Source organism: Metopolophium dirhodum, chromosome 6 (genome assembly GCF_019925205.1).
Source record: "Metopolophium dirhodum isolate CAU chromosome 6, ASM1992520v1, whole genome shotgun sequence".
Classification (NCBI taxonomy): domain Eukaryota; kingdom Metazoa; phylum Arthropoda; class Insecta; order Hemiptera; family Aphididae; genus Metopolophium; species Metopolophium dirhodum.
In genome coordinates, this window is record NC_083565.1 from 33,238,068 (window position 1) to 33,359,963 (window position 121,896).

At 29.4% G+C, this 121,896-nt stretch overlaps 8 protein-coding genes and 4 pseudogenes across 13 annotated transcripts; 5 read left to right on the forward strand and 7 right to left on the reverse strand.

Annotated features, from left to right (window-relative positions):
- Positions 1–9,514: 9,514 nt before the first annotated feature.
- On the reverse strand, positions 9,515–10,554 carry LOC132947705 (uncharacterized; annotated as a pseudogene).
- A 2,028-nt stretch (positions 10,555–12,582) lies between these two features.
- On the forward strand, positions 12,583–14,720 carry LOC132947707 (piggyBac transposable element-derived protein 3-like; annotated as a pseudogene).
- A 9,101-nt stretch (positions 14,721–23,821) lies between these two features.
- Positions 23,822–35,237, forward strand: LOC132946780 (kelch-like protein 3). The gene is given in 12 exon segments (XM_061016850.1): positions 23,822–24,346; positions 30,816–30,958; positions 31,029–31,257; positions 31,331–31,506; positions 31,579–31,675; positions 31,792–31,948; positions 32,019–32,122; positions 32,183–32,485; positions 32,572–32,715; positions 34,387–34,639; positions 34,738–34,901; positions 34,903–35,237. Coding segments are annotated over 12 exon segments (1,806 nt in total). The 5' UTR covers positions 23,822–24,334; the 3' UTR covers positions 34,927–35,237.
- A 9,068-nt stretch (positions 35,238–44,305) lies between these two features.
- LOC132947708 (uncharacterized) lies at positions 44,306–76,095 on the reverse strand. Its single transcript, XM_061017963.1, has 3 exons — positions 75,976–76,095; positions 45,284–45,397; positions 44,306–44,698 (listed from the first exon to the last, which is right to left on the reverse strand). The coding sequence occupies exons 2-3, from the start codon at positions 45,323–45,325 to the stop codon at positions 44,306–44,308; spliced, it is 435 nt and encodes a 144-aa protein (XP_060873946.1). The 5' UTR covers positions 45,326–45,397; positions 75,976–76,095.
- LOC132947140 (uncharacterized) lies at positions 59,841–61,194 on the reverse strand. Its single transcript, XM_061017348.1, has one exon. It carries the CDS (start codon positions 61,178–61,180, stop codon positions 60,089–60,091), a length of 1,092 nt encoding a protein of 363 aa, XP_060873331.1. The 5' UTR covers positions 61,181–61,194; the 3' UTR covers positions 59,841–60,088.
- On the forward strand, positions 68,219–74,906 carry LOC132947893 (kelch-like protein 2). 3 transcript variants are annotated; one of them, XM_061018145.1, is made up of 11 exons: positions 68,219–68,585; positions 71,683–71,836; positions 71,897–72,125; positions 72,209–72,384; positions 72,457–72,553; positions 72,668–72,824; positions 72,908–73,005; positions 73,066–73,368; positions 73,440–73,583; positions 74,256–74,511; positions 74,577–74,906. In XM_061018145.1, the coding sequence occupies exons 2-11, from the start codon at positions 71,724–71,726 to the stop codon at positions 74,657–74,659; spliced, it is 1,656 nt and encodes a 551-aa protein (XP_060874128.1). In that variant the 5' UTR covers positions 68,219–68,585; positions 71,683–71,723; the 3' UTR covers positions 74,660–74,906. The 3 variants fall into 3 exon arrangements, with proteins under 3 accessions (XP_060874128.1, XP_060874126.1, XP_060874127.1); XM_061018143.1 differs by having other exon boundaries at positions 68,223–68,585; positions 74,599–74,906; XM_061018144.1 differs by lacking the exon at positions 68,219–68,585 and having other exon boundaries at positions 71,720–71,843; positions 74,599–74,906.
- Positions 76,096–79,238: 3,143 nt separating the features above from the next.
- On the forward strand, positions 79,239–86,157 carry LOC132947892 (kelch-like protein 2). Of its 2 annotated transcripts, XM_061018140.1 has the most exons (11): positions 79,239–79,428; positions 82,564–82,717; positions 82,778–83,006; positions 83,091–83,266; positions 83,339–83,435; positions 83,550–83,706; positions 83,790–83,887; positions 83,948–84,250; positions 84,337–84,480; positions 85,203–85,455; positions 85,541–86,156. In XM_061018140.1, the coding sequence occupies exons 2-11, from the start codon at positions 82,605–82,607 to the stop codon at positions 85,732–85,734; spliced, it is 1,764 nt and encodes a 587-aa protein (XP_060874123.1). In that variant the 5' UTR covers positions 79,239–79,428; positions 82,564–82,604; the 3' UTR covers positions 85,735–86,156. The 2 variants fall into 2 exon arrangements, with proteins under 2 accessions (XP_060874123.1, XP_060874125.1); XM_061018142.1 differs by lacking the exon at positions 79,239–79,428 and having other exon boundaries at positions 82,569–82,717; positions 85,541–86,157.
- A 3,728-nt stretch (positions 86,158–89,885) lies between these two features.
- On the forward strand, positions 89,886–93,107 carry LOC132947899 (uncharacterized). Its single transcript, XM_061018155.1, has 2 exons — positions 89,886–90,343; positions 92,094–93,107. Exons 1-2 carry the CDS (start codon positions 90,021–90,023, stop codon positions 93,037–93,039), a joined length of 1,269 nt encoding a protein of 422 aa, XP_060874138.1. The 5' UTR covers positions 89,886–90,020; the 3' UTR covers positions 93,040–93,107.
- Positions 90,254–94,871, reverse strand: LOC132947900 (transcription factor Adf-1-like). Its single transcript, XM_061018156.1, has 3 exons — positions 93,580–94,871; positions 91,494–91,653; positions 90,254–91,369 (listed from the first exon to the last, which is right to left on the reverse strand). The coding sequence occupies exons 1-3, from the start codon at positions 93,740–93,742 to the stop codon at positions 90,751–90,753; spliced, it is 942 nt and encodes a 313-aa protein (XP_060874139.1). The 5' UTR covers positions 93,743–94,871; the 3' UTR covers positions 90,254–90,750.
- Positions 94,872–94,999: 128 nt separating this feature from the next.
- On the reverse strand, positions 95,000–103,179 carry LOC132947891 (ring canal kelch homolog). 3 transcript variants are annotated; one of them, XM_061018139.1, is made up of 11 exons: positions 103,158–103,179; positions 98,639–98,793; positions 98,347–98,575; positions 98,098–98,273; positions 97,929–98,025; positions 97,658–97,814; positions 97,474–97,574; positions 97,111–97,413; positions 96,871–97,014; positions 95,327–95,579; positions 95,000–95,238 (listed from the first exon to the last, which is right to left on the reverse strand). In XM_061018139.1, the coding sequence occupies exons 2-11, from the start codon at positions 98,752–98,754 to the stop codon at positions 95,051–95,053; spliced, it is 1,764 nt and encodes a 587-aa protein (XP_060874122.1). In that variant the 5' UTR covers positions 98,755–98,793; positions 103,158–103,179; the 3' UTR covers positions 95,000–95,050. The 3 variants fall into 3 exon arrangements, with proteins under 3 accessions (XP_060874122.1, XP_060874121.1, XP_060874120.1); XM_061018138.1 differs by lacking the exon at positions 103,158–103,179 and adding an exon at positions 99,328–99,542 and having other exon boundaries at positions 97,474–97,568; XM_061018137.1 differs by lacking the exon at positions 103,158–103,179 and adding an exon at positions 99,328–99,542.
- Positions 103,180–105,628: 2,449 nt separating this feature from the next.
- LOC132947894 (ring canal kelch homolog) lies at positions 105,629–114,916 on the reverse strand (annotated as a pseudogene).
- Positions 114,917–118,256: 3,340 nt separating this feature from the next.
- LOC132947895 (kelch-like protein 2) lies at positions 118,257–121,091 on the reverse strand (annotated as a pseudogene).
- Between the last annotated feature and the right edge of the window lie 805 nt (positions 121,092–121,896).

Genomic DNA, 121,896 nt, shown 5'->3' on the forward strand with positions numbered 1-121,896 from the left:
GCTTGAGCTGCTTCATTCCTTTTCCCGGTAACATATTTTAATTTCCGGCATACATCTTTTGTGTGCCCCGGTTTTTTGCAGTACTGGCACGTGATAGTGTTTACTGTAGCTTTGGAGGTTCCGTGTGGCGTGCTGGAATTTTTTGATTGATTTGTGTTGTTACCTCGGTTGGATCTACAATCGCGGGCCCAATGTCCTGGTTTATTGCAAATGTTGCAAGAACCATTTGGCTTTTTCGTTGCCACCGAGTTTCCTTTGTACAGTTTCTTGGATTCTTCGGATGACATCCTAATCCGTTCTTCCTCTCGGGCGGCTTGTATTGCCTTATCTAAAGTAAGCGGGTTTCTCGCCTTAATGTAGTCCTTTAGGTTCCCCAAGCCTTCCATAAAGACTTGAATTACCTGTCTCTTAATAGAAATTTCCATCGCTTGAGCAATTTCTGGTGAAAAGTCTGCAGTTTCCTGTTCAATGATAAGATTTTGTAAAGCTTCTACTCTCATGGAGTAGGTCAGAATATCTTCACCATTTTTTTGTTTGATGGCGTACAATTCTAAAAATAGATGTTGTGTGGTTCGCTGGGGTTCTAGACTTGTTTTAAGTGTTTCTCGTAATTCTTCCCATGTGTCGAATGTTTTAAACTTTGTTACCTGCCTCGCTTTCCCGGTTAACCTGGTTTGGATTGCCTGAAGCAGTCGTGGAATTGCCGGTTCCACTACACATGACACAACAAATTCGCATTTTTCAAGGAAAATCTCTAAATTTTCGGTGTCTTTTCCATCAAATGACTTTGGTAGTAGCCTAATCGCATCTTGAAGTCCTATTTGATTATTTGATATCGATTCTCCATGTCTCGAACTGGTGCTATCTCTTGTCTTCATGATTTCCTGAATCTTTAGATCAATTAATTGGCTTAAATCTGGATTATTTGAAATGTCTGTGTTCAACTGTGGTCCTAGTGCACCACTCTCTGTTGGTTGATCTTTATCTCCCATTATTTCCAATGGTTTTTGATTTACAAAAAGCTTAATTCCTTGGTTTGTCGATTCAACTGTGTCGCTTGAAGACCAGTCTAATAGTTTTTCTTGATTGGTCTGTAGAATTTTTGTGTTTTGGGAATTTTCTGAATTTTCTGTTGAAGTGGTTTCGAAGGCGACGTGAATTAAACTTTTGTCTATTTTTCTAAGTTCTTCGTTAACTTCGGTTAAAAGACTATTTGTTGCTACAGACAAATCCGCCTCCTTAATAAGTAAATGGTCGACGGAAAGTTCGTGTATTTGACGCTCGGAATTTGGATTGTCGGGATTGGAGCACCTTACAGGTAAACTTACTCTTGGTGTAGGGGTAGGGGTATCAATAACGGACGTGTTAGCCCCCTTGGTGGTTGAATCCTCCCCCGAATTTGCGCTCATTAAAGTTTGCCTAAGAGTTTCCTAAAATGTTTATTCTCTAATCGTAAAGAGATATATAAAAAAAAAGAATTCGGAATAAGAAACACTGAGAACATGTGTTTACAAAGAAATACCTTTTTTCTACCATAGGTTTATGTTAATATACGATGTATAATAATTTATTATCCTATGTTTGTAAAAAAAAATTATTTAACTATAAACAGAGCTGAAAACTTAATGCTAAATACTCACGACCACCACAATTGTTCGACTATAATGGATTGAAATGTTCAGTGTTCGTCTGCGTCTGGTCGTTGTGATTGATGCTGAATGCTCTGGTATATGACGTCGAATTGATCTCGGAACAATAACACGTCGAATATCCTCTTCGACACCTTAACCACTTCGGAACGATGTTCTACGCCCCGAAACTGCTGGCGCGGGGACCAATAATTAAATATTGGGTTTCGCTTTGATGATTAAATAACGTAAATATATCGTTATATTTTGATATAAATTCGTTACGGCGGCGCTATCGTGTTTATAAACAACGAGGGCGGCGCGCGGCGGCTCTGATATCGTATTATCGTAACAGCTGTGTTGTCGTCGGTTTTCAAACGTCGGCGGCGGCGACACGGATGTCGTCACAACCACGACGGCGGCGGCAACACGTACGCCAGGCCCACACACACACGGCGGCTGCCTGTCGTCAATTCTTTTTTTTTTTTCTCGACGGCGTATGTATGTGTTACACCACGCCGGGAATTTGCTGATCGTGCGTTTATAGAGACTCGTTCACACGCAACCGTTTGCATGTATATATACACACCATATAGATGTATATAAAATATATAAAATATTATAAAATAATAATATCTTATACTATTAGTGTTACCTTACGCCACTTGTGTACAATGTTCTGTTTCGGATGGATACGCTTTTGTTCGTTTCCTTTTCTTCTAATATATTGTTGAAAGTCTAGTTCGGCTATTGCTCGTGGTAACGGGATACTGATATTTGTCGTGATCCCACCGCTGCCACCAAAAATGTTACGGATCTCCCTGGAGGTCCGTGCACAAATAAAAACAACGAACACTTTCGAACTAATTACTACTCTCTATATTTAACTTGAAAAGAAAAACTTACAATGCACTTAATGAATTATTTAATGTTCTATAAAAAAATGGTCTGACAAATATAATGTTCTGGTGCGAATCACAATGTTCCGTCTACTGCTCTGAAATGCCACTGGCACGGCTTGCTATACGAGCCGTGCCTGTAGCCAGCGCTTGCCTGGAATTGCTGTCGCAGCAATTCCAGACAGTCGCCGTCGTACAATATTATATTATACACTATTATATATATATACTAACTAATATAGCCAGGGGTTCTTAACAATTTGATGATATTATTGTGGATAATATCATTTATATATAATAACCTATTTACGTGGAACCTTGTTTTAAATTTTCAATCTTTACCTATAAAATTTGAACATTTTATAAATTTTTGACTACAAATAAATATAAAATTTTGTCAAAACTCGAACTTTAAATGCTTATAAAAAGAAACTGTAGCTATGTATTTTTAATATTTTTCAACTGCTAGAGTAACAATATACCAGTTTTATGTATACATTTTTCAAGCATGTTGACCTAAAAAATAAAAATTTGTCGACATTTATAGAAAAAAACTAAATAATTACAAATTAAAAATTAAAAATGTCCGTAAACAGCTCGAAAACAGTCAAAAATATTTTGAAAATATTATCAAGTATAGAAATTGATAAAATAAACATATTATGATATAAATTTCAATTGTCTACGGTTATTAGTTTTTGAATAAATTATAAGAAAATAAGGAAATCGCTACTTGAGAATTTTTTGAAAAAATCGATTTGGTGTAACTCAAAAACTATCAACCGTTTTTACCATATACTTTTATTAGCATTTTCCACGAACGGAAATTTTTTGACTCTTTGTGAACTAGTTATAGTCTTAAGAAATTTTTCAAATTTTGTAAATTGTCTTAAGTTATCTTTGATAAATCAAAATGACACTAGCCTTCTTTATTTTCAAATAGCTAAAAACTAGGTTGTATTTAATAAAAGTATATTGTAACAAAAAAATAAATACGTAACAATACGATGGTATATATCACTTTGAATTCAACGTATTTTTTGACGCCATACCGGTCCTAATTTTAAACACTTTGTGGATAGCGACAACGCGTCTTACGATTTTCGAAGGACGGGAGAAGGTTACCACGGTATATAGATATAACAAATCAATTACAATTCAACAATATTAGGTATATTACAATTTACAATAGGTACACATTTAAAGTTTAGACAATATTAAAATCCATCAATACAATCGATGGATATAGGAAATAGGTTCAAAGGCATGATTATACAATGATAGAATATTTTAAATTTTAACGAATACATACAGAGCAAAAATTTTATAAAGGTTAGGTACATAGTTAATGTGATAAAATATGATAACAATTTAATGGTATAGTGTTTTTGGATACAAGAAATAGGTGCAATAAGGCATGATTATACAATGATAGAAGATTTTAAATTTTAACAAATACATACAGAGCAAAAATTTTATAAAAGTTACGTACATAGGTTATATGATAAAATATGATAACAATTTAATGGTATAGTGTTTTTGGATACAAGAAATAGGTGCAATAAGGTATGATTATACAATGATAGAAGATTTTAAATTTTAACAAATACATACAGAGAAAAAATTTTATAAAAGTTAGGTACATAGGTAATATGATAAAATATGATAACAATTTAATGGTATAGTGTTTTGGATACTAGAAATAGGTGCAATAAGGTATGATTATACAATGAATAATGATAGAAGATTTTAAATTTTAACAAATACATACAAAGAAAAAATGTTATAAAGGTTATAGTTACATAGTTATTTTTATCAAATATTACAAAAAAAATATTATAACAATAATTCAATCGATGTCGACGGAATTCCGACAAAAACACAACGTTCGAGCCGCGTTAACTAAACATTTAACTATAAAACGCTTAGACCGCTTCCAAGCGGATTTTCTGGGCGGCAGCGCGGGTGCCTGCGGTGTTGTGACTTCCGTCGCGTTCTCGTCGTGGAAGTCGTTGGCCAGCGGTTCCGAAGGAGCGTCCTGCACCATTTCCAGCGGCGCCATCCACCGTGACCGCCGACTATGCACCGCCCTGCGGCCAGTGGCCAACGGCCACTCGAGCCGGCCATAGGCGCTCGACAACGCCGTTGACCGCGCAGGGACGAGAGCGGCCGTCACCGGAAGCGAGCCCGACGTCACGGGAAGCGGGTCGACCGTAACCGAAATCCGGACGCCGCGGAAGTCGATGGCCAGCAGTCCTCGGAGAGCGTTCTGTACGAGTTCAAGCGGAGCCATCCTCCGTGACCGCAGACCTTGCACCGCCCTGCGACCAGTGGCCTGCAGCGGCAAATCAAGCCAGTCATAGGTGCTCGAAAATGCAGTTGACCGTGCCGGGACGAGAGCGGCCGTCACCGGAAGCAAGTCCGACGTCACGGGAAGCAGGTCGAAAGTCACCGAAATCTGGACGCCGCGGAAGTCAACGGCCAGAAGTTCCCGCAGATCGAACTCTGCGCGCCGCTGGTCGGGCAGGCACGCGCCGTTGTCTAATAGTTCCATCGACGCCATCCTCCACGACCGCAGACCTTGCACCGCCCTGCGTTCAGTGGCCAGAGGCCACTCGAGCCGGCCATAGGCGCTGGCAAACGCCGTGGACCGCGCCGGAACGACAGCGGCCGTCACCGGAAGCGGGTCCGACGTCACGGGAAGCGGGTCAATGGCCACCGAAAGCGGGTAGGACCTCGTCGTACTGTCATCCGACCGCGACGTCGCCGAATTATTCTGCGACGGCAGCGCGCTGGACACGGGACCGGATACATGCGACCACCATGTCGACACAGCCGACGGCGACACCAAAGTATTCTTGGACCGTCTCAGTCGACGACGTATATTGGCTTCGTCCTGCTTCCGATTGAAGTCCATTTTAGGTTTGATAAGAGACACCGGAAGCTCGTGCAATGTCATTAAATTCTGGTCGGCCGTCGACGGAAGCTGGCGGGACCTCGTCGTATTGTCATCCGACCGCGACGTCGCCGAATTATCCTGCGATGGCAGCTCGCTGTACACGGGACCGGATATAATATGCGACCACCATGTCGAAACAGTCGACGGCGACACTAACATATTTTTGGATCTCAGTCGACGGCGTACAATGGCTTCGTCCTGCAGCCGATTGAAGTCTTGCATTTTTTGTAGAATACTTGTTACGAAAATACAAAATATTATGCTTATAAGATTGTTGTGAACTGAGCAATATTATAATAATATAATGACCTTTCTCGTCACTGTTTACAAACGTTATGAAACTATCGTTTCTATGGTAGCCGACGGTTTTTCGACCGCTTTATTGATTTGCAGCTTTTTTGTAATAACAATGATATTGTTGTTATTTTAATTAAACGACAAACGAAATAACTGTTCTCTAAAATAATAACAGTGAAATATCGAGACCTCGAATAGGTCGGAGACAACAAATAAATTATAGTCATTGAAAAAATTGTATTTATTTTAAACGCAGGGATCGATACATATACCTTCGAATTATCGAAAATTCGTCTTATGTTTATTGTCGTTCGAGTTATTGAGGTTCAGCTGTAATGAACAGTACGTTTTGATTTTTAAACCAGCGATTTCTGATTCAGACAATTCCAAAGTCTTTAGAAGGCTGGGCACAATATAACGAGTTAAAAAAGTCAATGTTAAGTTACTTTTGACTGAGTTACATGACGACTATTATTATTATTTTTTAAGCGATTTCTTACTTGGCAAAAACATATCATAATATAATATCCATTTATCCACGATAAGTATCTATGTAGTTACAATTATAACAAACCAGTTAAATGTTTAATGTGAAACATCTAATGCGGTGGGCGAAACCGACTGAGACCTTCGGCACGAGGATATTAATATATTACAATAGTTAGTTTCACTCAGGTACCTATGTATTGAAATGTAAGTATAAATTTATGATACGTTTTATAAATTTATTATTTATTATAAGATTAACTATACTATAAATTTGGGGCTCGGGCCTCGCTTTCGATTATTTTTCCGTATTATACTAATCAATAATCATCTATTTTTATATAAAGATACACTATAGGTATATACCTCAAAACCATATTTTTTCTCGTACGTAGGTTAGGCGTTTTTTTCTACTTCCCCCCCCCCCCTTGAGTCAAAAGGCAGAAACCAAATGTTTCTGTCCTCCAGGCTTGATTTTATCATCTATGATTATGTTGAACTTATATTATGATTGTATTTTTTCTGAAAAAAATTTATCCATTCCAGATTTCTAAAACCGTGCCAGAATAATACCTATGTTGTAAATCTAAGACTATGCTCTTTCCCTAAATAAAAAAATTTATATATTTTTACAGTTTAAAATTGCTTTCATTTATTCGACGATATTTTTAAACTCAGTTTATAATTAAAATGGCTTAATTAAGGATGAACAAGAATGACTTCGTTCGGAGTTATTATATACTTTTCACGAAAATCACTCAAGCAAATGAATTAATGGAATGAGTTGTTACTCCTCTATTTCTATGGGATACAATCTGGACTACATAAAGTATAATATATATTTATAGTAAGTATTTACTACAGTATAATATTATTATAGTTCAAACAGATAACCTTAATTAGTTCAGATAATATTATCGATCGTTTAGTTTTGTATTCGCGTACAACTCGGATGGTACGCCAAAAAATATTATATTATTCATAATATATCGTTATAACTGTTTGGTTTATTTTTTTTTTAGTAACATATTTTCAGACAGTCGGCGAACTTTATATTATCTTCAAAGAGTCAGTGTAATGGCAGAGATACTGGCGTGCTTATCGTCAAAGTGCGTAACTTTTTTTGCAGTTTATCGATATTTTCGTAAAACAAACGGCCCAGCTAAAAATAATAGAAGAAGTTTAACAACCTCACACGTTATGATGTCCCTAATAGTTCAAACTTTTGCACGGTTAATGTGCTGATAGTATAACAACATAATTCACATTCGTCGTAAAACGTAGGTATAGGTACTATGTACTTATTATTGGTATATTATTACTTGTACATCGTACGCGTAAGGCGACACAGTGCACACATAGAACCATAATTGAGAATTGATTTCTAGTCATTATGAAATATATAATATTAATTACAAATTAATTGATTACAAAAAAAAATAATAAAATTAATTGTTGATTATTATAAAGGAAACGCGTCAAATCGAATATTGTAATATTTGCTGGCTATAATAATAGCTATTTAATATTATTTGTGCGTAATAATATACAATCAAAAGCAAGTACATAAATATTGTGTTGAACTATCGTGTACCTATAGGTATAATACAGGGTAGTAGATATAATATGGGAAAACCAGGAATAGGATTTGAGCGTTTCCATCTGAATATTTGTAAACGATATATTATATTGGTAATGTATACAATAATTTAGATGGTATTGATAATTTGACACGTATAATGGCACCAAAGTACTGATGATGGGGGTTATCGAAAAAATCATACATTCAAACAGAAATAATATGTTAATAAAAAATCTTATACAATGATATTATATATCATTGAATTCAAGTTCAATACAATCCATTATACATTGACCCACTCGTAACCTACTGTACAACAGAGCGACATCCACTGACACGCTTTTTATTCATAATTTTATTGCATAAAAAAATAAATCGGATGCGTAGTATTTTCGAGTTTTTTTTTTCCGTTAATCTAATCGCATTCTTAAAAAATTATTAGTACACATAAGTCCCGAACCCTATACATACAGGTACAGTTATAACACAGACGCACCGACCCTCGTCTTATAATACGTTGAAATTAGATATTTATTCTACCTGTATATACGCTCGCTATAATATAACTCGAGACGTTTCATTCAAACGCGTTGACCAAATAAATCGATCTTTCCCCTTCGATCCCCATCACATTATGTTCTTGCTTTGGGTTGGGTCGGTTATCATATTATGGGACGCGCACACTTCAACTGCACAATATTCGATAACAACGAAAAAAAAATCGACGACACCCCTGAAAGACATACAATATAGCAAGGCTGGGCAAGTTAATGATATTTTTCAACTCAGTTAAGTTAAGTTAAACTAAAATCTAAATTAAGTTAATAGTTCAATGTTAATTCAAAATGTTCTATCAATTGAACTAATTTTAAAGTTAACGAAAATGTAATATTAACTATTTAACTCAAGTTAAGTTACTTAAAAAAAATGTCTTGTTTTGATATAGGTAAAATTGAAACAATCGGTAGGTACCTAAAGTTGCTCATGTTATTAGATCAAAGAACTATTATTATTTTATTTTCCAAGAGGTTTAGGTTAGTACACACATTTGTTAGCATACTTTTAAAATGTGCACCATCAATTTGTATACCTATTATCTACAATAATTTACATAATTTAAAAATGTTTATAAATAAAAAAAATGTATATATATACACATTTGTAATTGTATTTATTGTTTTTCTGAAAATATTCTTAAGTGTTTATTAATTATTTTCAATTTTATAATAATAAAATTACATTATAGGTTTTGTTTTAAATTATACTATTAAATTGTATAGATTAGATATAATAAAATATATTTTATATACCTAAAAGTCTTAAACTCTCTTGTAGACACAAATAGATAGTTAGATAAATGTTAAAAAAAATAAAAATAATAATAAAATGTAAAAAATATTTTATAGTATTACACTGGAAGGCTTCTTAAATCCGTCCTTTCCTCAAGCCACTTATTCTATTATCTATTTTACTTATTGTTCATTTTATTGTAACAGATTGTAAATAAAAATTATAAAAATAAAAAAAAAAAAAAATAGTATTATAAGAATAAAAAACATTATTATCTGATCTGCTTTTTTCTGCTTATTTGTATATATTAAAGTAAATATAATTTAGGTACTTGTGTTAACAAAAACTAACTAAATAGTAGATAGTAATAAATTTAAGTTAATAAATTTAACTTATTGAACTTTAGCAAAAGAGACATCTCAAAATTTTTATCACACATAGATCCTCTCCTTTTATCATATAGTTGCCCTCCAGCACTAAATAAGCGTTCAACATGTGCCGATGATGGGACTGCTGTATTGTATTTGATATATGCTTCTTTTAATACTAATGGTAACTCCAGAGGATTTGTTAAATTTGAATTTGACAAATAATTATTAATAAGTAATTCAGTGCCACTGTTTTCACTAATCATTTCATTTTCTCTAAAGCTGAGAAAATCATCTTCTGAATCACTATTTTCAAACTGTACAGTAGTAGATATGGTTGATTGATTTGATTCTTGAGAACTTGATATATTTATAGAAGTATTGTTAGTTACAATTTCTATGAGATGTTGTTTTATTTTATCTCTATTTGCATTAGCTGTCCAATTAAGTTTAAACTTAGGAATTAGAGTAGCAGCTACCTGGTATGATTTCGACATAAAATAATTACTAAACCTATGGACAAAAAAAAAATTATTTCATGGAAATGTTAGTATTTATGCATTAGGTAACTAATAAAATAACACTTTAAGGTTAATACAAAATATTTTCCACTATACATTGTACACAGTTTGTCCTACACTCATTCAGTGTCTAGAATTTATTGAGCAAATTTAGGACAAGTTGAATTGCGACGTCACAAAGCAGTAGATACTGACAATTTTAATTAATAAAAATTAAAAACAAACTCCTATACGTTCTTCAGTTTTATGACATAAGTAAATAATTTAAAATTCAAATAAATTATTAATCATTAAAAAATAAAGTTAAAATATATGTATATTCATGTTATGTATTAAATATGTATCCTAGTGTTTTACCTTTTATTTAACCCCCTTTTCAAAGCTAAAATAAGAGGTTTGCAGAAGACAATATTGTTTAGTCCGTTTAACGACTTATGAACTGCATTAATTGTTGGGAGGAGAAATTCCAGACAAACAGATTTATCTCCTTCTAATACATCTCATGCTTTAGCTAATGGTTTCATAACCTAAAATAATAAAATCAGTAGGTAATAAAGTTAACTAGTCTACAGAAATGTATATTAATATATAAAAATAATAATTACTCTACAATACTCTTTTAAAAATCCAACTTCTCGTGGTCTTGAAAACGTAACCAATTCTAATTTGATACAAATTTCATTCAGTATTGTCTTGAAAATTGATAACTTGGTGCCCTAAGCAAAATTTTTTAAACATTGACAGTCGGGTACCCTTGAATAATCCTTGTTTTATGAAATAAATATTTTAAATAGTTTTTTCTGTTTAATATTCTGGGCATTTTAGTTTGAACTTTGAAATGTATTTTTCTTCTGTAAAATTTATTCAAAATTTTTTTTTTTGTTTTCTAAAATGCATTTGCCTGCGGGCGCCAACACCCTCCTTCAATTTTTTTTTTTAGTAATGTAACTCTAGTTGAATATTTTGAAAATTGATAACTTGGTGCCCTATGAATAATCCTTATCTTTAATGAACTAAATATTTTAAATAGTTTTTTCTGTTTAAGATTCTGGGCATTTTAGTTTGTACTTTGTAATGTGTATTCCTAAAGTTAAATTTTTTCAAAGTTTTTTTTTGTTTCTAAAATGCATTTGCCTGCAGGTGCCAACGCCCTCTTTCAATTTTTTTTTTTAGTTATGTAACTCTAGTTGAATATTTTGTATTGACTTGAAAATTGATAACTTGGTGCCCTATGAACAATCATTCTTTAATGAACTAAATATTTTGAATAGTTTTTTCTGTTTAAAATTTTGGGCATTTTAGTTTGTACTTTGTAATGTGTAATCATACAGTTAAATTTTTTCAAAATTTTTTTTTTGTTTCCTAAAATGCATTTGCCTGCAGGCGCCATACCCTCCTTCAATTTTTTTTTATGATTTAACCTCTAGCCAAATTTTTTAAACATTGACAATCTGGTACCTCTTGAATAATCCTTATTTTATGAAATAAATATTTTAAATAGTTTTTTCTGTTTAATATTCTGGGCATTTTAGTTTGAACTTTGAAATGTATTTTTCTTCTGTAAAATGTATTCAAAATTTTTTTTTTTGTTTTCTAAAATGCATTTGCCTGCGGGCGCCAACACCCTCTTTCAATTTTTTTTTTTAATAATGTAACTCTAGTTGAATATTTTGTATTGACTTGAAAATTGATAATTTGGTGCCCTATGAATAATCATTCTTTAATGAACTAAATATTTTGAATAGTTTTTTCTGTTTAAAATTTTGGGCATTTTAGTTTGTACTTTGTAATGTGTAATCATACAGTTAAATGTATTCAATATTTTTTTTTGGTTTCCTAAAATGCATTTGCCTGCGAGCACCAACACACTCCTTCAATTTTTTTTTATGATTTAACCTCTAGCTAAATTTTTTAAACATTGACAATCGGGTACCCTTGAATAATCCTTATCTTTAATGAACTACATATTTTAAATAGTTTTTTTTGTTTAAGAATATGGCTAAAATTGATTACGCTGTTATCATTCATCTCACACGTGGATTAGTGTTATTATTTGTTTGTGATCTACTGCGACTTTAGAGTGCTATAAGTCATTGAATATATGCGGCAATAATCTGAAACTAGTAGGATTTATTCAGGTAATCCTTGTTATCATTTTAATATAATAAAATGTTAGGTTATAATGCTCGAATATTGTTTTTTTTTTGATTGATATTTTATGTATCCAATAAGATACATTGCTCAGTTACCACATGTATAACGTTGTATCCAATAAGATACAATGCTTAGTTGCCTCATTCTTATTGTTGTATATAAAAAGATACAGAACTTTAGATTCTGAAATAACGTATTAAATATTAATTAATAGGACCTATAATAATAATAATTATTTTTGTATTTCTGTTTTACTATTACGAAATTATTTATCTAAAGTTTGTTATTATTTTATGTATTAACATTTCTACTTATCATTATACATGCCATGCGAATAAATAAATAATAAAATCAATATTTAATTTTTATTAGGTAACTATGTATAGAAATAAAAAATTATTTCGTCTCGAAGTTTGCGGCTTTTGAAATCTGTTCTTCCTCCATTGGATTCAGAAGATTCTGAAACTGAAGATGAGACTGAATTATCATTAAAAAATAAATTAAATACCCCCACCGTGACTGTTTTAGACTATTCTGATAGCAGTACACACTCTTCAAGTCCTCCAAGTGGTGCTTCTGAACTAGAGAACTATCTCAACGATATCGATGATTTTCCCATGTTTGATGAATTAGGTACGGACATCAACAATTACATAAATTTACCAACTACAAGTTACAATGATACTTTGGCTGAAGTTTCTATTTCTACTTCTAATTCTATTTTAGATTTGCCTAATGTTGAACGAAATAATATGATTGATAATCCGATTAATTTAAGTATCGTCGAAAATATATTAGATCTTTCTTCTCCAAATAATTTGTAATCAGTTAATTTACATTCCGATTCCGATTCAGACGTATTGATTGTTCAAAGAAAATCGGGTAGATTAGCTCAAATGTCCTATGTGGAACCAATGTCGGTATCTTCAGTATATGTTAAATCTGTTTAACCTCCTCCATTATCCACACTTAGAAACAAAACCAAAAAAATGATACGAAAAAAAATTACTTTTAAATGGACAAAACAGTTTAAATTTCCTGTTGATTTACCTCCGTTTAGGTATTCTTCTATACCTCAAAATATTTCAACTCCTTACCAATATTTCAAAATGTTTCTTACAGATGACATTTTAGAACTCATATCAAAGCACACCAACATATATAGTTCCCAAAAACTTGATAAGTCTTTAGAAACAACAGTAGAAGAAATAAAGCACTATATTGGAATTGAAGTACTTATGGGAATCGTAGCAATGCCAGCCTTACTGATTATTGGTCAGCCGACTTAAGATACAGTCAAATTGCAGATACCATGCCTCTAAAACGTTATCAAATGCTACGTCGATATATTCATTTTGTTGATAACGAAACAGTTGATACTTCTGACCGTTTTTATAAAGTAAGACCAATTTTAGAAGGTATAAGAAAAAATTGTTTGTCAATTGAACAGAGTAAGCAGTTTTCAATAGATGAGATGATGATTCCTTATAAAGGGACCAAAGCTGGTTCCAGAAGACAGTATATAAAAAACAAACCAAAAAAATGGGGTTTTAAATTTTTTGTAAGAGCTGGAATTGATGGTTTTGTGCATGATTTTTTTCCATACGCGGGTGAAACAACATTTAGAACAGAATCATTCTCAGAATATGAAGAAACATATTTTGGGTTAGGACAAAAAGTTGTTCTCCAACTTTGTAAAACCATTTCGGATAAACCACTTACAGCTGTTTACTTTGACAATTGGTTTACATCACTGGAACTTGTGACGTATTTAAGAAAAAAGTTCGGAATTTTAAGCCTCGGAACAATACAACAAAATAGACTGCGTGGATGTGATATCATAAATGACAAAGATTTACTAAAAAAAGGAAGAGGAAGTTTTGAAATGAGGTGTGATAATAAAAAAAAAATTTCTGTTGTAAAATGGGCAGACAACAAATGTGTAACACTGGTAAGTTCATTTGTACCTGTAAATGAACAACCGTCTTCAGTTCGTCGCTATGATAAAAATATGAAAGCTAAAATTCCTATTAATTGTCCAACAATAATTAAAGAGTATAACTCTAAGATGGGTGGTGTTGATTTAGCTGATATGCTAGTATCTTTATATCGTACTGGTCTAAAATCTCATCGTTGGTATTTGGCTATATTTTCACAGTTATTGGACATATCTGTCAACAATGCGTGGTTATTATATAGGCGTGAATTTGAAGAGTTAAATAATGATTTAAACGTTAAATATATGCCATTAAAACAATTTAGAACCGCAATAGCTAAAACTCTTATTAACCAAAGAAAACCTGGCAGACCAATAAAAGAATTGCTAACTAATCCACGAATTCAGAAATTACCCAGGTCAAGACCTACAAATGATATACGCTTGGATAACGAAGACCATTTACCCAAAAAAATTAAAAAAGGACGATGTATGTTGTGCCCCAAAGGTCAGACGGTTTATAGTTGTACTAAATGTAACGTGAGACTTTGTACTCTTGACGAAAGAAACTGTTTCTACACTTATCATAAACAGAAATAAGTGCAATACAATTATATTTTAATGTTGTTGTTTTCTTTATATTTATTATTTAATTAATTTTGTTTTGAAAGATTTTAAACATGATTTTTCTAATTTCTAAATTTGTATATACGTTAAAACAGTATGGTTGTTTAACTATTTTTTAGTTTTATTTTGAGAGAATTGTTATCTTTTGTGCATTATTTTATTTACTAAGTAGGTATATAAAATAATATATTCATTAACTGTTATGTATTATTATAATTTTTTTTTAAATTGTTCCTAATGATGAAAGAAACTGTTCCTACACTTAACATAAATAGTAACGAGCGCAATACAATTATATTTTTATGCGGTTGTTTTCTTGATATTTATTAATTAATTAATTTTGTTTTGAAAGATTTTAAATATGATTTTTCTAATTTCAAAATTCTAATAACTTTAAATTTTTATATACGTTAAAACAGTATGATTTTATAATTATTTTTTAGTTTTATTTTGAAAAATTGTTTTTGTTTGTATAAAATATTATATATGTATACATTATTTACCAAGTAGATAAAAAAATAATATATTCAATATTCATTAACTGTTATGAATTATTATAATTTTTTTTACATTTTTCCAATTGAAAAGCAATAAAAACAATATTTTTTTGACTTTTTACTACCTAGTTTTACTTAGTATTTTTTTAGTAATAAAACTTAGAATAGACATAATCAAGTGATGTACACTAATGGATACTAGATTCAAAATGAGGAATTCATAGTGATGTATCCATTAAGATACAAAAATAAAATATCGTTTACGAGGTAGTGTATCTTAAAAGACACGAAATTGAAAACAGCTTCTTTGAGGTGATGTATCTTTAAAGATATACATTTCCACTCAAAATATCTCAAAAACTAAAGTTACTTTTTTAAAAATAAGGTCAAAAATGAACTTTACGGGTTTTAATTATTAAAAAAAGTGATAGTTTGGAATTTTATTGCAATATTTTTGTTTCTGCCAAGTTAAGGGTTTAGTAGGTACACCAAAAATTGCATTATCAGTAACTAACCAATTCGTTATTTGTCCTTAATGTAATTTTCCCTTCTAAATATTGTTAAATAATTATTCAATTAAAATAATTATTATTTATTTTAAAAAAATAATAAAATTACTGAATTTAACTGAAACTACATGTACTTATTTGGTAGGGGGCCCATGTCTTATAATTTTTAAGAGGGCCTACCGGGATTTTACCGGTATCCCGGTGGGCCAGTACGCGCCTGTTTGTTATACCTTAATAGAACTCAACTCATCCGCATTCAAGCTTATTTGCTTATAGAATGAGTTGCAACTTTTGTTATCTATATTGTCTATTTAGCCATTATTATGATATTCTAACTAAAAATAATTTGCACATTTTTGGGATTTTGTTGATTTTTTTTCATAATTTAAATTAATCAATTTATAAATCACAAATTCAGATACATTTTGATGGTAAAAACGTTTATTTCGATAAGTAATTTATTTTTACAATATTTAATATATCAATATATTTTGGTGGTAAATCAATTTAAAACTTCAAAACTCATTACAAAAAATTCTTTTAGGGAAGTTGTTGACGTAAGTATATTTCTTAAATAATTTGCCATTCAAATAACTTTCATACAATTATATTATACGTTTAAGGGGGTATAGTATAGACAAATTCTATGAAAATTAATTTTTATGTTTTTTGTAAAATATCATAAGCTTTAGAGCTAAATATTTGATATTGAAAATAAAATAGCGATCATCTCGATATATAGGGGCATAATTTCGAGATTTCGGAGGTAAAAATTGCAATTATAGTTTTGAAAGTTTGAAAAACCATAAAAAAATGGTAATTTTTACGCAAAACTAAATTATTGACATGATTGATTATAGTTTTTTGTTCAATTTTAATTCCGGAAATCTACAGTCAGTGAGAATACTTTCCGGGATTATACATGCACTCATAAAAAATTCCGAACATTATTAGGTAAACCAGCATGTGCATGATTGTACATGAGTTTGTTATCATGTAACAATTCACTTTATTATATTATGTAGTTTACCCAATAGAATTTGAACAAAAAAACTTATGAACACGAACAATTGATGCGATAGACGACGTTTTTATGAACCCGATCTTAATCGAACTGACAAAATCTGTACTTTGTAGTCATGGACCATAGTCTGTATTAATTTGAATTTAATTTTGTAGGTGCCAACGATTTTACTTTTTTGATCGACTTCATAGTCTTATATGGCTGTTATTATCTAACTATGATCATAAATAATAAAATAATGACGTTAGTGGAGACGTTAAACCTATTCCATTATTCTTAGCATTGAACATTATTTCAAATTAAAAAAAAACTTATTGATTGTGTTTTGTTCTCTTTTAAGTCAAAGTCAGTAAGTTTTAGTAACTAGATGCAAGAGTTGGCAAATAAATTATTATTTTTTTTAACTCAGTTAAGTTGTTTAATATACACCAATAACAAAAAGTTAAAAGTTAAAAGTTAATTTAACTATAGGTTAACTCAGTTAAGTTAAAAGTTAATACACATTTCTTGTTAACTTTTTGTTAAGTTAAAAAAAAGTTAATTTGTTTATACAACGCTAGCGTACTTAATTTTTTTCCAACCCAAAACTAAATTATAAACTATAGTGTTTATACTTAATACAGTATTTCCATTTTTCATATAAGTATAAGATTCGAATACATTTTTAACTTTTAACAATTCACAGTAAATATTTTTTGACATGGAAACGAAATAGACTAAAATAGTGAAATATGATAAAATTAAAAATAAATAAATTAACTTAACTTACTTCTAAAAATGAAAAATAAATTCGTTAATTTCACGTTAATTAAAAAAGAAATTACTAAGTTAACAGTTAAGTTAATGAAAAGCCAAAAGTAACTAGTTAAGTTAAAAAGTTAAAATAAAATTAACTTTAACTTTTTAACTCGTTATAATGCCTAGCCTTGCTTAGATGTAGTAAAATAGAAACTAGGTATGTTAAATTAAAATAATATTGAAATGATAAGAGTGGACATATGTTGGTTCTTCGACAATGGTCGATTGATACGGTCGCTGTCAGGTGCGTACTGGCCATTGGGTCCAGTTTCCCTACCGGGAAACTGGATATAATTAGGGCCTACTTACTATATACAATATACTTACTAATACATAGGCGTAATTAAAGGGGGGCTAAGCCCCCCAAAAACTCGGCCAGCCCGTTTATCTACCCATTTATTACACTAAGAAAAGACTATACAATTAACATGAACCTAAATAATAAACCAAATCTACATTTTAATTTAAGTTCGATAAAAATAAATAAATACACAACAATATTAAGATAATTATTTTTATTTAAGTGATCTTGATTGCGTAGTATCAGATAGTGATAATATATTAATATGATATTTTGATCTGATTCAATGAAATAATTAAAATAAAGGAAAATTTAGTTATTTCTGAGTATTTATATGAATTAGTTCAATCTAAGATAATAATATTATACCTAGTGCTCCTTGATTTTATATGAAAATTAAATTTGATATGGGTTTATTTATAAGTAAATAATATCAGCCGGACGGACTCAAATGTGGCTTGATAAACGCCAAATATTGTTCATACTATATAGCCGACGACGAGCATCTTATTATATTATTATTTATTATGATCAATGCTGAACAAATAGATAATATAATAATAGCAATTATAGTTTTTAATAAATTATTATAGATTAAACATAAAAAAAAAAATGATAATAATACCTACCTATGAAACACGACAAGGAATAGGTACGTATACTATGTAATAATAATTATTTAAGTTTTAATGGTTATACTTTTTCAACTCATTTCGATATCTCATAACAAGGTGACTTTTACATTGACTTTTTTGTGTACTAATTTCAAAGTCCAGTCTTAATATTATTGTTTTATTATAATATATAAGTATATAACACTAATTAGGTTCAACACACAAATCTAAATTTGTAGACTGAAGACAACAACACCGTATAAACCCGACGAAGAATTTCAAATGAACGAAATTAACTACGTATAATAATACTAGATTAATAATAATATTATCGTCGATTATTATTATTAATCCAAGCAATATTTATAAATAACTTTATTATAAGCAGTGTCGTATATTGTAGACAGTCGTCATAATAATATTATTTAATATATATGTGATATAGGTGGAAATGACGCAAATTGTAAATTATTGACATAGGTCAGGCCAGCGAAGCAATATGTGCTGAGGCGACGATAATATTTTCTATATAACACCGCTAGGTACGCGCAGGCACGGCCCTGTAGTCGTTGAGTGATTCGGCGAGGACGTAGCTACGACGTGCGTGTGAAACGCCGATCATAGTACGGGCTAGGCGATCTGAATTTGCTAAGTGTTTTATTTATGTTTGTTTTAATACAATCAAAGTGTTTCCGACCTGAAAACCCGAGTTAAACATTATTTTAGTCATTCTTACGTTCTTACCTTTTATAGGAACAGCGCCGGGATATACGTACTATGTGTCAATGAAGTTTTATTAAACTGAATAGTGCCAAGGTATGTAATCTTTGAGTCATTTCAACTAGATAGGAACGACCTAAGAATTGACAAGCGCATACCATCGTACCTCAACGAGTTAACAGTGTCATTCTAATTAACTTTAGAGAGTGTCATTAACTAGAGAATACGAGGGTAAGGCGTGTAGTTGGTTTACCGCGTATTGTCTAATACGGGTGATACCACAGCAGAAACAGACGGAGTTACGTATACCCGTATGCCGCTCTATCTTGTCTAGACGTCTAGTGTTCACTAGCATTATAAAAAATAAATTATTTGTTTTTCGACGAATAGATTACATATTAGTTACTAGTCTAAGGCTTTGAATTGAATGCACTTAAAAACTATTAAATATGCATGCATATATGCACTAAAAACTGACAAAATATGCATGAAAGTATGCTCTAATTTTTCAAAACTATGCAAAAAAACACTAAAATGTAACTTTTATTTTTATTTTCTCCGGTATAATTTTTTATTAGTTTTAGTTTTAGTTGTTTCGCATTGATATGACAGATTTCAGTATATGACTTTTTGGGCTTGACTAGTCTTGATCCTTGTCGTATACAAGATCTATAAAAGAAATATGCTAAGAATAGATTATGTTCCTACTTAAAATTATATAATATTTTACCTCTAAAGTAGTTATCCCATTGTACAATCAATAATTTTTTTAGATTTTCAATGTTGAAAGACCTCTTGTTTGGTGTCTCCAAAGTTTTATACAAAGAAAAGGAGCATTCTACGTCTGACGAAGTTATTGGGGCAAACTTGAAATACGTCATGTCGCCACTGGTTAAATCTTCTGGTATATCCAAACCTACGTTCTCTTTTCCACCATTTTTGAAATATTAGACATAATTGGAAATTTTTTGTTTTTGTTGAGAACTGTTTAACTTCGACTTCAATAGTACAATAGTCAACAATACACGTTAAATAGCCGAGTAAAAAATAGAATAGTTTCCATGAAACTATACAAGTCATTGTTTATACAAATATATTTAATATTTAATGTCAATTTAGAACAGATTTACACAAAAAAATCATTAAAACATGCATTTATAACCCATGAAATATGCAATATACGATTTGGTATTTGAACTACAAAGAAGTCTAAACACATTTTGGCCGAATCCATTTTATTATACAGTGTAGTAAAACAAACATGCAAATGCATTAAATTCATAGCCCTGGTTATTAGTATAATATGATCAAAGCTAGTACAGTTAGTAGTAGGTACACCAAAAATTGCGTTATCAGTAACTAACCTGAGAAATTCGTTATTTGACCTTTATAAAATTTTCTCTTTTCAAAATTGTTAAATAATTATTCAATTAAAATAATTTTGAAATAATTATTATTTATTTTGAAAAAATAATAAAATTACTGAATTTAACTGAAACTATACATGTACCTATTGCAGGGGGCCCAGGTCTTATAATTTTTAAGAGGGCCTACCGGGATATTCCTGGTATCCCGGTGGGCCAGTACGCGCCTGTACACCTTACACGACAAACCGTATAAAAATAAATCTGTCTGAACAGCAATCTCGTGCCTACTTTCATACAACCCATCCTTGTAAAATACACATACTTAAATTCACGTTGCTTACATGTGATAAAATCTCGTTATTTCAAGTGACTGTATATTGTGGTTTTTTTTGTCAACACGATACTCATAAAAAAACGGCAACTCTTAATAAAATATATTTACACTGGAGAAATAATTGTCAACGAAGAATATGTACAGGTATGAATGTATGATAATATATTATTTATAAGGCTATTTTCAAAAGCGCCGGGAAAAACGACATAAAAAATAAGGGAAAACGTGCATTTTTACGCAAAATTGGGTTTTTACAAAATCGATTTTGGTTTTTGGTGTAACTCTAAAACAAATGAACCAAAATACATGAAATTTGCACTGGTCGTTTATATTTACATTTTCTATATACGATCAAATTTTCAAAATATTTTGATTTGTTTTGAACTGTTTAGGAACATTTTCAGTTTCCAATTTTAGTAGTATTTTTTTCTATGAATGTCAATAAAACTTTGTTGAGTAAAAATACTTGAAAATTTAATACAAGACTCCTACTATATTGTTACAATGACATTTGAAAAATATTAAAAATCCTTAGTTGCAGTTTTTTTTTATAAGCAATTAAAGTTCAAAAATTGAAAAATCACGAAAATTAGCAAATTATTTAGTTAAGAATTCATAAATTTTAGATTCTGAGTGAAACGATGAATGTATTGATTTTACAATGATGTGTGTTTTTTTTTTTATTTTTTTTTTTTTTTATTTTTTTATTTTTGTGTCTGTGTACACGATAAGTAGTCGAAATAATGCTTCGATTTTCGACTTCAGTATCTTGTTCGATGGGAAAGTGAATATCGTTGGTGCATTGGGGAGGTCAAAATTTTAATTTCCCAGTAGTTTTCAAAAGCGATGTGAAAAACAAAAGAAAAATTAAGGAAAAACGGGAATTTTTACGCAAAATCGATTTTTAACAAAATCGATTTTGGTTATTGGTGTAACTCTAAAACAAATGACCGTAGATGCATGAAATTTTCACTGGTTGTTTATATTTGCATTTTCTATACACAATACAATTTTGAAAATAATTTGACTTTTTTTGAACTGTTTACGGACATAGTCAGTTTTCAGTTTTTTTAAATTTTTTTTCTATAAATATCAATAAAATTTTATTTGTTGGGTAAAAAAGCTTGAAAATTTAATAGAAGGCTCCTAGGTTATTGTTTCAAAGGCAGATGAAAAAAATTAAAAATCCTTAGTCACAGTTTTTTTTTATACACGTTTAAAGTTCAAATTTTGACAAAATACGGAAAAATCACGAAAAATAGCAAATTATTTTGATGAGAATTCATAAAAATTTTTCTTTTTAAATCTAAGATTTGAAAATGTAATATAAGATTACTCATAAGTTTGTCTACCTTTATCAAAAAAAAAATGTCTAGAAGAAACTTAATTTAAATTTTTATGAGCGTCTGAAATTTATATTTTTACAACATTTGATATTTACTCGATTTCTCATGTAACAATTTTCTTATTTTATTGTAATTAAAAAACGAATGACTGTAGATACTTGAAAATTTCACTGAATGTTTATATTAGCATTTTCTATACACCATAAAATGTTGAAAATATTTTGACTCTTTTTGAGCTGTCTACGGACATTGTCAGTTTTCAATTTTTTTAGTTTTTTTTTCTATAAATATCAATAAATTTTTATTTGTTGGGTAAAAAAGCGTGAAAATTTAATATAAGGCTCCTGATATATCGTTCTAATAGCAGTTGAAAAATATTAAAAATACATATGCACAATTTTTTTTTTATAAGCATTTAAAGTTCAAATTTTGACAACATTTATCAAATTTATAATTTATTAATTATTTTCTGGTTAAAAATGTATAAAATGTTTAACTTTTATGGCTAAAGATTGAAAATTTAAAACAAGGCTCCGAGTAAATAGGTTAAATATAAATTACTTTATTCACAATAATATCATCAAATATACTTGGTAAAATCATAGGCTGACTGACCGTTTTCGCTCAGAATCGTTTTTCTTATACAATGATATTATATCATTGAATTCAAATTTAACACCATCCATTACAGTGACCCACTTGTAACCTACTGTACAGCAGAGCGACATCCACTTATCCACCTTTTTTTTTTTTTTTTAAATCTAAGATTTTAAAATGTAATACAAGATTCCTTATAAGATTATCTACCTTTATCAAAAAAAAAAAATGTCTATAAGAAAGTCAAATTAAATTTTTATAAGCGTTTGAAATTCAAATCTTTACAACATTAGATTTTACTCGATTTCTCATAAAGCGATTTTCTTATTTTATTGTAATTAAAAAACGAATGACTGTAAATACTTGATAATTTCACTGAATGTTTATATTGGCATTTTCAATACGCCATACAATTTTGAAAATAATTTAACTCTTTTTGAGCTGTTTACGGACATTGTCAATTTTAAATTTTCTTAGTTTTTTTTTCTATAAATATCAATAAAGTTTTATTTGTTGGGTAAAAAACGTGAAAATTTAATGCGAGGCTCCTGATATATTGTTACAATAGCAGTTGAAAAATATTAAAAACATAATATAGGCACAATTTTTTTTTATAAGCATTTAAAGTTCGAATTGTGATAAAATTTATCAAATTTAAAATTTAATTATTATTTTGTAGTTAAAAATGTATAAAATGTTTAACTTTTATAGCTAAGGGTTGAAAATTTAAAACAAGGGTCCACGTAAATAGGTAAATTTATTAATTACTCTGTTCACAATAATATCATCAAATATACTTGGTAATATCATAGGCTGACTGACCATTTTCACTCAGAATCGTTGTTCGAACTTGCCGCCGTTTTCGTCGCGACATTTAGCAACCGGTCCGCGAGACAGCGCAACGCGCAGCCCACGGACGCCGGCCTCCGGCGACTTGGTACGTCCTTGCCCTACGCTCTACGCGAGCAGACCGTGCGTGCGTGCGTCGCGTCCGGCCGTTGTTTTGTGCCGTTTATCGATAGCCGCATGTGGTGCGAATTATCCGCGCATATTTAAGTACCTAGTTGTGTATTGTTATTTCGCGCTCGCGCGATTATCGTGTTTTCGACGCCGTTGCCGTCGTGTTCGACGTTGCATCGACTACCGTCGCCGACGTTCGCGCCCAGTGTTATTTCGTCTCGACTCATTAGTCGAGTTGTCGTTGATCTCCGACGGGCCATAATTCGCGTCGCGATCAGCAACGCGTATATCGTCCACCGTCGATATTATTATTGCGTGTGTTCCGCGTTCGACGACGTTTTCAGTGCCGGTATTACGTCCTTTGCGCCTTACGTAATCCGGCCGCTTGCCATCGTCCGGTGTCGCAGTCGCCGCCGCCAACAGCCGCCGCTCCCCGTTCGCCTGCGTGTCGTCACATAGCCGCATCAGCTGTTGCAGCCGCAGCCGCCGCCGCCGCCGATACCCCGCCCCGCCGCGGCGTATGTGCCGATCAGTAATATATAGAGATGTGGATTTTACGTAAAAAATTTTTTTGGTAATTTACCAAGTAAATTTACTGGTAAAATTGGTAAATTTTTATTAAAATTCAATTTATAGTGTACCTGTTGATTTTTTTCACAATATTATGTAAAGAGGCAAGATACATATAAAATAAAGTATTAGTATTTAATCCCTTTATTAAAAATAACGATTAATAATTATTAATTATACCTAGTAAAATATAAAATAAAAATAAATCGTGGTAACCACATACACCATATTATCACAATTATTCTTATCACGTAACTATCATTATCATTTCATAAAAATCCTGATTTGTATTATAATCCTAATATCTTAATAAAAAATACAATAATATAAACAAATAAAGTGGTTACTCAACCGTTTGAGCGGTAAATTTTTTTTTGTAAATTTACGGTAAGTTTACTTTACCAGTAAAATTTTATATGGTATATTTACGAGACTCACATCACTAGTAATATATATCTACTATTATATCATCACTGTTGTTATTATTTGCCCATATAGGCATAATCTGTTATTATTATTGTTTTAAGCCGTGCTCGGGAAGAGACGTTTTCCGGACCGACTTATACACATTTGTTGTATCTTTAATATATTATTATCATCATTTATATACGACGTGCTATTATTTATATTTAGTGGTCACCTATCCCGTCCCAAGTTGAACACCATTTTCCCTATATTTAAGTAGCTGCCCGGCCAAATGCAAGCTAATAGCCGGCAGCCCAAACAATCGTTTTTCTTATACAATGATATTATAATATCATTGAATTCAAATTTAACACCATCCGTTACAGTGACCCACTGTACAGCAGAGCTACATCCACTTATCCACCTTTTTTTAGTTTTTTTTTCTACAAATGCCAATAAAATATTTTTTGATGGGGTAATATGCTTGACAATTTAATACAAGGTTTCTCATAAGTTGTTATAATTTTATTTGAGAAATATTTAAGATCCATAGCCACGGTTTTTTTTTATAAATAGGTACCTATAATTACAAATTAAAGTTTAAAATTTGACAAAATTAATTAAAATCTCGAAAATGTTTTAACTATTTTGAAGTTTAAAATTTATAAAATGAAACATTTTTAAAGCTAAAGATTGAAAATTTAAAACATAACAAGTTATATTGCAACCAATAAAAAATATATAAATATCCATTTTTGTTAAAGACATTATATATGTTCAAACTTTGACAAAATTAGATATTTAAACGAAGAATAACGATTTTAGTTATTTTGTTGTAATTTAAAAATATTTTAATATTATTGTTCGCGGGTATAAAATAATTTGCAAACGTTTTTAAGACATATTTTATTTATCAAAACAATTTCATATTATCAGCCATGGTCGCTACGCCATCCAAATTAAATGGTCCGAAAGTCCAGTCACTCCGGATCAGCACTTAGTATCATAGGCCCATAGATATTGCAGATCTATTAAAGGTCTTCAATATATTATTCTGTGCATAGAACTTATACAAGTAAGACGGAGTGTACCAGCGGTCAGACTTGGTGTTCGGGTGTTACCGAATTACACGGTGCATGAGCACTATATGATACAATAAACCAGTGGCGTATTTACGGGGGGGGGGGGTCCAGGGGTACTGGACCCCCCCAGAACCTCTCACAAAAAAAAAACTAAAATTCTTACATATTTGCAGAATCCGATTTATGTAAGCACGCGCGATCGCGCGGATATAGACATATAGTTTTTTCCCGTGAACAAAATATAGTTTAAAATTAGTTACAACATCTAACACAGATACATGTTCCTGCAGCATGGTTTTAGGTAATAAGACGTATGGAAATTATACATTTATAGTAATGTTATTCTGACGACAGTTTTTCTAAGTTACGACTTAATACGAAGTGCGATAAGCCGATAAAATTAATAAGTAGGTACCCGTATCTTTGAAATATAAACTTTATCACACAGAAAAACTGGTTATTGATGGATTTGTGTGATTAGCAATTAGCAATAGTTGTGTAGCTAATATGGATAGGTATAATAAAATATATATTAGTGGCATTTATCTTTTATAAGATATTACACATTTTCTATTAGTCTCATTTTGCCTTCAACAACTATACGAGTAACGAGTGAACCAGTGAACAAGTGTTTATTGCATTTTGATCAATATTGAGTAAGTACACAATATATTGCTTTTATTATGTCTCAGTAATTTCGTTAAGCCAATTTTTTAAAAAATCCTATGATACAAATGTTCTACAATTTGACCATCACAAATCTGCAGTTTCCGTAACTTCTCCAAATAAACGACCAATTTCACCAAATATGGATAATAATGTCAAACGTACCAAAATGTCAAAAAAATCTGACAATACTGAAACAGAAAATGAACATAATTTTAACAATTTCGATATTGGATTTTATTTTAACCGCCCGTCAACAGATGTAGAGAAAGAAGAAGTTCTTAAAAAAAATTTTATTGAATAAACTGTATATAATATAATATACATAAACATATTATATCAGTGATGTAATATATATATAATATCACCGTAACGAAACCCCCCCCCCACCATTCCCTGACCCTTATATTCTCCAACTACAAATTAGTATACGGCTGCCGATCGATCGCACCACACACACACACAAGCGCACGCAATCTCATACCGTAAAGGCGTACAAGTCATACGCTGTATTATATTCTGTCTTTCGTGAATTATTTTTACATTGATGTTTATGTGTGTGTGTTAACAATTCATAGATATTAAACATAATTAAAATCAATGACTCAATTGTATTATCATATTCATTAGTTATAGTGTTGTCAATATTTTCATATACTTACGGCGAATTCGCCGAAGCCGAAGTCCGAACCGTCTGCGCACAAATCGCACACTATATCCATTTGACAGGTATTTTATTTTTTGGCCGCTAAGCCTTAGACTATGTACTAGTCACAGTGTATTAATTTTGTTGCCGATATTACTACATTAGCGACGAGCATTCGAATTCGGTGTTTGATGTGCACGTAAGCAAAGCAACTCGTCGCGCAACTATCCATAGGTTACTATCACAGAATCATTCTAAATCCTACCACGGAAAAATACCGTGGATATGGATACTATAGTATACGGTCAATAATATTTGTATTATTGTTATTATTATTATCATTGTAGGTATAATATACAATTTTTTTTAATATTACAATATTTCGTTATTTGGTATCAAAATTCAAAACATAATATTATTGTGGTGATTCGATAACGAATTCGGGGACTCGTCGCTGATACCGGCAACATTTTTTCGGTATTGATTGAAGAGGACGCCATACCCGCATGACGTGTTGGTCTCCGTCTTACAAGTGCGAAACATAGCAAATATTTACGCTCAGCAGATTACGTTTAGATCAGTTAGTTTAAAAACTAGAGTGAATCGACCTATTATGAAACTTGACGGTACGAACATTATCTGTGTTGGTATGTTGGTTTTCTACGGTGGATCAATGTGTTAGCAAGTTATGCGTATATAATAATATAGCGTGAATTAAAAATGCTCATAATTCGCTTAAAAACTGAATAATCGTAAAAAAAAACCAACATACGAATAATGTTCTTACCATCAAGTTTCATAATATGTCGACCAACTTTAATTTTCAAAATAATACGATGTGGCATGATTACACGTCTGCTGCGCTTTGGCTCCATACTTCCATCCATAATATATGATCTAAAGCTCTCTTATTATTACTGTCAATAACATGACACCCGTGTGCTCAAATCGCCGTGTTAATTATTATATTATATTCTTTGTTATATCGTGCGGCCTTTATAATCATTATTTCAATGTGCGCTAATCGACGGAATACATTGTGATTTGCTTATTATTGAATTCATTATATTATGCAATGATTGTTGATGTCAAGCATAATAATTTTCTGAACAATAGTCATACTGTCTCAAATACGCGGGTTGAGAATGAATATAGGTTCTATGTCCATTTTTTTCGAAAATCGTTTTTTACATACAATATTTGTTTAATTTTCAATTGTGCATCTTTTATTCAAAACCGGTGTTTTTCTACATACAATACTTAGTAAAGCATAGAAAAATAAAAAGGTTCTATGACCTATGTCATCAAAAATTACTGAATCGTGTTAATAGTTGTAGTACGATAGGACTTTTTTACTCTGGTAAGTTTACGTAAGTGTGAAAAAGTTCTATCGTCATGTTATTCAATGTTGGTTAGTATTAAAAGGTTTTATCAATAATACTTGTCGATGATAAAATAAAAACTAAAATAACAATAATATTGTACAATAATTTTGTAAAAGTAGGTATAATATAATATTGACTTAATAATATTATTATAGTTTGAATTTAAAAACTATTTAAGTACTATGTTATCAATTTCAATTGCCACCAATTTATATTTATTATTTTGTTTTAAAAAAACGTATTAAAAATGATATGATAATTTGATATTACGTATTAGTTATTAGTATTAGCGGGGTTATAAATTATTATGTAGTCTCAATCTACAATAATATAAAAAAATTAAAATTAGGTAGATACATTAAGCAATTTAATTATTTATTCGCTCAAATTTTTAATAATTTATTGTTTTCGATTAAACATTAAAATAATGTAAAAACAAATTTCATCATAAATATTGAAGTTTCATGTGTCGGTAACCCTGATAAGAAGTAAAAATATTGTATGAGATTACAAAAAAAAAAAAGATCTATGTATATCATATCATTTAGTTGTAAGAATGAAAAGGTTAATTAGTTCAAAATATATATACTAGGGAACCAATTTGCAATTATAAGTTAAATATTATCTAATTTTTTGCGTAGTTTTGGCAAGCAACTTGACTTGCTAGTTTTGAAAACCAACTTGCTATTACTTGCTAATTAATTGCTTTTTTTTGGCATATTTTTGGAGACGATCAGATAAGTGGTTAGGCTACCTGAACTTGGCCCATCTAATTAAAAACTGATCATATAAAATGTGAAAATAACTTGCTAATTTTGTAAACCAACTTGCTGTTACTTGCTAATTATTCGCTATTTTTTGGCATACTTTTGATGTGTATTGGTTAACGTGAGTGGGCTAAGTTCATGGACGTGTGTCTATAAGTAATATAGGCTGACAAACGTATTCAATCAGAACCAATTTTCGTATACAATTATTTTATATAACTGAATTACACACAATTTCGATATGACTTAATTTCATAGAGCAGAGGTTCCCAACCTTTTTTGACGCTCGGCACTCTTAGTCATTTTTAAAAATCCGGAGGCACCCTAGGCCCTATACTCTATAGTCTATAGTAGTATAGTCTATACTACTCTATAGACTACTTAGGTTTTATTTGATCAGTGCATAAGTATAAACAAAAGTAGTAAGGTATGTAGTAGGTATATACTATATGTCTATATACTATAATACTGTATACACATATTATTACATCTTATAGAACAAATTGTTACATCGAAAATATTTTTATTTTATTTTTTATTTATTATTTGATTAACAATATTAATTTAAATTTAGGGAACTTATGGAACTAATGTGACACATGGGTTTGTTTTTTTTTACACTATTCTTTTATTTGTGGTTGAATAGTTGAAAGACATACTCTCATTTCTTCTTCAATGAATTCCATGTTCATTCGTATATTTGATTTTATGTTTACAAGAGTGGAAAATCCTTGTTCACATAAATAAGATGTCGAAAACTGCAGTTATATTTTTAGAGCTTTTTTGCCAATTTTAGCGTGCATTTTTTCAACATGAATCCAAAAATCATTTAATGGAACATTTTCGTATTTTGATAAAAGTGTTTGGTTGTTTCGTTTTTCAGCGAAATCTTCTTCTTCGAGGTTGAATTCAGTTAAACTTATATTTTTATCAAATGGGTCATTTTTCCAATCATACTCGGAAATATCTTAATTGGGAAAATACTTGTCTATACTTTCTTTTGAGGTAGTTAAATGCTCCACCACAAATGTCATAACTTCGGAATTTTTTTGTATCACAGATAATGAAGGAAACATCTCAAATTGATTTTTTACACATATTTTTTCCAGATTTTTAATTTATCTTTAAGAGTAAATAACTTACTACACGATGTTTATATATTTTCATTTGGTCCTTGCATACTTGAATTAATTTGATTTAAGTGTGAAAATATGTCTGATAAGTACGATAATTTTTCCAACCATTTTTCGTTCGACAATAACTCAAGATAAAACACGATAAGTTCATTTTTAACTCATGTACTCTGGACAAAACTTTACCACAAGATAGCCATCGTACTTCTGTATGTAAAATAATTTTAGTAAATTGTGATTCTATTGCTTCACATAACAAATAAAAAAGTCTGTGACATAGACAATTATTATTTAATACTGATTTTTATCCATCATTTTAATTGATTTTAATATGCCCTTCTTTTTAGTCTTCAAATCCTGGGCTTGATATCCAATTCACAATGCAAAGTATAAAGCAAATATCAGAATCCAGAATATGTGATCTAGCGAAATACGAATATGAAAAATTGTATTATTCAGAGGTATATGAAGTACTTCAATCATTACGCAAGTAAGTAGTAAGCCTGGAGTGAGTGACTTAAACTGACAAATAAATATTAAAAACCAATTTTTTTCTTTAGTGATGAGGTTTTTTGTGATATTAAACTTGAAACAGACGATAACAAAATAATATTCGCACATAAAGTGGTTTTAGCATCGGCTAGTCCATATTTCCATGCAATGTTCACAAATTTTGCAGAAAGCAACCATGATCTTGTTGTTATGAAACAGTTTGATTCTACCGCTTTACAACTGTTAGTAGACTTTATTTATTCTGGGAAAATCTTGATTACTGAAGACAACGTCCTGGTAATATTAGATAAAGTTTGATTTTATTATAGAAAAAAAAAACATTTAAATTCTTTTTTCTTTTTTTCTTAAGGTTTTGTTACCAGCTGCAAATCTATTGCAGTTAGAAGAAGTAAAAGATGTATGCTGCAATTTTTTACAGACACAACTTTGTCCTACTAACTGTATTGGTATATATGCTATAGCTGATTTACATAGCTGTACGGAATTGTTAACAAGTTCAGAATTATATATTCAACATCACTTTTCGTACGAAATATAATTTATTATTGTGTTTTTATAAGGACATTTTATTTAATATTGTTACATTTTGATTCTTAGAGAAGTTTTTGGTGGTGACGAATTCCTATCCTTATCATCCGAACAAGTTGTAAAGTTGATCTCCAGTGATAAACTTATAGTTCCATCTGAAGAAAAAGTATGCAATCTCATATCGATTATTATTATATTTTAGTATTGGGGAAGGAAAAATTTAGTAACCTACTTTTATATATTTATTCTAATTAATTTATAAAGTTTTTTTTATTGTTTTAGGTATTTGAAAGTGTTATTCGTTGGGTAAACCATGAATCGGGTTCAAGAAAATGTATTTTACCCCAGTTAATGGAACACATACGTTTACCATTAACATCAAAAAATTACATACGAAAAAAAGTACTTGAGGAACCTCTTATTAAGAATTGTTTTAAATGTTAGTTTATTCTATATATATATATGCTTTTATTTGGAATTAATTTATACAAAATATAATAATTTTTAAGGTAAAGATTACATAATTGAGGCATTAAATTTTCATAATAATATACTCAAGTCAGAAGAGTTTATTTCACAAAACATTCGGAATAAACCCAGATATGGAGATAAAGTATGATTATGTTGTAATTTATTTATCTTTCCAATATATTTAATTATTTAACTATAACAGGTTATATTAGCTGTTGGTGGAATGACGACTGAATTAAGTAAGCGTACAGAATGGTACGATCCAAAAATTAACCGATGGAATTATGGACTAGAAATGATTACAAGCCGTGGAAGACCCGGTCTAGCCGTAATGAATGATAATTTAGTGTTTGTTGTGGGTGGTTTTGATGATGATGTTGAATCTCTTCAGTCTGTTGATGTACTAGATTTATCTTCAGAATCACCTTGTTGGAAACCAAGTGTTGGCATGTTAGTTAAACGAGATATTTTAAAAGTTGGTGTTATCGATAATTACCTATATGCCGTAAGTATTGTTGAATTATAATTTGTTAGTTTTTTTGTTATATCTGTTATAAAGTAGGTAACAATAAATTATATGATTAACTTAAGGTCGGTGGACATAATGATAGTGATGGTACATTAGATACTGCAGAAGTTTTCGATTACAATACTCAAGAATGGCGTATGATATCTAGTATGTCTACTTTAAGATTTGACTTTGGGGCCGGAGTCCTGAATAATCTTTTATACGTGGTAATTTTTTTTTATGATTTTAAATTTGTTATTTATTTGTTACAATAATTAATAATTGCGATTGAAATAAAATTATTCTTCTGAGGAAAAATAAAGGAATATAATATCCACAAAATAAAATATATAGATATGTTAAAATTTTAAATTGATAATAAATAATATTCTAATATAATCTAATATATTAAAATTGTTTATTACCTTCTCAATTCAATGATTTAATTATTTCATCAGAGACTGGTTCATTTTCATTGATAGATAAACCTACTGTTGTACGGGCCTGGAACGTGCCTTTTTTAGGCCATGGAGCCCGATCACCAAATTACTTTGATACTCGTACTCGCTATTGTTGAGTTGATTTCCGAGACTTACTTCATGTATTAGTTGATTCCCGGGCTACGAAGAGGTACGAGTTGATTCCCCTATTGTTGCATATCACTATATCAGTAATAAGATAAGTGTATATGAGTATATGACAATATGTTCAACGAACACTTCAGCTTATTAGCTTTACCTAAAAGACATCACGAGGAGGTTGGCTGAGAATAATCTCAACAATTTTCTTCTTTTTAGTTTTTTACATATTTTGAAAATCATTATGGAACATCATACAACTTTTTTATTTTGAATATTTTTGGTGTTCATCGCCGTAGTTTGTAAAAAAGTAAGTAGCAGTCAAAAAAAAATGTATAGAATTGCATTTTAGTTGGCTGCACTAGGTAAAAATTTGAAACACATTTTTTTTAAAAACTGATATCTGGTAATGACTAATGAGATTACCAGTATACTTGTTCATCATTTCTCTCATAAATCTTCTTTTTCTCAGTCTTTCTTGGATTAAAATACCTGTTATTTTCGTTAATGATATGTTATACAGATTTACAAGAATAAGGGAATCAACTTGACGTACATACCTCTTAATAGCCACGGAATCAATTCAACGGTATCGGTACAGGTAAACAAGTACTTGGGAATCAACTCATACGCAGCCCTCGTACGAATACCACTTACCGTGTGTGTATTATATGTATATATATGATTAGTAATTCAAAGGAAGTGGACGTGTTCACCCAGCAAATCCTGTGAATGCTTGTGTGTGTTGGGTGTGTATATGTACACTTAAACAAAATGACAAAAGTTAACATAAAAAGAATATAATTATATAGAAATTATATAGCAATTATCGCGCACTCTAAAAGATATTATATTAAATATATAATTTTAAAATGTGGCGATTCGCGCCCACTGCACAATTTAATATAATATAATAAGTGAAAATTTATTGGCTATTAGCTAGCGCCTAGACAAAAACGGCGATTTGCGCTCCTGACAATATATTTTTTCCGCGTTGACTGCAATGTGCAACGAATTGCTCGATATTTTGGGTTGCCGTGTTAAAATATAACATAATATATAGTTCAACTTTTTAATTTTTATTATAATATATACTTTATCAAAATTGATTTTTAATTTCTAATAATTTTCAAATTTGTTATGTATTATTTAATTTGATATGCTAATTAATAAATATATTTTTTAAATAAAAATAATAATTATGAATTTCTTCAACTTTCCATAAATTTGTAGGTAATCAATCACTTTTATTGAAAACGCTATGCAATAATATTGTATTTAAGGATTTTTTTCCATTCCGAAATTTGTATAATTTTGTAGGTAGGAGGACTTGGTGATTCATCACAGGCCTTAGACACTGTTGAATGTTATGATCCCAGCCTTGATACATGGACACCAATCACAAAAATGTGTGTACATCGCAGAGGTGCCGGTGTAGGAACTTTAGACGGTGTACTGTATGCTGTAGGTGGCCATGATGGATTTAACTACCTGAGTAGTGTTGAAACATACAAACCAAGTACAGGAGTTTGGACTTCTATTGGAGAGATGAATTTGCCTCGACGACATGCAGGTAACAACTCATAGAATAATCCTAAATTTTTTTATGAAATATATTTTAATTGTTTTTTTAAACATACTTACTAACTTTTAGTTCAATTTTCAATATAGGAGTAGTTACATTAGACGGTTTATTGTACGTCGTCGGTGGAGATGACGAAAATTCTAATTTGGATGCTGTAGAATGTTACAACCCAAAAACTAATACCTGGACCATGGTCACTGCGTCAATGAATGATAAACGGATTTCAGTAGGAGTAGTAGTCATTAATAGGCACACAACATTTTAAAACTTGTTAGCATTTATGATTTTTTTTTTTGATACAATATATAAATGTTTTCTTCTTTTATATTATAGCATCTCAATTGATTTTCCATTTATTTTATAGTTATTGAATGTTTCATTAAAAGGTTTTCGTATTGTATTCGTCATTATAACGAAAATGGTAAAATAATGATTTGTACTTATCTAGTTCAAAATGTATAGTATGTTTAATTTATATTTTGATTATCCATTGCTAAGTATTGAACATTTAAACTAAGGTTTAGCATATTAAGTAGTTAATACTGTAACAAAAAATATAGATAATCAAATATATACCTGAACACAATTGTCTTTAAAGATATTTTTAGTTCAAATTTGAATGAAATTAGATAGGTATTTAAACGGAGAATAATTTTAGTTATTTTGATTTAATTTAAAAATAATATTTGAGAATACTTGGAACTTTTAAAGTATATTATAATTTATATACAATGAAATTTTCAAATGCAATGTTTTCGTCAATATTTAATCCAACCAACAGTATAACTAATAGTAAAATAAATTACCATAATATAATAATAATTTCCGTTATTCATATGATATCTCTCCTAATTCGTAAATTATTTAGTTGATCATTTTTTTTGAATTTGTCAATATTGGTACTAACTAATTCAAAATACCAAAAATTAATAGTTCTTAAAATGGTTATACAAACATTTAAAATAGATACAACATTGGATCTAGTCAGTGGCGTATATATAGGGGATTTAGGAGTTCAACCCCCCCTCTCAAATGAATTCCTTATATACGCCACTGAATCTAGTATTGCCGTTATATTCTGTTGTCACATTTTGAAATGACTCAATTACACTATTTATAATAATTTTCACATTCCCTAATGTAGCCGTTTTGGACTGTAGGTATTGGACAGAGTATATCTATAACTCCTAACAAACCTTACATAATAATTACTAAAATTATAATTTGCAGACATTTTGTAGTTTAAGATTTTAAATTAAAATACAATAATAATATAATATAATCAGAATGCAAGATAAGAAAAAATAATAATGAATACTGAAAAATAAAATTACATTACTAAAATTATAGATCTTTTAAATTGTTTAATAATTGTAAATTATAATACATAGGAATATACTTATATATGTATATAAGCGAAAACACAAGGGCCCATGACTGCATCCTGCTTTCGCGTAAAAACTTTTATCTTATTTACAGTTATTACTCATTCTTCAATAGTTCGATCGAAAAAGTAATTTTAATACAGTACAGTCTGGTCACGAATAATAATACTAACAATATAATAATAGGTAGTATATCTTAATTTATAAGTGTTTAGTCAAGACGCTCCTACGATTTTAGTGGTCGGCCTCATTGACTACACCAACGAAATTCAACAGTATAAAGGAATACCAGGACCAATGTGACACTAGGGTGGTCAGGCGATGACCTCATCAACTATACTCTTAGATATATAATGTGCACGTATGGCAAGGCACATACAATAATTTATTGATGAAATACAATAAGGACAAAGAAATGATGATAATATAAGCAATGGCTAGTGACTTGATACCGACGTCTCAGTACCAATCAATAAGAAAAATACAAAGTATGAATAATAACGCAGGATAAGCAATAAGTAAATAATAAATAATACTATCAGTACGTATGATAATAATGATAGGTAATCAACAATGGACTATGATCAATAATCCAGCGCGACGGTAGTGGCGCGAAGCTAAGTAAAAAGAAAATAGCGGAGTAGCCACTAACGTATAATAACAGGACACCGAGTTTTAACATTGAAAAATCGTCCTAATTTATGTCGATTCTTTGCCAAGCTCTACAGGGCAAACGGCTGAACATATAAAGTAGTATGAGGTTCGATCAATCGATCAGAAATATTGTGCAGGCGGGAATAGAGGAATTCCAGCAGCTAGCAGATTGGTTAGATAGTTAGATAGTTTGTAAGTTATAAGCAAAAATGTTCAAGTACTTTTAACACCGAAAATATCGTAAATATCCCCCGACCCGCCGCTTATCCATTCCCACTACTCTCATCGCGGCGGCGGCAGCGACGATGTACTACGACGACGCACGGACGATATTATTACTCCTATGGTGACAACTGACAATTGCAAAAACAAACCATTTCGTGACTTGCACTCGATTGTTCGCGGCGTGTTTATACTTTTATTATTATTTCCTTCTATATTACTATTAGGAGGCCAGCGGTTATTAAAGATTATTATTATTATTATTATATAATACCAGATAATTAACACATACAAATTAAAAAATAGTTGATATTACACCAAAAACACTTCGTTATAACTCCGTGTAAAAAAAAGCTAAGTTTAAAAAAAATAATTTAGTAATGATTAAATCTTTAAAAGACGTGATATAGTATGGAAATTAAGTAAAATGCCATTTTATAACATAGCAAAATATACCTATGATAGTACACGAGGGACGGGAAAAATATGACCGACGACAGTGGTGTAGCTAAATAGCCTACCCAGGACCCCGTGTTACTATAATATAGACTTAAAACTAAAAATTACAAACAACTATTTTAGATTATGTGCGGAGTGAGGGATCTAGTGGTTTTACAATGGTGTTTTTTTTTTATCCTGTATACAAAATTTCTATCATATTCTAAAATTCCACTAATTAAAAATATTTTACCCTTGATAGGTTATTATATTTTAGATTCTGAGCTAAGCGAGGAAGCTAGTAGTTTTACAATGGTGTTTATTATTTTTATTTTTTAATTTTTTTTAATTTTTTTTTATATCCTGTATACAAAATTTCTACCAGAAGCAGTGCTTCAATTTCAACATATAGGTACAATCTTATCTTTTAGCGAATTGGATTAAGATGGTACTTTAGAGATGTTATTTTTCGATTTTCTCAATAGTTATTTAATGCAACGGGAAAAACCACCGATAACTTACAAAAAACAGCTAAAAATGGGATTTTAATTTCTAGCGCTCTATGTATCACCATAAAAATAAAGATCTTAGTTATTTTGTTGTAATTTATAATATTAATTCAACATACAGGCTATAATATATATTTTATACTATAAAATTGAATAGAAATCTTTGTTTGGACTGTTTAGCTTGACCGATTCGGCTTAATTTTTTTTTGTTGTGTTAGGTGCAGCATACATACAAATGCCGGTCGGCTTATATATATACAGGGTGATTCATAAAGCGTAAAACACTCATTATCTCAAAAAGTATTAATGTTTTTGAAAATATTTTTTTACGTAGTTTCAAGTTGTTAAAAAAACTATGTTTTTATTAAAAAATTATATTTTTAAATATTTTTTATCTATATAATTTTTAAGTTTTTTACTTTTTTGAATGACAGTATAGAGTTTTAAATTCATGTTCCAAAGCAGAATATTTTTCTAAGTATTTTGATTCAAAAAAATCTAATTTAGGGCGAGTAGTCTATGAGGTATAAGCATTTTAAGTTTAGATGGGCGGAGTGGAGTGGTATGGGGTTACCCCGCAAATGTGTGTCCACTACTCCGCTTGTCTAAACCTTAAATACTTATAACTCATAAACTACTCGTCCTAAATTCGATATTTATGTATTAAAATACTTAGAAAAATATTCTGCTTTGGAAAATGAAATTAAAACTCTATGCTGTCATTCAAAAAAGTAAAAACTTAAAAAATTATAAGGATAAAAAATATTTAAAAATATAATTTTTTAATAAAAATGTTGTTTTTTTAACAACTTGAAACTATGTAAAAAAATATTTTCAAAAACATTAATACTTTTTGAGATAATGAGTGTTTTACGCTTAATAAACCACCCTGTATATAGTGTTATAGGTGTGCTGTAAACGCGCATGAAGTATTGAGATTCAGGTTCTAAATTTGAAATATTTCACTTAAAATTTTTCAATTGAAATATTTCAATGAAATTATGAAAAATATTTTTTCTTCTTTTAAACGTGTTCGGTTATAGATGATTAGAAACAATAAATTGATTACACACTTAGAATGAAAGAAAAACATATTTTTTTTGTTGATTTATTATTTCATGTTTGTATATTCTATATTATGTAGTGCTGAAAAATATTCCTGGCATTATTTTGAGAATAAAAACATTTTTTTACACGAGTTTTAAAATATTGTTGTATATCAGCGATCCAAAAGATAATGGTTTGAAATAAAGTTGAAGTCAATTCCAACAATGAACGAAATAATAGTGTATTTTCAGTAATTATAAAGTGTACAAAAGTCGTATAATATGTGTGTATATGTGGCTGAGTGATGTGAAGGTGCTCTGGGCTCATTATTTAATACTTAGATCGTATAGTTTGTTATAACTATTATAGATTTGTTAAACAACTTATAAATTATATGTCAATATGTTACATATTTTCTTTGTTTCATACAATAAACCAGCTTTTAAAAATATTCACTTAGAAGTTGCCGACCATAAACTTTTAGGTATAGTAAACATTTTATTTTTATTTTTCATCAAAATGAAATATTTCAAGAAAATAAATTTCATGAAATTTTAAAACCCCAATTATTGAGATAACCGGGCTCGTGTCTTTTATCATTATCCAAGGATGGGCATTAATAACAAGTTTCATGAACTTGTTTATTAACTTTTAGTTATTAGTGTGACAGTGTACCGCGAGTCTACCTACTAGTTAGTTTCAGTGTTGTATAGTGTAATAACTAATAAGTGTGCTTTATAATGAAAACCAAATTTGAAACAATTATAAAAAATACAACTACAGAACGTAATAACAGCACGTTTTTGCTGAAAGAAAAATATGATTTTTTAATGAGTAAAGTGAAACGCATTAAAACAGGAAAAAAAGAATCTCCACAAATAATTGGTTAGTACGACGGTTAGGTTCATGTATTGATGTGATACAAGTGCAATGTAATGAAAAACTTAAACGTCCAATGAAAGATAATTTTGATATTATATTTTACGTTCATGACGAAGAATTTTACGATATTTTACTTAACATCCACTTATCTTGGACACGGTGGTAGAGACAGATTAACTGAAAGTACCCGTAATTTTGTAGAATAACTAGTTATTTTATAGAATTACGGAATTTCATGCATTAACGCTAACATACTTAAATACATTTGGTTTATTCTAATAAAATATTATTATTCAGAAAATAATAATAATGGAAAATTGACCAATATTAATTCGTCGTCAGTTTATTGTCAGATTTTTTGTCAGTTGTACATAATATTATAATACACAAAATCTTGTTGGAGGAAAAATATAATGTTAATATATTTTATATTTTTATAAGAATTCTTTCGAATACTTTCTGCTTATGTGCATATTAATTAGTTCATGTTTAATATTGATGTATTTTGTACTTACTAGTTACTACTATACCATGTGTATACTACAGACTGTACTCTATACATATTTTTTAATTCTGTTTCGGCACATGAAACTATGGACCATTGAATCATCAATCTTCCGCTATAGTTAAATTTTAAAATATGTGTAGGGTACCTAGGACTACTGAGTAATTTAGGTAGGCTCGTGAATTATAGAGTGAATATAGTTTTCACGCACATACGGTATATATGCAAACAATATTTCAATAAAAATATTTGTAATTTAAAAATACACTTTTTGATTTGTATTTAAACATTTTGTGTTGACACCCGGAACACCTCGTACCACCTACGTAAGGGTGCTTCATTTTTATTAACCTCGGTCGTTAAATTTCCTACATTTGGCACTGTAAATAACATAATATTGTAGTTTTTTTTTACGACATAATTGCTATTATAATTTTATATAGGTACAGCGTATTGTGAATTATACCTGTGTGCATGACATGTTATAGTTTGATTATGATAACATGTGGATCATGTTTATCAAAATTTCCCCATAGAGCCTATAATATAAGGTCTTATATTTATAAGGTATTATAATATTATATTATAATACCTTATAAATATATATAATATTCAAACAATTAAATTTGTAAATGCAATGTTTTCGGCGAAAATAAATTAAACCTACAGCCTTACTTATAGCAAGGTTTTAGATTCTGAGCGAAGCGATGAATGTATTGATTTTACAATGATGTGTGTTTTTATTTTTTTTTATTTTTGTGTCTGTCATCACCTTTCAGGACAGTAAAAGTGCTTTGATCCCCAGTAGTTTTCAAAAGCGACGTGAAAAACAAAAGAAAAATTAAGGAAAAACTGGAATTTTTACGCAAAATCTGTTTTTGAGAAAATCGATTTTGGTTTTTGGTGTAACTTTAAAAAAAATGACCGTAGGGACATGAAATTTTGACTGAATGTTTATATTAGCATTTTCTATACACCATACAATTTTGAAAATATTTTGACTCTTTTTGAGCGGTTTACAGACATTGTCAGTTTCCATTTTTTTTAGTTTTTTTTCTATAAATATCAATAAAATTGTATCTGTTGAGTAAAAAAGCTTGAAAATTTAATAGAAGGCTCCTAGGTTATTGTTTCAAAAGCAGATGAAAAAAATTAAAAATCCTTAGTCACAGTTTTTGTTTATAAGCATTTAAAGTTCAAATGTTGACAACATTTATCAAATTTATAATTTATTAATTATTTTGTAGTTAAAAATGTATAAAATGTTTAACTTTTATGGCTAAGGATTGAAAATTTAAAACAAGGCTCCACGTAAATAGGTTATATATAAATTACTTTATTCACAATAATATCATCAAATATACTTGGTAATATCATAGGCTGACTGACCGTTTTCGCTCAGAATCGTTTTTCTTATACAATGATATTATATCATTGAATTCAAATTTAACACCATCCATTACAGTGACCCACTTGTAACCTACTGTACAGCAGAGCGACATCCACTTATCCACCTTTTTTTAGTGTGGAATGATCGGAATGAGACACATTTTGTGCAGTGAAAATTGTTACTTTGTGCAGTGCAAAAAACAATTTCAGGATGATAATTATTGTATATTATAAAATGATAACCACTATAGTATATTATGATGCAAAAGTTTAACACAAAAATGAAAAAGAAGTTACCTAGTCAATTGATTGTTTTTATTTTTGTAAACAATTATTATTACAAATTACCTATTGCAAGTAAATATTACTTAGTAAGTATTATTACTTTTATTTACAAACAACATTTTAAAATTATTATTTACAATAAAAATAGTGCATAAATATAAAATGATTTATTTGGTATATCATGGGTTAGTCCGGATTTATATGTTTTTACATAGGTGTCGTTTCTCTGTATATGCATACACAGTATACAGTAGACAGTAGTATAGCCGGCACAGTTCAACAGTTAACAGTCCATAGGGTTGGTCCGCGTAGACAAATGCCCTACTACAATCCAAAAGTGGGAATAAGTTTGTGCAGTCAGAAAAAATCATTAAAAAAAACACTGACTTATTGTAAAATAAATAACAAGAGTAGCAATAATATAATAAAATAATCTTCGTAGCTAGATAAATAGAGGTTCTTAATTTACATAGTTATCTAAGATAAAAATCACCGTTGTCTAGATGAATTTCTCCAGATAATTTAATTTATTAAACGGCTTTTATTCATTATAATTTTTAGGTAGACATTTAAGTAATTTATTAAGTAGGTAGTATTTACTAATAACTATCAACATTTTTGATAACATACTATTTAGTTATTCTATATTGCTACGAGCTTACGGAGAGTGCCATAAACCAATATAAAAAAAAATTATCCTTTAATTTATCTAGATAAAAAATTTTTTTTTCATCTTTATATCTAGATAACATTATATTTATCTCGGCTCAACACTGAGTATTAGCCATAATAGATGTAATATGCACTAAATTAATCAATACGATAACGATAAACAAATGTATGGTCTTACCATAGAATAGGCGTATACTAAAAAATATATTAATCAATTATTAAATTATTATAAATTATTACAAATTTGGTCTGCTGATCGATTTTCATGACAAATATTTAATATTGTTTTATTTTTATATGATTTGTTAATGTAATATTTAAAAATTTAATGATAATATTGTGCTCTATACTTTTTAGAACATAGACATTTTAACGACAACTTTTTGTAAACCAACTAATTATTAGTTTAGTAACGATGCAAGACAGTCCTAGCACACGTGTATTCTATTAGTTTTTAATTGTATATTTGAATAATCGTTTATTTATTTATTTGTACACAGTGGCGTAGACATGATTTCTGAAAGGGGGGGGGGGATAAAAATAAACGACATACCTAAATGGGAGGGGAAAATTGGAAAATCCCCCCATCCTCTCAAAACTTTTTACTAAGGTAATAAAAAGCCAATTGGGGGAGGGGGGGGATCTGATAATATAATACTGCGGTTGTCGAGTGTTCATGGTTCGCAGACGCAGTTTTTTCTTAAAAGCGCTTCAAATTGATCAATTTATTGTATTTATTAATAATAATTGTACATTTTATAGATAGATTATTGTACACGACTCAAAATATTATGATCGATACACGGACACACACACCGACATATGGGTACATGGGAAGTACGCTGATGTATAAACATTTCACATTCAGATTTCGATGTTCGGTGTGTAAATAAAAAAAAATATATAGGTACAATTTCTTGTTTATACTTTTAAAATACATATTTTGGGCGTATTATACACTTAGATCATATACTATGTAAGACGATCTAAAATTACCTATACAAGAGTTCAAAATCAGGATAGGCCTACCCGCTGTACACGACTTGGACGGTGTTGGGAATAGATAACGAATATAATATCTAGATAAAGATATTAGATTATTGATGGGAATTTTTCTAGATAAAGATAATAGATACAAATACATAAAGCACAGTGAATTACCTATTTTTGAAATGTTATACTTATTTTATTTCAAGGATATTGTGAATTAAACATTTTATAAATAGTTCATCTAAAATGTGTATTTAAGCTAATATACATTTTATTATTTACTTAATTTCAATAAATACAATTTTTGTTTTTAGTAAATAAAATAGCAAATAGTGATTAATTAGGTATATATGTTTTTACCTAGTTATAAATAGCTATATTTTATTTACGTCTTACACTTAAATGGTAAGTTTTTGTACGTAATTTCATTTCTATTCATGGTCGTGAATGAGTATCTCATAATGTGCACGCACTAAAACACTTGATGATTATAATATATTAACTATGGTACATTTGTATAATACATATTTTATTACATTTATAATAAATTAATTATGGTACATAATAACGATAGGTGATTAAATGCGATAGCGGTACTAAACCTAACAATAATAATTAAACACAAGAAATGTATAGGTACCAAATAATTAACAAAATTCAATTAGTTATTGAAGAACTATAAACATTCTTCTATTTTTGCTGGTACAATGTCGGTCCAACGAATTACTGGACAATTATCTGAGTTTTCATCCGCCGACGGCTTCGATGGCGGCGGATACGGTTTCCTTGACCCCTGAAGCAGGGGTGGTGGATATAAAAACTTAGACTCGGCCACACAGCAGGCCATAGGGGGTGGTCCCATCACATCGAAAATTGCAGGCCCTATATAATATTCCGGCAGCGGCGGTGGAGGGTATGAAAAGTTTGCGGAAATTATGACGCTTGCCGGGGGCGGCATTGGCTGTGTGCAACACAGCGCCGGCCCCAAGTAATACCGGTAGTTAGCGGCATCGTCGGCAGTATCGTCCCACTGCTGCGACGTTCTCCCGTTCTGGGTGTCAGCGTTTTCCTTAAACACAAAAACAATCTCGAAATAATAATACGATCATAATATTATAATACGATAATGTTTTTAAATCCGTTTACATTAAACACAAAAACAATCACAAAATAATAACGTACGATAGTGTTTAAATGCGTCCTTGCAGGGACTAAAATTGTGTGTATATAGTAGGTATACCTTTCAGTAATCATTGAGAATCGTTTTTATTCATTAAATTGATATTTTCAAGACATCTGCACCTTTTAAGCTCTTAACAACGCTAGCATCTAGTTACTGATTGAAACTTGTTTAACATACGATATTATAACGCAAGCGAAATATATCAAAATGAAAAGCCGAAATAGTTTATTTGCTTTCAAATTTTAACAAGCTACCGTTAAGTCGTAATAACAATGACGAATGACAAACATAACCAAAAACATATTGAATTTCGACCATTATAATTATATTGGTAGACGGGAACGGTAGGTACGTACACTGTACAGAGTGTTTAGTTGTTTATAGTGCTACGATTAGGGACCAACGAAGCTTAAAACTAATTCTGGACAATAAACTTGTAGTTTAAAAATAAAACAGAGATCTAACATTTACCTCCGGATCGTCGACGGTTTCAGCGGGCGATGGCGTCGTCATGATCGCGAGAGCATTTTCGGACGGCTGCAGGGGTGTATCCGCGAGTGTCCTCTCGTTATCCACAACGTTTTCCTTAAACACAAAAACGATCACAAAATAATTATAATATTATTTGCACGAGTCGAAAGTGGACAAGTCAAAAAGGCGAACACTTTTACCTCGCACGGAATTGGTTCCAGATAAAAAAAATACCCATGTCTCGCTATTATTTATCATTATATAAAAAAGTTATAATTTGTTTAAATGTAATACTATATACCATCAGGCTACTACAAACTGCGGTACTGCGCCCGTCAATCCAGTCATCAAACAATCCAATTACAATTTTCTTCCAGCGGATGATGAACCTTAAGTTCATTAGCACTATGATAATTGTCGCCCGAACAATTACACCGAGTAATGTGAAATACATATTTTTGTTGACGATTGACGATTATAAGTTATAATAACAATTATTAACGCGAGCGTACACAAATAAGTCGAAGGCTTGTTGTGAAGTGAACAGATTTCATAAAAAATATACGTCGTCATGTATATAGAAGTACCTAAGTGATTCTAGACAGCCAGATAGGTGCCTATATTTATTCGAATAATATTTTTTTTTTCAAACAAATAAATAATATTAAAATTTTGTTCCACATAATTAATATTATAACATTCGCTCGCGTGTGCCCAAATGCGAAGTAGGTACCTACTTGAAATTATCAAATGATAATGTCTAGTACTCAAATGTCTAATACTCAAATGTCGAGTAACAATGTTGGTGTACATTGGATGCCCTACATCAATTTTTAGGTTTTTTTTTACCATGCTATAACGGTGCACAGCACTGTGTTTTTGATCAAAATTAATACCGATTTATTACACGGGAAGCACCGTGCCGGTAGAACTCAATAGTCGTTTCAGGAACCGTTTTAGTGTGCAACTATAACTATTGTTCATTTGTCAGACTAGAGTCGGTGTTGCAACCGTGCGAGAGTGAACAAAAGTACAGTGCCATAACCGTATATGAGTGTTGAAAAATACCGTGCACATACTGTGACAAAAATAAACAAAAAACTTAAAAATACGAAAATCACTTTTGCGAGATGACGGTATCGAATCAGGAACCCCTAACAACCTATGGTCTGGAAAACCTAGTTCCTACCTACCGGGTTACTATCTAAGATATTCTTTTATAGCGATCCCATAGTATTTAAATCTTTTTAATCACTGTTACTTAAATAACATTATACAGTTTATATAATATATATATATATAAATTTACATTTAAGTATATTTAAATTCCTTAAAACTCAAATGTATTTAAATATCCATATAAATGATAATTCAAAAACTCAAAATATTACTAACAAATAAAATTAGACAAATTTAAAATTTGTTTCATATAATTATAATAATAATATTAAAGCTAAAACCTGTGTAGTTTATGCTTAAACAATAAAGGAATAAAAACATTTAAAAAAAAATAATATTATTAATATAACAAGACGTTACAGTGACATTTGTTTTACAAGCGCGTAGCATACCAAATTTTACGCTCGGCAGAACACATTTATCTCCGTAAGTTTATAAATTAGAGCAAATTGAGCTCTTATACAATTTAAAGCTAAGACTATTATCTTGACATTGACATAGGCATTTTATTATATTTTAATTTTAAAGCGAGTTATGTGTATTTTAAAATTGTAAACTGTTTGTACATCTTAAAATACTCATAACTCGCTTTAAAATATAATAAAAAGCCTATGTCATTGTCTAGATAATAATCTTACCTTTAAATTGTATAAGAGGTTAATTTGCTCTAATTTTTAAACTAAGCAATTTTTAATAAAACGTTAATTTGTTTTGAGTTTTGTTAAAAAAATACATGAGATACATTGAAAATAGTGGTAGGCATTAACAAATAACGACCAAGTACTCAAGTGAATATCTAGTAGTCGACGGCTCGCTGTGTGGAAGCTTTAACACGGCCGCCGGAATCGTCAGTCTATCCCGTTACGCCAACGCCGAAATTACGTGAGCAAATCGCCGTGCCGAGGTGTAAAATTTATATTGTTTGTAGTATAGATTAATATATTGTTTCGTTAATGTTAGTGTGCGCAAATCGCCATGACCATTATTGTGTTGTAAAATTTAAGGCACGAATTGCCATACTTATTTTTATTTTGTATAAGTGAAGTCGCGAATCGCCACTTGTATCAATTTTGCCGCGTACGCTAATCGCCGCGGGCATTATATTCATTGTTGTGTTATTATTATTATTTTCATTATTATACAGGATAGGTAGCAGCTGGCCAGCCGTGCACCGTCCAAATTGTGAGTTTATTATTTACTATTTATTATTATATCCTGTTGGGCCAGAAGGGCCACAATATTATTAGTCATATTTTATACCTTTATGTTGCTGTGATTTTTTTTTATATTCCTTGTGTCCACAAATAATTATTTATTTTGTGTACAATACAACAACCATTTTTACCAGCAACCGTGTTATCCATTATTAAATAGAGTTACCTTTCTGTCATTATTTTATAAGCTTACACACTATCACATCTACACACTCACACACCCACCACACACTAGCACTCTCTGGTCTTGCACGGCGAACCCGTCCACTTCCTTTGAGTCGCTATAACATATATACACACAAACACAAGTCGATCGGTGTGTGAACGTTGCGTACAAGTATTGCTGTACCGGGCGCACGAGCTATAATTGTATCGTTCCCGGCGCGATCAAAATGAGAACCCCACTTTTTTACAGTATAAATTATTTAGTTGGTAGTTTTTCTGAACATTTTGTGGTACATACTTCAAAATCCAAACAATTAATTTTCCAGTTACCTATACAAACAAAAATGTGTAGGTATTATGTATTTTATATTTCATTTTCGTCGACGTATTGACATGTGTGCAGCATCCTTGCAAGATACTTAAAAATTAGTATCGCGATTCTAGATACCACAAACATGACTTTGGAATATTATGATTTGTGATACTAGAATTTAGATACCTACTCTATTATCGGTATTCGATAAACGATACATTTAAATAAAATTAGTCACAGATTTTTAAATTTTATATTTATACATACATGCATATTAAATATTATATGCTAAATAATTAATAAAGACACAGTTAATAACTTTATAATTATGCTGAAATTAGGTATGTGTGTGCATGATGTGCACATATGAGAGTTAAAATTTCGACAGCCCAAAATGTACACGCGCCACATAAATTGCCTAAATATTACTCCTTAAAACATGAAACGCTCCAGCTGCTCCCCTTATACAAGGTACGAAATAAAATATATTATTGTCTTCTTTGAATATAATTATTTGAAACAAAATGTATAAAAATTCACTATTACTTCTTGAGTGCTGTAAAAAATATACTACAGAAAATGTAATATTAGTGCAAAAATATGCCAAAATATGCAAATAGGTACCTAATTAGATTGTAACTGTATTACGTGGTTTTCATTGTCTCGTATAACTAAGTTAGAAATAGAGTGCTGCATAATACTAATAAAAAATTAATGCGTATCAACCCTAGCCCTACCTCGCCTAAAAATTATCATAATATGGTTTAGTTTTATAATGATAACATTTTCAGTATTCTAGGAATTTACATCACCATATTATCGTCGATCGGTCATTTAATCGTAGTTATGAGTATGAGTTACTTAAACACTTGTTACCTAAACGCATTGTTTCTTACAACTTTTTATAGAAGTAATAAAGGTAAAAATAATATTTTTATCATTGTGAAGTGCGATTTCAGAGCACAGAGTAGAAAATAGTTATTTATTGGGTTTTGTCCATTACTGTCCTAGGCCGGAGCGTATACGTCAATACGTCACGTTCCAGTGGTATTATTCATGTTGATAGAAGATGGTGGTTATTTATACTATACTAGCTCTCCGAGCGTCGCTGGGGGAGACCCCCAAACGCCCCGAGTTGGTGAAGAGTTTTAACCGATGTCGGAAGCTGCAGTGGTCTTTTGGTCTGGTTGTCCGTCTCGAGCCGGTTGGTATGTGATAAGGAACTGTGATAAGGTTAGGACAACCGCGGTTCGACGTGGTAGCCTGGGTTATGGCGCTGTAAATTCGAAATTCCGTAAAAAAATCGATTTTTTTGATGTCTATCAGGTCAGTCACCTCAGTTATCCGGGTAGGCATTCCGACTTCGTCGGATAGCGGACAATGTGGGACGGCCGGGTCACGGCATCAGGTATGCAATCCAACTGCGTCGGATCATAAACAACGTTCTTTACTGCCGCCGAAAACGGGACATTACGTAAAAACAAATTTCAAAAAATTCGGGCGGCCATGCAAATTATATAGCCGCAGTGTTTTTTGGGTGTCTAACAGGGCAGTCATCTCAGTTAAGACCTGGAGTAAATATTTTTTTACCGAAAAAAATAGCATGTGGCACCTCAAATTAAACGTCTTCACGGTGCCAATATTCATCAGTCATAAGATATTAATATAATGGAATAGTTTATATTATAAAATGTAAAACGTCCACAACCACTGATAGTGTAGTATACTGCATAACATTAAACATACGAATACACAATAAGAATATCTGCAAATTATCACAAATAATATAAATTTGATTTTATCACGGATATAGATATATTTAAATTCCAACAAAAGCACTGATGGAATAATTATAATACACCCATGCAAAATAAAATATTAACTGAAATTAATTAAAAATGTAGAAACAATTATAAATCGTCTATTAAATTAAAATTTGTTTTATCTTTAAAATATTAGTTATGTTAAACTTTTGAAGGCTTTGGGGCACCGGTTAAACTTTTCTGATTATTTTTAAAATATGTTCTATACGACCATACATCATTTTTAGTATTTTTTGCACATAATAGAACTAAAACCCCAGTCACAAAATTTAAAAAATTTAAAAATAACGACCACCCTACTTGAACACCTTACTTCAATTGAACACCCTACTTTCCAGTAAATAAAAAAAATGTATGTTACTATAATTATAAGTTCATGAAATTGTGTCAGAGATGAGTTTCTGGTGGTGTTCCTATGGTAACAAACCAAAATTATCAAAATTTACCAAAAAAAAAATTGACGTAAATTTTACATCTCTATTTATTGGTATATACTATTACAATTAAACCGTAATGAGCACTACTTACATAATATTGGGATAATAATTGCATATTAATCAACAATAGGTAGGCCCCTAACGGTCCTAAGCTATATTATGTACTTTATTCTAGGTGTGATCGGATTGGCGTGGTACGTCTTATGGCTGTACGTGATAAATGGAAATTATTCATTTCGGAGCCTCAACCGAGATTTAATTTTGTTTTGAGGTTGAAACAACTCACGATATCCTCCCGTAGCATCTGGCGTTTCGTTAACCCGATCAATCGTATCGGATATTCCATGGAAGTCGATTTGCACTTCTAAGCCAGTCCTTGTCATCGCCTTGTTATACGCGTGTTATTATCGACTTCGTGAAACAAATCACAGTGATTTAAACAACAATTACGTATGTGTTTTTTTTTTCTTAATACACTACGAAGTGTACGTTATTACATTACTGTTTTAACGAGTATTTACTATGACTATTTTCACTTAATGAGATATCAATGTGAAATCTGTGATTAGCATTTGAATTATAAAAAATCATTCCCTAACGCTTAACATAGATATCACATGGTAGTTACATTGTGATAGTACATCTATATATACTTTTTGAGACATCATACAGATGAACTTCACAAAACTGGGCGTTAAGCGTTGTCTCAGAGTGATCACTGAGAAAAAATTATAAACTTCTCATTTCACAGTGCGACTGTTGTGTAATAGCTATGTGACTAGATTTGTATAGTCTATACTTCTATCTGTATATACATATATCTGACGAGTAGACAATGTCCACAAGGCATAATATACGTATAATATCACCTATATACGCCTAGCTATATTCAGCTTTAGGTACAGGTACGTAGCTAAGGGGTGGGGTGGCCTAGGGTGGCTCGGCCACCCAAAATACTTACAAGTAGGGCTGGGATTTTAATGCCCTAAAAAATCCCAAAAAATGTCCTAAAAAAAATGCTTTTATGACCTAAAAACTCTAAATAATGCCCTAAAAAAAATGCTTTTATGATCTAAACATTTTTTTTAAAAATAATTTTAGTATAAATTAAAATAAAAATTTTAAAAAAATGCATTACAAAAATCTATTACAAGTGTAAGCTGTCAATACATAGTTTTAGTATAAATCTAAAAAAAAAGTTGTACACAAAGCTAGATAAACTTAATCTCATAAACGTGGAATTCGTTCAATCTGAAAAAAATAAATATTTTTATAAATTATTTAATAGGTTTAGATCGTATATTTATTTACCTGTACATTCTCAACTGTTACACTGAACCACGAGAGCTTGTTTCAGATTTTCAAATAAAAATGATCTTCTGTTGTCTGCCAGTAAGTTCTTGTAGATAGAAAAACTACTTTCAACATCTACTGAAGACTGAAGTGATTGGCGAATATTCGAAGAATACTAAATCATTCACTGTAAAATCATCCGGAATTTCATTTGTTGCGCCTTGACCATTCAAAATATCAGATATATCGGAAAACCTTGTCCGATAATATAATACGAATTACGAGTACCTACTTATAATCTGTTATATTTATTTAAACCATGTTGATGTAAAAATCTTAAAATAAAATTTCAAATTCATACTTGGTTTCCAAAACTCAAAAAATGCTCCAAAAACTCTAAATGCCCTAAAAAGTTAAGAAAATAACCTAAAATCTAAAAAATGCAAAGAAATGCAAAAAAATGCAAAATAATCTTTCTTATTCTCATTCAAATGCACATAAAACAAATTTGTGACAAGACGAGCATTGCACAGTAAGCTTAGGAAAATAATGCAAAGTGCATCGAAATCCCAGCCCTACTTAAGACACCCCAATGGCAACCCCATTATATTGTTAAAATATCCGAGGCTCAAATAATAAATTGAATAAAAAACGTTAAACCATTATAGTTTAATATTCAAAAATGTCTATTATGATATTTGTTACTATTACATAATTATCTTTAACGCTGTGTTCTCACGACGATTACAAATATGAACATAACAGCTTGTAATATTTATCACATCAGATGCATCAGATTTTTGAAAAGCATGGTCTGGTTGCCAGAACTCAGAATAGAAATCGTTCATCGATACTCATCGTATTTGTCGTGTTGACGTTGACACGTTGAACACAATGTATCTATATTATGAACCCAAATTCCTATTTCATTAATTTGCCATTTACCTTCACGGCATCATTGCTTGGTTAGCGATGGTTACCTTGGTACCAAGATAATTACCATGCGTATTATGCGCAATAATATACGTAGCCCCAATTATTTCCTAGAGTATACGTCTTTATAATTATTTTATATTGCCTATGATAAAATATAATATGGTAATTAATATCATTATAGCTGTACAACTACCTGAAATTATTTTAAGGAAACGATTTATGTCAGCATATTGGTAAGCTATAATTTATATTAATGACAACCACATGCAATTGATGGATCAAATATTTTTTAAAAGCTAATTAGTGTAATTACCACAATATTATTAATATTTTATATCAAATATATTATATACTTATAATAATATAGGCATACTTACCATTAAAAAAATTAATATATCATAAATCATAAAAAACATTAACAATAATATTATTTTGTTTTGTATCACAATTTGAAACAACATAATAATAATGTTAATGGTTCTTTTAAAAGATTAGATATACCTACATCCATTAACAATTATTTGTATCATTTAACGTATCGATCATTCGAAATATTATTTTATTTTATTTTTTTAATCTTTTAAATATTGTATAGATAGGTAAAACTTGAAAAACGACTCCTAACAATAATAATTATTATTAATATTTACATTATATCAGTGTAAAACAGTGAGTAGGTATAGCTGCGGAGTCTGTTAAACCATTTCAACGCCATCATAGAAACTTACTAATAGCTGGTAATGCAGGTCCCTATTTGTATTTTGTACAATGTACACAGCTGTATAAAGTTAATCGGAGACATTGTCGAAAACCTTTTTTACTTTCCATAATCCGTTTTAAGTAGGCATACAATATAATATATTATAATATATCATATTATATAGGTAGGTACATATAATATATTGTTGTTGCGTTGTGAAATAGAATAAGTTACCAAAAAAAAAAATTGTACAAAACGTAGGTATACAGAAATACCTTAATAATTTATATTATAGTATGTATAATAATATCATAACAATAATAACATAGCTTTTACAAAAATATTCACCTACGCCAGCGTGTTGTGGATGAAAAATACCCATAACTCATACGTAGGGCTAGGATTTATATGCATTCGCATGTTTTTTTTCCTTAAGTCCAAATTTATTGGTTGTCGGATTTGTCCACGTTTTGGCTTATTCTTGTTTAAATAGAACAATTTTTTTTTTGCATATTTTTGCATATTTTTGCATATTTTTACATATTTTGAACATAGACGTGTGTGAAGTTGCATTTTGTAGGTTTTCATTTGTAAGTATTTGTAAGTTGGTTTTCAGAGTTTGTAAGTTAAACCCACTACCCTCTGGCGAATTTCCAAAAATTCATCCTAGCCCCCCCCCCCCCCACCATATCAGCCTTACAATTGGTCCGGATCGATTTGCCCGATATGGGAGGCCAACTTCACACACGTTGAACATAATGCATATAATTGCATATTCATAGATTTTTGAGCATTTGATTTTTTTTAACTTAAATTTTGATATTATTATAAGTTATTGTGAATTTTAAATGGTGTGTATTTCATGAAATCGATAGTTTTTGGTTTATCCGTCGATTTGTCGTAAATATATATAGTATAAAGACTACGTCCTATCTAATCTTATTTTGGTCGGACTACTGCGATAGAATTACTTACACATTGTTATACAGTGAGACAGCACAAAATTATTTTATTAGTATGTCGTGTGTTGCGCAAATGTGTGGACATTTATACTTAACAATTTAAGTTTTATAAAATGACGAAAGTTCAAAGTGAAAGTGCCAAGTTACGTCATTTTGTTGAAGAATTTTCCAGTGACGTTTTTAAAACGGATGGTAAAATAGTAAATTAAAAATTTGTTTTTGCAAATTTTTACATATTTTGGTAAATAAAATGCATATTTTAGAATTTGTTATTGCATATAAATCCTAGCCCTACACATAAGCATTCGGCACCTGCTCCGACGTTATAAGAAACAAGGAGGCGTCGTAAAATGTGTCAACATATCAGAACCCGACCTATCTGGTTTTGAATTCGAAACGATCTCAGACGCACGTAAACCTATGATATTTCCAAACACTAATGTGTACAACATTTACGACTTCCTGCGACTTCCTTTTATGCTCTACAGTAATATTATATTTATTTAAAGTGCATTATACACGGGCTCGAGCCCTTTGATTACCTGCATAATATGAATATATTATTATACAATGTACCTACAATATTAAGAGAGTATATTGACAACAGCACACAATTATTATGAGTCTATTAGAAAGCAGGGATCCGCATAGGCACACATGTCACCAATCTTTTAACCGAAGTCATTTCGTTAGTTTTCGGCTTACGACGGAGGAAAAAAGGGGGTAGTAGTCATGGACAAAAAACCGCCAGGAGACTTAAACGCATACATGGAGACAAATACAGTATTGCATAATCAACTTTATGACCCATCAGTATTTTTGGGAATGCGATATCCAATAGGAAGGCCGACGCTCGGCCAGGGATACCGAGTTATGTATAGGTATTAGCTCCAGTAACTGCAGGTAGAATAATATAATAACACGACTTTGTATAAAGCTCAGGCAGGGAATGTGTAGCAAATGACTAGCAAACCGCAAGTCGCTAATATTCTTAAAATTGCATACAATCACCAGCTAAACTATGGTGTACACATAATTGTAAAAAAAATTCAAACACTGACATTTCGATTAGAGGCGGGGCTTGGATGACAGTAATTATTAAGAAGACTTATTTGCCACCCCGCCGAACGATGATGGAACAAATCTTAAAAATATTCGTATACAAATTTTGAAAATGATCGTACAAAATACAAGTTCATACAAATTATATAATATACTTACTAAATATTAGTGTAGGTATAAGATATTCGTAAATTTCAAATGGTTTGGGCCGGGGTGATGTACTTACGCATCGCCAGTTTTATTGGGATCTCTTCCACATCCAAAGATCAAGCGCACAAGACTGTGACTTACAACAAAAATAATCTATAGACCAACACTATATCCAATGTCTGCAAATCAGAGACGCGCTCGTTCGAGGTGATAGAGAAACACTTTCGCAAATCGCGACGTTTAAAAAAGTCGTAACTTAGGTAAAATGTAAAACACGACCAGAAAACGACGCGAAAACCCTGCACAATCACCTTCAACCAGAGATATAGACACTAGAAATTATATAATATTAAATAGGTAGGCTTAGTGACATTTTTCTTGAATGGCCATCTAAGTGTAGTACTTAAAAAAATTCCGGACCCAATTAGTGCAGTACCTGCGATTAGGCTACTATTTAGTACTTGCAGGGATCCAACTCGGATGCGCCGATGGAAAGTTGCACGTTCGACGGCGATTGAATAAACCCGAATTTCATTTAATTAAAATACCCTTTTAATAATCATTTAAGATAAGACTATTGTCTATTGTCATGACTGTAACCGTGGATAGGGCTCCGCTCCTACTTCTTTCTGAAAGCAAGTCAATCAACAACTCCACATCGTCGACAGTGTCCACAGATTTGACAGTGCATAAGCGATTTTCTAGTCCCTGTTGGACAGTTGGTAAAAGTTCTTCTTCAGATTGAATATTTATAATGAATACAGTTTTTTGTTTTTCTACCGATTTAAAGTATAAACAGAAATTCTTATGTATAATTACTTACGAATACAGCCGTATAGGTATTATAATATAGCTTTATTGCAATCTATATTAAGTTATGGTTTAGTAGTATGGTGCAACCCTGCAGGCATTTGCATACATAAACTTAATGTTACAGTAAATAAGTTGTTAAGATTTATATTGAGAAAACAATATTATATATATAAATATGCATTGTACACAAATATGCAGGTAACGGCGAATGAGCGACGGTTATTTAAATCCACCGCCGCCGTACATCGCAATCGCATTAATAATATGCAATGCAGTTAAAAGCAGTTTCAGTTCTGCCGTTGCGCTCGTGCGTGACACACACGGCCGGATCGCTCGTGATAACACGTGTTGGCACGATCGTCGTTACTATTGTTTTTATGTACGCGGTGCTTGTGGTGGTAATGTAGCGTCGAAATATCTTAACACTATTGTCTTGTGTCGTGTTCGGATGAGTGATCGGATATATTACAGTTTTTAGGTGAGTCAAATTTTTGGTAATCATAAATTTAGTGTAGCATACAAAATATACTGCAACAGATTCTAAATAATACAATAACAAAATAGAACTTATGGAATATATGGGACGGTTCTTTTATACTCGAATTAGACTATAGTAATATAATTTACCTACATGTATACTATGAAGGTAGTACTAAATATATTACAGTTTTTAGGGCAGTTGATTCTTTGAGGTAATATAATCTGCTAATTATAAATTTTATGTATGATACAAAGCTGCTGCAGATACTATATAATACAATAATTATTATAAACTAATAGATCTACATGTATTTAATTAAATTCTGGCAGTTAAATTGTATAATGATATGGCTATACTATTCGATATTACTTATGTAGGTAGGTTTAGTTATGAGTATTAAGTGATCAATTAAACTATTTGATAAATAGTTAGCTACATTTATTAAGCATCGTTTGATAGGTTCAATCATTAGCATAAAATCAAATTAATAAAATATAACAAATATACACAGCTAATGCTTTTATTATCTACGTTTATAAAGCAACGCTTCTAAATCGTTTCACATGGGCTCGAATATGTGGTAAGATATTAAATATTAAAAATATAATATACTATGTAGTGGGTTCTACATTTTTTAGGTGAGTCAAATTTGGTGTAAAATACTAACGATGCTACAGATTTTAAATAATACAATATAAATAAACATAGGTAGTAAAAATGTATGTATTTAATTAAGGTCTGGAAATTAAATTGTATGATTATTTGACTATATACTATTTGAAACAACTTATATAGGTAGGTTTAATTATGAGTATTATATGAAATAAATTATTTAATACATAATAAATTAATTACTTGAATAGACAATAGTAACATAACTAACGTATAGTATGTTGTGCTTAATATATTACAGTTCAAGTGAGTTAATTGGTTGAGGTAATGTATTATGATATGACTATACTATATGGGTAGGTTTTGAGCCCATGTCAAACGATTATGTGGTTAAATATTAAATATATAATAAAATATTTCAGTTGTTAGGTTAGTCAAATTATGTATATTAATAGACAAAATATAACTTATTATGTATTTAATTAAATTCTGGCAGTTAAATTGTATTATGATATGACTATACTATTAAACTATTTAATAATTAATATTTAATTAATACTATTTTATTATCTACACATTTATTGATCGACCCACCTATATTATTTAATAAGGGGTGCATTATATGGTTCTTTACTTGAATAGACAATAGTACAATATAACTGTATAGTACCCACTTAATTCATTACAGTTTTTAGGTGACTTGATTGGTTGAGGAAATTAAAAATTATAATGCTGCAGATACCATATAATACAATATTAATATACAAATAGATCTTCATATATTTCAGTAAAATCTGGTAGTTAAATTGTATAATGATATGCCTATACTGTTTGATAATGCTTATGTACAGGCGGTACGTTTAGTAAATATTGTTTTTAAATAAGTAATTGATAAACAACAATAATTAATTTAGCGGCGTCAAGTCGTTATTACTATATACAGGCTTGAATATATGCGTCGGAGGGTTAGATTCTTTTGAGCATTACGATTTAAGAGTCATAGATTTGACTTCAGTTTTCAACTCGATAGGTAGGTAGGTAGGTTTAGGCGTATGTGCGGATGACTTGCGGGTCGTGGTTTCGATGCCCGCCGCCGGGATTGTCGTTAATTTGCGGCGGCCGTGATAATCCGTATTTTTTTTTCGTTATTTACCTTTTGCTATCACTTCCGCCTATACTATTCGTAATTAATGAAAATTTTCCGATTTTTTTCAAAATTCGAGTTTTACCGCCTTTTCGGACTCCGTACAGTTCCGTTGAAACCTTATTCGCGTTCCCTCCTAGATGTATAGGCCGCTCGCGGCCGCACTTCGTTCGCGACGAGTCCGTGGGCCGATTGACATCGCGGAGAGCTCCGCCGTCGTGTCGCTATTACTATCTTATACAGGGTTGAATATATGCGTCCGAAATAATTTGAATTTATTGCTTAATTTTGTGTTTTCGGGGACAATAATGAACGCTGTCCGCGATTCGACGCAGTCGGATTGCCTACCGGGAACACCGAGGTGACTGACCAGCTATAGACACTCCAGAAAGACGGCGGCTATATGATTTGCATGGACGCCAGAAATATTTTGAATTTTTTTTACGTAATTTTACGTTTTTGGTGACAGTAATGAACGCTGTCCGCGATTCGACGCAGTCGGATTGCATACCTGACATGACCCGGCCGTCGCACATTGTCCGCTATCCGCACCACTGAGGTGACTGACCTGCTAGACACCCTAAAAAGACGGTTACTATAATGTGATTTGCATAGAAGCCCGAAATGTTTTGAATTTTTTTCCACGTAATTAATTTTTCCGTTCTCGGTGACAGTAATGAACGCTGTCCGCGATTCGACGCAGTCGGATAGCCTACCCTTATTACTACGGCGACCGTCATTCGAGGTGACTGACCTGCAAGACACTCAAAAAAAGATGGTGGCTATATGATTTGCTTGGACGCTCGAAATGTTTTACATTTTTTTTCACAGTAAAGAACGCTGTCCGACATGACCCTGACGTACCTTGTTATGGTTGTTGATATTATTATATTGTTTTTTTTCTGGTCAAAAAGCTTGAGAATTTAATACAAGGTTCCTCGTGAGATTTATACACTAGTAAAGAAAAATCGAAAGTATACCTGTACAATATACCTAGACAACATATCCACTAGTTAAGTTTACACCAGCGTGTTGACGCGTTTATTAATAATAATATCAAATAAATACCAAATAAATAATAAAACAAAAACGTTTATTATTCGTGTAAACTTACATAATATAGGTTATCCGATTATACATTATACATTATACATATTATACATATTATACATTATACATTTTACATTTTACATTACATATTTTACGGCAGTATAATAACCATAATTTATTTTCGATCGGTATAATTATTTATTTTCTTAAACATAGGAGCGGAGGACAGCAGTATTTACCGACCATTTCCACAGCAGATCTATGACTCAAACGGTGCAATTTCAATGGTAACTAAAGTCAGTATAGTGCGTGTGACTTGGGGAAACGTTCAAACGTCGGAGCGAACTCAGAATGAACGCGCGTACAATGGCGGAAGTAAAAGGATTTTAACTGATTTTCCGGCGAACGAGTTCAACCGGGGACACAAAAATGCGGGGCAAACTCGGCACAAACACGCACATACATTGCAGTCTATGCCGATACAGCGCCGCAACAAAGCATTCGCCGGACGAATCTCTTCGTCCGGCTCCACAGAGAGCGGCGTTTGGGAATTACCGCGGTTACCGTCGGGTTCGTGACTGCATCACTGCAGCCGCCGCGGGTTACCACCATATCCCGGATACCATTTGCCTGGTGGACCGATGGTTTCGCCGGACAATTTATAGACTCGTCGCCGTCAAACTGCAGCGCTGCCGTGTTGTGCGCCGGACTAGACTGCAGCACGTCGGCTTCGATCGGCCGAACATGTGGCAAAGATGACGAGATGTTGGACGGCGCCTCGATCTCGTCAACTTCTGCAGTGGCAGGTGCCGTTACTGACAACTCGGTGGACGATAAATCTGTCGAAACTTGCAACTCCACCATGGATGCAACGGAAGGTAACTCGATATCGAGTACATCGTGTCTGGGAAATACCGCGGTTACCGTCGGGTTCGAGACTGCGTCACTGCAGCCGCCGCGGGTTACCACCATATCCTGGATACCATTTGCAGCCTGATGGACCGATGGTTTCGTCGAACAGTTTTCAAACTCGGCACCATCAAACTGCACTGCTGCCGTGTTACACATCAGACTTGACTGTAGCACGTCGGCTTCGATCGGCCGAACACGTGGCAAAGATGACGAGATGTTGGACGGCGCCTCGATCTCGTCAACTTCTGCAGTGGCAGGTGCCGTTACTGACAACTCGGTGGACGATAAATCTGTCGAAACTTGCAACTCCACCATGGACGTGATGGAAGGTAACTCGATATCGGGTACATCGTCTGCGGAGTTAGATCGTTGCAGAGCCATATTAGGCATCGATTTATATCGTCGCATAATAATTCCGGTTGTAAACGGCCACTCGGTCTCGGGTTCATCTGCACCTGCGGAGTTCTTCTGCAGAGCCACATTAGGCGTCGATTTATATCGCCTGCAGTGCGCCGGTGGACTCTTGATATCTCGAGATTCCAACGTTTTCGCTCGATTTTGCTGGAGCACGTCGAAAACCTCGAAATAATTGTCGGTAACGGACTGGATCGTGGATTTGGGCGAAGTTTCCAGTGCTACAATATTTGACATATTGATCTGATACGGTTAAGTTAATTATATTAAACAAAAACTACGTTTAGACTTTTATAATGTATTATAAATGATCCGTAAAGTTCGTTGTAACAAATAATTGTACTTATACCTGATTAGGTACTGAATATACTGTGACGCACAGAAACAAATTATTTATGTTTCAAACACTTAGTTACACCCGTGGCAACCATATTTTTTATAGATTTTTTAAATCGAGAATGTATCTAGGTTCTTTTTATTTATATTCAATAATATTATTATTTATTCAAATCGTATTCATATGTTATACTGTTCAAGTACTAAATTGGTGAACATAAGAATATTGGATATAGGCGCATATAGGAAGTTAAATAATATTAATAACGAATGGTTTTTTAAAAATACTGAATTTCTTAAAACCACACCATGGCTATAAATAGCGTTACACTTTTTTTGTTATATGTAAAAAAACTTGTGGGAAATCCGCTATTAACATTTCTATATTAGCTATGAAAAGAAAAATGTATAAAAAGTGATAATTTGGTGCAAATTGCAAGTGTCACAGCTATACATTTTTGAATTATATCAAAATATCAAAAATCGATTAATGGGAGGAATTCATCAATTGTTACAGCTAAATATCAAATATCATAAAAATGTTAAATTCAAACGCTCATAAAAAATTAATGTAACTTTCCGGTAACCTTATTTTTTTGTTAAAGGTGGACAAAACTAGTGGGGAATCTTCTATTAAAATGTCCAATGTTACCTATGAAAAGAAAAACTTTTACGAATTTCTAACTGAAAAGTAATTAAGTAAGAGTAATATAAAAATTAATTAAAAAACAGTGGAATAACAAAAACAAATTTAAAGAAAAATGGAAATTATTGTATATACCATATAAAACAATAATAACAAAATTCAGAATTATGACTATAGTGCAGGTTCTCAAAATTCAAACTATAATAAATTGAGGGATGATAATCTAAAACTTACTTACTATTGGCATTTTTAGAGAAATTGAGTTTAACATCAAATTAAACTGTAAACATAGCGGGGAATCGTCGGTGTCACAAAACAAATGAAAAAATGATTATTTTTGGTATAAATTATCATAACAATAAATAGCAGTTAGACCAAACCGTACTATTTCCAATGAATCTTTGTAAATTAAAGAATTTAAACATTCTCCAAAACGTACTATTGCCTGTGTAAGACCATGATATTATTATCAAAGTTAGAACAAAACGAGCTATTGTCGATGTTTTTTTCAAAAGGTACCTATACCTACTATTTCCATTCATTACAGTAAAACGCACTATTTCCTATGTTAATGTACCTACTGCCAACAAGGATTCTATAAGTCAAAACGTAGGTATTATTTCCAAATTTTATATTTTGAAATGTATATTATTTTACTTAAGTAAATATAATCAATTAAATTATATTTAAAAGCAATTTGTTAACTTTATAAAAGTTATAATAATTATTTATCTCCATTCATTATTAAATGTACAACATTCCAGAATTTTAAAACACAAATTTGCCCATATACCTATTGAAAAAAAATAAAAAAATGTCAATACATGTGGATTGTCACCACTCATTATTTTGGTGGAAACGAAAACCAAACTTTTTTATAGTTTTAACGGAAACAAAAGTTTAGCTGTTGGCGGAAACGATGTGTGCTCAAATATTTAAATTACGTATTCCTTTTATTTATAAATAATGCATAATATTTAATAAAATTTAGTCTCATATTAAATATTTTTATATATATATATGTAGGTACATTACATACGTAACAACTGTGTACATATTTAAAATCGCTACTTATACAAATTATATACAAATAAGTATACTATGTTCTACGTTGAATTAAAAAAAAAAAATCAAACATGTATGGGTGGGATGGTGACAACCGCCCCTCGTGGTTTCGCCACTGTATAAAAAATGTGTACGATTTCGTATATTATGCGCATTCAAAACACACCCGTAATCCAATTTCGTGTAAATCCTCTTCGGAATTTACACTAATTGGGCTCCAAAATATTTGTCATATATATGCGGTTCCTGCTGCAGCATGCCAATCGAAGGGTCATTATATAATATGATAAATATTTGAAATATTTCAAGCTTATATTATCGTATTATATATTTTGTATTATTAAATCGAATAAATCGAATATCAAATCATGTTTTTAAACCAAGTTATATTCGATTGTATTTTATAGGTCTTGTGCACTTAATTTACGGTTGAATAAAATTAGTTCTCAATATGATACGTGCACGTGGGTATTAAGGGTAAAACTACCCTACCCTTAGTAAAAATCCGCTCGTACTCTATTCAACAATTTTTTTTTCATATAAATAATATTATCTTAAAATTATTATTAATTCAATATTATTTCGTACATAAAAGTATAAGTCTATTAACTATTCACGTGGTATTGTGGACCATGGCTTGTAAGAATGCAAAACGCAGGTCGTTTTGTGTGATTGAATGATGGTCCTTTATTCTTACGTAAAATAATCAAAACAGTTTATTTATGTTATACAGTTTTTCTTTTAGTTTGACAAGTGCTCTTCGAGCTACAGATATTTCGGTATAGAATTTTAAATGGGTTATACAATATTTTCTTTTGATATAATTTGCCCGTTGAGCTACAAATATTTGATACGTTAATTATTGACGAGTGGTATGACTCACGTGGGTGCCGTAGGGTTGATGGATCGGGCATTTGAATACCCCAGACCAAAACAGCCGTGAGGGAATCCTCTCCAGTGCTTTAGGCGTGAGCAGCTTGATCAGTACGCTGCCAGGGCGTACCACTAATCACACTGTCAAGGCTGAAAGAGGGGTGTGGAGGGAAGTTCCTTTACGTTACATTTGAAATAATAATAATGAATTCTATTAGAGAATGAGAACGATGACGGGAACGAACGACAATATAGGCTCACTAGGCTCTCATCTGGCCTGTATAAATGTAGTGTGACACCTATTGCCGCTGGTTGGTGTGCTGAATCATATTGACCACATTTCCTTATGTTTCCGCGTGATGCGTGTTGGCTCTCACGTGGGCGGCTAGGTTATATCGATGTAGCTTTTGATGATCTTGTTTACTTTGGTATTGATGACCTCAACTCGTGCTTTTCCGTGTCGGAAAGTCCTATAAAGTTGTCAGGTCTTGGAGCGCGTGTGCCGCCGCGCGCTCTGTACGGCGTCAGTGCGTTTTTATGGTTCGACGCACTTTTGTCTTTGTTCCATATACGTGTTGTTTTACGGGTAGGAAAAGTAATGGACAGTATCGTATATAAAGTTATTAAGTATCTCAACACTTTACGCGATCATTATTTGCAGTATCGATGAGTAAAATGTCGGAAAGTCATAATTTGGTCGGCTCGGTACCTTTTCATTTGACACTTGTTATGTCCGTTAGATGGCGCGGGCTGTTTCGTTTATTCCTATTAATTCTGTCTCGTTACAGGCTTTTCTAATTTTGTTGATATAGGTATGTAGGTAGTAGGCATCTACTGCAAAACAATGTTTAAGGAAAAAAAATAATAATTTAATAATACCTATACAACGTATTATAGTAAGTACTACTAAGTACCTACATACAAGGAAAGCGAGCAACTTTAAGTTATACATTATTTTGTTTGTGTATTTTTGTTTTTTATTCATTATACATTGTATTATACAATAATAATAAAAATAATATTACCACATGATAAAAAAAATACATAAGCAATCTTTCAAATAAGGCAAAAAAATGTCTGGAAGTAAAATACAGTCTAACGTACTGGGTATATCCGTCGTTATACACTTATACCACACTATTACATTATTTATAAACCATAAACTTTGTTTGAGAATCTGTATAAATATTTAAATGCGTTTGTACAATTTCGCGATTTTTATCAATAAAAAATATATCTAGATGAATTCATTTCGATGAGTAAAAAAATTATCTAAGTTGATCGTTTAGATACCTTGTAACTATTTATCTGGATAAGATAAAAGATGAAAAAAATAATTATCTAGATAAGTCCGAACACTGGTCTTTGGTCGGCGATCGACGAGCGGCGGCAGCACAGTTCCCGGCAAATGCATATTATGCGGTCGGGTATCGTTATTAATTATTATTACTGTAAAGCCACGTGGTTTTTCTAAGATTGTCAAACTGTCAAATATTTTTTATCATATTATTATTTAATGTGAATTATTATTGCTGTCGATATTTACATTATACGTATCTCTGAGACCGGTTAGGTCCGTTAGGGAATTTATAATATAATACAGATCTGTAAAAACGGTATTGCCGTATGTATGTATTATAATTTATATTTGATTGTCGTAACATGTAAAAATATATCAATAATATTATATTATCCTTATCCGAAGTGTGTGATCTATTATTCATATTATTAAATACACTTAACCTTAGAGACAGCTCTACGGAGATCTGATACTATTGCCAAACAAATAGTGTGCTGTTAGTTTTGATATTACTAAGTGAATTAACCTATCATCAAACTTTTAGGTAAGAATATTATCTGTGCTTAAGCGTCGGCGATTTTTTTCTATGTTTAATAAAAGCCAACGCTTAAGCACGGATAGTGTACAAGACTTTTAATAACATATGTTTGACAATAAAATATAATTGATTTTTGAAATTTTTCAATATTATATTAATTGAAGACCATATTTTCATATACTCGAGATTATTTATACCACTTTAGGATCACCTGTGACAATACAAATTACAAACTTCCGTTTTTCAATTAGAAACCTCCCCTTTACACTTTTAATTATACGGAAAGTATTTTTATTAAGAATCTTGATAATATCAAGATTCTTATATATATTATATCCAAATCAAAATTCGAACGAGTAGTTTTTAAGTTATATATTACTTTATATATACTAAGCCACTAAGAATAATATTATGTTTATCGTCTATGGTAATGGGTTAAGTAGCTATGAGTTATTATAGATAATTTGAAAATCAAATCAATATGATATAATGCAATATTACTAGGTATGCAATGTAGGCGTGAAATATTTGTGCAGTACATTTTCAGTCATGTAAAATGTAATTTATAAACGTATATAGATGTGGCAGCCACTTGTCTATGTCGCGGTAATGGAGTGCGCATTTTTTCTTCGTATGACCTATAGATAAATACCGCATTTAATTCTGTAAAAAAATATGTCGAAATTGCACTAAAAATGTACCAAAATCGCAATGAAAATAAATTAAAATCGCAGTACTTATAGGTATAAATATGTTACAATTGCAAAGAAAAAACATTTAAGTTAAACAATAAAATCAAAAAATATATAATTGACAATTATTTACATAAATAACATAATGGACATTAACAAATTACAGAATTATAATATAGTATTAAAATAAAATAAAATAAAAGTATTTAAAAATTATAACATTATTTTTCTGAATTAAAATTTTTAAATACAGTAGATTCTCGTTATGTTGAATCTCAAGGGGAACAGAAAAAAGTTCGAGATATCGAGTTTTATTAAAAAATAAAAAAACTAAATACCATTTAATGGTATGTTTTTATCTCGACACTGAGTAAACCATTTTAGCAAACATTTATCAATGTCTAAATAAGGAGTCATCCTCATTTTTTTCATATTTCCATAATTGAACTTCATTATTTTCTCTTTCTGTTTAATAATTGACGATAATGTATTTGGTGGAATATTGAATTCTTTGGCGATTTCACATTTTTTACGGTCACTTTTTTCAACTAACTGTATTAAACGAACTTTGTCCGAAATTGAAAGAACATTTATTTTACGCTTCTTTTCCATTCCACTATAAACGAACAAACAAACTACGAAAGGCTACAAACGTAACTACCAACGCGCTAAATCACAATCGCTATACTGCTCTGTCTGCACAATGTATGCAATGTACTGCACAATTCCTATGTTAACCGTAACAATAATATTATTTGTGAACTCGAGATAACGAAAAACGATTAATTTTATATCGAGTTATCGAGAGCAAAACACTATTAAGTGTAATAGTAGTTTCAAGGAGAATTCAAAGTAGTTCGAGATAACGAAAAATTCGAGATAGCGACGTTCGACATATTAAGAATCTACTGTATAAACATATCATTTAAATTGTGATTTTAAAAATTTTCAGTTAAAATAATTCACATGGCCATATAGGTAATAAATACATATTAATAACTAATTTCTATTAAATTTGGATTATTTACTATTGAATACATTTTACACATTCGATGATTTACTTAGATTCTACCTCTTATATCACACATTTTAAAGTGATTCATTATTTTTATATTTTTTTTACACGGTGTTGACGTAGTTGTTTTTGATGGGATTATAATGTACACAAATTCATATCTAGCTTTTGAGTTGTCCGTTAATTCAGTATCGTCCCTTCAGGTTCATTACAGCTATGTGTATTTTCCTATTGTTATGAAAAAAAATTATCATTAAATAAAACTAAAATGTGATATTCGGGATTATTTACGCAAGTCGTCGTCAATTCTCTCAGATTTCTATATAATACTAGATAAGGTACTCGGCATGATAACCATTGGAAACGATGAGGCCATGTTTTCAGTTGGAAAAATATTACATTCATTATACAAAATGTATTAGGAATAACATCGTTTTTAATATTACACCAAAACAAAAAATGCAAAACGATTTATGTAAAATATTTTTTTTTAACAGGTTTAGAACTAATAAAATGCAACACAATATACTATTTAATATTAACCACATAAAATAACATATATTGTCAACTGACCTCGAGGCTTCAACTGATGCCACGAGTACCTTATCAAATTAGTAATGAAGTATGTGTCGATTCCATTCCATTTTTATTCACATCGAACTGTTTTGCGAGTCTACGTGTTGGACTTCGACTTTGCGTACGTATCCCCTCCCGTCTACATGATATCGACCATACTGGTTATTTACACGAGTGTGCCGGCGCGGCGGCGCAACTGCAACTATATAGTTGTCGTGTCTCTCTTGTCGTCGGACTTCGTGGGTGTTGCGGTTTCTTCGCAGCAGTATTTACCTCACTATCAAGTGTCACTGTTTTGCGTCGCGATCGTAACACAATAATACAAGTTCGCGATCGTAACACAATAATATTAGTTAGCGATTGCATGTTGCCCACCGCACGCCGCCGCCATCGATCAGCTGATCGCCCGGAATAACTTGTCCACCGCCTACTCCGATCACCCCCACCGACCGACACCAGTCTTATTTACATGAGTATGGCGGCGCAACTGCAACTATAGTTGTCCCGTCTATCGTGTCGTTGGACGTCGTTGCATTTGACGTCAGTGGAACAAGTCGTCCGGTCTTTTTCAATCGCTGAGACTCTCGGTACTAGTGTGGGTGTAAGTGTGTTTCAATATTAAATAGGTGCCTAATTTATTATTAAAAATTACTTACGTGATGAATTATATTGCATAAAATCATAGTTTTTATGTTTTGTCATAATAAAGTTATACTAGAGTCTTAAATAATCAGATTAATTTTAATACCATTGTCCATTACAGATGTCAAGTAAACAAACTATAAAAGTACAGTGGTCGCCACTTATTTTAATCACGGTTAATGTTATCAAACGTTTATTGTTATCGAATAGTAGAAGTAGGTACGGGCCGGATACTTATATGTGTAAATTATATCGGTTATTATAATCATTACGCCACATAATAATATTATTAATTTGAGGACCTAAAATCATCATTATGTAACCAGTGTTAGGAACAGATAACAAAAAAACCATCTAGATAAAGATAAAGATAACAACACTAAATTTTATCAAAGATACAGACAAAAGATAAAAATATTTTATATAGATAATTATCTAAATATTTAAATAACAGACAATTTTAGAAATTAAAATTAAAACAACTAATTCAAAAAAATATATATACCGTCATGTAAGTACACAAAATAATGCACACACAAGAGAACCCATGGCTAACGACCGTTCTTTCCGGGAGGGTGGTGAGGTCACCGGCCACTTTTCGTGTCACGTACTATTATTAATTAACAACATTGAAAAGATATTTACGAGTAATGTGTATTTGTGTATACGAAACAATGTTTATTATTATTATACGTCATGTGCAATTAAAATTGGTTTAGAGATTGTTTATAGTCCATAGATTTTTTATAATATAAAACCTAAAACCCGAAATACATAAATAGCATCTCATGTATTGCTCGTCAGACTTATCAATTGTCATTAATTTCAGACGAATTGCAAACACGGAACGAATAGACGGCTTGTTTATCTTTATTTCTCAATGAATAATATTATATTCTATGGAATTTTGTTTGGGACGGCGTTGGTTATAACTTGCCATCTGTTCTATTATTCGTATTTTAATTATAGTTTAAAAATAGTTATAAAATTCTGGGAATTTGACATATTTTTTGCGACAGTAATATACTAATATAGGCTAATTACATAAATTAAATAGTATAGTACATTATATATTATTAACCAAATACAGAATATTAATAAGTAATAAGTAATAAGTAACTAATAGGAATAATTTATAGTCTTTTCAGAATAATGTCATATATTATTAGCCCTAGATGTTATTTTACGTACAAGTTGTGCCTCAGAATAAAAATAAAACATTTTCGAACAGATCTAGCTAATTTTCGCCAAAAAATTTATCTTGTAAATTTATCTAGATAAGTTAAACTTTTAGCTTAAATAAATACTTAGATAACTTATATTTATTTATCTAGATAAGATAAAAGATAAAAAAATAATTATCTGGATAATTTATCTAGATAAATCACATTTATATACCTTTCGTTCGTACACCATAAGGACAGTATCGTCGCTGCTCGTCGACCAGTATCGCGTTTGTATGCATCCCTGTCGCGTGTAAACAGATACTGAAAAACCTCCATGTTCTTTGGAAATGAGAGAGGCTCTACGAGTATTACGAAGGGGAGTGCAACAACATTCATCACATTTTGAATTACAATGCAAATACAAACATTTTATCAATGATCTTTTAACAGTAAAAAAAAAAAATTGTTTAAATTAGTGGTTTTACATATATTTATTAAATTTTTTTTTTTAACTACCAATTTACACTTACATATTATGTACTTTAATTCGAAATAAATAATAATAAATAGAAAAATTATATTTTTAATAACGATGTCTTATGATTATAAAAATTGATGCAACACTACATTATTATTTTTTTTTTTTATTTAACGTACCTAGGTTTTTTTAATTTTATTTTTAACTTTCGTTTAATGTTACCAATCGGATTATGTTATCGGTTATGTCCCGTACCAAAGTGATCAGATTATGCAGTGACCATTATTTTGAATTTGTTTTTTTTTTTTGTGCAATACTAAAAATTTAAATGAAAACGTTTTTTTCTGATTTAAATTTAAAATAATGGATTGATTTTATAATTTTAAGACTTTATATTTTTATATGATGGAAAAGTACGGTAATCTAACGTATAGGCTACAAGACAGCAGTGATGGGAATAGATAACTAAAAAATTATCTAGATAAGATAAGATAATTTTAACAAAATATTATCTAGATAAAAATAAAGATAACATAAATTTAATTTATCTAGATAAAGATAAATACAAAAATAAATTTATCTATATAAATATCTAGATAAATATAATTTTTTTACACTTATTTTTTATTGTTTTTTAGAATTTTTGTAATATTAGATTTATATAAATATAATGACATAATATTTATAATAACAACGAATTGAGCCTTTGAAATACAGTTCTACGAGGTTAATTTTAATTTATTTTTAAAATGGATGGGAAAATAAACCTATACCTAATTGATTTTAATATGCTTATTATGGCTAGTTTAGTAGAGAACGATGTATAGTGCAAGCCCACATGCAGGTTCTCGTATTATCGTAATATTGTCGTTGATAATAATAATAAGAAATATATTCTCCTAATTTTATAAACAATTTTTATTATATTAGAATTTTAGTAACAATGGTTTTATAATTTTGTAGGGGCACTATAATATTTATCAAGATAAATTTATCTAGATAAACCCATTTTTTATCTAAGCTAAACATTAGATAAATCGTAACATAATTATCTAGATACTTTAAAAGATAATTTATTTCAAAAAATCTTATCTAGATAATTTATTTAGATAATTCCCTACACTGCAAGACAGCAATACATGAATGATCGTAATATTTGCTTTTACCATTAAAATAGTCAATACGCACGACTATAAAACGATAACAGAAAACGAAATACGGTGTGCACCTACAGATGAACAATAGTTTTGACTTCCTGGTATTTGTTGAATTTCAAAAAACATTTATTTTTCCCTATGAATTTGAATGTTATTATAAAAAAATTTGTATTTGATATTGCATTAGATTTAATAAAAGATTATTGACAATTTACCTCAATATTTATAATTTATTTTGAAACGCTCTCTTTTTAGTTTTGACAACTCCAAAACCCGGACTTCATATACCATTTACAATGCAAAATAAAAAAGAAAAACCAGAATCTGGAAGATGTGCAAAATATGCAAAATACGAATATAAAAAATCGTCTTATGCAGAGACTCATGGAGTGTTACAATCATTACGCCAGTAAGTTGTAAGTATTTATTATGTTAGATAAATACAAGTAACAATTTGTTTTGTTTTTAGAGATGGGTTATTTTGTGATATTAAACTAAAAACAGACGATAACAAAATAATAATCGCACACAAAGTGCTTTTAGCATCAGCTAGTCCATATTTCCATGCTATGTTCACCAATTTTTCAGAAAGGAATCATGATCTTGTTGTAATGAGAGAAATAGATTCAACAGCTTTACAGCAGTTGGTAAACTTTATTTATTCGGGAAGAATTGTGATCACTGAAGAAAATGTACAGGTAATAGTATATACAATTGGATTTTATCAACAACATTATATTTCAACAAAATTATTTAAATTGTTTATCGTATTTTTCTTTAGGATTTGTTACCAGCTGCAAATCTCTTGCAGTTACAAGAAGTAAAAGAGGTTTGTTGTGATTTTTTAAATTCACAACTCTGCCCCACAAATTGCATCGGTATACACGCAATAGCTGATTTACACAGCTGTACGAAATTGTTAACAAGTTCAGAATTATATATTCAACAACACTTTTCGTACGAAATATAATTTATCATTATGATTCTATATGGTATTTTTTTTTATAATTGTTGTATTTTGATTCTTAGTGAAGTTGTTGGTGGTGACGAATTTCTATCGCTATCATCGGAAAAAGTAATTCAGTTGATCTCCAGTGATAAACTTACAGTTCCATCTGAAGAAAAAGTAGGCAAACTAAAATTAATTATTGTTATATTTTAGTATTTGCAAAGGAAAAATTCAGTAACCTACTAATATGTAGTCTTATTACTTTATAATAATGTGTAATTACTTTTTTAGGTATTTGAAAGTGTTATTCGTTGGGTAAAATATGATTCGGGTTCAAGAAAATGTATTTTACCCCAATTAATGGAACACGTTCGTTTACCATTAACATCGAAGGATTACATATTAAAAAAAGTAGTTGAGGAACCTCTTATTAGAAATTGTTTAAAATGTAAAATTTTTCTTTAAATATGCTTTTACTGTGAATCAATTTATATTTTATAATATATATATTTATATTTATTATTTATAAAGGTAAAGATTACATAAGCGAGGCATTAAATTTTCATACACTCAATTCAGAAGAGCTTATTTCACAAAACATCCGGTGTAAAGATAGACATGGAGATAAAGTATAATTTTGTTATAATTTATTTTTCTTTCCAATATATTTAACTATTTGATTATAACAGGTAATTTTAGTTGCTAGTAGATTTGATACTGATGAATGTATCAGTATAAAATTTTACGAACCAAAAATGAACCGATGGCATAATGGACCTGAAATGATAACAAACCGTAAAAATGCTGGTCTAGCTGTAGTGAAAGATAATTTAGTGTTTGCTGTGGGGGGTTCCACTCATATTTGGCAACAACTTCAGTCTGTTGATGTGCTTGATTTATCCTCAGAATCACCTTGTTGGAAATCAAGTGTTGAAATGTTAGTTAAACGAAATTCTTTTGGAGTTGGTGTCATCAATAATAAACTATATGCCGTAAGTAATGTTGAATTACAATTTATAAGGTATTTCATTATTTTTGTTATAAAATATATAACACATTTAAGGTCGGTGGACATAACGATAGAGATGGTTCATTAGATAGCGCAGAAGTTTTCGATTACAATTCTCAAGAATGGCGTATGATATCTAGTATGTCTACTAGAAGATGTGGTTTAGGGGTCGCAGTCCTGAATAATCTTTTATATGCGGTAAACTAATATTTTTTTATTGATTTTAAATTTGGTATATAATTGTTACAATAACAGTGGTTAATGAAAAAAAATTCTCCTGATTAAGAATCAAGGAATATAATATCGATATAATAAAATTTATCTATAAATTACAATTTTAAATTGATAATAATTAATAAATGATATGAGTTTCTATTTGACATATCTTTTCAATTCAATGGCTTAATAACCAGAAACAGATTTATTTTCATTAATCTACAAACCTAATTACGTATAAGAAGTCCGATAACTTTTTTCAACAGATTTATTCATAACTTCGTAAAAAAAAGTAATCTTACGTATGTAGTATATGTTATTAATATTGTTAATGTTTGAAAATGTTTGAATATTACAATACAAAATGTATTAAAGTAATTGAACTTTATTAAATTTATATTCTAAACATTGAATAAAGCTTAATTTTTAAATTTTTACTAAGGAATAATATTATTCTTATTTATTTATACTTCGTCAAGATTGATTTTAAATTTCTCATAATTTTCAAACTTATATAATATATAATTTGATACGTAAATTAATGGTTAATACATTATTGAAGTTATAAATAATGGTATTGTATTCATTCAACTTTTATATGTACTCAATCACGGTTGTTTCAATTCTTCAATTTGTATTAATTCTATGTTGTAGATAGGAGGAGAAGGTGAATGCCGGGAAGATGCTTTAGAGACTGTTGAATGTTATGATCCCAGTCTTGATACATGGACAGAAGTTGAAGACATGTTCCTATGTCGTAGTCGGGTTGGAGTAGGAGTTTTAGACGGTGTACTGTATGCTGTTGGTGGTCATAATGGATTAAAAACTCGGAGTAGTTGTCAAGCATACAGACCAAGTACAGATGATTGGACTACTATTGCGGACATGAATTTTCCTCGATATGGTGCAGGTAGCTTCTCGTAGCATAATTTATAATTATTTTATGTAACATTTTTTTTTTAAAAATATATTTAGTTTATATCAATTTTCAATATAGGAGTAGTCGCAATAGACGGTTTACTGTATGTCTTTGGTGGATCTCACAACTCTCACATTGAGGATTCTATAGAATGTTACAGCCCCATAACCAATACCTGGACCATAGTTGAACCGTTAAGGATTCATGAATATGCTACAGCACGCGTAATAGCCATTAATAGGCCACGACATTTAAATACTTATTAGTATTCATGATATTTGTTTGATACAGTATATAAATGTTTTCCTATTTTGTAAAATAGTATGTTATTTGATTATTCATTTATTTTATTGTATTTTAATGTTTATTAAAGGTTTCATATTGTATTCGTCATTACAACGAACATTTGAATATAATTATTTGTGCATAGTGAAAATATGGTACTATGTATAATTTCTATTTTAATTATCTATAGCTATGAATTGGACATTTAATTTACGGTTTATCGTAAGTAGTTATAACTGTAACCAAAAATACTATAAAATGTTTACCTTAACACAATTTTCTTTATAGATATTTTTAGTTAAATTGTTTATGAAATCAGAGAGATATTTAAACGGAGAATAACGATTATAGATATTTTGTTTTAGGTTAGAAATAATATTTGGGGATACTTGGAAGAGTAAAATAAATTACCATATAATAATTTCCGTTCTTCAAATGAGAACCTGCTTATTTGTGAATGATTTAGTGGATTTTTTTTTGTTAAATATTATTATATTTGTTACCACCTATTTTAAAATTCCAACAGTTATTAGTTCTTAAAACGGCTATACAATTATTTAAATAGGTGTAATATCGGATCTAGTTTATGTTACTTTAGGACGTTTTTATTATTAATTAATAATTTCTTATATTTTAAAATCACCTTATGCTTCATATCTTCTAAACTCATTATCGCGGACAATTACTTAAATTGCAGACAATTATAATAATATAATAATATAATTTAATCACAATGCAAGATAAGAAAAAAATTATAATAATGAATTCTTTAAAACATAATAAAATTATGAAAACTACTTAGATATTTTAAATTGTATAACTGTCATCTTATTTAAAGTTATTGCGTATTCTTCAATCGAAAAAGAATTTTCAAAATAGTAAATTCCATACACTGCAGCCTGGTATAGCACCATTTTTTTTATTATTGTTGGAATAATTATAAACAAAACACCCTATGTAATGTAGTGTATAAGTAATATATTCACACTGTAGTTCAGCAGACTCTGACTACACATTATTATAATACTACAGCATATATGTCTTGTGTAGTGTAGCCGGGTATACATAGTTAGTCGTTGATTTATATTACGCCTCGTAACACTATTGTACATCGTTTCATTATACCTACTTATTATTATATTATATATATCCGATCTTATTATTATTTACCTTTAACTTCTCTCTTGTCGTCGGACTTCGTGGGTGTTGCGGTTTCTTCGCAGCAGTATTTACCTCACTATCAAGTGTCACTGTTTTGCGTCGCGATCTTAATACTATAATACAAGTTCGCGATCGTAACACAATAATATAAGTTAGCGATTGCATGTTGCCCACGGCACGCCACCGCCATCGATCAGCTGGAACTTGTCCACCGCCTACTCCGATCACCACCGCCGACTGACACCATCATCGCCGCCGTCGTAATATAGTTAAGTCTTTCTCCTGTATATTTATTGTATATCATATTGAATTATTGTTGTATCCGGTAGCTGACAGCTGACATAGAGACGTCTATAGTCAGCTACAACCTTATTGTTTGCCGTCTTAAAAACCTATTAATAATTAGTAGAAACATTATACTTTAAATTTGTATCATTATAATACCATTGTTTACGTTTGTGTCACTGCATATAACAAGTCTCCTGACATTGCGTGAACATCGTGATAACTACAACTCACGAAAGAGCACGACGTGCGCCAACAGAAATACTTATTAGTTAGAATAAGAACTCCCGATATGCCAATAGGTGTAATTATGTATTATTATATTATGATAATTTATGAATTTAATCAAGGTTGGTCATTAACGAGTTAAAAAGTTAAAGTTAAGTTAAAAAAGTAATTTTATTTTAACTTCTTAACTTAACTAGTTGCTTTTGGCTTTTCATTAACTTAACTTTTAAATTACTAAATTTTTTCCTTAACTATTGTGAAATTAACGAGTTAATTTTTCATTTTAAGAAGTAAGTTAAGTTAATTTATTTTGTTTCTAGTTTTATAATATTTCATAATATCAGTCTATTTCGTTTTCATGTAAAATAATATGTACCGTAATTCGTTTAAAGTTAAAAACTTATATCATTCAAATCTAAATTATATGGAAATATTGTATGAAGTATAAAAACTATACTCTATAATTTAGTTTTGGGTTGGAAAAAAATTACGTACACTAGCGTTGTATAAACAAATTAACTTTTTTTTAACTTAATAAAAGTTAACAAAAAATGTGTATTAACTTTTAACTTTACTGATTTCACCTATAGTTAAATTAACTTTTAACTTTTTCTTATCGTGCATATAAACTTAACTTAACTGAGTTAAAAAGATTCACTAACTTTCCCAGTCTTGAATTTAATAAATTATTACCGGTATTTTAATGAAACACCGTAAAGAAGAATCAATAAAAGGAAAATACATTTATCGCCTCTTTGATTCATTAAAAGGACATGTTAAAAAATATATTCTAATGTCTTAAATTAATATTTCTTAGTTAAATATTATACTCCATAAAGCATAAGCTGTTAACAATAACAGTATAATTCATAATTATAATATAACTATCTCATTGTAAGCTATACATATATACGTAAATGTTTATAATACAATATAGGTAATAATAATAAAATGTTAAAAAAACTAAAAACCTATTTTTATTATTACTTTGTTATTATTTAAACACATTTTAGAAAAATATATTGGACTATCTCGTCTCATGTGCTCTATCGCAGATTACGTTGTTCTATAACTATTATTGCACACTTGTAAATAGGTATGAAGCGATAACAGCTATGGTTACATAGATTATTTTTTTATAATGTATAGAAAGTATGTGACGGAATGTGAGGCAAAAATTTCGAAAAAAATATGTATCGAAAAAACTCCTGAAATGCCAATAGGTATAATATAATGTTATTATATAGTAATAATTTATCAATATAATAAACTGTTACGGGTATTTTAATGAAACTCGGTGAAGAGGAATCAATAAAAGGGGATATATTTATCGCGTTTTGATTTTTGAAGGGACATGGTACGAATATTTGAATGTTTTAAATTAATATTTAGAAGTGTAATATACTCCTTAGCCATTAACAATAACAGTATAATATTCAGTGTGATAGTAAAACCATCCCATTTTAAGCTATACGCTTATACTTTGATGTTTATAATATAATATAGGTAATAATTATAATAATAAATGTGAAAATAAACTAAAAACCTCTATTAATTGTTTGTACCCACTCCACCCACCAAGCAGCCACTATTGTATTATTAGAGGTCTCAACTTACCCGCTAGTTAAACCACTGAAATCTATTATCATTTGAATATTTCAGTAGAGTAAAAAGAAAATAAAACAGTAGTGCGCTACAACAAGAGAGCCAATGCATTGTTTTTTGCTTATCTACTTTAAGAAGAAATTTTCTCAACAAGAAGATTGAATAATGAACTATTGAATCATAAAATTGGATCATGATGGTACTTTAAACGGGTAATTTTTCGATTTCCTCAATAGTTATTTAACGCCACTGGAAAAACGATCGACAAATTACGAAAAACCGATAAAAACGGAATTTTAATTTCTAATGCTTTGTATATCACCATAGAAACGAATAAAAAATAATTATAATATAATAATATTAACTCAACTTTTAGGCTATAATAAATAATAGCAATATAAAATATCCAGACTGGACAAACCGCTCCGTTCATAATTGTTTTTCTTATATAGGTTATGATATTATTGAATCCAAGTTGAATACAATCCATTACCTACACATCGACCAACTTGTAACCTAATGTACAGTCGAGCACTAAAATCCACTTAATTATGATTTATTGGTATGTAAACTATTATGGTGTCATTCAAACTGAATTAGTTGAGATCTTAACATACTTATAAAGTTTTTTTTGTGTATTTTGAACAACATTAATATAGTCAATATGATATAAAATTATGTTATTATGATTTTGCTAACCCAATTTTAAGGAATATTATCTTTAGTACCTTTATACATTTTGATAACTGAGGTACTATACTCTTTCATTTTTTTAAATTAGGTACCTAAACAATTTCAAAAAAATAAACAATTGATAATTTACAGTAAAAATTGTGCTTTTTATTTGAAAAAAAGTTTGTAGAGCCACAAGACACTGAACCTACAGTAATACAATTAATAATCTTATGAATTTGAAAATATGGCCTTTATACGTATATTCAAACATTCCAAAATCATAATTTGAATAAATTTATAATTAAATTAAAAAATGAAGAACGTAATGATTTTTTAATCGCTTTGTATTTTCTATATTTTTTGTGTAAGTTATGAATTGCAATGCGTATCTATGTATGACGTACCTATGTAGGTATTTATATATTCCATATAAACTGTTTCGCTTTTCTTTTCATTCTCTGAAAGACACAGTACTAGAACGAGTGTAAGCGTGTTACAACATAAATTAATAGATAATTTATTAATGTGATGAATTATATTAAATAAAATCGTAGTTTTTTTTATGTTTCACCACAATAAAGTTATACTGGAGTCTGAAATAATCAGATTAATTGTAATACCATTACAGATTTCAAGTTAACAACCATAAAAGTGAAAAAAAATTACATGGTATGTATATTGCACTCAACACTATTTCTCTAATAATATATATTATTCAAACAACCTCAAAATATATTACGTCAGTAACGATGTACAAACAGTTTTCCAGAATACATTTTTGAATTCTATTATTTTTTAATTATTTACTTTTTGCTTACTTATAGTTTTGTATTCTTTTGAACTTATTAAAATGATTTTAAGAATGTGTTTTTTTACAGTGGGAATTAAAATTTAAATGAAAATGTTTGATTTTAATTTAAATTTTTCTGATGGATATTAGATTTTTCTGGTTTAAATACAAAAAAGGTGGGTAAGTGGATGTCACTCTGCTGTACAGTAGGTTACAAGTGGGTCACTGTAATGGATGATGTTAAATTTGAATTCAATGATATAATATCATTGTATAAGAAAATCGATTCTGAGCGAAAACGGTCAGTCAGCCTATGATATTACCAAGTATATTTGATGATATTATTGTGAATAAAGTAATTTACAAATAACCTATTTACGTGGAGCCTTGTTTTAAATTTTCAATCCTTAGCTATAAAAGTTGAACATTTTATAAATTTTTAATTACAAAATAATTATTAAATTAAAAATTGTGCCTATGTATTTTTAATATTTTTTAACTGCTATTGTAACAATATATCAAGAGCCTTGCATTAAATTTTCACGCTTTTTACTCAAAGTGTTATTAACATCCATAGAAAAAAAACTAAAAAAAATGGAAACTGAAAATGTCCGTAAACAGCTCAAAATAAGTCAAAATATTTGGAAAATGTTATGGTGTATACATAGAAAATGCTAATATAAACATTCAGTCAAAATGTCATGTACCTACGGTCATTTGTTTTAGAGTTACACCAAAAACCAAAATCGATTTTCTCGAAAACAGATTTTGCGTAAAAATTCCCGTTTTTTCTTTGTTTTTCTTTTGTTTTTTACGTCACGTTTGAAAACTACTGAGAAATTTTTACTTTTGGACAAAGTACCAACTAGATTCATTTTCCTATCCAAAAAGATACTGTTGAAGAAAATCTAAGCATTTTTACTGTCCTAAAAGGCGATCACACACACAAAAAAAAAAATAAAAAAAACACACATCATTGTAAAATCAATACATTCATTGCTTCGTTCAGAATCTGAAAGCGGATAAGTGGGATGTCGCTCTTTATGACAATATTGTTTTTGGTTTTTGGTTTAACTATAAAAAAATAAATACATAAATGTTCACTGATTATTTATATTCACATTCCAATTTTACTTCACGTCGAGTTTTACTGCTTGGTAGCTACTCTTTGTCACAGTCATTGTAAATTCCGCTCATATGCCCATTGTAAATAATATTACAGATTGTACATCTTCTAATAACTGTTAAAAAAAAAAAAAAACATTCTAACTTTTGATTCTGAGCGATTTTCTAATTTTGTTGTAATTCAAAAATGAATAAATGTAGATACACGAAAATTTCACTGAATGTTTATTTTATCAATTTCTATTCATGATAAAATGTTTGACTCGTTTTAAACTGTTTACAGACAATTTAAAAATTTCAGATTTTAGTTTATTTTTCCTTGAATATTAATAAAGTTTTATTTGTTGAGCCAATAAACGTGAAAATTTAATACAAGGCTCCTGATAATATATCGTTATTAAGAATTATGTGTATGCATCCCTGTCACGTGTAAACAGATACTGAAAAACCGCCATGTTCTTTGGAAATGAGAGAGGCTCTACGAGTATTACGAAGGAGAGTGAAAAAACATTCATCAAATTTTGAATTACAATGCAAATACGAACTTTTTATCAATGATCTTTTAAAAAATAGACAAAAAAAAAATATTGTTCAAGTTAGTACATGTATTTATTTACATTTTTTTTTTTTTTAAATACCAATTTACACCTACAAATGTACTTTAATTAGAAATAAATATTAATATATAACATAATTATATTTTTAGTAACTATGTGTTATGATTATAAAATTTGATGCAACACAATATAATTATTTTTTTTTTATTTAACATAGGTTTTTTTAATTTTATTTTTGACTTTTGTTTAGTGTTATCAATCGGATTATGTTATCAGTTATGTTCCATACCAAAGTGATTAGGTTATGCAGCGACCATTATTTTAATTTGTTTTTTACTGCAGGACTTAAAATTTAAATGGAAAAGTTTTTTTCTGATTTAAATTTAAAATATTTATTTTTTTTTTTTTGGGTAACCCGCGGCAACATAGGCCATTGGGTGTGGGGGAGGGCACTGTAGGTTTTTATATTGGGTAGGTTGGTACACGTGTGTGTTGTGTTTTGGCAGAATTTCTAATGGGGCACCCGTAGGTTTCTGCCGTGCCCCGGGTGACAAGACGGCAATATGTGAATGATCACAATATTTGCGTTTTCCATTATAATAATCAATACGCTCCAGTGGCGTATACATAACTTTTGTATGGGGGGGGGGGGATCAGTTGCAAACAAATTATTATGGAACAAAAATACCTAAACCTAGGTATGTGCACATTTAAATACCTAATAAATGATAAAACATATATATTGCGTTGATATCGGTGACGGTGGCGACTGGCGACGGCCCGTGGTTGGTCTGCCACATATTATTATCTTATAATAATTTATCATACTTGTATATATAATATACATATTATCAGATATTACATAATACGATTATATGAATATGAAATAAATATATGGTTACTGATTAATATTAAGTAAATTATTTTTAATTAATTATTGTTGAATGTGTTAAAATAAAAATTTACAAAAAATCCTTGCCATTTTTTTTCCTTGTAATTTCCTTACATTAAGTCATTAAGAACACTATTTTATAAAATTTAAAAAAAGGCCTATTTGGGGGGGATCTGACCCCCACATCCCCCCCTTGTATACGCCCCTGATACGCTCGACTATAAAACGATAACGGAAAACGAAATTACCTTTGAACCTACAGATGAACATTAGTTTTGACTTCCTGGAATTTGTTGAATTTCGAAACAAGATTTATTTTTCCCTATAAATTTGAATGTTATTATATACATTTTGTTTTTGACATTACTTTAGATTTAATAAAAGATTATTGACGATTTTTCTAAATATTTATAATTAATTTTGAAATGCTCTCTTTTTAGTTTTAAGAACTCCAAAATCCGGACTTCATATACCATTTACAATGCAAAATAAAAAAGAAAAAACAGAATCCGGTAGATGTGCAAAATATGCAAAATATGAATATAAAAAATCGTCTTATGCAGAGACACATGGAGTGTTACAATCATTACGCCAGTAAGTTGTAAGTATTTATTATGTTAGATAAATACAAGTAACAATTTGTTTTGTTTTTAGAGATGGGTTATTTTGTGATATTAAACTAAAAACAGACGATAACGAAATAATAATCGCACACAAAGTGCTTTTAGCATCAGCTAGTCCATATTTCCATGCTATGTTCACCAATTTTTCAGAAAGGAATCATGATCTTGTTGTACTGAGAGAAATAGATTCAACCGCTTTACAGCAGTTGGTAAACTTTATTTATTCGGGAAGAATTGTGATCACTGAAGAAAATGTACAGGTAATAGTATATACAATTGGATTTTATTCAACAACATTATATTTCAACAAAATTATTTAAATTGTTTATCGTATTTTTCTTTAGGATTTGTTACCAGCTGCAAATCTCTTGCAGTTACAAGAAGTAAAAGAGGTTTGTTGTGATTTTTTAAATTCACAACTCTGCCCCACAAATTGCATCGGTATAAACGCAATAGCTGATTTACACAGCTGTACGAAATTGTTAACAAGTTCAGAATTATATATTCAACAACACTTTTCGTACGAAATATAATTTATCATTATGATTCTATATGGTATTTTTTTTTATAATTGTTGTATTTTGATTCTTAGTGAAGTTGTTGGTGGTGACGAATTTCTATCGCTATCATCGGAAAAAGTAATTCAGTTGATCTCCAGTGATAAACTTACAGTTCCATCTGAAGAAAAAGTAGGCAAACTAAAATTAATTATTGTTATATTTTAGTATTTGCAAAGGAAAAATTCAGTAACCTTCTAATATGTAGTCTTATTACTTTATAATAATGTGTAATTACTTTTTTAGGTATTTGAAAGTGTTATTCGTTGGGTAAAATATGAATCAAGTTCAAGAAAATATGTTTTACCCCAATTAATGGAACACGTACGTTTACCAGTAACATCAAAGAATTACATATTAAAACACGTAGTTCAGGAACCTCTTATTAAGAATTGTTATAAATGTATGTTTTTTCTTTAAATATGCTTTTACTATGAATCAATTTATATTTTATAATATATATATTCATATTTATTATTTATAAAGGTAAAGATTACATAAGCGAGGCATTAAATTTTCATACACTTAATTCAGAAGAGCTTATTTCACAAAACATCCGGTGTAAAGATAGACATGGAGATAAAGTATAATTTTGTTATCATTTATTTTTCTTTTCAATATATTTAACTATTTGATTATAACAGGTAATTTTAATTGCCACTATATTTGATACTGATGAACGTATCAGTACAAAATTGTACGAACCAAAAATGAACCGATGGCATAATGGACCTGAAATGATAACAAACCGTAAAAATGCTGGTCTAGCTGTAGTGAAAGATAATTTAGTGTTTGCTGTGGGGGGAGCTACTAATATTTGGCGTCAACTTCAGTCTGTTGATGTGCTTGATTTATCCTCAGAATCACCTTGTTGGAAATCAAGTGTTGAAATGTTAGTTAAACGAAATTATTTTGGAGTTGGTGTCATTAATAATAAACTATATGCCGTAAGTAATGTTGAATTACAATTTATAAGATATTTCATTAGTTTTGTTATAAAGTAGGTAACAATAAATTATATAATACATTTAAGGTCGGTGGACTTACCAATAGTGATGGTCCATTAGATAGTGCAGAAGTTTTGGATTACAATACTCAAGAATGGCGTATGATAGCTAATATGTCTACTAGAAGATCTGGCCTTGGCGTTGGAGTCCTTAATAATCTTTTATATGCTGTAAACTAATATTTTTTTATTGATTTTAAATTTGGTATATAATTATTACAATAATAGTGGTTAATGAAAAAAAAATTCTCCTAATTAAGAATCAAGGAATATAATATCGATATAATACAATTTATCCATAAATTACAATTTTAATTTGATGATAATTAATTAATGATATGAGTACCTATATGACATATCTTTTCAATTCAATGGCTCAATACTTTTATCAGAAACTGATTTATTTTCATTAATCTACAAACATTATTACGTATAAAAAGTACTAGAACTTGATTTTTTTTTCAACAGATTTATTTATAACTTTAAAAAAAAGTAACCTTACGTATGTACTACATGTTATTAATATTGTTAATGTTTGAAAATTACAATACAAATGTATTAAAGCAATTGAACTTCATTAAATTTATATTTTAAACATTGAATATATCTTAATTTTTTAACTTCTATTGAAGAATAATTTATTCATACTTCTTCAAGATTGATTTTAAATTTTGAATAATTTTCAAGCTCAAGTAGTATTTAATTTTGTAGGCTTATAAATGACTAATACATTTTTGTACCTAGTTAAGAGTAATATTATTGTATTTATTCAATGTTTCATAAATATGTACTAAATCAGGTTCATTGAAAATGTTATGCGATAATATTGTAATTTAGGATTTTTTTTTATACCCCACAATTGTTTGTATTAATTACAAATTACCATTATGTAGGTAGGAGGATGTATTTCATCATCACGGCAATTAAAAACTGTTGAACGTTATGATCCCAGTATCGATGCATGGACGCCCGTCGCAAAAATGTCTGTAGGTCGTAGTTGGGTTGGAGTAGGCGTCTTAGACGGTGTACTGTATGCTGTGGGTGGTGAAGATGGATATAAAACGCTGAGTATTGTTGAAGCATACAGACCAAGTACAGATGGTTGGACTACTATTGCGGACATGAATTTTCCTCGATATGGTGCAGGTAGCTTCTCGTAGAATAATTCATAATAATTGTATGAAACATTATTTTGAAAAGTATATTGCATTTATATAAATTTTCAATATAGGAGTAGTTGCAGTAGACGGTTTACTGTATGTCTTTGGTGGGCAAATAAACAAATCCCATATTGAGGATTCTATAGAATGTTACAGCCCCATAACCAATACCTGGACAATAGTTGCACCGTTAAGGATTCATGAATATGCTTCAGCACGCGTAGTAGCCATTAATAGGCCACGACATTTAAAAATTCATAGTTAGTATTCATGGTATTTGTTTGATACAGTATATAAATGTTTTCCTATTTTGTAAAATAGTATGTTTTTTGATTACTTATTTATTTTATTGTATTTTAATATTTATTAAAAGGTTTCATATTATATTCGTCATTATAACGAACATTTGAATATAATTATTCGTACATAGTAAAAAAAATTTACTATGTATAATTTCTATTTTAATTGTCTATAGCTATGAATTGAACATTTAATTTACGGTTTATCGTAAGTAGTTATAACTGTAACCAAAAATACTATAAAATGTTTACCTTAACACAATTTTCTTTATAGATATTTTTAGTTCAATTGTTTATGAAATCAGAGAGATATTTAAACGGAGAATAACGATTATAGATATTTATGCATACTTGGAACTTTTAAAGTATATTATATAATTTATACACACAATGAATTTTCAAATTCAATGTTTTCGTCAATAATTAATCCAAACAACTGTTTTATGAAGAGTAAAATAAATTACCAGTTAATAATTTCCGTTCTTTAAATGAGATCCTTCCAAATTAGTCAATTATTTTGTGGATCTTTTTTTTTTTAAATATTATTATATTTGTTACTACCTATTTTAAAATTCCAACAGTTATTAGTTCCTTAAATGGCTATACAATTATTTAAATAGGTGTAATATTGGATCTAGTTTATGTTACATGTTTATAAATTCTAAAAATTAATTGATTGTTATTAATTAATAATTAATTACTAATATTTTAAAATCACCTTATGCTTCATATCTTCTAAATTCATTATTGTGGACAATAACTGTTATAAATTAAAATTAATAAAATTATTAATTGCAGACAATTATAATAATTTAATAATATAATTCAATCACAATGCAAGATAAGAAAAAATTATAATAATGAATTATTAAAAACATAGTAAAATTATCAAAACTATTTAGATTTAAATTGTATGTCATCTTATTTACAGTTTTTATTCTTCAATCGAAAAAGTATTTTCAAAATAGTAAATTTCATACACTTTAGTACCATATTTTATTATTATCATTTATCAGTATATTATTATAATTTTGTTACTACAAGACTTAAGACGGACAGGGAAAAATATGATCCACGACAGCGATGTAGCTAGATTAGTCTACACTGGACCCCGTGTTAACATAATTTTATTTTTTTTAATTTAAAAGTTAAATAATAAGTACTTAGTTCATCAATATTTACATGCGAATTAACTATTAAACCACCCTCAAAGTTGAAAATTAAAGCATTTTTCAAAAACTGCTCTTTCCGAAATTTGTTGATAGACACAAAAAAAACATGATATCTCTGTGAGATGATTATTACAATTCTCACTGAGCTCAGAATCTTAAATGTCCAATATTATTTCCTAAGACAATATGTGTTTATAGCCTGGTCCACTTGTTTGTGTTTAAATAAGATTAACATTTATTATGATTATGGCTGTTTGTATATTGCCAGATTGGACAAAGTGGTTTTACTTAGGTTACACACTAAATATCACTTGTACTGGTTACACTTGATAACAAATTTCCCTCCAATTTCATATTATCTTTTAACAATTAACTGACAAGTTAAAAGTTACAATATAGTTTAATATATATATATATAAATATTGTATATAATTAAAAGGGTGTTTGTAGAAATTAAAATGTTAAAAGGACTTATACTACTACTATTATATATGTTCTTAGAAGGGCGTTAATAAAATTAAAATTGTTAAAATGGCCTACACCACATACATTTTTTTAAAAATAAATATTACATAAATGTAAATTTAGTTTAAGCAATTTCATAAGCGATTTTAGTTTCATGGAGTACATATCATGTTTAATATAAATGTTGCCGCCGCAACATAACAACAATATTATTTTTATATAGTTAATTATCACTGGTCATTGAAGACAGCTGGTCTCACACACACATACCATCTTATTTGTATTGTTTTATTTTCGTATTGAATGCGTTTTGTGAGTTATATAATATTATGTAGATTAAACGTTTTCGCACGCCGCCGCGCCGTCTATGCAAATATTATTTAGCACGGCCGCCGTAAATCTGTCCGGTTTTGTACGTCTTACCGAGAACACCGACGTGTGTCAACTATTTTTTATTATATACGTATTAATTGTATTATTTTTTTCTTTATTATTGTGAGCCATAAGGGCAATAGTCATTTGTTATTTTTTATTGTATGTGCGTTAATCGTCGAGTATATGTCGCCGTATAGGCACAACCATACCCTTTATTATTGTGAGCCATTAGGGCAATCATTACACTATTATTTTTGTCATTTACGTGTATTGTACCCCTACTATACCACAGGACCAGCTAGCTAGTCTGCGCTCCACAAACTGTGAGTTTTATCATTATTTTTATTATTATTTATTTATTATACACATTAACTGTTGGGTCAAAAGGGCTATAGATATTTTTTATTATTATTAATTTGTTGGCCAGAAGGGCCGCATATTATTTTATACGAGCTTCAGCTCAAATAGCTGCGTCAATATATTATTATTATTTCGGTTGGCCACAAGGGCCGGTCATTTATTATTATTTTTATATAATTTTTATACATTTGTGTCACGGTGAGTTTTAATATATAATTTGTACTGCTATTATTTCAATTTACGTATTATACAGCAACTTAATTACCAGAAACCGTGTTACCATTTTATTATTATTTGTTTTATTGTACACACATCCACATACATACACATATTAATACACAAATACAAATAATACACAACAAGCACTACATAGCCGATAGTATTTGCTAGGCGATCCCGACAACTACTGTTCGAGCTATTACAACACTACACACCAGCTAGTCCTCCATTCTATATTTTTTAGACCTAGGTGTTAGTGGCGTAAAAAAAAGGAGTTTGGTGTCCGGACTCGTATATTATTATTATATACTCCGGCCCGTACAATAATATTTAAATGAATGTTCTACCTTAAAAATTGAGTATTTAATCAGTTTTATTTGTTTCCTGAAAAATTTGGTATACGCCATTTTAATAAAATACCGTCAAATTATACTATACTGTTATAGGTATGCTGTATGCGTGCACGAAGTAATGAGATAACTGTGCTCGCGTCTTTTATTATTATCCGCTCCTGGCTCGTACATGTGCCACATAACCTATGTGCCGATATAATTTTACTATATGGCTGTGAATTTGTTGACAAATATATTGTGCTTTATTATACGATAATCGTAGTTACTGAGTGGAGCGATGAATGCATTGATTCTACAATGACGTGTGTTTTATTTTATTTATTTTTTTTAATTTTTACGTCAGTCGTCTTCGTTTTGGGCAAAAAAACTGCTGCGATTTTCTTCAACAGTATCTTGTTAGGTTAGATAGTGAATCCAGTAGTTGAATCGGGGAGGTCATTCCCAATAGTTTTCAAAAGTGCAGGGAAAAATATAATTAAAATGTTGTAAACGTAATTATAAGTGTAAAAATTAAATACTGCAAAACAAATCATAACGATTAACAAAATATGTCGCATATCATTCGGCTCCGTATTATAATGATTTGGCGTTTCATGGATTCAAAGTTGAACATGTAATAGTATTGGGAGAATTTGGCCAAAAAAGTTATATTAAATCGAGTTTATTATTAATGTATTAAAATCAGGGTTTGCAAACGTTATAATAACGTTATGATTATAACGTAATATTTGACAAAAAACGATTGAATTTTGTAAACGTAATTATAAGTATAAAAATTAAATACCACAAAACAAAACATATCGATTAAAAAAATATGTTATACAACATTAAACAAAATAAAACGCAAAACGTAATATTTATAGAATAACATGAACAAAAAATAATGCAAAACGAAATATTTTTAGATCTATTTATTTTAAAGGTGTATTGGTTTCGTAGAAACATTTATTTCATGCAATCAATCTAAGAATTGGTTATATTTTATTCTATATCCGGGTCATTACCTACCCGCATTAGTTATTATTTTTAAATTTAATAGGTATAAACACTATTTTAGATAACGATAAACGCTAAACCTCTATAAAGGTACGGTTTCCCTTGCGCGATTGCGAACGCGAACCGCGAACGCGATCAGCGAACGCGATCGACGAACTAAGATCGCGTTCGCATCGTCTTGGTTTATTCTGAACGATTTTACGTCGCGATCGAGAGTAATTTATCTCATCATTCAGTCGTACTTAATATTTTGATGTGTGAAGTACTCTAGTGAACGGTGTAAACGAACATACTGTGAATTTTTAAATTATAATGGATACATCTGACGACGTAAATATATTGAAAATTCTCTTTGAAGAAGAAGATGATGATGACGTTTTGCTCTTGTATTTGTCAGAAGAAAAAAGAAAAGGCCATGATCAATTATTTACAAAGAGAAGTACGGAAGGTTATTATGAAATACTAATCAACGGTCATTTAAAAAATAATGAAATCAAATTTCGAGAATTTTTTAGAATAAATCGTAATCAGTTTGATTTTATTTTAAATTTAATAAGAGACGACCTAGCCTTAAATCCGACTTTTTTTATAAGGAAACCAATAACACCAGAGGAAAAATTGGCAGTTACATTAAGGTAAGTAAAATTTATAAATTACTAACAAACAATGAAATTAGCACACATATTACTACATTAGTATATTGTTATATCCTTATTTAATATAGTATTCAATAAAAAATATACATAAAAACTAAAAAAAAAAAATTATTTTCCTTTATTATTGGTACACGTAGTACCTAATCATATTATATTTACATAAAAGTTATATATTATAACAATCAATATAAAAAAAAATTTTAAATCTTATTAAATTATACAAATATTTATAAATGTATAAAACCATGGTTAATTAATAAAAATAACATATGTTCCTATAAAATATTCAATATAAAATATGCATGAAAATTAAAAACTAAAAAAAAATCATTTACCTTTATTACTGGTAGTAAATACCTAATTATATTTTATTGTTTTTCTTTATTTTACTGTGAATTTGTGTTCCATTCATTATTCATATTTGCTACTGAATCGAAAGGCGTTAATATATTTGAAGATCCAAACTGTTGTTGAGTATTTGTATATGATGGTGAACTTATTGAAGGCGGACTATAATTATTATATGGAGTATAGTGGTTTTCCAATGAATGTGTGGAACTAGTAGTTGACTGGCTTGGTGTTATTAATACTCTATTGGATATAGGCGTAGTGTAACGATTACCTGGATCATGAAATTGTAAATCGGTTAATACAGTTAACATTTTCAATTTGGCTTGTGCAATTAAATGTGGTGGCAGTTTTTTCACAGATATGGCTAAGCTTTTAAAGAAATGGTCCACATCATCATCGTCTACTGTATTTTTTTTTGAACATATTTGTGTCATGAGCTGTGTTCTTTCTTTTGACCTTTTTTCTAAAAGTTCAGTAATGTTTAAATTTTTTCTCTTGTTCATTTTTCGTGACCTGGACATCGATGGTGATATTGATTGATCACATTGAGTTTGTGGTGATAACGGTACCTCTTCTGTAATATTTACTTCTTCATCACTTAAATCTGAACCGGAATTTTCATTTGCATCAGTATCATACATATTAGATGTAGTACTGTAAAAATAAATGATAAATATGATTATTAAATTATATCTATGATTAAATTTTTTTACAAAATATTAACAATCACTACCAAATACCTACTTAATTTGTTGTCATAGCTATCATTATTACTTACATTCTTTCTTGTGGTACCGTATCCAAAAATGTTAAAAATGGTGCTAAATACCATTTTGATGGTTTTGAAGACGCACTTGATCCTGTTGTCATTTTTCTTGTCCGTTTATTTTTTAAGTAAGCATCTTTTATGTTCTTATACCTTCTCCTGCAGTCATCATCTAATACAAATAAAAGTAATAGTAATCAATTTTCAGTTTTTTTAATTAAATAATAATTATATTAAAAATTAAGTAAAATATCGAAAAGAAATTATGTTAAATTATGTTTTTGAGATTAATTCTCATAGAGTTATATTTATGTATACATACTGTATATAATTTATAAATATATTATTTAAATAAATAGTGAAAGAAAGCATATAAATATGTAAATTGTAGGTATGTAAAAACAAATTAACCTGGGGTATTATTAATATTGTATGTAATCATAAATGATTTTGATGTTATACATAACTATCGGGTATTAAACAAAATAAAACATGACTAATTATAAAATCAATCCTACATTTCCTACATTGTTTATTTATGTATATGTATGCTTTAAATATATGTTGATATATTTATTAAATTATAATATAATATATATGACTTTTTTTTAGATATTTAGCTTCTGGAGAAACGTACCGTTCGCTGTCTTTTGCTTTTCGCATATCACACAGCTATATTAGTATTATTATAAAAAATACATTAAAATCTATGAAAATGCATCTGTTACCAATTTGTATACCTAATCCAAGTAAATTAAATATGAAAGATAAGGCTAATGAATTTTGGACAAGATGGAATTTTCCAAATTGCATAGGCGCTATCGACGGTAAACACATTCGAATGAAGTGCCCAAAAAATACCGGTTCATTGTATTTTAACTACAAAGAATATTTTTCTCTAGTCTTATTGGCCCTAGTTGATGCAAATTGTAAATTTTTAGTAATTGATGTTGGGTCCTATGGTAAAGAAGGAGACAGTGGCATATTTGGAAAATCAAAAATGGGACAACAAATTTATTCTGGAGATTTTAATTTCCCAGAAGATGAAAAACTACCAGGCACTGATAATTCGACACCATTTGTAATTGTTGGTGATGAAGCATTCAGACTACATAAAAATATTATGAAACCCTTTTCTAGATCTTCAGCTAGACAAGATAGAGCTAAAACTATTTTTAATTATAGGCTGAGTCGTTGTCGAAGAGTGACAGAAAATGCATTTGGATTACTAGCACAAGTTTTTCGAGTATTTAATACTGCAATAGCAATTGATGTCGAAGTATGTGACGATTTAATAATTGTTGCATGCTGTTTGCACAATTTATTGAGAGATGCATTTTTAGAAAAAAGTAATAAAATTTACTACGAATATGATGAAGGGCAAACTTTTGAGATGGGTAGTTTAAGAAGTGGAGGTGGCTTTGCAAGTGCAGATGGTTTTGATGTGAGGGAAAAGTTTAAACAATTTTTTATTCACGAAGGAACTGTCCCATGGCAAAATCAACAAATTTCTAGAACATCATCAACCAATACTGCTTTTATCAACAATCAAATTTAATTATTTGATACTTTCTAAAAATATACTTTGCCATTTTTTAAAATAAATATATAAATATATAAGTGTTTTTAAGTATAATGTATATTATACTATTATTATTATTATTATGTGTATTATTATTATTATTACATGAAAAATCTTCATACAATAAAAAACCTACAAAATATTATACAATTATTTGGCTATTTAAAAATAATTCATTGTACTCGTATACTAATATACCTAATGTCCTAATATATCACAGATATTAAATGATAAATATTAATAATACTAGTTTTAATATTATAATTTATTTTTAGCTTATTGTAAACATACATTTACATAAATGTACTTCTAAAATAATTATTCTTAAAAATAGACTGTGTTATTTTAAAATAATAATTTATTTTAAGCTTAAAGAAAACCTCTGTTGTACTACTCGTAATATTATAATATAAAAAACCCTAAAAAACATATAAACTTTATATTCCTACAATGAGTATTTATAACTAGTATTTAAACACACTATTTATTATTTATTAATTATTATATTTTACTTACTACTACGTCCAACGGTTTCACTAATATTCTTCCAAATGGCATCTCTAATATTTAAATCTTTGTAATCCTTGTTTTGAGGATTATAAATTGGCGGATTTTTAGCAACACATTCAACCAGAGCTTCATCTTCTACTTTGCTAAATTTGGTCATTAGAGCACTCATTGTTGAAAAACACGACCAACGTCAACCAGCAGTCAATCATAAATGAATGTCATATCATAATTGTCTTTCAAAATAACAAATTAATCGCGACGCGAACGCGATTTGACTGCTCTTGAAGCAGTCACTTCGCGTTCGCGCCGCGATCAAATTTAGATCGCCGACCGCGATCGCGCAAGGAAAACCAACTGTATTTAATTTACATTGTATCAGTAGTCGCGCGATAATGATGCGCGATCTTAGATCGGATCGCGTTCGCGGTTCGCATTCGCAATCGCGCAAGGGAAACCGTACCTTTAGCCATAAAAGTTACATTTTATACATTTTTAACTACAAAATAATTAATTTTTATTAATGTTGTCAAAATTTGAACTTTAAATGCTTATAAAAAAAAATTGTGCCTATGTATTTTTAATATTTTTCAACTGCTATTAGAACGATATATCAGGAGCCTTATATTAAATTTTCAGTGAAATTTTCAAGTATCTACAGTCATTCGTTTTTTAATTACAATAAAATAAGAAAATTGTTACATGAGAAATCGAGTAAATATCAAATGTTGTAAAAATATAAATTTCAGACGCTCATAAAAAATTTAATTTAAGTTTCTTCTAGACATTTTTTTTTTGATAAAGGTAGACAAACTTATGAGTAATCTTATATTACATTTTCAAATCTTAGATTTAAAAAGAAAATTTTTTATGAATTCTCAACTCAAAATAATTTGTTATTTTTCGTGATTTTTCCGTATTTTGTCAAAATTTGAACTTTAAATGCTTATAAATAAAAACTGTGACTAAGGATTTTTAATGTTTTTCATCTGCCTTTGAAACAATAACCTAGGAGCCTTCTATTAAATTTTCAAGCTTTTTTACTCAACAGATAAAATGTTATTGATATTTATAGAAAAAAAAACTAAAAAAATTTAAAAATGACAATGGCCGTAAACAGCTCAAAAAGAGTCAAAATATTTTGTAAATTTTATGGTGTATAGAAAATGCTAATATAAACATTCAGTCAAAATGTCATGTCCCTACGGTCATTTGTTTACCAACTAGATTCACTTTCCTATCAGAAAAGTTACTATTGAAGAAAATCCAAGCGCTTTTACTGTCCTAAAAGGTGATGACAGACACAAAAATAAAAAAATAAAAAATAAATAAAAAATAAAAAAAATAAAAAAAACAAAAAAAAAACACACATTGTAAAATCAATACACTCATCGCTTCGCTCAGAATCTAAAACAATTAAGACACAATATCACAAAATGAGAAAACATTTATATATTGTATCAAGAAAAAATCATAATTGCTAATAAGTATTAAAATGTCGAAACCTATTAATAGCTACTACTCCTGCTGAAGTATATACAAAATTCTTTGACGCTGCGCCTATGGTCCAGGAATTAGTTTCGGGGCTGTAACATTCTATAGAATGCACAAAAAAAGTGTCGTCAACTCCACCGATGACATACAATAAACCGTTTGATGCAACTACCCCTGTATCACAAATGAAGGTGAGTTCAATATATTCAGAATAAAAAAAGTGTTACATAAAATAATTTTGAATTATTATACGACAAGTTACCTGCACGTTTTCGAGGATTATGCATGTCCGCAATAGTAGTCCAAACTCCTGTAGTTGGTCTGTATACTTCAACACTACTCAGAGTTTTGGATCCATCTTTACCACCCACAGCATACAGTGCACCGTCTAAAACACCTACTCCAACACCTTCACGGCCTACAGACATTTTTGCGACTGGTGTCCATGTATCAAGACTAGGATGATAACATTCAACAGTGTTTAAAGCCTGTTGTGATTCATCACTTCCTCCTACCTATAAAATTGAATTGATACAAATTGTCGAGCAGCAAAAAAATCCTATAGTACAATATTATTGCATAGCGTTTTCAATGAAAGTGATTGAGCACATATTTATGCAAAATTGAATAAATACAATACCATTATTTTTAACTACAAAAATGTATTTATCACTTATCAAATCAAATATTAAATATGCTTGAAAATTATTAGAAATTAAAAATAAATTTTGATAAAGTATGAATGAATCATTTTTTAATAAAATTAAGCTATATTAATGTTTAAAATAAACATCTAATAAAGTTTAATTACTAAAATATATTTTGTATGGTCATTTTCAAACATCTTCAAACATTAACGATATTAATAACTTATAAGCAGGGCTCGGGACTTAAGCATTTGCTTATTTTTATGGATTTACTTAAAGTGTAGCAGAGTGTTATTATAGAAGTGTATGAGTGTATGATGTGTTACAACACGTTCAATTATGAAATTTGAAAGTGCTTTTTTTTACGTTCTTCAACGATTTTTCAAAAAAATGATTTCAAAAATTTTTTTTGGTTTTTTTGGTTATTTTTTATTTTTGACCAGTTTTTCTACTTTTTTTATGGTTTCTCCTGCAAAAATGTTGTTGATAGAATTAAAATTAAATGTTCAATTAAATCATTCCATGCAATAATGGCAGTAAAATTTTAATTGATTAATTAATTTTTTTTTAATTATTTGTAAAATATGTCGTATACATCCCTCGGAAAATCCATAAACATTAAACAATAATGCAAAATGTCTTGAGAGTGAAAAAGTGTAAAAACAAATTTTTTTTTCAAATTAAATTATTTTGCTTAAATTTAAGTTTTTGAAATGCTTATTTGAGTCCGTATTATGATGTTTTTAAGTTTTTAAGCGCTTGTTTTAATGATTTTAGGTGCTATAAGTCCCGAGCCCAGCTAATAAGTAACATAATTAAGATTAATTTTTTATTTAGTTATGAATAAATCTGTTACAATAATGAAATCGAGTTTTGATACCTTCTATATAAGGTAGGCTGGTCAATCAATGAAAATCAATCAGTCTCTGTTGAAATATTATTAAACCATTGAATTGAGATGCTATATAACCCAATATATTTTAGTATATTATATTTATTAATTATTATCAATTTTAAATTTAAATTTATCGATATATTTTATTTTATGTATATTAAACTCCTTAATTCTTTATCAGGAGAATTTTTTTATTTCAATCACAATTATTAATGTGACAAATTTATAACAAATTTAAAATTATTAAAAATAATATTAGTTTACCGCATATAAAAGATTATTCAGGACTCCGACCCCATGGTAGGCCCTTCTAAAAGACATACTAGATATCATACGCCATTCTTGGGTATTGTTGTCAAACATTTCTGCATTATCTAATGCATCATTACTATAATTATATCCGCCGACCTAAAATGTTTTATATAATTTATTGTTCAATACTACCTACTTTTTAACAGAAGTAACGAAAAAATTAATAAATTATAATTCAAACATTATACTTACGGCATATATGAAGTTATTAATAACACCAACTCCTAAACCATCTCTTTCAACTAACATCTCAACACTTGTTTTCCAACAGAGTGATTCTGAAGATAAGTCAAGCACTTCGACAGTCCGAACTGGTTCATCATTGTCATCAAAACCACCCACAGCAAACACTAAATTATCTTTCACTACTACTGCACAAGCTCTCTGACGACTTGTAATCATTTCTGGACCATAATTCCATTGGTACGTTTTTGGGTCATACCATTTTGTACGATTTCTCAAATCAATATCAATTCCACCAATAGCTAATAAAACCTGTTATATTTAAATTAATAAAGAAATTGGAAAAATAAATAAATTATAACAGAATTATACTTTATCCCCATTTCTAGGTTTATTCCGGATGTTTTGTTGAATATTAAGCTCTTCTGACTTGAGTGTATGGAATTGTAATGCCTCACTTACGTAATCTGTACCTTAATAAATTATAAATATATAAAAATGTATTTAAAAATATAATTTAATTCACAGTAAAAGCATATTTAAAGAAAAAATTTACATTTTAAACAATTTCTAATAAGAGGTTCCTCAACTACTTTTTTTAATATGTAATCCTTCGATGTTAATGGTAAACGAACGTGTTCCATTAATTGGGGTAAAATACATTTTCTTGAACCTGAATCATATTTTACCCAACGAATAACACTTTCAAATACCTAAAAAAGTAATTACACATTATTATAAATTAAGAAGACTACATATAAGAAGGTTACGGAGTTTTTCTTTCCCCAATACTAAAATATAACAATTATCAATTTTAGATTGCCTACTTTTTCTTCAGATGGAACTATAATTGTATCACTGGAGATTAATTTAAGCACTTGTTCCGATGATAAAGATAGGAATTCGTCACCACTAACAACTTCTCTAAGAATCAAAATATAACAACAATAAATATCATGTCCTTATAAAATCATATTAATAAATAATATTTCGTACGAAAAGTGTTGTTGAATATATAATTCTGAATTTGTTAATAATTTTGTACAGCTATATTTATCAGCTATTGCGTTTATACCAATGCAGTTTGTAGGGCAGAGTTGTGACTTTAAAAAATCACAACATGCCTCTTTTACTTCTTGTAACTGCAAGAGATTTGCAGATGGTAACAAAACCTTGAGAAATAAACGATAAACAATTTGAATGATTTTGTTCTATATAATTAAATCCAATTTTATCTATTATTACCTGAACGTTATCTTCAGTGACCACGATTTTTCCCGAATAAATAAAGTTTACCAATATTTGTAAAGCGGTTGAATCTATTTCTCTCATTACAACAACATCATGATTCCGTTCTGAAAATTTTGTGAACATGGCATAGAAATATGGACTAGCTGATGCTAAAACCACTTTATGTGCAATTATTATTTTGTTATCGTCTGTTTCTAGTTTAATATCACAAAATATCTCATCTCTAAAAACAAAAAAATGTTTACTTTTATTTATCCATCTGGCAGTTACACGTCTTACAACATACTTGCGTAATGTTTGTAACACTTCATATGTCTCTGAGTGAGACGATTTTTCATACTCGTATTTTGCATTTTTTTCAGATACTCTGGATTCTATTTTTTGTCTTTTATTATTTTGCATTGTAATTTTTATAAGAAGACCGGGATTTGAAGTTCTTAACTAAAAACAGTGCATATTAAAATCAATTATAAATATCGATAAAAACCGATAATAATATTCTATGAAATCAAAAGTCATATGAAAAACAGAGTTTTAGTTCGAAATTCAACAGTTACCACCAAGTCAATAATATTGATTATTGGTAATTTTGTTTTCTTTTATATTTCACGTATTGCTAGCTCGTGGTGAGAAATCTTAATTAAAACAATAAAAACTTAAAACGTATAAATCTAAAAAATAAAAATTATGTTTAAAAGTTAATTCCATTCAAAAAGATAAAACAGTTAATTTTCAATCATATAAAAATCTTAAAATAATGAAATCAATACATTATTTAAATTTAAACCAGAAAAATCTAAGTTCAATGAGAAAAATAGGATTGAAAATTAATTAAATAATTAAAGAATAATAGAATTCTAAGGGTATTATGGAAGACATTTTGTACATCAATACTAACGTAATATGTTTTGAGGTGGTTTGTATCATATATTGTATGACTAGTGAAATATTGTTAAATTCAATATAGGTACATACCTTGTAATATTTGTTTATCTTTATATTAAGTAGGTAGTTAACTTAAAATCAAAAAAAATATTAAATTTAATCTGATTATTCCAGACTCTAATATAATAAATGTATTGCAACCAAACATAAAAACTATAATTTTATTCAATATAATACAACACGTAAGCAATTTTATGTTGAATCTCACTTACGCCCGTATTAGTACTAAGAGTTTAAGCGATTGAAAAGAAAAGTGATACAATTTGTGTGCTAAAAATGTGTTTACGTGTTACGTTTATGCTAGGTACAATTTATTGACCTGCATACGTCATACATAGGTACACATTGCAATTTCTAGCTTACAAAACGATATACAGAGTGATTCACAAGTCATTATGTTCTCCATTTTGTAATTTAATAAATAATTTTTTCAATTTCTGATTTTTTAAATGTTTATATATACTTATAAATACAATATTTTTAAATTCATTAGATTATTATAATTGTACTTCTGAAAGTTAAGTGTCTTGTGGCATTACACACATATTATAAACATCTACGTACAGGCGTAAGCTTAAAATGATACGGTTATACTATAATTACGAATTATACTGTTATTGTTAATAGCCTATAGGCTATGGAGTATATTACACTACGAAATATTAATTAAAGATATTAAAATATTTGTACCATGTCCCTTTAAAAAATCAAAAGCCGTTAAACGTTTATTAGAATTTTTGGCCTCACAATCCGTCACATACGTTTATACATTGAGTAGGACCTTTATGTATCTAATGCCATAATATTGTAATTGAGAAATACCTAATTACATGTGTGCTGTCATAGTTATAGAAGAACGCAATCTGCGTCAGAGCGCATACAACGAGATAGCACAATGCATTTTTTGACAAATTGTGTGCACATGACACATATTATATTTTGTTGATAATAATAAAAAAAAATGATCGGCATTTAATAATTTACTGTAAGCAAGAACTTTAAACATCAAGTTATTTTTTTTTTTATAACGATGGAAAAATACGCCTAGCTGTATTGAACCTAAATGAACGATACTGATTTAACTTACAACTCAGTTTGTGTGCTAAAAAATGTGTGTACGTTTTCTCACATAATATCAAATTTATAAATACCTACATACGTCATACATACACATTGCAATTCCTAGCTTACACAACGATATAGAATATACAAAGGGATTCACAAATCATTATGTTCTCAATTTTTTGATTTAATAAAAAATGTATTTAAATTCTGATTTACAAAATGTTTAAATATACTATTATAAATATCAAATTTTCAAATTCATTAGATCAGCGGTTCCCAACCTTTTTAGTCGGCGGTGCCCTTTTGTTGTTCCAAATTTAGTTAGGTGCCCCTCTGTGAATATTATGAAAAACATGATAAAAATGAACACTTGTTTTCATTGTTGACCGATTTAAATAATTTTATTGTACATATTAAAAACAAATTACAATATTATGGTTGAAAATAAAGAAAAAAAATACTGCTTTAAAAGTTAAAAATTAATGAGAGTTTTGTGTCTGCTTATTTTTTGAAAGTTTGGCAATATCTGGTTCAATTTTTGACAGTTGGATACGAAGGTCAGGAGAAGTAGGACTATTATCATTAACTCCGTTTTCGTTGGTTATGCTTTCTTCTATATTAGAACAAGATGACTCCGTAGCAGGCGTCTTATTAATAGACCCACTTTTCAACCAACTGTCCATGTTTAAAACAAAAACAAACGTATGTACAGAAAAAAATAGTTTACGAAAATACGTGTTAACGCGTAAAATGTCGATCACAGACTGAAAGTAAATGCTCAACTGGTTTGGTATAATAATAATTCCGAAAATATACGAGTGATACAATTCAATTTAATGAACGTCGGAAATTCGAAGAAGTCGTGCGTGTATATTGTATATAATGTTATCTGAATTTACCGATTCGATAGCACCGATTAGAAACACTGTATTAAATATATCGAGTGTACTAAGTAATTTCATACGTAAAACATTTTTTTTTTAACTACAATAAATTGTAAATATTTTTTATATTATATTATATCATATTTAATATTTTTTTTCACTCTTTCACTCTCGAGCCGCGGTGCCCCTGAAATAAGCTGGCGGTGCCCTTTGGGCACCGCGGTGCACAGGTTGGGAACCGCTGCATTAGATAATTAATCGTATTTCTGAAAGTTAAGAGCCATGTGGCGTTACACATTTATTTAAAATAAAAAAACCCCCTTTTATTGTATAATTATCAAGTGTATATTTTTTGTAAATGTTGATGTACCTAATTCAAAATTAAAACGAGTAATTACTCAGCTACCAAAATGTCAATATTAAGGATAATAGTCGTTGAAATTGGTTTTACAATATCATACAATTTGTATAATATTGGCTATATTAGTGTTGTTCATGATACATAAAAAAACCTTATAAATGTGTAAAGATATCAACTAATATTGAGTTTGATATACACTATAACAGTACATAATATATACCAAAGAATCATAATTTAAAAAAAAAATCAGGTAAGTGGATGTCGCTCTGCTGTAAAGTAGGATAAGAGTGGGTCAATGTATAATGGATTAATTGAACTTGAATTAAATAATATAATATCATTGTATAAGAGAAACGTTTCTGAGAGGAGACGGTGTGTCAGTCTGGATTTTTTTATATTGTTATCATTAATTATTATAGCCTGTTAGTTAAATTACTATTATAATATTATTATTATTTTTTATTCGTTGCTCTGGCGATAAACAAAGCGTTAGAAATTAAAATCCAATTTTTAGCGGGTTTTCGTAATTTGTCGGTAGTTTTTCCTTTGGCATTAAATAACTATTATGAAAATCGAAAAATTACCTCTTTAAAGTACCATATTGATCCAATTTGCTAAATGTTAAGGTACTATATTATGACTCCTTCTGGTAGAAATTGTGTATACAGGATATAAAAAAAAAATTTTAAAAAATTTAAAAATAAAAATAATATACACCATTGTAAAACTACTAGCTTCCTCGCTTAGCTCAGAATCTAAAATATAATAACCTATCAAGGGTAAAATATTTTTAATTAGTGGAATTTTAGAATGTGACGTGTTGACATAAAGAATAAAATATGAATAATATGACTTATTTTATTGATTCCTCTTCACCGAGTTTCATCAAAATATCTGTTATAGTTTATGGTATTCATAAATTATAATATATTATATTCCAATACCAATAAAATAATAAATCGCTTTAAATGTGTGGTATGATAGGTAGAATCTAATTAAATTATCGAATCTGTAAAATATGTTCAGTTGTAATTAATTCAAATATTTATTAATTGAAAAAAATAATTATTTATTGCCTTTATGGCTATGTGAATTATTTTTAACTGAAATTGATCCGAAATTAGTTTACTTGTTAAGAAGATTCAAACTAAAATTGTACCTACAACCTACCTATAGTTAAGTACTAAGACAATATATGTATATTAATATATCCACTAACAAAGTAGTAATTGGTACCCACTATATAGTAATAATAATTAAGGTTGATGTCCGTCTATTTGAGCAACTGAGCCGATAAGACAAAAGTTTATGCAATTATTATGCTTACAGCCGCAATTATCGCATAATATAATTCAAACGATAGTCAGTAATAACTAATAAGATTAATCCGTTGATTAGCGCACAATGAAATAACAATTATAAACGTGACGATTGGCGCTCATCCATACAATAAATAATATAATTTAATTAAACGCAGCGTTTCGTGAGCGCGAGTATAATATTAATATCGTAAAAAGAGAGCGATTATTATCGCCCAAAAAATACAGTACCTGAAATATAGTTCGATTTGTGCCGACGAGACGGTTGGGTGACATTCAGCGTTATACTAATTAATTATTAATGACCAAATAATAAAATGTAATTTAACAAACACAATTAATATCAGTATAAAATATAGTTCAACAAAGACAAATAGCGTATTATGATTGGCCGGCAACGGCCGTTAACTTTGGACCATATATTTATTATGGCGAAGCGTACATGTTAGATAGATATAATTAATAACACGCTGTACATAATATTACAATGGCAATCGTGTTGTAATAATAAACCACAAAATTATAATATGTACAATTATAGTATACAGGTTAACATTTTATATTTCATGAAATGTTCAAACACTAGTTTAAACGACGGGTAAGCCATAACGTAAAATTGTATTGTTATTATTGTGCAAGCAATGCTTACTAAGCATGGCACATATTGGTCGAAAAAAAAAATTTTAAATCAATAATGTCATTTGTTCAATTACCCACTAATTTCGTTACTAGAGCGCACATACTATAAAAGAAGATACTCTAGGCGACTTTTTTTTTAATCATCCTTAATCTAGACCTGCTTGTTTGTGATATAGGTATTTGCTGCAATTAGTGCAATATAATATACATGCGAATTTTCACTCCACTCAAAACTGCAGTAGCGGGGACTTGTTACAGTTTATCCGTTAAAGAGTAATTAATATATAGGCCTTTACTAGGTATATTTTATCCTTTGCACTTTGATGCCAATCGAGTATAAACGTACTTGTTCGATCGAGTCGAAGTAAATTTTCGAATGTGTAAAATATACTCAATAGGTAGCAGGGCTTGCATTTGGAAAAAAAATTCCGTTATGTTATTTACAATTAAAACGTCATCCGAGATTTTCGTTTTTCGTTATAGAGAATTAAAACGTTACACAAGTTTTGCGTTCATCGTTATTTAAAATAGTGTTAATACCTATTAAAATTAAAAACAATAACTAATGCAGGTAGTTATTTCCGGATACGGAATATAATATAATCAATTCTTAGTTTTTTGCATGAAATAAATGTTTCTACGAAACCAATAGACCTTTTAAATAAATAAATTTTAAAATATTTCGTTCCGAGTTATTTTTCGGTCAATGGTATTCTATAAATTACGTTTTGCTTCATTTTTCGTTTAATGATATTCTATAAATTACGTTTTGCGTTATTTTTCATTTAATGACATACAATATATTTTGTTAATCGTTTTGTTTTGTTTTGCGGTATTTAATTATTTTTGATTATCGCTTTTCGTTATAATTACGTTTACAATTAATTTCAATCGTTTTTAGTCAAATATAAACGTTATAATCATTTCAATAAAATGTTAATACCTACTCATACCTGTAAAATATGTAAATGTAAATGGGTACTTACTTAATTGAAACAGATCCACGGTGTTGCAGTTGAACTAAAAAATAAAATTATGTTAACACGGGGTCCTGTGTAGGCTTTTTAGCTACACCACTATCGTGGGTCTTCTTTTTTGTGCATCCTATGAAAATAGCAGTGTGTACCTTAGTGCAAAGCGAACATTTGGCGTGACTATGACGGTCTTTAGAGTACTCGTTCGTGAGGTGGTTATCAGGACAATTGTTTTTTTGCGTTATATATGTGTTTCACTGAGTGTCCCACCTCAATCAAATCACTAAAAATGTCATAACTTAAGATGAAAAAGTGTAGGTTTCTGATAACAACCCCGTTAGTGCGAAGGTGACGGATAGTGTATGAATGTATATTTATGTTGTCTGTATACTTAAAAACCATAAATTAAATAAATGTATATAATTCATGTTAAGTTATTTACATTTACATTATACATTTACACCATTCATTCATAAGTGATAGAAATTCAAATGTTTAGACATTGCAGGATGATCAAATATATACACAATTTTTTATAAGCTATTTTAAGTTATGTTAAGTGATTATTGTATTCGCGTAGTATAGAGCTCATACGACAAGTGTTCCGTAATCGTTATAGTTATTACTTATTACTTATTAGTTATTAGTAAAACGCAATCTTAAAAATAAAACACAGCGTATTTTCTTCTAATACACAGAAATATAGTAAAATTCTATTGATATTTATGTGTACATGGAGTATGAGTATTTTAAGATGTACTTACCGTAAACTGGGTGATTCCGGACCCTTTTTCGTGTTTTTTTTTTTAAATTATGATTGAATAATAAAGTAAAAATTAATAACTAACATCTACACATTTTCAACCACTTTATATGATCGTTAAATTACAATTGGACTTCATAAACAAACTTGAAAAAAAAAAAAATTATCGGATGTCAACCTAATAAAACAGTTGACTTTGGACACAATCCTATTTTCACCTACAATTGTTTTAGTATTTGTTGACTTCGGACAATATAGATATTTTTTTGAAAAAAGTTACAAATTGAGATAAAAAAAAAACACAAACATTTATCGCAATTACAACATACTTTATTTAAAATTCTAAAAAATAATTCTTTACTTTTCTATCGAAATGTGAACTTAAAATGTATTTACATATTACTTTTCTGAATTTTCTTGTTTTCTTGTCATTATTTTTATATCTGACAGCATCAATTATATATTTAATTTCATTACGATTATAATTCTTATACGAACGACCTCCTACATTTTTGACATATGACCCGGGCTTAGTAAATGTGTTGTCCGAAGCCACCTACAGTTTTTAATGGTTAATACGATTTAACACTACAGTAGTCAGTAAGAGATTAAATAACTTAAAAATGTCCACATATAACAATAAATTAAAACAGATCAGTTGACGTAATCAGTAGATTACCGAAAACTGCAATAAAACATGTTCATTAGTTGTTGTGCTACAGTTGTTTTGTTATATAATTTAAAATTTAAATATTTTGTATTTACGTCCATAACATGTGGTGTAAAAACATTTCGTAATAAATAAATATTATTTTATATGAAGGTTATAATAGATATTAACGTGGATACCAGTTTTCAATTTGTATTATATTATTAAATGTGTATTATAAAATTATAAAATAACTACAAAAACATGGTATACTATTGTCCGAAGTCACCCAATTTTACGGTGCAAACGATTTTCAATTTAAAAATACTCAGAACTCGTTTTAAAATTAAAATATGATAAAAATCCTATGACACGGCTTAGATAATAATCTTATTTTTAAATGTATATGGTCAATCCACTCTAATTTTAAACTTTATTACGCAATTGTAAGACAATGACAACACATTTCTGTATAACGTCCTCTTAATCCACGTACAATTAATAATCATTTTATACTTATTTGTTTTATTATTGTTACTGCTAAATAAATATAAAATCTACAGGGTAATTAATTGAGAATCAGTCATGTTATTTTTAAATAGTCAAAATAATTCTTCTGAATATGTAGCCTTATCAAAATCAAACAAGTAGTTTTTGAGTTCACTATTTTTGTGTACACAGATCATGTCCACGATAATGAGTTTGGAAGATATGGAGCCTATGGAGATCTTAAAATGTTAGTAATTACGAATTAATAATAATCCATAAACATTTATAATTATTTAAATAATTTTATAAGCATTTTAAGAACTAATAACTGTTAGTATTCTGAACTAAGTAGGTACCAATATTAACATACCCAAAATAATAATCCACTAAATATATCACGAATAAGGAGGGGTCTCATTTGAAGAACGGAAATTATTATTATAAGGTAATTTATTTTACTATAAGTAATACTATAATGGTTGAATTAAATATTGACAAAAACATAGCATTTAAAATTATCATTTTTTTTATAAATTATAATATACATACTTTAAAAATTCCAAGTATCGATAAATATTATTTTTAAATTAAAGCAAAATAACTAAAACCGTTATTCTCCGTTTAAATACCGCTGTATAATTTCAGCCAAATTTGAACTTAAAGTAGGTATCTATAAAGGAAATCGTGTTAAGGTATAAATTGTATAGAATTTTTGGTTTCAGTAAAAACAAATTATGATAAACCTTAATTTAAATGTTCAATCCCTAGCTATGGATAATTAAAATAGAAATGAAACATACTATACATTTTTAGCTAGGTACAAATCATTATTTGCAAATGTTCGTCATAGTGACGAATATAATACGAAACCTTTTAATACAACATTCAAATAGTAAAAAATTAATTAAAAATAAATTAAAATACTAAAATACAAAATAAGAAAACGTTTAAACATTGTATCAAAAAATAATCATGGATGCTAACAAGTTTTAAAATGTCGTGGCATATTAATAGCTACTATTCCTCCTGAAGTATGTGGATAATTTTTCGACGCCGTGACTATGGTCCAGGTATTGGTTTCAGGGTTGTAATATTCAGTAGAATCCACAATGTAACAGTTGTAAGATCCACCAACGACATACAATAAACCGTCTAGTGCAACTACTCCTATATTGAAAAACAAGTAAAATTCAATATATTTAAAAAAAATGTTTCATAAAATGTTTTTTAATTATTTAACGAGAAGCTACCTGCACGAAGTCGAGTAAAATTCATGTCCGCAATAGTAGTCCAAACTCCTGTACTTGGTCTGTATGCTTCAACACTACTCAGGCAGTTAAGTCCATCATGACCACCTACAGCATAAAGTACGCCGTTTAAAACTCCTACACCAAAACCTCTGCGACGTCCACACATTTTTGCGACTGGTGTCCATGTATCAATGCTGGGATCATAACATTCAACAGTGTCAAAAGTCTGCAGTGATGATTGATCAAAACCTCCTGCCTACAAAATTGAATTAATTCAAATTGAAGAGTTTAAAAAAAATGATTGTGTACATATTTATGAAAAGTTGAATAAATACAATACTATAAATTATGAATAAATTTATTGCAAAAATAAAATCGAGTTTTGGTACTTTTTTTTTTAACGAGAAAGTAATGAGTTACTTTTTTATTTGAAAAGTAAAGTAACTTCATTACAATTTTATTTGAGTAACGAGTAAAGTAACTTTACATTTATCTCTTAGAAACGAGTAAAGTAACTTATTACTTTTTAAAAGTAACTTACCCAACACTGGACTACCTCCTATATAGGTAGGTTTGACAATCAATGAAAATGAATCAGCCCATGATGAAATTATTGAATCATTGAATTCAGAAGGTATTTAAGAAGACGTCGCACCCGCTCATGTTGTCTCCGTCTTACACGTGTACGACATAGCAAATTTTACGCTCAGCAGATCACGTTTAGCCCTGTTAATTTTAAAATTAGAGTAAATTGACCTCTTATAAAATTTAAAGTTAAAAATGTTATCTAGGGCATCTCATCGGTTTTTTGTTAAACTTTAATTTGAAATCGAGTTATGAGCATTAAAAGATGTTTAAACAATTTAAAATTTTAAAATACTCATAATTCACTTTAAAACCGAAATATAACAAAAAGCCGACGAGATGCCCTAGATAACATTCTTAACTTTAAATTTTATCAAAGGTCAATTCGCTCTAGTTTTAAAATTAACGGGGCTAAACGTGATCTGCTGAGCGTAAAATTTGCTATGTCGTACACGTGTAAGCCGGAGACAACATATGCGGGTGCGACGTCCTCTTAACCAAATATATTTTATATAACTATATTATTTATTCTCATTATAATTTATCGATATAATATATTCCTCAGTACTCGCTCAAGAGAATTTTTTTATCGGGAAGTGAGTATATTAATGAGGTATATTATATAGATACAGAATATAGGTGTATGTATAGTAAAATATATTTTATATAATTATATTATTTTATAATTATTATCTATTTACATTTTTATTAAAGGATTTGCTTTTTTTAATAGATGTTATATTCGTTGATTCTTTATCAGGAACATTTTTTTATCTTAATAACAATTATTATTGTAACAAACTAACAAATATATACAATTAAAATTAAATAAATAATATTAGTTTACCGCGTATAGAAGATTATCCAGGACTCCGATCCCAGGGTCGGATCTTCTAGTAGACATATTAGTTATCATACGCCATTCTTGAGTATTGTAATCAAAAACTTCTGCACTATCTAATGCAGAATCACTATAATTATGTCCACCGACCTTAAATGTATTATATAATTAATTTTTACCTACTTTATAACAGAAGTAACAAAACAATTATTAAATTATAATTCAACATTACTTACGGCATATAAATGATTATTTATTACGCCAACTCCTAAAATATTTCGTTTAACCAACATGTCAACACTTGGTTTCCAACAAGGTGGTTCTAAAGATAAGTCAAGCACATCAACAGACCGAAGAGGTTCAAAATTATCAGTAGAACCACCCACGGCAAACACTAAATTATCTTTCACTACAGCTAGACCAGGATTTTTACGGTTTGTTATCATTTCTGGTCCATTATGCCATCGGCTCATTTTTGGTTCAAAAAATTCTGTACCATTACTTAATTTGGTATCCATTCCATCAACAGCCAATATAACCTGTTTTAGTTAAACTATTAAATATATTGAAAAGAAAAATACATTATAACAGAATTATACTTTATCTGCTTGTCTGGGTTTAAACCGGATGTTTTGTGGAATAAGCTCTTCTGACTTGAGCCTATGAAAATTTAATGCTTCACTTATGTACTCTTCACCTTAATAAATTATAAAAAAATTTAAATATTTTAAAATATAAATTAATTCACAGTAAAAACATGTTTAAATAAAAAACTTACATTTAATACAATTCTTAATAAGAGGTTCCTCAATTACTTTATTTAATATGTAATTATTTGATGTTAATGGTAAACGTACGTGTTCCATTAATTGGGGTAAAACACATTTTCTTGAACCCAATTCATGTTTTACCCAACGAATAACACATTCAAATACCTAAAACGTAAAACAATAAATGTACTTATAAATTATTTGACAACATATATATTTATATAATTTTTCCTTCTCCAATAACAAAATATTACAATAATCAATATTAATTTGCCTACTTTTTCTTCGGATGGAACTATAAGTTTATCACTGGAGATCAACATAATTAATTGTTCCGATGATAACGATAGAAATTCGTCACTTCCAATAACTTCTCTAAAAATTAAAATGTAACAAAAATAAATAAAATGTCCTTCATTTAAAATCATAAGAATAAATTATATTTCGTACGAAAAGTGTTGTTGAATATATAATTCTGAACTTTTCAACAATTCCATGCAGCTATGTAAATCAGCTATATCGAATATACCGATACAATTTGTAGGGCAGAGTTGTGTCTATAAAAAATCACAACACACCTCTTTTACTTCTTGTAACTGCAAGAGATTTGCAACTGGTAACAAAACCTTGAGAAATAAATGATAAATAATTTGAATGATTTTTTTGTGTATAATAAATTCCAATTTTATATAGTATTACCTGAACGTTTTCTTCAGTGACCACGATATCCCCCGAATAAATAAAATTTATCAACAGCTGTAAAGCCGTTGAATCTATCTGTCTCATTACAACAAGATCATGATTCCTTTCTGAAAAATTTGTGAACATTGCATAGAAATATGGACTAGCTGATGCTAAAACCACTTTATGGGCGATAATTATTTTGTGATCGTCTGTTTCCAGTTTAATATCACAAAAAACCTCATCTCTAAAAGAAAAAAAAACACGTTACTTATATTTATCTGGCAGTTACACTTACAACTTACTCTCGTAAGGATTGTAACACTATATATGTCTCTGCATAAGAGGATTTTTTATATTCGTATTTTGCATATTTTTCACATTTTCTGTATTCTATTTTTGGATTTTGATTCTGCATTGTAAATGGCTTATGAAATCCGGGATTTGAAGCTTTTAACTAAAAACAGTTCATTTTAAAATCAATTTTAAGCACCTGTTATAATATAACAGCATCCATTGTTAATAATAAATATTATTTAAATCCATTAAATATTATTTGAATTCAATGATATAATCCCACATTTGAAAAATTATAATATTATGTGAATATTTGACTAATATTGTTTTATAAATATTTTCTTCTCTTCATAATAAAATATTGAACTATATGATTGCATAAAAATGTTGACTTAATATTTTTATAAAGTTTCCTTAAAATCGTTTTTTGTAAATACACGGTTAAAATGTTTTGTAAATCTTTTCTATAATATACTTTCAAAAATTTAAACTTCTTGGCCAAATAATATAACTAAAATATTTCTTAATTATTCACGTACATTTTATAATATTTTAAAAACTATATTATTTTCCTGAAAATATTTCTACCGTAGTTAGGAATACCGTGTGGGAATATCATTATATACGAAAAAGGATTCTGCAGAGTGGAGACTATTTGCCAGTGTGGATATTTTAAATTATGATTATATTGTTATTGCTTGTTATTATTGCGGTAGACAGTAAGTTGAATGAATAATATTATAATATATTGTTATTAATTTTATTCGTTTCTATGGTGATAAACAAAGTGTTAGAAGTTAGAATCCCGTTTTTAGCGGTTTTTTGTAATTTTATCGGTGGTTTTTCCCTTGGCATTAAATAACTATTTAGAAAATTGAAAACGAACCTATTTTAAGTATCATCTTAAAGATTTTTTTTAATTCGTTAAGTTAAGTTATTTTTAAGTCATTAAGTTAAGTAAAGTTAAAAGTTACTCATATTTTTTTTCATTAACCCGTTAAGTTAAAAGTTAACTTTGAAAAAAGTAACTTTACTTATTGTAAAGTTAAAATTTGCTAATTTGCAAAAAAAAAAAAATCCAGACACATAATATGGTTTATTAGATAGTTTTTCTTTACGTTCAAGAAAATTACTGGGGAAATTTAAAATGATACAACAAAGTAAAAACACATTCAAAATTTTGAATTATTCTTCGGATGAAAATTATCTTAGTTTTAGATATTTTTGAAATAAAATTAACTTGATGTTAACACGTTAATCTTGAAAAAAGTAACTTATTAAGTTGAAAGTTAGGCTTATGGGCTTTGAGCACCGTGGCTATTATCGACGCTAGGGTTTTAAAATTTCATGAAATTTATTTTCTTGAAATATTTCATTTTGATGAAAAATAAAAATAAAATGTTTACTATACCTAAAAGTTTAAAGTCGGCAACTTCTTAATGAATATTTTTAAAAAATGGTTTATTGTATGAAACAAAGAAAATATGTAACATATTTACATATAATTTATAAGTTGTTTAACAAATCTATAGTAGTTATAACAAACTATATGATCTAAGTATTAAATAATGAGCCCAGAGCACCTTCACATCACTCATCCACATAATATACACACATTGTATACGACTTTTGTACACTTTATAATTACTAAAAATACACTATTATTTCATTCATTGTTGGAATTGACTTCAACTTTATTTCACACCATTATCTTTTGGATTGCTGATATACAACAATATTTTAAAACTCATGTAAAAAAATATTTTTATTCTCAAATAAATGCCAGGAATATTTTTCAGCACTATAAAAATATAGAATATACAAATATGAAATAATAAATCAACAAAAATAATATGTTTTTCTTTAATTCTAAGTGTGTTATCAATTTATTGTTTCTAGTCATCTATAACCAAACACGTTTAAAAGAAGAAAAAATATTTTTCATAATTTCATTGAAATATTTCAAGAACAGTGAAATTTTCAATTTTTAAATGTTTCAAATTTAGAACTCTAATTAGCGCGTATCCCATATTATCGCGGCACCGAAAATACATCCGGTCGACTGTGCGTCGACACCGGCGACCCGAGCTTTGCAATTTGTATATATCCTCTGTATATAATTAATAATAATTAATCTAATTGTTATATTAATAATTGAAGAGTAGAAGTAGTTAAAATATATAAATACTGATGGTACTGTTCGTAATAATTTTTATATCAAAAACAAATTCTATAATTAGTGATAAAAATAATTTTATATTTTTCAATCATTCTGTATATTAAAGGAACACGCTGTATACATCCGAAGATATGTTACGTTAAAACGTTATTAATGTTATTAAATTAATTATATCCAGACGTAACAACAGTCCACAATAATAGAGTATAATATAATATGGTATGTTATTGTTATTGACGTTTGAAGAAATCGTCATTTCGGGGAAAAAATAAATACACGCACTAAAAATAAACAAAAATAAAAACCAAATATACCATTAGATTATTGAGACAGTACCTGATCGCCTATAATATATTTGAAAACGTTATCTCATCGCCAATCAAAATTATGAACCGTCAAATGAAAAATAATTCACCGGGATGTTTGGACCATATAATTTATCATTCCGATGCGGGATGATGTGGGATAATTTTAAACCGGTCTAGTTTAGCGAATTTTGTGGGCGAGTAGTCGACACCGGCGACCAGGGCAAGGTTGAAATATACAGGTTATTGCATATTGCCTAGGATTGTTATCATCATAAACAAAATGGCTGCGTAAAGGGATATCAAAAATATACATTTTTCTTATCATCAATAACACGCTGACAAAAGCTAACAAATTCGAAATTCCCGTGGATGTACCTATACTTGATTATTATTGGCTCTCTTTACGCTGCCATTTTTGTTTTTATCATCAAATATTTGATCTATAAAGGGTACAAATACAATAACCTTGTATATTTCAACCATGGACCAGGCCAATGTTATAGATGTCAACTACCCGTCGACTGTGGTTTTTCAATTTTCAACATTATTACAATAAGAAAATTGTTGATGTTTCACATCTACCAGGTGTCCCGCGATGTCTTTTTTTTCTATGAATGTCAATTTAAAAACGTTTTGTAATTAAAAATGTATTAAATGTTCAACTTGTATAACTAAGGATTGGTAATGTAAAATAAAAGTTACGTTCAACGTTAGTACTAAGTAGGTTATTCTGGAACCAAAAAATCTAAAAAATACAAAACCAATTTACGTAAATTTAGGACGAAATAACTTGTTAAACAACTAAGAATAACGATTTTTGTTATTTTGTTGTAATTGTATAATATTAATTCAACTTATCGGCTACTGTATTAATAATAAATAATAACAATATAGATATAATATAAAATATCCACACTGACAAATCGTCTCCAATCAGAACCGTTTTTCGTATAAAATTATATTATTATATCATCGAATTAAAATTTGATACCATCCCTTATACAGTGAGCCACTTATAACACTGCACAGCAGAGTGACCCTTACACATTTTTTTAAATTTAAAAGAAAAACATCTAATATCAATAAGCAAAATTGAAATTAAAATCGAACATTTTCATTTTAATTATAATTCCTGCAGTAAAAAAACACATTGTTATAATCATATTAGTATGTCCAATAAAATACAAAAAAAAAATAAGCCATAACAAATAATTAAAGATGAATAGAAACCTATAGGTACCTATTACGGAAAACCTCTTGTAAACCGTACAAACAATAATATGTTTTGAGGTATTTTGTACAATGTATATTATTTGTTAAATATTGTTGAGTTCAATATAGGTACCTTGTAATATTTTTTTACCTTAATTGTTGTTAACTTGAAATCTTTGCAACTTGTAATGGTATTAAAAATTTCTTACTGTTCAAAAATCTAGTAAAATTGTATTGTGGCAAAAAAAAAAAACACTACGATTTTAATTAACATAGTTCATCACATAAGTCATTTAAATAATAAATTACTGATTTTTTGTTGAAACACACTCACAACCGTGATAGTACTGAGAGTTTCAGAGATCGAAAAGAAAAGCAAATTTAGTTTGTGTAGTAAAGAATGTGTTTTTGTTTACTCCCGTAGTATACAATTTATAAATACCTATATTCGTCATACATACACATTGCCATTCCTAGCTTACACAAATATATAGAATATACAGAGTGATTCGCAAGTCATTGGGTTCTCCATTTTTAATTTAACAAATAATTTATTCAAATTCTGACTTTTAGAACGTTTAATATAATATACTTACATCGACCGTATTTTCAAATTCATTAGATTATTAATTGTACTACTAAAGGTTAAGGGTCTTGTGGCGTTACACACTTTTCTATCAAATAAAAAGTTCAGTGCATATTTCTACGAATTCACAGCTATATAGTAAGTTTATTTAGTTATAATTGTGTGCACATTGCACATATATTTTGTTGATAATAATGTAAAAAAATTTCCGTCGTTTGAGTTATTATCTGCAAATTTCGTAACTATAAAATAATCACATTTAGGTAGGAAGTTTGATCATCCTTAACCCATACCTGAATGTTTATAATGTCTTCTGCAACAAGTGCAACATGAGAATGTCCAAATCAGAGGAATTCGGAATTAAATAAATAAAATCAAGAGAGCTGTGAGTTGTTGCTATTTTTCTATAAAAATACAATTAATATAATAATATTGGCCGTTGGTACATTATGTTGTACCTTTTGTGCCAACGTATTCGGTCTGGTCACTCGGCACTAACTATTATTTAAACATATTAAACGGGTCGTTTTGCGAAAAATATTAATAATACATTTATTGGTACGCAGCCAAAGGTTGACGTAAGCTTATAACATATAATTCAAACAAATAATAAAACGAACGTACAGAGTATGTAAAATGTGCGTAAAAATCGAAACTAGTTACATCGAAACTAATTACATTTTAATTTTATTTTTTATTATAACAATAGGAAAATAAGCCTACCCCTAATTAACCTGAAGGAACGATACTGAAATACGAACAACTCAAAAATTAGATATACATTTGTGTACATTATAATCCCAACAATAGTAACCTACGTCGAGTAAGTGTAAAAAGACGAAAAGAAAAAAAAATGCAAAATAGTAAATTGCTTTAAAATGTGTGATATAAAAGGTAGAATCTAAGTAAACCACCGAATATGTAAAATGTATTCGAAATTTATTAATCCAAATTTAAAGGACCATACAACACAAAAATTATATTTATTTTTATTGTCTATTATTATTATTACGAACTTGCATAAACAAATAATGTAAATAAAAATTGTCTACGATGATTCGTTCTAAAGTTACGGGCGTTTTAAAAAATTACGCGTGACGTCAAAAGATCCAACTCTACGGCGCACCGCGGCGGCCATGTATTATTATTCGGGAAAAATAGACGCATTATCGGTTATCAAGTGACTGTTATTATTATTTTATTAGTGAAAACAATTTTATTTATACCTAGCACGGAATAATAAAAACTATTTGTATAATTATCTTAGTCCGTACTTCGTGGTATCTATCTACTTATGTCTTATAATTTATAAACCTAAACTGATATTAGTGATTCTGTCGAGTATATTCTGTATTATTTAATCAAATGAAAATATTTTGTTCGTCTTTAAAACTTGCATTTTTTTCAAGAACAGTTTATGATAAAATCATTAACAACTATACAGCACCTGTAGTAAATCTAATTTGGGATCAACACAGACAAAATAATATAAACGAACTAAAAATGGGTACAAGTATTTGGTTAACTGGTGATGGTCAATTTGACTCCCCCGGTTTTTGCGCCAAGTACTGCACGTACTCAGTCATGGATGTTCGAAGCTCCAAAATAATAGATTTTAAAATTACTCAAAAAGGAATGGTTCAGGGTGACTTAGAAAAATGCGAATCACTACTTCAAGAACTTGAAAAAAAAACGACGAATGTAACATTAATGTATTTTTAACAGATTGGCATTAGGGAATTTGTTGTTATATTCGAACACATCCGAACATCGAACATGAGTTCGATGTTTGGCACTTATCAAAAAGTTTGACAAAACGACTAAAAACTCTAGAAAAAAATCATCATAGTGCCTTTATGTGGAAAATAAGTATAATAAACCACTTATGTAGGTCTACTTAAACGTGCAATGGTAATGGAACTGTATTAGTTGAAAAATTTAAACTGTAAACAACGTTTGTATACCACTATACGTACTTGTAATAATAATAATAATAAGTTAATAAATAATAAAAAAAATAATAAAATATATTCATATCACAAAGATAATACTTACATGTTTAGAAAATTATGTGAAATATTTAATGTTTAAAATCACAATATAGGAATCAATTTACTAAGAACAGTGAGAACATACCCGATTAGTAACACGTGTATATAGGTACGTCGCCGCCGCGGGTAGGATCTTATGACGTCACACGTTATTTTAAAGACGTCGTAATTCTAAAACTATTCAACGCAGAAAAATATTATTGGTGTCATTTGTTGTGTCAGATTTCTTGTGATTTTTTAAATACATGTCAATTTTGAGTGTGTTATGGTCCTTTAATAATAATGTATTATTTATATTTATTCATAACCTATATGAAAATGTGAATTGTTTTAACTGAAATAAATACAAATTTAGTTTACTTGGCAGGAAGATTCAAACTAAAATTTTTATATTCACACCTAAGATTTGAAAAGGTAATATCTATAAAGTTTCTCATAAGTTGTTAATATAATGTAAGTACTTCTTAGTATTAAAATAAAAAAAAAAATTAAACAAATATTTTTTATGTGACTGAAATTTAAATGTTTGCAAAATTAAATATTCACATGTTAAGTTATTATTTCTCATCAAGTGATATTTTTTTTCAAAAAAAAAAAAAATGATCCTAGAATGTAAATATACTTGAAATTTGTAAAATTATTTTATAATTATTTAATATTTAAATTATAACGAAATAGCATAATTGGTCAAAACCATTTCTCTCAATTTAAATACCTCTCTAATTTGATCCATATTTGAACTAAGAATATCTATAGTTAAAATTGTGTTTAGGTATATATTTGTTTTGCTATACATTTTGGTTATAACTTATAGTATTAACTGCTTATGATAAACTTTAATTTAAATGTTCATTTCTTATAGAAATGGATGATTAAAATACAAATATACATTTTTAGCTATGTACAGATCATTAGTTGAACAATTTCGTTATGATTACGAATATAATACGTGACTCTTTAATAAAACATTCAGAAACTATAAAAAAAATAAATTAAAATACTATAATACAATGTAAGAAAACATTTAAATATTGTTTAAGAAAAAAATCATTAATGCTAACAAGTTTTAAAAAATCCAGTCCTATTAATGGTATACTACTCCTGCTGAAGCCTCTTCATGATACCTTAACGGTGCAACTATGGTCCAGGTATTGGTTTTGGGTTGTAACATTCTGTAGAATCCTCAAAAGAACCTTGAATTCCGCCAATGACATATAATAAGCCGTCTAATGCAACTACTCCTATATTGAAAATGTATTTAGATTCAATATATTTTTTAAAAAATGTTTCATTCAATAATTATGAATTATTCTATGACAAGCTACCTGCACAATGTCGACGAAAGTTCATGTCCGCAATATGTGTCCAAACACCTGTACTTGGTCTGTATGCTTCAACACTGTTCAGGCGGTTAAATCCATCGTAACCACCCAGACCACCTACAGCATACAGTAAACCATCTAAAACTCCTACACCAGCACATCTGCGATGTTCACACATTTTTGTGAATTCTGTCCATTTGAAAATACTGGGGTGATAACACTCGACAGTGTCTAAAGCCTTCCATAATGATTCCTTAAAACCTCCTACCTAAAAATGTAATTAATACATATGGAAGAGTACAAACATTATTGCATAGCGTTCTCAATGAAAGTTATTGAGCACCTGTTTATGAAAAGTTAAATTGATACAATGCTATTATTTTTAACTACAAAGATGTATTAATCAAAGTAAATAGCATATCAAATTAAATATTACATAAGTTTGAAATTCATTAGAAATTAAAACTCAATCTTGACAAAGTACGAACAAATACTATTTTAATAAAAACTAAAAATATAATCTTTATTCTAAGTTTAATTACCTACTTTAATATATTTTGTATTATCATTTTCAAACATTTTCAAACGTTAACAATATTAATAACTTATAATTCTATTGCAAAAATGAAATCGAGTTTTGGTAACTCCTATATGTAGATAGGTTTGCCGATTAATGAAAATGAATCAGTGTCTTATTGTAACAATTTTATAACAAAAGATTATTCAGGACTCCGATACCAAAGTCATATCTTAAAGTACACATAGTAGATAATATCTGATATTATCATACGACATTTTTGAATATTGTAGTCGAAAAGTTCTGCACTATCTGATATATTACCACGAAAATTATATCCGCCGACCTTAAATTTATTATATAATTTATTGTTACATGTTTTCTAGCAGAAAGAACAAATAAACGAATGAATTATAATTCAAAATTACTTACTGCATAGATATTATCATTTATAACACCTACTCCTGTAATATCTCGTTTAACTAACATGGCTTCACTTGATTTCCAACAAGGTGATTCTGAAGATAAATCAAAAACATCGACAGACTGAAGAGGATTACAGTGATCATCAGAACCACCCACACCAAACACTATATTATCTTTTACAAGAGCTAGACCAGCATTTGTACGGCTTGTTGTCATTTTTAGTCCCTTATGCCATCGGTTCATTTTTGGGACGTAAAATGCTGTACTCGATTTAATATCAAGTCCACCAACAACTAAAATAACCTGTTATAGTTAAATTGTTAAATATACTGGAAATATAAATTAATTATAACAGAATTATGCTGTATATCCATATCTGGGTTTATTCCGAATGTTTTGTGGAATAAGCTCTTCTGACTTGTGTCTATAAAAATTTAATGCCTCACTTATGTAATCTTTACCTTAATAAATTATAAATAAATTATATAAAAAATATAAAATAATTCAAAATAACAGCATATTCAAACGAAAAACTTACATTTAAAACAATTCTTAATAAGATGTTCCTCAACTACTTTTTTTAATATATAATTCTCCGATGTTAATGATAAACGTACGTGTTTCATTAATTGCGGTAAGATACATTTCTTAAATCCAATTCATGTTTTACCCAACGAATAACACTCTCAAATACCTAAAACATTCAATGCACTTATAAATTAATTATACTACTCATCACATATTAGATGAATGTTGAATTTTTCCATCACATATACTAAAATAAAACAATAATCAATTTTGGTTTGCCTACTTTTTCTTCAGATGGGACTATAAGTTTATCACTGGAGATCACCTTAATTAATTGTTCCGATGATAACGATAGGAATTCGTTGCCACCAACAACTTCTCTAAGAATAAAAATATAACAATTATAAATAACACATCATTATAGAGTCATAATAATAAATAATATTTCGTACAAAAAATACTGTTGAATATATAATTCTGAATTTGTTAACAATTTCGTACAGCTAAATAAATCAGGTGTATCGTATATACCATCATACCGATACAATTTGTAGGGCAGAGTTGTGACTCTAATAAATCACAACACAAGTCTTTTACTTCTTGTAACTGCAAGATATTTGCAACCGGTAACAAAACCTTGAGAAATAAACAATAAATAATTGAATTGATATTTTTGTGTATAATAAATTCCAATTTTATATAGAATTACTTGAACGTTTCCTTCAGTGACCACGATTTCCCCCGAATATATAAAGTTTACCAACAGCTGCAATGCAGTTGAATCTATCTGTCTCATAACCACAAGATCATTATTCTTTTCTGAAAAATTTGTGAACATTGCATAGAAATATGGACTAGCTGATGCTAAAACCACTTTATGAGCAAGAATTATGTTTCTAGTTTAATATCACAAAAAACATCATCTCTAAAAGCAAAAAAAATACACATTACTTATATTTATTTGGCAGTTACACTTACAACTTACTCTCGTAAGTATTGTAACACTAAATATGTCTCTGCATAAGAGGACTTTTTATATTCGTATTTTGCATATTTTTCACATTTTCTGGATTCAGTTTTTTGATTTTGATTCTGCATTGTAAATGGTATATGAAGCCCGGGATTTGAAATTGTTTACTAAAAACAGTGAATTTCAAAATCAATTATAAATATCGATAAAATTGTTAATAATCTTTGATAAAATCTTAAGTAATATCAAAAAAAAATTTTTTAGAATAGGTAACATTCAAAGTTATATTTAACTTTGAAAAAACAAATTTTAGTTCAAAGTTCAACAAAAAATAACAAGTCAAAAATATTGTTCATCTGTAGATTCATTGGTAATTTAATTTTCTTTTATCGTTTCATAGTCGCGTATCTTGACTATTATATTGGGACATGCAAATATTACGATTTTTCACGTATTGCTTGATCATAGGTAGAAAACTTATAATTAATGATTCAAAATAAATTAAATTAATGTTTAAAACCTAATTCCAAACAAAAGGATAAAACAGTTATTTTTCAATGGTATAAAAATATTAAATGGTTGTCAAGAAGATGTCGCTCTGCTGTATAGTAGTTAACAAGGTGGTTACTGTATAATGGACAGTATTCATTTTGAATTCAATGATATCATATCATTGTTTACGAAAAACGATTCTGAGTGGAGACTGTTTGTCAGCGGGGACATTTAAAATTATATTTATAATTTGTATAACTTATTATTAATACGGTTGTTTGCATCATGAACGTACCAATGATAGACTTCTGCGTGACACTCACACACCGACCGACCTGTGTATTTGTGTGTATGTTGGTATAGTGATTCAGGAGAAGTGGAAGGGTTTACCGATCAAAACTCCGAGTGCTAGTGTGCATTGGGTGTGTTGGTGTGTGCTTA

What these genes read in the sequence shown, in the direction of transcription:
- LOC132947900 (XM_061018156.1), bottom strand. Translation starts at nt 93,742, where the DNA reads ATGAGTGCTCTAATGACCAAATTTAGCAAAGTAGAAGATGAAGCTCTG. An exon ending in TGAAACCGTTGGACGTAGTA is followed by an intron (nt 91,654 to 93,579) that starts GTAAGTAAAATA and finishes TATTTGTATTAG; the next exon opens with ATGATGACTGCAGGAGAAGG. An exon ending in ACGGTACCACAAGAAAGAAT is followed by an intron (nt 91,370 to 91,493) that starts GTAAGTAATAAT and finishes TTATTTTTACAG; the next exon opens with TACTACATCTAATATGTATG.
- LOC132947899 (XM_061018155.1), top strand. Translation starts at nt 90,021, where the DNA reads ATGGATACATCTGACGACGTAAATATATTGAAAATTCTCTTTGAAGAA. An exon ending in AAATTGGCAGTTACATTAAG is followed by an intron (nt 90,344 to 92,093) that starts GTAAGTAAAATT and finishes ACTTTTTTTTAG; the next exon opens with ATATTTAGCTTCTGGAGAAA.
- LOC132947892 (XM_061018140.1), top strand. Translation starts at nt 82,605, where the DNA reads ATGCAAAATAAAAAAGAAAAAACAGAATCCGGTAGATGTGCAAAATAT. An exon ending in TATATTCAACAACACTTTTC is followed by an intron (nt 83,267 to 83,338) that starts GTACGAAATATA and finishes TTTGATTCTTAG; the next exon opens with TGAAGTTGTTGGTGGTGACG. An exon ending in AAGATAGACATGGAGATAAA is followed by an intron (nt 83,888 to 83,947) that starts GTATAATTTTGT and finishes TGATTATAACAG; the next exon opens with GTAATTTTAATTGCCACTAT.
- LOC132947708 (XM_061017963.1), bottom strand. Translation starts at nt 45,325, where the DNA reads ATGACGACGCCATCGCCCGCTGAAACCGTCGACGATCCGGAG. An exon ending in AAACCGTCGACGATCCGGAG is followed by an intron (nt 44,699 to 45,283) that starts GTAAATGTTAGA and finishes TTTGTGTTTAAG; the next exon opens with GAAAACGCTGACACCCAGAA.
- LOC132947140 (XM_061017348.1), bottom strand. Translation starts at nt 61,180, where the DNA reads ATGTCAAATATTGTAGCACTGGAAACTTCGCCCAAATCCACGATCCAG.
- LOC132947893 (XM_061018143.1), top strand. Translation starts at nt 71,724, where the DNA reads ATGCAAAATAAAAAAGAAAAACCAGAATCTGGAAGATGTGCAAAATAT. An exon ending in GTGTTACAATCATTACGCCA is followed by an intron (nt 71,837 to 71,896) that starts GTAAGTTGTAAG and finishes TTTTGTTTTTAG; the next exon opens with AGATGGGTTATTTTGTGATA. An exon ending in TATATTCAACAACACTTTTC is followed by an intron (nt 72,385 to 72,456) that starts GTACGAAATATA and finishes TTTGATTCTTAG; the next exon opens with TGAAGTTGTTGGTGGTGACG.
- LOC132947891 (XM_061018139.1), bottom strand. Translation starts at nt 98,754, where the DNA reads ATGCAAAATAATAAAAGACAAAAAATAGAATCCAGAGTATCTGAAAAA. An exon ending in GTGTTACAAACATTACGCAA is followed by an intron (nt 98,576 to 98,638) that starts GTATGTTGTAAG and finishes TTTTGTTTTTAG; the next exon opens with AGATGAGATATTTTGTGATA. An exon ending in TGAATAATCTTTTATATGCG is followed by an intron (nt 95,580 to 96,870) that starts GTAAACTAATAT and finishes TCAATTTTATAG; the next exon opens with GTAGGAGGAAGTGATGAATC.